This window comes from Spermophilus citellus (assembly GCF_964194105.1).
Source record: "Spermophilus citellus genome assembly, chromosome: 17".
NCBI lineage: Eukaryota > Metazoa > Chordata > Mammalia > Rodentia > Sciuridae > Spermophilus > Spermophilus citellus.
The window spans coordinates 77,785,511-77,905,730 of NC_138199.1; the positions used below are offsets into that span (position 1 = coordinate 77,785,511).

General features: G+C 57.4%; 9 protein-coding genes across 17 annotated transcripts; 3 read left to right on the forward strand and 6 right to left on the reverse strand.

Moving 5' to 3' along the window:
* Window positions 1-4,649: 4,649 nt before the first annotated feature.
* On the reverse strand, window positions 4,650-9,218 carry PYCR1 (pyrroline-5-carboxylate reductase 1). 3 transcript variants are annotated; one of them, XM_081270752.1, is made up of 8 exons: window positions 8,971-9,218; window positions 8,528-8,641; window positions 8,209-8,279; window positions 7,423-7,599; window positions 7,002-7,223; window positions 6,705-6,797; window positions 6,374-6,537; window positions 4,650-5,585 (listed from the first exon to the last, which is right to left on the reverse strand). In XM_081270752.1, the coding sequence occupies exons 2-8, from the start codon at window positions 8,592-8,594 to the stop codon at window positions 5,426-5,428; spliced, it is 954 nt and encodes a 317-aa protein (XP_081126878.1). In that variant the 5' UTR covers window positions 8,595-8,641; window positions 8,971-9,218; the 3' UTR covers window positions 4,650-5,425. The 3 variants fall into 3 exon arrangements, with proteins under 3 accessions (XP_081126878.1, XP_081126876.1, XP_081126877.1); XM_081270750.1 differs by having other exon boundaries at window positions 7,423-7,602; window positions 8,971-9,216; XM_081270751.1 differs by lacking the exon at window positions 8,971-9,218 and having other exon boundaries at window positions 7,423-7,602; window positions 8,528-8,963.
* Window positions 9,219-11,076: 1,858 nt separating this feature from the next.
* Window positions 11,077-13,321, reverse strand: MYADML2 (myeloid associated differentiation marker like 2). Its single transcript, XM_081270758.1, has 2 exons — window positions 12,202-13,321; window positions 11,077-11,969 (listed from the first exon to the last, which is right to left on the reverse strand). Exon 1 carries the CDS (start codon window positions 13,192-13,194, stop codon window positions 12,271-12,273), a length of 924 nt encoding a protein of 307 aa, XP_081126884.1. The 5' UTR covers window positions 13,195-13,321; the 3' UTR covers window positions 11,077-11,969; window positions 12,202-12,270.
* A 10,317-nt stretch (window positions 13,322-23,638) lies between these two features.
* On the reverse strand, window positions 23,639-30,996 carry NOTUM (notum, palmitoleoyl-protein carboxylesterase). Its single transcript, XM_081270719.1, has 12 exons — window positions 30,571-30,996; window positions 29,422-29,792; window positions 28,292-28,344; window positions 28,117-28,212; window positions 27,577-27,637; window positions 27,355-27,413; window positions 27,018-27,120; window positions 26,136-26,327; window positions 25,898-25,998; window positions 24,960-25,107; window positions 24,546-24,593; window positions 23,639-24,299 (listed from the first exon to the last, which is right to left on the reverse strand). The coding sequence occupies exons 2-12, from the start codon at window positions 29,763-29,765 to the stop codon at window positions 23,993-23,995; spliced, it is 1,512 nt and encodes a 503-aa protein (XP_081126845.1). The 5' UTR covers window positions 29,766-29,792; window positions 30,571-30,996; the 3' UTR covers window positions 23,639-23,992.
* A 12,719-nt stretch (window positions 30,997-43,715) lies between these two features.
* ASPSCR1 (ASPSCR1 tether for SLC2A4, UBX domain containing) lies at window positions 43,716-95,699 on the forward strand. Of its 4 annotated transcripts, none has more exons than XR_014019286.1 (16): window positions 43,716-43,871; window positions 44,878-44,933; window positions 48,168-48,282; window positions 49,934-50,034; window positions 56,578-56,635; window positions 58,424-58,497; window positions 58,909-59,329; window positions 88,623-88,762; window positions 89,015-89,096; window positions 89,526-89,592; window positions 90,295-90,357; window positions 90,740-90,792; window positions 93,366-93,462; window positions 94,905-94,956; window positions 95,207-95,276; window positions 95,345-95,411. XR_014019286.1 is itself a non-coding variant. In XM_081270715.1 (16 exons), exons 1-16 carry the CDS (start codon window positions 43,770-43,772, stop codon window positions 95,619-95,621), a joined length of 1,644 nt encoding a protein of 547 aa, XP_081126841.1. In that variant the 5' UTR covers window positions 43,717-43,769; the 3' UTR covers window positions 95,622-95,699. The 4 variants fall into 4 exon arrangements, 3 of the variants coding, with proteins under 3 accessions (XP_081126841.1, XP_081126842.1, XP_081126843.1); XM_081270715.1 differs by lacking the exon at window positions 93,366-93,462 and adding an exon at window positions 95,608-95,699 and having other exon boundaries at window positions 43,717-43,871; window positions 95,345-95,520; XM_081270716.1 differs by lacking the exons at window positions 43,716-43,871; window positions 93,366-93,462 and adding exons at window positions 44,010-44,668; window positions 95,608-95,699 and having other exon boundaries at window positions 95,345-95,520.
* A 147-nt stretch (window positions 95,700-95,846) lies between these two features.
* CENPX (centromere protein X) lies at window positions 95,847-99,975 on the reverse strand. Of its 2 annotated transcripts, XM_081270792.1 has the most exons (5): window positions 99,900-99,975; window positions 97,983-98,034; window positions 97,842-97,895; window positions 97,536-97,624; window positions 95,847-97,455 (listed from the first exon to the last, which is right to left on the reverse strand). In XM_081270792.1, the coding sequence occupies exons 1-5, from the start codon at window positions 99,927-99,929 to the stop codon at window positions 97,441-97,443; spliced, it is 240 nt and encodes a 79-aa protein (XP_081126918.1). In that variant the 5' UTR covers window positions 99,930-99,975; the 3' UTR covers window positions 95,847-97,440. The 2 variants fall into 2 exon arrangements, with proteins under 2 accessions (XP_081126918.1, XP_081126917.1); XM_081270791.1 differs by having other exon boundaries at window positions 97,842-98,034; window positions 99,900-99,963.
* On the forward strand, window positions 99,975-107,289 carry LRRC45 (leucine rich repeat containing 45; the record flags this gene model as incomplete). Its single annotated transcript, XM_081270693.1, has 18 exons — window positions 99,975-100,274; window positions 100,584-100,839; window positions 101,251-101,312; window positions 101,662-101,732; window positions 101,963-102,141; window positions 102,317-102,445; window positions 103,495-103,607; window positions 103,986-104,044; window positions 104,289-104,366; window positions 104,571-104,706; window positions 104,794-104,871; window positions 104,960-105,071; window positions 105,166-105,236; window positions 105,617-105,709; window positions 105,878-105,970; window positions 106,301-106,474; window positions 106,550-106,697; window positions 106,781-107,289. 18 exons carry the CDS (start codon window positions 99,975-99,977, stop codon window positions 106,975-106,977), a joined length of 2,349 nt encoding a protein of 782 aa, XP_081126819.1. The 3' UTR covers window positions 106,978-107,289.
* Window positions 107,290-107,408: 119 nt separating this feature from the next.
* RAC3 (Rac family small GTPase 3) lies at window positions 107,409-109,949 on the forward strand. Of its 3 annotated transcripts, XM_081270775.1 has the most exons (6): window positions 107,409-107,813; window positions 108,290-108,361; window positions 108,583-108,700; window positions 108,807-108,869; window positions 109,263-109,422; window positions 109,558-109,949. In XM_081270775.1, the coding sequence occupies exons 1-6, from the start codon at window positions 107,779-107,781 to the stop codon at window positions 109,686-109,688; spliced, it is 579 nt and encodes a 192-aa protein (XP_081126901.1). In that variant the 5' UTR covers window positions 107,409-107,778; the 3' UTR covers window positions 109,689-109,949. The 3 variants fall into 3 exon arrangements, with proteins under 3 accessions (XP_081126901.1, XP_081126899.1, XP_081126900.1); XM_081270773.1 differs by having other exon boundaries at window positions 109,263-109,949; XM_081270774.1 differs by lacking the exon at window positions 107,409-107,813 and having other exon boundaries at window positions 107,820-108,361.
* Window positions 109,950-111,528: 1,579 nt separating this feature from the next.
* Window positions 111,529-113,408, reverse strand: LOC308635904 (L-xylulose reductase). Its single transcript, XM_081270768.1, has 8 exons — window positions 113,308-113,408; window positions 113,115-113,212; window positions 112,482-112,636; window positions 112,347-112,389; window positions 112,169-112,268; window positions 112,026-112,090; window positions 111,819-111,936; window positions 111,529-111,694 (listed from the first exon to the last, which is right to left on the reverse strand). The coding sequence occupies exons 1-8, from the start codon at window positions 113,357-113,359 to the stop codon at window positions 111,591-111,593; spliced, it is 735 nt and encodes a 244-aa protein (XP_081126894.1). The 5' UTR covers window positions 113,360-113,408; the 3' UTR covers window positions 111,529-111,590.
* Window positions 113,409-115,959: 2,551 nt separating this feature from the next.
* LOC308635917 (carbonyl reductase [NADPH] 2-like) lies at window positions 115,960-118,115 on the reverse strand (the record flags this gene model as incomplete). The annotated part of the gene is given in 8 exon segments (XM_081270796.1): window positions 115,960-116,055; window positions 116,123-116,260; window positions 116,366-116,438; window positions 116,440-116,591; window positions 116,670-116,712; window positions 116,794-116,948; window positions 117,056-117,153; window positions 117,583-118,115. Coding segments are annotated over 8 exon segments (807 nt in total). The 5' UTR covers window positions 117,635-118,115.
* Window positions 118,116-120,220: the final 2,105 nt, after the last annotated feature.

The window sequence follows — 120,220 nt, forward strand, 5'->3', positions numbered from 1 at the left end:
TTGAGTTGTGAGGCTGGCTTTGAACTTGGCAATCCTCCTGCCTCAAGTTGCTGGGATTACAGGCACGTGCCACTGACCAGCTTGGTTGGCTCTTATCATTAGGAGCTCCCTAGAGGAGTGGGTTGGGACCTATATCTTTGACCCCTGCACTGTGCATGGCTGGAGTCTCACAAAATATAGGGATTTAATTTGCTTGTTGTATGACTCCTAAAACCCTTGATGTGTTCTCTGTTTTCTTTTCCAATGAAATGGCATTTCATTATGTTGCTCAAACCAGCCTTGAACTCCTGGACTCAAGACTACCTGGGATTCCAGGCACAAGGCCCCACCCAGAAAGCCCTCAACTTTTTTTTTTTTTTTTGTACTGGAGATTGAAGCCAGGGTGCTTTACCATTGAGCTACATCCCCAGCCACTTTTATTTTTTATTTTGAGACAGAGTCTTGCAAAATTGCTGAGGGTCTCTGTAAATTGCCCAGGCTGACCTCAAATTTGCATTCCTCCTGCCTCAGCCTTCCAAGTCACTGGGATTACAGGTGTGCCCCAAGGCACCTAGCCAGGCACTCCACTTCTGTTGTACAAAACCAACAATGGCCAGGCATGCATGCATGTAATCCCAGCAACTTGGGAGGCTGACGCAAGAAGATCCCAAAAAGAAGGTGAAATGACAGAAGAAAGAGCCACTGAATGAAGAGTGAAGGTACCACAGAGGCCAACCCAGCAATTTAGTGAGGCCTTAAACAACTTAATGAGACCTTGTCTCAAAATATGAAACTTTAGGGACTGGGGTTGTGGCTCAGTGCTACAGCACTCACCTAGCACTTGCACAGCCTTTTAGCACCACATAAAAGTAATTAAATAAAGGTATTATGTCCAACTACAACAAAAATAAATAAATATTTTTTAAAATAAGAAATTTTAGGGGCTGGGGATGTGGTTCAGTGGTTGAGTGCCCCTGAGTTCAATCCCTGATACCAAAAAAAAAAAAAAAAAAAAGAAAGAAAGAAAGAAAGAAAGGAAAAAAAAAAAAGAAAACAAAATTTTTAAAAGGGCTAGGGATGGACTGGAGTTGTAGCTCAGTGGTAGAGCACTTGCCTAGCACATGTGAGGCACTGGTTTTGATCCTCAGCACCACATAAAAATAAATAAATAAAATAAAGGCATACTGTCCATCTACAACTAAGATGTTTGGAAAAAAAAAAAAGAGGGGTTGAGTTGTAGCTCAGAGGTGCAGGGCTCGTCTAGCATGTGCGAGGCCCTGGGTTCAATCCTCAGCACCACATAAAAATAAAGTAAAGGTGGGCTGGGGATGTGGCTCAAGCGGTAGCGCGCTCGCCTCGCATGCGTGCGGCCCGGGTTCGATCCTCAGCACCACATACCAACAAAGATGTTGTGTCTGCCGAGAACTAAAAATAAATATTAAAAATTCTCTCTCTCTCTCTCTCTCTCTCCTCTCTCACTCTCTCTTTAAAAAAAATAAATAAATAAAGGTATTGTGTCCAACTACAACTAAAATAAAAATATTGAAAAAAAAAGAAAAAGAAAAGACAGAAAGGCTAGAGATGTGGCTAGGTGATTAAGCATCCTTGAGTTCAATCCCTGGTACCAAAAACAAAAACAAAGGATGAGGGGAATGGCTCCGTGGCGCCCCCTTGAGCCAGCACCCAGGATGAGGATGATAAAGGAAGAGATGCAAAGCCCATGGGTGCAAGCACCTTAGGGGCTGATCTTTGTGGAACCTCTGCTGGGGGCAATGCTCAGGCCTGACTCCCTGGTCAGGCTCTCTCCACACCTCCAGCACCTTGTTTCCCACCATAGTTGAATACTACCATCTGCAGGAAACTCTCTGACAGCCTCTGGCCCCCACAGCCCCTTCTCAGGCTAGTCTGCACCCTCCATGGGCTGACCTTAGCACTCCACTGCCCCCTCCTGAGAGCAGCAGGCCCCAGCCTGATGGCCACAGGGAGGCTGAGGGTACATGGGACATGGCTGGAATCCACACCCAGACAGGGGTTATTCCTGCTCTCTTTGTGCAGGTGGACATCCTCCTTCTCTACCTGCAGGGGTTTCGGACCTAGTTGTTCTGAAGCCTGACCTGCACAGGGACCACAGACGGGTTGGCCTGGTACAGGAAAGAACTGTCAGAGGTGAACAGGGCAAAGGCCCCAGCCAAACAGGCTGGTGTCAAGGGCCATTCCAGCTAGGAAACAGGAGAAGCTGGACCAAGCCGAAGGAGCTGGCTCTCCCACTGCGTCCTCCAGCTATTGTGCCAAGGGCAGGGTGGCTCACTCCAAGCTGTACCCCAAGACTGGGAGGGATCAGAGCTGCCAGCATCAGGGACCGTGAGGGTTCCCCGTCCCTGGAGCCCTCTCTTCATCAGCTTGCTCTGGATCTGTGAGAAAGTGTGTCCCTGCCTGGCTTTGCTGGGCTCACCCTCTTGCTGGCTCCAGATAGACATGTCCCCACAGCTTGCCCCACACCCTCTTTCAGGCTTGGTCTGGCTCCAACCCAGTCCCAACCAGGAGCCTCACTGGGAAGCCTCACAAGCCTGCCTGCTGAAATCTGGCACCTTCTCTCTACATAATTTGTTTTTTTAAAGAGAGAGTGAGGAGAGAGAGAGAGAGAGAGAATTTTTAATATTTATTTTTTAGTTCTCGGCGGACACAACATCTTTGTTGGTATGTGGTGCTGAGGATCGAACCCGGGCCGCACGCATCCCAGGCGAGCGCGCTACCGCTTGAGCCACATCCCCAGCCCTCTATATAATTTTTAATTAATTAATTTTATTTATTTATTGTTTGTTTGTTTGTGTGCTGGAAATTGAACCAGGGCTTCATGTGTGCTAGGTAAGCACTGCTACGTCCAAGGCCCTTATAATTATTTTTTTCCTTCCTTTTGTTTTTTTTAAAATTCGTTTCTTCTCTTTTTAAGACAAGATCTAAAGATCTAAGTTGCCCAGGCTGACCTTGAACTTGCATCCCTCCCGCCTTAGCCTCCTGAGGTGCTGGATCACAGATATGCACCACTGTAGAGCTCCGTCCCAGTCATGTTCTGAATAAGCCGGTACCAATACCTCCTTGCAGAGCCTGTCTGGACCCAGGCCCTGTCTTCTTTGGGACTGTGCCTTACCTGAAGCACCTGGCTGGCCTGCTGGCTTCCTCATGCCCAGACCAGGTGCACTGTGCCAAGCCTTCATCTTTCTGTGGGTCAGTGCCTGACAAGAGGTACCCAAATAGGGACTGACCTTGACCTGGAGGGAACAGTTGAGTCATCGGGCAGACACATGGCCTCTGGGTCAGTCTCTTTGCTCAGGGGAGGACATCAGGGTCTCCTAGACTGCCAAGGACTCTTTTCAGAGAAGGGAATGATTTTGGGTGCCCATGGCTATGAGGATGGGAAGTTCACTGCCCAGCCCAGTGCCCACCTACCCACACAGCCTCGGGGTCTGCACTGGGGTCCAGGCCTCAGGAGGGGCCTACAGACATATCATCCTGGTCCTCCTTGCCCAGCCCTGGGATTCCAGGCTAACCTGTGTGTCCACAGCTAACCTGTGTGCTGCCAGGTCCCAACCCACCCACCCTCATCTTGGTCCACATCAGTGTGTGGGGAGGACCAGGGCTCTCCACGGCCAAGAGGAAGAGTATGACCTCAACCTTCTGTTTTGCTGTATACCCCCCTCCCATTTTCCTCTCCAAGTCTCTCCTCCCCTTGACAGGCTGGATTCTTGTCCCAAAGTACCCCTCTGCCTACCCCAACCAGCCCTGGTTCTGAAGGGCCCAGGAGCGGGAGGACTTGGAACAAAGCCCTGCTGCAGAGCCCCTGAAGAAGCCCTCTGATGCGCTCCCCACCCCAAGAGAGGCCCCCACCCGCCTGGTACTTCCCCTCACAAGAGCAGTGTCCACTGCTGCTGATCCCAGCAGTGTCCTCCAGTCTGTGAGCCTCCTGTGGGGGTGCACTTTATGTGTGGCCTTGATGGGGCCACATCATACCCAGATATCTATTCAAACATTATTCTGGTGTTTTTGCTAAGGCGTTTCTGCATGAGATGAACACGTAAATCAGTTGAATTTAACATCAGGTAAGAGCAAAATGTTACTCAATAAGGCAGATTGCCCTTCATGATGTAGGTGGGTCTCATCCAATCAGCTGAAGGCCTAAGTAACAGAAAAGATCAACCCTCTCCCAGGTAAGGGAGAATTTTTCCAACTCACAGTTTCAGATTTTCTCTACCATATTGATTTTTCCTGCCTGCCAGACTTTGAACTAGAACATCTGCTTGTCCTGCCAATGCATTAGGGTCTCCAACCTGCTAGCCCACCCCCTGCCATTTTAGGGTCTCTCTGTGTGTATCCTATCGGTTCCATTTCTCTAGCAAACTCCAATATACCTTCCTTAAGGGTTTCTCATCAGGAACCTGGCCCTGCTGGCCACAGCTGGATATAAGCCTCTGTCAGTGCCAGCTTCTAGGCAAGTCTGTAATGGATGAGGCCCAGAAGCTCCCAGCCCTCTGTTTCTGGGGGCCTCAGCCTGGCTGCCACGGGACTGCAGGGCTTGGGCCATGAGTTGCTGGCTGGGCCCTCAGCATTACACTCTCGGGTGCAGAGGCCTCCTTCACAAGTGGCAGTTAGAAGTCAGGGCACTGAGAGCTTTCAGAAACCGGTTTATTCAACCTAAAGGGTCGGGAGGGAAGTGACGCACCCCACCAGGCAGATCAGGAGTGTGATGGCCTGAGTGTGCTGGTGGTCACTGGAAGTTCAGCAGCCACCCGAGGAGTCCTCTTCCCAAATATTCGACAGGATCAAGGAAGCTGGGCAGCTGGCCAAGACAACTTGGGTCCCTGGCACCAAGCTCAAGACACCCGTGATCCTCTGCCAGCACACAGGAGGGAGGGTGAGTGGGGAGTGGAAAAGGGCCCTTGGGTCTTTCTGTGTTGAGTGCTAGGAACGGAACCAGGGTCTTGCCATGCCAGGTGCTCTACCACTGACCTTTGCAAAAAGAAGGGGCAAGCCCACACCAGCTGACACTGGGGTTGAGGAGGGTGAAGACCTCAGGCTGGAGCTATATAAAAAGCTCGGGGTGTGAGGAGGTCAAAGAGCCCATCCCTGTTATGGGCTGAAGCCTGGGAACCATGGAGGCTCCCAGTGAAAGGTGACATGCCCCTCCCTGGCCACAACCCTGGCTGACCCAGACTGTGGGCAGATGCCCACTGAAGGGTTGGAGACCCCCCCAGGACAAGAGCCTGGAGCCAGGAGAGCAAGAAGTGGAGAGAAAGGCTGGGCACGGTAGTATGCACGTGTAGTCTGAGCACTTGGAGGCTCAGGTGGGAGGATCTATTGAATCCAATGACTCCAGGCCCAGGGTGGGCAAAACAACAAGAGGAAGGAGGGGGGGAAGGGAGGGAGGGAGAGCAGGTGGAGGCAGGGTGCATCATTCCTTGCCTGCCGAGGCCAGGTTGCGGGCCAGTGGCTTGGCAGGGCCAGAGGACAGAGAGGCCCCTGCAGGGGAGTCCAGCTTCACCTTGTCCAGAACAGTCTTCTTGATGGCAGCAGGTGAGACCTTCTCCTGGTCAGCCATGGTCTGCAGTTCCCTGGACAGGTAGCAAGGGTTGGGCTCAGGCCTCTGCCTCCTTCTGGAAGCCACAGCTCCTAGGGTCTGCCCACCTCAGTGGTGCTGTGCCATACGACCTGCCTTCCCTACACAGCTGCAGGGCTCCCACTAACCCCATTCAAGATGGCTCAGGGTCACACATCTCTCTGTGGCATGCCTCAGTCCCTGAGCTCTCGCTGCCTGACTGCAGGACTAGCCTCCTGCCACTCCTGTCTCCCCTGCAGTGCAGCCCTGCGTGAGGCTTGCTGTCGGGCAGTGCCACTCAGTAGCCTGGGAGTTTGCACTAGCCAGTGGGCACTGTGGCCAGAAAGGTGCTGCCGACCACCCTGTAGACCTGGCTCCGCTTTGGACCAGCCGCAGAATCCCAGCAGTTTTCTTTCAACTCTCACCAAGCTTTCCTTGGGCCAGGACAGGACACTTATCTAACTCCCTTAATCCCCAGCCAGGGCAGGAGGGTGTTGAAGCCGGACCCCAGGGTTGTCTGGCATGCCAGGCTGCCCTTCCAACCCAGTCCTCTGGCCATGTTGATGAAACTGCACAGGGACGACAGTGCAGGCCTGGAGAAGCTTTCGTCACATGTAGATGCCCACAGGACTATGGAAGCGGGTGAGGGGCACTTCAGACTGACTCCAGGAAGCTCGGGGTTCCTTGTGCCCTGCCCAAGTCTAAGCCACAGCTCAATAAATAATTTGCCCTGAGCTGCCCCTGTAAGGCCAAGGCTCTAGTGTGCTGGAATGGGCGGCAGGACGGGGCAGTAGAGGTGCTCACCGTGTGCGGATGCAGGAGGCCTCCACAGCATTGATGAGCAGGGAGCGGAAGCCCCCACTCTCCAACACGTGCAGGGCGTGGATGGTGGCCCCTCCGGGAGAGCACACGTTGTCTTTGAGCTGGCCTGGGTGCTCTTCCGAGTCCAGTAGCATCCTGGCGGCTCCCTGCAGCCAGAGAGGTACTCATGGGGATGGGCCATCGCCCTGCCTCTGCAAGCACTGTCCCCAGCCACTCCAACACAGTAATAGCCAACTCCCCACCCATCTGCCCCTGTGGACGGTGTCAGAGCTGGCAATGAACCACCCTCACCAGAGGATCAGGAAACACTGACCAGAAGGGCCTGGGCCCCAAGGCGGACTGCCAGGCGCCTTGGAAGTCCCATTTTAACACCGCCGTCAGCCAGGGCATCCAGGGCAGTGAATGCCTGCAAGGAGAAGGCACCCTGAGCCACTGTCCTGGCCTCTCTTCCTCTCCCTCTGTGGCCCAGAGCTCAGTGCCAGAGAGCACCAGTTCCCACAGCCATGAAGTTCCCACCCAGCCCTCCAAGGGAAGCAGGAACAGAGGGTACCCCAGAACCCTAGGAACTTCCAACTCCCCCCAGTCACCACCCACTACTACCAGCCCTCACATAGGCAGGGCCACTGCCACTGAGCCCCGTGACAGCATCAATCAGGTCCTCCTCCACCTCTGTGCAGAAGCCCACGCTGCCCAGGAGCTGTTCCAGGAGCCTGCCATCCTCCACTTGGGCATGGGTGCCCGTGGCATATACAGTAACCCCCTCTCGCACCACAACTGGGGTGTTGGTCATGCACCGAATAACCTTGGGCGCTGGTCGAAATGCTGTCAGTTTCTGGAGAAGAAACGGGGTGTGTCACCCTGGCCTTGGCCACCCATCCTCACCCCAGGTAGGCATAAGTATGGACATGCTGCCCTAGTGGAACACTTCCTGACCACTCACATACGGAGAGCCCAGGCACGGAGCTCCTGTGTGCACTCCACGTCCCCACCCCCACCCAGCAGGCCCCGTGAGCCCAGCCCACAGCACCCACCTTCTCAATGGAGCTGATGGTAACACCAGCAGCACAAGACACCACAATGTGCCTGTCTTCAATGTCAGCGCCAATCTCATCCAGGATGAAGGGGATGATATGCGGCTTCACGGCCAGGAAGAGCACGTCACTGTGCCGCACAGTCTCCTTGTTGTGGGGCGTCAGGTTCACCCCTATCTTCTGCAGAAACGTAAGGCAACTCAGACTGCCCCAGAAGTTGTCCTCCCCTCTGCTTAACCCAGGGGCTGCTGGGCCAGTTACAGGCTGAGCTGAGGGCCCACAGCACAGAGCCTGGAACACCCTCAGCTGCCTTCTCACCCAGAAATGTAGGAAGCACTCTGTTCTTCAACAAGTCCCCTTCGCAGACAGAAAAGGGACACTACGTCCAAGCCACAACCCCACCCCCCTCCCCCATCTCAGGATGCAGCCTCCAGAGATGCCTGCTCTTCAGGTATGGGTAACAGTCTCAAGTTGAAAGCTTGCCTACCCTTAGATCTGCAATCCTGACTCAGAGGTGACAACCTGAAGCTGTATTCAGCCCCAGGTGTGTCTTGTCTGGCCTTCTGTTATGGCCCCATCTGCCTGACTCCCAGAGGCTCCCTGTGAGCACTGCTCCCACCAGCCTTGCATACCACCAGCAATGGAAGCCATAGGCAGGGCCAGGAGGCAGGACCTGGAGACACACCAGCCCAGGCACAGCCACTGCCAGGGCTGCCTAACACCCAGCCCCAGACACTGACTCTCTAGGAACCCAGCCTTCCTGCCTACCCTCTGCCCAGTACCTACCCTGAGGGCAGAAACTGTGGCCAGGTCCATGTCTGGGGAACTGGCCATTATCTTGTGGGCAGCCAGGATACCTGGGGTGGGCAAGACAAGTTTTCCTCCCTCAAGGCCAATTCCGGCCTCTCTCTCTCCCACCTTTGGGGGAAAGAAGCTGCAGAGAAATCCCACCCTCAGGATAAAAGAGGAACCCCAAACATATGGAAGCTTCCAATCCCTTAGGACTCAAGCCATGTAACTCAGACCCCCACCTTCAGCCCCAGCTCTACCCGGGTAAGGGGGCCCAACCTCATCCACTTGGTCCCTTCTTGACCCCAGAGTCTACCTGCCGATGTGAAGCCCTTGGCTAGAGCGAAGGCCAGCTGGCCAGCCCCGATGAAGCCCACGCTCATGCTGCCTGGAGGCGGGAAGCCCGAAGCCCTCACAGCTGGTTTCGGCTCTGCAGGGCGGGATGGAGAGCTGGAAGTTAGGTGGTCAGCACCAGGGCTGGCCACTCCTCGGGCGGCCAGGCGCCCCCCTACCTCCTAACCCAGCCAGCCTAACCGGATGTTGCCCCTCCGTCCCGCTCGGTAACTGTCCCAGCTCCCCCCGCCCATAACAACGCAGTCCCCGGCCCGCTGTCGAGGGTCGCGAGCTCTCTGGACGAGCCAGGGAGCCGCCGGGAATGAGAGAGGGCCGGGAGAGGACCCAGCGCCAGGAGGCCGTCCGCGTCCGAGCCCCCGCCTGCCCGCGCCCCAGCTGCAGAAGGTCCGCGGCACCCCCGCCCACCTAAACCCGCGCAGGTAGTCCCGCCGCAGCGCCGCGCCCGCCACGCGGCACCCGAGTCCCGGCCCCGCCCCCTCGGCCCCAGCCAATCCTCGGCTCAGCCTCCGCGCGCCGGCCAATCGGGAGCGGCGATCGGAGCCTGGGGTGTTGCATCATTCCGGAGGCCGGCCGGTCGGCCCCGCCCCACCGCGGCCGCCGCGGGTGGGAGGCGCTAGCGCTTCCAGGCAGCGGCCCGGAGACCCCTCCGGGTGGGTGTCTCCTCGGTAGAGCTTCCTCGCAGACCACCTTTGGAAGCTGGCCACTCTGTGGTCACAGGCCTCTACACACACACTCCGAACAGGTGGTGTTCAACTCGTAAATTGGGGAGGACGATCCTGTAGTGCCCCAGCTCCCCAAGTTCCTGGAACTTTTAGGCCCTGGGTTTTAGGGAGAACAGGATTGTAGTCATCCTTCCCGCGTCCCAGGGCATGCCCAGGACCTATTTCCCTGTGTTGGAGCTGCAGGGTAGTCTAGGACCATGGCATAGTAAAAAGTGATCACCACGACAACCCATCCCCCCACCGAGGGCAGAGTTGTCCTGTATCATTTTTTTCTGTTCTGTGTCTTAAATGAGGACCAGCTGTGGGCCAGGTGCAGTGGCAACGCCTGTAATCCCAGTGGCTCTGGAGGCTGAGGCAGGAGGATCACCAGAGTTCAAAGGTTTAAAGCTAGCCTCAGCAACATAGCAAGGCCCTGTGCAATTTAGTGAGATCCTGTCTCTAAATAAAATATTTGAAAAAGGGCTGGGGATGTGGCTCAGTGGCCAAGCACCTCTGGGTTCCATTCCGGATTACCAAACACCCCCCCCCAAAAAAAAAAGGTGAGGACACTGAGAATGATCAAGATGTTTTGTCCTCCAGGCCTGGCTGCAAACTCTATCCTGTCCACCTGGTTTCCTTCTCCTTGACATTTAACTGTCACCACCAACACCAGGGCCCTGTTTGGTAGGGATGAGTTTGGTCTTTGCACTCCAAGGGAGGGCCTGGGGTAATGGTGGGTTTCCACAGTGCAGCTCAGACCCCTGGCAGAAAGCCAGGTCTGCTTTACACTCCTAGAACAGAGCTCCCTGTGTAAGGTTAGGGTTCTCCAAGTGGTGACCACACATCTTACTCTTTCCTAAAAACAAAGCAAAGACCATCCTCTGGTCCAGGGAGTAACCATGGCAGGACCAGCCCTGAGAGGAGCCTCCCAAAGTCCTTCTCCCAGGCCCCTCCTCGGCCTTACCTCAGAGGAGTGGGGTGGGCGCAGAGGGCAGAAAGCCACTGGGCCAGTGAGGAGGGGGGTGGGGGTGCGGGGGTGGGGCAGGGGGGGGATGGGGCTCGGTGACAGGTACTTTGTTTCAAAGCTTTGTCTATCGGAGGAAGGAAAGAAGAAAGCAGGGTCCCTCCTGGGTCATGTCCAGCCCTCCCCTGAGAGCCAGGATGGACGTGGCCCACCTGCTCTTTTGTTATCTGGTGACATGACCTCCTGACCCCAGGCTTCTCAGCCCCAAGACCCAGCAGCTATCTACCTGCCCTTGGGGATCTGCTGTTGAGCCCTAAGCACCCACCCCCTCCAAGTAGAAGACACTGGTCCAGACCCAGCTTGTCGACTGACTCAGGGTGCCCTCTCCAGTCAGCCAGCCAAGGTCACTTGGCTTACGTGGTACCACAGGACCATCGGGGCCTGCCTCGGGGCTGCTCAGAAGCTGTCAGCAAGGGCTGTCCAGAAAGGGCAGCAGCCCCTCTGCCCATGCCCCGAGTCTCGGAGACTCCCAGGTGGAGGTGTGGGATGAGTGCCCAGGCCTCTAGGAAGGAGGGGGCTGAGCTGACCCTCCTTCTCTCCACTGGCCCATCTGAGCCCTCCTGGACTGTCACCCTCCAGGGAGGAGAGCACTGCCTGTCCCTTTCCTGGAGCCCAGTTCCTCAGGAGATGAGGCCCAGCCTTCCCTGCACTGCAGAGCCCAGGGTGCTCCCAGGACCCCGTCTTCCTTCAGCCAGGCCCCAGTGCAGACCCTCCTCCCAAGGCATGCCGGGAGCCCAGGAGGTGTCACCGGGCACAGCCCCTCAGCAAAGAAGGCTTAGCCACAGCTGGGGTGCAAATGAGTCTCCTTTTATTTACTGCTCAGGGTCCTGGGAACAGCCGTGAGCTGAGGGACTGACAACTGCTGCACACATGCTCCTGCTCTGGTGGCCGGTGGCCTGCCCTGGGCTGGGCTCTTGTGCAGGAGAAGCTGGCTGGAGCATGGAGGATGTTGGTGCCAGTGGGCCCTGATGGTCAGGAGCAGCAGGCAGCTAGATGCCTGGTGCCCAGGCTCCATGTTCTAGCGACTGCCCCAGGCCGGGCCCTTACCCGTGTCAGGACTGCCCACCAGGCCAGCCTCCCGCAGAAGTCTCTACAGAAGCTGCTGCGTCACAGCCCATGGTGGGCCTTGGGCAGGGCCTCCATCACTGGGAACCCAACACCTTGGCACTCTGCTCCTGGTGGTGCTGCCAGCTCACCAGGCCCTTCCAGGCCACCAGCACCATCTCCAGCCTCTGAGCTCTGGAAGGCAGCCCTGGGTGGCCATAGCACAGTCCTCACTTGGCTTCCAGTGGCTGTGGCCACCGGGAGGCTCCCCAGAGGCCCGTGAAGCAGGGTCCTGATTCCTGGGCTCCTTCTCTGTGAGCTGGTGCAGTTTCCAGCAGAGCTCCCTTCCCAGGGTTCTGGGCACTGCCCCTTCAAAGGAGGAGGAGGTTTCAGTCGACTCCATGGGCCTGACTCTGGTGCTCCTGGGCTTGTGTGTGACCCTTCCCACACCTCTGGGAATCGTCCACTTTCTAACATGTCACCCAGTGTGAGTGCCATGTCCAGACACTGAAGGACATGCTGGTCCACCTCTGAAGTCCATTTAGCCTGCGTGTCCCCATCTATAAAATGGGTCACAGCAGCACCTGCTCCAAGGTTTCCCACCTTACGGCGGTCAGTATTGGACCCAGGGAGGACTGGGAAATGGAGAGAGAGAGAGAAACACAGAGACAGAGAGAGGTTAGAAACAGACGGAGACGGGAAGAGAGCTGCCCTGTCTTCCTGCTCAGGGCCTGGCCCCACCCTTCCTCGGACCCCATCCAACACGACCTCAGAGTGGCGCCAGAAGTCCAGGAGCGTCCTCTGCCCATTGCGCACGTCTACTCTAAGCCCCGCGACCCCCTCCTGCTCGCCCACACGTCTGTTCACCTGGGTCACCCACGCCTGCCTGTAACCCCCAGCCAGAGAGTGGAGGTGGGCCAGTGGTCACTTGCCAGGCTACAGGGTGGGCACGAAGCGGATCCTCTGGGAGTAGGCAAGGTCGACGACGTAGAGGAGCAGATTGACGTAGGTGAAGATGGCTACCACCAGCTGGCTGTCCCAGGGGCAGCTGCCGCGGGGGCAATCGGGGGGCCTCCTGGGCTCCCCGTACTTGGGATCAAAGCAGAAGACCGGCCAGATCACAGCGGCGCTGAGGTACAGGAGCACAGCCAGGAAGGTGTACACCACCACCAGGCGGTCGAAGGGGCAGCCCAGGCCCCCCGTGTGGCCCATCACACTCAGAGCCACCACGGCCACTGTGGCCAGGAAGCACAAGCTATAGACAGCCACACACCACTGGGTGGCCATGTAGCGCCCATAGCGGCTGTCATGGACCAGTGCCCCAAAGATGATGCAGGCCACAAAGGCCTGGACGATCTTGAGAAGCCCTGACACTGTGGCCATGTAGCTGGCCACCTGGCCAGGCCGGGCCCGTGTCAGGGCCACCTCCACTGCGTAGGCCAGGAAGAGGAGCCCAGCAAAGACGCTGGCCGCCAGGCGGAAGTCCCTAGCTGCGCAGCCAGCAGGCTCAGGTGGACACTCCAGCCGGGTGAAGTACAGTGGGTAGACGACGGCAGCCGTGGCACACAGCAGCGTGGCCAGCATGGCGAAGGCCGCTGTGAAGTTGCCCCAGGAGAGGCGGAGGCAACCATGGAGCTGTATGAACTCACAGACCACCACCAGGAGTGACACTGCGAAGCAGAAGCCCCAGGCAGCCATGCAGAAGGTGCCCTGGATGCCCGCAAAGCCGCCCCGGTGGGCAACCAGGCTGAAGGTGGTGCAGCCAAAGGCCAGCTGCAGTACCCGGGCTGTGCCCACTGGGGACGTCACAGCACCCAGGTGCAGGTATGCACCCCCGGGGGGCTCCACGGTGCTTCCCATCTAGCCAGCCACCTCCTGGCTTCACGGCCCTGGGGTTCCTGATGGCCTGGGGGCCCTCTGTCCTCTGCAGTAGTGGCAGGTGCCGGCAGCCTGCAGCAGCGGTGACGATGGTGACATTGCAGCAGGGCAGCCTCTCTGCCGCCTGAGTGGTGAACGCCCCCCTCCCTGCAGCTATAAATAGACAACCTCCATCAGATCCCCGGAATAGCAGCCTCTGTGCCTGTCCACGTCCAGGAGGAGCATCTGACCCCTTCGTCCCACGCAGATTCTCTGCTGGGATGTTAACCCCTGGGCTGCCTGAGCACCTGCATCCTTCAGTCCGGTCAGTGACAGGGACGGGTGGGGAGAATGCAGAGAGCACGGGCTGCCCCCTACACCCAGCCTCAGCAGCCTCCAGAGCCAGCTCTGGGGGAGGGGCACAGGAGGTGGGAGGACCTGGGGGGCTCCCTTCTTGTCACTCACCCCACCCCTCCCAGACAATGCCTCTAGAGTTCTGCTGGGTTTCAGAACCCTGTTGTCCTTGTCCCTGGAGCTCTGGGGAAGGGGAGTGAAGTGTGGAGACGCCAGGCCACTTGTCAAGAGTCCATCCTCGTTCTGGCCATGATCTCCAGCCTGGCCCTGGTGGTGCTGGGCTGGGGGGTGGGAGGTGGGGTTTTTAGTTTTTATCTGGAGGTGGCCTCCGGAAGCCTCTGTCCTTCCTAGGCATGGAAACACCTGGAAAATAGATCTGCACTGTTGCTTTGGTTTTTTGTCTTTGGTGCTGGGGATTGAACCCTCGGGGGCTTTTACCCCTGAGCTACATTCCTAGTGCTATTTATTCAGTCAGTTTTTACTAAGGACTGACCCCGGTGTTCAGCTGCTGAGCCTCGACCCCAGCCATTTGTTCTATTTCATTTCATTTTGATGCAGGACGTTGCTGAGTAGCCCAGGCTGACTGGAAATCGCAGTCCTCCTCCCTCAGCCTCCAGAGTCTCTGGGATTACAGGAGCGCTGCCTGTTTTATGTTATTTATTGTTTATTTATTTATTTTGAGACCAGATCTTGCTGTGTTGCCCTCAAACTTCTGGGCTCAAGTGTTCCTCCTGCTTCAGCCTCTGGAGCAGCTGAGACTACAGGTGGGCACCATTGTACCTGGCTAACTTCCCCAGAAGTACTGAGGATTGAACTCAGGGGCACTTTGCCACTGAGCTACATCCCCAGCCCTTTTGTATGTTTTATTTATTTTATTTTATTTTTTCTTAAAGAGAGAGTGAGAGAGGAGAGAGAGAGAGAGAGAGAGAGAGAGAGAGAGAGAGAGAGAGAGAGAGAGAGAATTTTTAATATTTATTTTTTAGTTCTTGGCGGACACAACATCTTTGTTGGTATGTGGTGCTGAGGATCGAACCCGGGCCGCACGCATGCCAGGCGAGCGCGCTACCACATGAGCCACATCCCCAGCCCCATGTATGTTTTATTTAGACACTGGATCTTGCTGGGTTGCTAAATGCCTTACTAAGTTGTTGAAGCCGGCTTTTTTTTTTTTTAAGAGAGTTTCTTTTTAAAAAAATATTTATTTATTTATTTAGTTAGTTTTCTGCGGACACAACATCTTTGTTGGTATGTGGTGCTGAGGATCGAACCAGGGCGGCACGCATGCCAGGCGAGCGCGCTACCACTTGAGCCACATCCCCAGCCCTTGAAGCCGGCTTTGAACTCATGATCCTCCTGCCTCAGCCTCCGAATCGCTAAGATCACAGGTGTGCACCACCACACCTTTTTTTTTTTTTTTTTTTTAGTTGTCAATGGATCTTCCATTTTTATATTTATATGTGATGCTGAGGATGGAACCCAGGCAGGGCCTCCTACATGCCAGGCAAGTGCTATACCACTGAGCCACAACTCCAGCCCTCCATTTTTTTTTTAATTTTAGTTATTTTGTATGTATTTGTTGACGGACCTTTATTTTATGTATTTATATGCGGTGCTGAACCCAGGGCCTCACACATGCTCAGCAGTGCTCCACCACTGAGCCCCAGCCCAGCCCACGCCCTCCATTTTTAAACTGAGTTCTGTGTGTTTGTTTTTGGTGCTGTGGATTGACTTCAGCACCTTGTACATGCTATGATCACGCACCCTCTCACTGAACTGTAACTCCAACTCCATGCTGAAATTTTAATGCATTATGAAATGTTTCTGAAATGGTAAGCAAATTCTGATTGTAAAGCTAGTAGATGCTCAGACCCAGTCCGTAAAGAAAAGAGAAAGGAGGAAGCATTACCTAAAATTCCACTGCATCAAACCCTTGTTAAAATGTCATGGTGTCGGCCCTGGGGAGGTGGCTCAGTCAAGAGCACTTGCCTGGCACGGGTGAGGCCCTGGATGCCAATGCCAGTATGTGCATGTGCGCACGCGCACACACACACACACACACACACACACACACAGAATGTCCAGGGCTGGGTTGTGGCTCGGTGGTAGAGCACTTGACTAGCATGTGTGAGGCACTGGATTTGATCCAAGGCAGCACATAAAAATAAACAAATGACATAAAGGTATTGTGTCCATCTACAACTAAAAAAATACTAAAAAAAGGACCAGGGATATAGCTCAGTTGGTGGAGTGCTTGCTTCACATGCACAAGGCTCTGGGTTCAATTCCCAGCAACACACACACACACACACACACACACACACACACACACGAATGTCCTGGTGTATCTTCATAGATGTTCCCTCAACTTGTAGTCAGAAAAACTTCAGATCTGGGGAAGAGTTGCAAGAGTGTGACCAACACAGTGCCTCCTTCAGAGTCAAGGATTTTCTTGGTGTGTGTGAGCGCCCAGGAACTGGTCATGGTGTACCCTGTCTGCACCTCCATTGGTTAGTTGATCAATCAGCTCTAGTTCTAGATGTGACAGTGTGGCCCTAGACACTTCCATAGTGGCTCCTCAGAGCAAGGCCATTTTCCTAGAGAAGCACGACATAGCGATGATGTCCGGATACGCGTCCCCACCTGTCCTTGGAATACAGATCTGACCGGGGGATGCCCTGGGGTGGCCATCCGGGCCTCCACCACTCTTTACTCTGGAGCCATCCTTCTTTGGGTGTCGTCTCACTGACCTTTTCAGGACTCTCGCAGACTACCTTCAGAACGAGTCTGTCTGCCTGTTTCCTCCTGGTTGGGCTCCAGGCTGAAGGCTTGTGGCAGAAAAACCCGGCAGGGGACATCTCATGTGACAGTTCACCCAGAGCCTGTGAAAGTCAGCCGTCTGGTTGGGGCCCCCACTTAGGTGTCCACTTGATCCCCAGCGGCCTTGCCCAGGGGTCTTGGCGTCTGTTGATGCTTCTCAAGGGCAACGTTCTCAGAGCTCACCCTGCTCCTCCGCTCCAGGGTGTCCCTGGGGACCCTCCCACAGGAGTTCCTGCAATACGCAGAAACACCTCCTGGGACGACAGGTGCGTGCCGTAGCGTCTGGCACCAGCCACTGTTTGTGCAGGGACCACAGAGCTGATCCCCACAGCCCATCTCTTCATCTCAGTTTTGCCAAAGAAGCAGCAAGTGTCCGACCTCAGATCTCTTCACCGCTGAGAGGGTGGCACCACATGGGTCCGGTGGTTACTGATGATCCCAACCTTCTTATTTATTTATTTACTTTTTTGGTTCTGGGGATTGAAACCAGGGGTGCTCGACCACTGAGCCACAGCCACAGCCCTTTTAAAAATATGTTTTTTGGACACAGGGTCTTGCTGAGTTGTTTAAGGCCTCGCTAAGTTGCTGAAGTTGGCTTTGAACTAAGATCCTCCTGCCTCAGCCTCTTAAACTGCCAGGCAATCTCAACCTTCCTGGTGTCACCACCCCTTAGGTCCAACCCCAGAGCCAGTCCCTCTGCTCCTACCCTTGGCCTCTATTTCTGTCCGCCCACATCTGCCACCCATGAGCAGCTGGCTGTGGCACCTGAGGCACTGGGCACTTCGGGGAAACCTAGCCTCGGCACTGCCAGGGCCTATGGTGTCCCCGGGGCATCAGGCTGGCCTGCACAAATAGGCAACAGAGGTCTCAACCAAGGAAAGACCATCCCAGGAGCCCTGCGGGGCACCTCAGAGTGACCAGTGGACTCTGGGTTCTGAGCGAAAGTGACCCTGGGAGCCACCATAGCAGTCCCAGAGTCAGCAGCTGTGACTGCCTGCAGCCCCAGAGCCGTGGGCGGGCTCCCTGCCAGCCCCCTCCAGGCCCACCTCAGCCTGCAGGGACCCAGCCAGGAGAAGGCCGTGTCCTCCAGGGGCTGCAGTGGGCTAGGGAGGAAGAGGGGATGGGGAGTCCTGGGCTTGTCAGGTGCCAGAAGGCCCCGGGGGCTGGAGTCTGGGAGGGCGGTGCCACCCGAAGAGGTCTCCTTATCACCCTTCTGCACACGCGGATACTGAGGCTGTTTAGCCCTGGCTTCCAGCCACCACCCCACCCTCCGTCCCACAGCGGCTCTCCCCAAGACCTTGGGAAGCACCTGGCTTGGTGGACCACCCAGCCTCGGTGTCTACCTCAGGGTGTGGCTTTTCCTGACCCACCCTGCCAAGGTGATGGCTATGCACAAGTGTCCCCTAGGCTGGGTGAGGCTGGGCTCCCTGCTGCCACCCTGTTCCCCCACCCCTTCTTGCCTGTGGGTGGGGGTCAAGCCTCCATGTTTTCACATAAAGATGAGAAATGAAGTGTCCAGAGGAGCAGAGGACGAGGTGTAGGCACAGCCACCACCCCAGCCCTGGTTGCTGTCTCCCCTTCTTATTATCAGCTCCTTCTCAGAAGAGAGGCCTTCAGGGGCTGTGTGAGAAGAGATGGGAAACAGAATCTACCTCCTCTTCTAGCCACTGGGCTCCCAGCCACCTTCCCAAGGCTGACCCCTGAGACCCTCATGCAACACCTAGCTTGGTGGGAGTCCAAGGCAGAAGGATGGCTTTGGCCCTGGAGTTGAGGCCAGCAGGCTCATATAGGGAGATCCCTGTCTGAACAAAAGTGCTGTGTGCTCTGCTGCCGGGACTGTGCCCACCACAGTGGGGCTTCTGTCTTTAGTGTGGCAGCCCCTGGTCCTCACCCCTTGACCCTGTTACCCACCGACTTGCTCAGCACCCTGGGCTGGGAAGCAGACTGGGCAGCTGATCCAAGGCTGGCCCAGAAAACCCAGAGCAGCTCCAAACACGGGCTGTGTCTCAAATCCCAGACACCAGGGCCCCAGCAGTCAGCCAGCCACGATCTGCCTGTACTCACAACAGCAGAGGCTCCGACACTCTGCGTCACCTGCCCCTCAGGGGTGGAAACGAAGGGTAAAGTTTCTGCAGCAAGGGAGCTGCAGGCCACCCAGAGGCTCAGCAGTGTGTGGGGTGCCCTGACCTCAGTGCGGGCTGGCAGGCGCCCTAGGGTCACATTGCAGACGATAGAGGACAGGCCTGAGGGGGTCGTGGGAGGAGCCTGCACAGGCACCTGGGTGACACCGTTCACTGTTCCAACAAGAGGCCATGTGGGTAGGTAGGCCTCAGAGACAGGGGGTGGGGGCTGGGTGAGCCCCCAGAATGTCCCCTGCAGCTACTTCTAAGAGGGAATACGCTGTCGGGAGCTGCCACACAGGAACCAGGCGCCCCTTGGCCCCGAGTGATGGTAATGTGGCCATGTGGCGAGCCAGCCGTGGGCTGAGTGTGTGGACTGAACTCATGTGGCCCCTCTGTTTGGGCAGACCTCGCTCTGCCATGACCCCCACACAGCTCCTGAGATGGGCACGGCCTTCCTAGATGTCAGTCATCCTGCTGGCAGCAGACGTCAGGAAGCTAGACTCACCCCCGCAACCTGACCTCCTGCCTCATTGAATGGCCTCTCCCCAATAAAAGGGTTCAGCACGTTCTCCTCTCTCTGTCTTTCCAGGAACCCGTAGGGCAAGAGGAGCAGTCACAGGACCCAAGGAAAAAGGTATCTCTGTCTCTGTGTGGTTATTTCATGCAGCCCAGTTTACCTGGAATGACCCCCAGTGTTTAGTTGTGAAATGAGACAGTACTCGGCGCCTCTGCTTGTTCTTTGGACTTTAAATTTTTTTTTCCAAAATAAATCAAATACTTTCTAAACTACTATAAAGAAGACTAGTTTTAAAAATTGTCAACTATAAAAAATTGTCATGCTTTAAAACTTAAAAGCTAATGCATATTCTTGTATGAACAAAAAAAACCTTGCCTTTACAAAAGTTGTGCTTTAAAAATTGTTTTTTTGTACTTGTAGATGGACAGAATGCCTTTGTTTTGTTTATTTTTATGCAGTGCTGAGGATCAAACCCAGTGCCTCACACACGCTAGGCAAGCGCTCAATGGCAACTATAGCCCCAGACCCAAAATTTGCTTTTACAAAAATTTAAGTTTCTTGGGCTGGGGATGTGGCTCAAGCGGTAGTGTGCTCCCCTGGCATGCGTGCGGCCCGGGTTCGATCCTCAGCACCACATACAAACAAAGATGTTGTGTCCGCTGAAAACTAAAAAAATAAATATTAAAAAAAAAAAGAGGCAATCGTGGACTGCAATGTGTTGCATAGAGACTCCTGTATGAGATGAGAATGTGGGGCCACTCTGAGGAGGTGACCACAGGACTGTGAGCTCAGTGAGAAGGCTGGCCCAGGCAAGTGTTAGGCAGAGTGATCAGCAGGTGCCAGGGTGTGGCAGACAGAAAGGCCTGGGGTGGGGGACCAAAAGGGACCGAAAAGTCTAGGTGGCATCGGTTCAGAGAAGCAGGGATAATATGAGAGGGAAAGCTGGGTGTGGTAGCACAAGCCTGTAATCCTAGCAACTTGGGAGGCTGAGGCAGGAGGATCACAAGTTGGAGGTCACCCTGGGAAATCTAGTAGGATTCTATCTCAAAAAATCACAAGGGCTGGAATGGGCTGGGGTTGTAACTTAGTGGCAGAGCACTTGCCTGGCACATGTGAGGCACTGGGTTTTATTCTCAGCACCACACAAAAATAAAAAAATAAAATAAAATAAAGGCATGCTGTCCATCTACAATTTTTTTTTTTTAAAGGTCGGGGGCAGTAACTCACTGGTAAAGTGCCCAGGTTTGGTCCCCAGGGAAAGAAAGAAGAAAGGAAGAAACAAAAGCAGAAACCCAGCTCTGTCCTTCAAGAGCTTTACTTTAAAAAGCAAAAGTTCATTTTTCAGTGGCAGTTGAACACACACCTTTATTTTTACTTATTTATTTTTATGTGGTGCTGAGGATGGAACCCGGCGCCTTGCACGTGCTAGGTGGCGCTCCACCACTGAGCCACAACCCCAGCCCCAAGAGCTTTACTTTTCTATTCTTTTTTTTTTTTTTTCCCTGTGCTGGTGGCCAAACCTCGGCCCTGGCTCACGCCAGGCGAGTCCACGGCCACTGGCATCCCAGCCCTGTTGGCTCTTTTTCAGTGTGGGGCTGAAATGTATCATGGATGTCCGCGTGGAGCTCAGATCCCACTGTCAGGCTCCTGAACAGTGAAGGTGCGGCTCTGGCCATTCCTTGTGGAGAGGAGAGGCCCAGGTGTGGGTGCCTGTCCTGAGCAGTGCTGCTCCCGACCCCAGCATGTCTAGAAAGGCTGAGCGGTGAGTGCAGAGGGGCCCTGTGCCACGGGTGGCTTCAGTGAACAGGGTGGGTTTCGCGGGTGGCTCTCGCAGCGCCCTCTGTCCTTGCAGGCTGGGGTTCCTGGTGTCTCTGGTCCTGGCAGGAAAGCCCGGCACAGACTCACCACCAGTCCAAGGTGAGCCTGACGTATTCCTTGTTCATGACAGTCGTGCAGAGAAAGGGTTCATTCATCTGGGAAAATCCCCCTGGGCCTGACCCACAGTGTTGTGTTCAATGTGTCGCTGCGCCCAGACACACAGAGCTGTCTTGGATGCCTTTGGGTCCCCGCAGCAGGAACAATGCCGAAGCTGCTGCCTATCTCCCTCTCTGCACAGACAGGCAGCGCCTCCCATGACCCGGCCCAGCTCTGACAGCAGCATGGCAGGTCCCACCTCTGAATGTCTCCCCAGCCAAGGTGGCACCCCAGCCCCCCGGGTCCCTCCAGCCTCCTCTACTGCCCAGGCTCCTTCATGGAGAGAGCGGTCCAAAGCCCACCCAGGAGGCCTGAGGACAAGGCTGCTCTCCCAGGCTCACAGCTACCCCTGGGTGTGTGTTCTTCCATCCCCAGCCTTGGGTCTCTGCAAACCTACTGTGCTGTCTCCTTTGGCTGCTGGGACTCCATGGATTTCTGCAGGAAACCCTGCAGGGTGGCCCACGGAGGAGACTTGAGGAAGTGGACTTTGGTGACGAAAGGCCCATATGGGTCAGGGCAAGGCCTCGGTGTGCTTTGGCCGGACTTAGCAGGGCTACATCTGCCAGGACAACACTAGCAGCTGTGATCCTACTCAGGGCTTCTCAGAGTCAGGGTTGCCTTGAATTGTTGGCATAGTTAGACCCCAAGACGGTCAGGGTCCACATGGATGTCCCCACTTTTGGAATGGAGCTGTAGGTTCCTGATGTGTGTGGTTGGGAGCCAGATGCAGAGCTCAGGCTGAGCTGTCTCGGGGCCTCTCTAGAGCTTGGAGCTCTAGAGAGCACTGACACCTGGATTCACACAGACCTTTGCTCAGGAACTCAGCCATGAGGCCCAAGGTCAGTGTTGCTACCACCAACCGTGGCACCATCAAAACCCCTCCCTCGGGCTGGGTCGTGGCTCAGTGGCAGAACGCTGGCCTCGTACAGGTAAGGCACTGGGTTCCATCCTCAGCACCACATAAAACCCAACAAACAAACACACATTAAAAACTCTCCTCCCTAGGCAAGTGCAGTGTCCCACACCTGTAATCCCAGCAGCTCGGGAGGCTGAGGCCGGAGGATCACGCATTCAAAGCCAGCCTCAGCAACTTAGGCCCTATCTATAAATAAAACAAAAACAGGCTGGAGTGTGGCTTGGTGTTCAAGTCCAAGTTCAGTCCCCAGGGCCAAAATAGAAATAAAAAATTCTCTCTTCTCTGCCTATGTCCCAACAATCCTGCTTCTGTGGTTAACGTAAGTGACTGCTTGCCCACACACTAAGCAATGTAGACACAAAGCTGTTCACACATGTCCTTTGCACCCAGAGAGCGCCTGTGGTAGGACCAGGAGCATCTCCCAACTGAAGCTGTCCTTGTGGCCAAGATAGTGAGGGGTGGAAACAGCCGGAACAGAAAATGCACGGATTTGCTCTTGGAAGTGAAGCAAGGTGGGGAGGAGCGTCTTCACCCTCACAGTTTTGTGCCTTTCAGATCTTTAGCTATATGACTGAGTGACATAGTGATGAATCAATAAAAATGCAGAGACTTCTGAGAAAATGTTAGCTGGGTAGGGAACGGTACTTGTGCAGCGGTATGTTTTCCAACTAGACAAAGCTGGCCTTGCACAACACTGAATGTGCTGGTGCCATCGTCACGGTGAAAAAGCTCATGCTGTTTATTTATTTTTGTACTGGGGATTGAACCCAGGAACACTGTATCGCTGAGCTGCACCCCCCGCCCTAGTCCTTTTATTTTGAGACAGGGTTTTTTAAGTTGCCCAAGCGGGCCTCAAACTTGGGATCCTCTTGCCTCAGCCTCCCAAGTCACTGGATTACAGGCATGTGCCCCTGTACCTGGCTGATGTTATTTTCTTACTGTGTGAGGAGCCACTCTGAATGATCCACACCTTCCAGTCCTGGAGCAAGAAGCTCTGTCCAGTCACTACGTTTGTGGTGACTTGGGCGTTGTCTCAGCTCGGGTAAAGGCACGTCTTCAGGTGTAGGTGTCATCCTCAGGGCCGAGTTACACTCACCCGGTAACCCTGTCCTTTCTGACCTTTTTTGGATGAAACTTTCTAAGAACAAGAGTCCCCCCAATAAACGCTCACTTCCGAACGTGCTCGCTCTCTCTCGCCAGCCTCTCGGGACTTTCTCTTGCTCTCCCTCTTGGGGGGCCTGAGGCCGAGAGTGGAGAAGCTGCCCTGAAGCTTGTGTAAAGGTAAAGCGTGTCTGTGTTTTGTTTAGTGTCCCTGCAAATTCACAGAGTGACCTTAAGGTCAGCTGCCCGTGCGGGCCAGGGGTGGCATTACTGGACTTTATTCCAATTAAAAAAAATATGGAAAACCTGTGAGCTGTCCTTGTCAATGCCAGGAAGTCGGGGTTTGCTGAACGAACAGAGCCTCCCCAGGGCTGGAACGAGACTGAGGTGGAGTGGGGGCCGCTGAACACACAAGAAGGGGTCAGTGGTCGTGACCCCCAAGCCCTTCCCAGCCCCTTGTGCCCTTGAGGTGCGAGTTGAGTAGAGCCACCCTTCAAATAACCAGGTCGAAGCGTGAGCTTCTTTCATTTTTTTTTCAATATTTAAAAAAATATGTTACAAAACAATATCATTCATCATATATTTCTTGCTTATTTTCCTTCTTAAAAATATTAAAGTAATAAAAAAGTCATTTTATAAAATAATACAAAAGGACATGATCAGCTGGGGTGGCTGGACACTGTCTGGGCTGCTGGGTGAGGGATCCAGTGCTTCGCTTCTGGCTCCCCTCCCCACCACGGGCTGGGGGCTGGGGGCTGGGGGCGGGGGCTGGGGCTGGGAGGAAGCCAGTGGGTGTGGGAAAGGTCTCCAGGCTGCCCTCTGGATGGGCTTCCTGAGGGCAACGGGAGAGGAGCTGGGCGCAGGGTATCCGCACCCAAGTGGGTGTGGCTGAGTCCTGGCTGGTCCTGGGAGAGGCGGAGGGCCTGCCAGTCACCAAGAGGTGGCCCTGGGCAGGGCTGGCCTGGCCCTGGGTGCTGGCTCCTTCTCCAGGAGGCTCCCCTAGCTTCCACTGCTCAGCATCCCCAGCAGCTTGCTGGGCTCCAGTCCCTGCTGCTGGGCCACGGTCTGCACATCGAAGCCCATATGCATGAGGAACTGGGCCACGTTCATCTCCTGCCCCGTGAACTGGTCCCGGATGGTGGGACAGGAGGGGTTGCAGTGAGGCCAAGGGCAGCTGTCCACGAGGTGGACGGGGCAGCCTTTCAGGGAGGCCTTGCTGGCCTTGTGGCTGTCATGGAGGCTTCTGTCCCAGCAGTGCAGTGCCCGAGGCAGTGAGGTCCCCTTCACCTGGACATCTGTCCAGTGACTGCAGACAGAAATCCGGGTGGGAGTCATGGAGGAGGGGCATGGCCATCACTGTGGCGGGGCCTGTGTAATCCTGGCCTCACAGCCAGCCACTCAATGAATGTCTTTGACAACCCCCAAAGGCCCTTTCGTAAGTAGAGGCAGGGGTGGGGGGCTTGAGGGGGGACAAGTGCAGGCCGGGTGGGAGCCTGTGGTGTTTGAAATTAGTACTGCAGACCAAGGGGCCCCGGGGCCCAGGGACACTGACCTGCGGATGATGATCTCGTGAGAGAGGCAGGCAGGAGCAAAGCTGGCCCTGGGGGAGGAGACAGCGGCCTGAGCCCTGTGGCCCCCAGCCCCCCCCACCCTGTGCCGCCAGCCCCCGTGCTCCACACTGCTTCCCTGCACCCCATCTTCTGGCTGGGGACCAGTCCTCCTGTCTGTGGCCAGGCAGCTGTTCCTCTGCCCAGGTCTTGTCCCCACCTGCCAGCATGCCCTGCTAACCCTGACCTCTGCCGACAGATCCTGCTCAGAGTCTATCTCCCCCTCTGGGGCCTGCCAGGCAGCAGCAGGCTGTCCCTGACAGATGACTCTCCTGCCACTTTAGATCTGCTTTTGAATCAGGTGGCTTACTGAGGATTGGGGGGGCTGCCGAGCGCGAGCGGGTCCCCAGCACACTCACGGCACGTCCTGGAGTGTGCTGCGCAGCTCGCGGCCCAGGTTCTGGATGTACAGCCACTGCCCCTCCTGCACTGGCTGCCCCGTGAGGTGCACGTTGTCCACGGTCAGCTGGGCCTCGTCAAACAGCCACTGCACCACGAACACTGGGCCTGGGAAGGCACCTGGCTCAGAGGGCTGGCCTTGTGCTGAGGTCCTGGCCAGTTCTCTGGCAGCCTCAGAGGCCAGCTGGCCGGCCAGGTTCTCCCTCCAGTGTGTCCCCCCTTTTTCCTTTTTTACAGAACCCAGAGCCTCTACTACTGAATGACACCACACTCCTTTCCTTCTTTAAAGTCTGCCCTTGCTGCTGGGCATAGTGGTGCCCACCTGTGATCCCAGGGACTCAGGAGACTGATGCTGAAGGATTGCAAGTTCAAGACCAGCCTCAGCAACTTAGAAAGGTGCTAAGGAGCTTAGCAAGACCCTGTCTCCAAAATAAACAAAAAGGGCTAGGAAAGTAACTCAGTGGTAAAGCATCCCTGGGGGGTTGATCCCTGATGGAAGGAAGGAAGGAAGAAATTGCTCTTGGCCTGAGTCTCAGGGACTCTAATTTGACCACAATTTGGTGAATAAGTCTTTTGCATGGGACCCCACGAGTCCTCAGAGTGTGGGGCCTACCTGAGGCCATGCAACCCAGGGGACAGCAGAGGGATTCAGTTCTAAAGCTTATCCCCAAGCAGTGGTGTAGACAGGGTTACCAACCATCCAGGTTTGCCTGGGGCTGAGGATTTCAGTGCTAAAATCAGGAGAGCTGCAGACAAACAGGAGTGACTGATTGCCTGGCATGGATTTGACCTGCGTGGGCCAGGACAGGGGTCTCTCCACCCAGCAGCTCAGAGGCTGGACCAGGCTGGGTTTTACCTCCCACTGCTTCCCCGTACCCCTTTCAGGCCAGCCACTCACAGCGCAGAGTTGGGTAAACTTTGTAGCCAAAGAAGCAGTTCCACTCCTCCCCCTCCTTGAACTGGCGCCGACAGCGCTCCGGAACCATCCCGTTCCAGTACCTGGAGCCACAGCTGTAGGTCAGGCTGCTGTGGGTCCTCTCTCCCCAGGAGCTCCTCCCTCAGAGATGCCACCCTGTCCCAAGCCCTTTGCATGGACAGGTTCCCAAGCATGGGCCTGCCCCTCCCTCCCAGGTCACCTGATCCCCCGACGGATGGCCTCTGTGGGGGCGCAGGTGATGGTGTCAATGCAGTCCGTGCGGCGGTACTGCTTGTTGTCCAGGAACCAGCCTGAGTCAGCCAGGCCTCGCACTTGGATGGCCGGGTAACCCAGGTCCTCCAGCTGCTCGGCCACCCGGTCCACGTTCAACAGCACCCCAGTACCCCCGGCACTGCAGGGAAGGCCAGACATGAGGCCAGCTGGCCGGGGAGTGGCACCTGACACCCAGACCAGGGCCTGCTCAGCCCCGACCTGGGCCCTGAGGAAGGACGGGGCTCTGGCTGCCTCCCAAGGATGCATCTGGATAGTGGATGTGTTGCCTGCTCACATGTGAAACCCCGGGGCCTCTTGAGGGCCCAAGGCAGGGGACTGATAGAGCCCTAGGCTGGCAGCATAGGCGCTGAGCTCTTCCCTCGTCCTTCCCTCCCTCACCCTCTCTGCCTCAATTTCCCGGTCTGGAAATCCAGATAAGCTACGTTGCCTGCGGCCCTTTCACCCACTCCTCATACACACGGTGCTACCTGACAGGATTGAGACTGAACAGCAGCAGTGAGCCCTTCTACCTGTGAGCCCTAGCGAAGAGGCAGCTGTCTACAGCAGACCCTGACCAACTGCCTAGGTCTGCAGCCTGAGCTCCTTGGAGGCCTAACCTCCAGGACATCCCTGGTGGTCCCTGTTCTGGTTGCAGCCTCTACCCCATCACTACCCACCCAGGCCTCGCCAGGCTGGAGCTAGCAGGGACTGGACCTTGCCCCCCACCCCAGCTCTGCCTGGGCCTCCTCCTCTCCGTCCCACCCACACTCCCATCCCAGCTGGCCCCAGGGGCTACCGCCCCCTCCCCACCCAGCCCTGTCCTGCCCACCTGCTCCCGGCCAGCAGCAGCACCTTGGCCCCGCTCAGCCCTTGGCCCAGGAGCTCCCGCACCACCTCCTGGATGATGAGGGCGCCCATGAAGGCATACTCGTCTGCGTGCAGGAGGGGTGGCTTCAGGCAGGGCCTGGGCAGAAAGAAAGACCTCCACCCAGGCCAGCAAGAGGAAGGTCCTGGGGTGTCCCTGGGGCGGGGTAGACTGGAGGGAGGGGGGTCAGGTGCAAGAGGACCTTCTGGGGGCCCCTCCCCGGGGAACACTCAGGAGTGAGGACCAGAAGCCCACCATCCTGCCTGGTCACAAGGAAGGGGCTTGGAAACCAGAGACTCACTCTTCTCAGACTTGGAAGACGCCCCACTCCAAACGTCACTGGAGCAGTAGGGGATGAAGCTGAAACAGGAACCTGTGAGTCTGCTCTGCTGCCAAGTCCCCAGGAAAGACCACCAGGACAGGACCCCCCAGCAGTACCCCCCAAAGACCACACCTACCAGGAAGAACCCTTCAGGACAGGACCCTCCAGGGAAGACCCCCCCAGGACACCCCGCGCTCTTACACCATGTTGGCATTCCACCAGTGGGGATTCTCCTCCGGCTGAGAAGACAGGATCCCGGTTCCTGGAGACAGACAGGCAGTGGAGCTTTCGTTCTTGTGGGAGGGGCTGTGCAAAGATGGAGACTGCAGGAGGGTGTGGGGGACAGGGGCTCCTGCTTGGCCCTGGCAAGGGAGGCAGGTGGTACTTCTGGCCTGAGCCAAGGGTGCCAGGGAAGTGGGGGATGGGTGGGCTTAGTTACTGCGGGAGGTCACAGAGGTCACGATGCCCCGCCAGGCTGTGACACTGGATGCAACCCTTGGCCTTCCCACTCTACACCAGGTGCTTCAAGCTTGTTGGGGGGGGGGTGTGGGTGACCACCATCAGCACTGGAAAGTTACGGGCAAGACAGAGTACTTGCTGGCCTCCCGGAGCTCAGAGTGCTGCTATGGGGATGTCCCAGGTGAAGAGATCCTTTTCTGCAGGACCTCATTTTGAGAGCTTACTGCCCTGAGGCTATTCCCCATCTCAAGGCTCCCTGCTAGCAGGCCCCCCACTGCTGACCTGTCCTCGTGTGCGGCCAGTCTTTGGAGCTCATAAGGCGACGCATGGTGTCATATCTGGTGTTGCAGTTCTCCCGGTTAAAGCAGTACCAGCCGCCTGCAGACACAGTCACCAAGGTCTAGCCCCTGTATCTAGGGGACTCCAGCCCTCCCCCTCCTGGTTCCCTAGAACGCACCTTCCAGAAAGAGTAGCCACCGCCGGCTGCCCTTGGACTCCTTTAGGTAGTAACTGCAGGGAAGAACGCGTGGAGCAGGTAGTCAGCTGGGGCTTTGGAGGCTACAGTAATTCGCCTCCGACGCCAGGCTTCCACCTGTCGTTCTGTGCGCACGATAGCCGCATGGGGGCGCCAGCGGCCAGACCCACGCAGAGTGCACCAGCCCCGAGAGCCACGCGGCAGTCCCGGGAGATGGCGCTCGCGGGGACGGCACCGGCTGCGAGGGCTGTGTGGTCCGTGGAAAATCCCCATGGACCGCCCGGTGCGGGACCCGTTGTAACCTCGCCGCCTGCTGGGGGGTCGCTCTGGGGCACACAGTGGCACTGGGAGAGTGGGGAGTGCTCACGCTAGAGGTCTGGGCGTGGGTGGAGGCACGGGACGCGCCAGGCTGGGGGGGGGGCGCCACCGCGGCGGTGTCGCAGTTTTCTCACCAAGTCCCAGCCTAACGTCCACGCACCAAGCGCAGAGGCACTCCCAATCCCTTCCTCATCCCCAGCATCACATCTTTCGTTTGCCGGCCTGGAGTGTGACCATGCCGCACCTGGGGTTTTTCTATCTCACCTGTGTCCCCTCCTAGCCCCTCTAGCTAACGATGGAATTCCTGCCTGTCCAAAATCAAGTTGCTAGGGGCGCGGGTGGGGGGAGATAGCCAGTGTTGCCTCTTCTTGCTGGTGCCAGGGCCACTCTCAGGTTGTTTCCAGTCTGCCTTACTCCCCTATCCCCGCCCAAGGACACGGGCAAAGGGGCTGTGCACTGTGGCCCAGGGGTCAGTGCCCGCGCTGGGCCGGGGACCAGGCCTTCAAATGCTGCCAATCACCCCCTCCCCCGCGAGGGAGGCACCAAGCCAGGTCCTCCGCAGGGCCAGCACCGCTGGGCACCCGACGGGAGCCCTTTCCTCTGGGGGTGAGAGTTGAGAACTGCCACAGTCTGTAGGGGTCCAGCACAGAGTCTCTGAGTCCTCGCAGGGGCAGGGAGGTGTAGCTGCGGGTGCCACGGGTGATGAAGCGGCCTGGAACTCGGCGGGGACGACGGGCTAGGAAGGCAGGGCGTTCGGACGAGCCTCCCGGGGTCCTGGCCGGCGCGGGCCTTACCCAGCTGGGCTGCCGTCGTTGCAGGTCACCGATGTGTTCAGCAGGAGATGCAGGCGTAGGTCCTCGTTGAGCTGTTGCGCCGAGCAGGGGTACAGGGACTGGGCCAGGCTCTTGACCTGAGCCATGAAACTGTCCATGTTGCCCTCCACGGCCGTGAAGTCCAGCGGGAAGCTCTCCACTGGTTGTCCCGCGGCCGGCGCCGCCTCGGCTCGCTGCGGGGGAGGCGGCGGGGGCGGCGGCAGAGGAGGCTGCTGGCCGCGGCGCCGCCAGGTCTTCCTTCCCTCGCCGCCCCCGGCCCAGTGCAGCAGGCCCAGTAGCAGCAGCACGCACACCCTTCGGCCCATGACCACGCCACTCCAGCCCGCGGCCACCTGCAGAGAAGCGGACGGTCCTGAGGCAGCAGTGGCTTGGGGGGAGGGGGGCGCCGGGTCCAATGCGCCTGGGCCACGGGACGCCAGCCGCGTCTGCTAGCTGGTCCTCAGTCCCGCGCGCCGGGCCTGGCCGAGGCGGCGTGGGCTCTGGGCGTCGAGGCTCTGGGTTCCGGCGCCGTCGGCCTCGGCAGCTGGAGCTCCGCGCTCAGCCGGCCGCGCGCTGCTCAGGGTCTGGGTGCGCTGGCTCTGGCCCGCGCCAATAGGCAGCGGGGGCCGAGCTGGGCGTAGTTCGCGGGGGCTGCGGCGGCCCGGGTGCCCGCGCGTTAGATGTGCCGCCGCCGCCGCCGCCGCCGCCGCCCGGGCTCGGTGGAGGGGGAGGGGGCCGCGCTCGCTCTTTTCTTGGCGGAGGCATCGCCTTTTCTTCCCAAACCGCAAGCCTGACGGAGGGGCCTGGACTACCCCGTCGCGGCCGCGGGAGGCGCTCCCGGCCCAGCTCCGTGGGGGGCAGCGCGGCCGGGCGGCCCCAGTGGCTCCATTCACCGCGGCCAGCCCGGCGCCGCTGCCCCCGCCCTGGGAGCGGCTGGGGGCGGGGAGGAGCGAGGCCTTTCCGCGTCGGGGGGCGCTCTCCCCGCGGCTCCGCTGCTCGGCCCGACGGCCTGGGGCGCGCACCTGGAGCTGCAGTGCTCCTCCGCCCCCGTCCAGCCCCACAGCAGCCGCGGGCGACCCGCACCCTGGCCCTAAAACCCGTATCCCGAACGGCCCCGGGCCCTGCGCTCACCGCGGCCAGCGCGGGCGGCCCCGCGGCCCCGGCTCCTCGGCGTTGCTCGCGCTGCGCGGCCCGGCTGGTGCGCCCGACTCGGCTGCGTTCCCCCTCTGGCGCTGGCGCAGAGCCGCCCGGGACTTTTATCCAGCCGGGCCCCCGGGATCAAAGCGGCGGCGGACACAGGGCTCCGCGCCGAGGGGCCGGCAGTAGCGGCGCCGGGGCCTCCCGGAGGAGCGGACAGGTGTGTCGCGAGGCCCCGCTCCCTAGGCGACCTGCGGGAGGGACCTGGCGCCCAGGCTCGGCGCCGCGGGGGAGTCTCCCTGTCCCGCGCCTGAGCGAGTGATTCTGGGCGGCTCTCTGAGGCACTGGGATCAGAGGGACCGCTATGACTTACCAAGGTCTGTCAGCGGCAGGGTCAGGTCTGGGATTGTCCCGCGAGCGTCCAGGCTGCCGCACCCCCGACAGAAGACCCCCAAGAACCTCTCCCTGACCCAGCCGCCACTGGGGGAGGGAGCCGAGGACCGGAGGAGGGGCCGGCTTGGTGACCTTTTTAGAGCATCTGCCCTGTCACCTCACTTTCTGAGCTGGCCTCCCCTCCACGTCCCAGGGCTCAGGTCACTGAGGACAGAATGAAATTCCAGTGCTGTCAGAAATCAAAATTGGGGGAAGGGAGCGGGTGTTTGCTCAGGAGCCTTTCTACTCCAGTGGTGGGGGGTGGGGGGTGGGTAAAAGAAAGAGAAGGCATGTATACACACACACACACACACACACACACACTCACACACACACCCATCTCCACAGTGCCATTCATGCACAGCACCCTGCCACCTGCGGCCTGGTGATCTTTCCCTAAAGACAGGACATAGGCTGGCCTTTTGGGACCAGGATCCAGACCCAGGGAGGGCTTTTGGGTTCCACCTCTTTATTCAGTGCAGTGGGAGCCTGCCTCACCTGGAAGGCCGCTTCGGCCCTCTGAGGCAAACACCAGGCTGCTAGGATGAGACAGTAGCTAGGACGCTGCCTGAGCTGCAGGGCTCTTTGGACACAGGTGCTGTCCTGCTGGTCTCTGAGCTCCTGATGAGCTATAGGAAGAAAGCCCAAGCACACCTGCATGCTCAGCTACCCTAGCAAAATACGGCCAGAGGCCAAAGGATCTCTGGAGAATTGTGGAGTCGGGCACCTGAGGGGTGTAAGTTGCCCCAGTGTAAACTGCAAGGCCCAACATCAGTCCAAGAGGTCCCCAGGTGACCTTGGGACATCAGTGAAACTGAGGAACACACAGGTTCACTCTCAGGCATCTGAGGGCAGGTGCACACTCATGGCAACTGAGTTCAGAGAAGGTAACAAAAGTGCTGAAGGCAGCGCTTAGTTCTGTTCATTTAGAAACCCACACTTGCTGTACTTCTATTGTTGGGTCAGTTTAAAGGTCATGTTTGGCAGTAGCTTCACCATGCTGATGTTTCATCCTGGGCACCCGCCAGCAGTGTAGGCTGACTAAGGGTGGGACTCCAGCATTGGGTAAGAAACTGCCCCAGGAGCTCTCTACTTTAGGAGACTGTATTCCAAATCCCAGCAGAGAAATGCTAACTTCCAGCTGGGTGGCATGGCTGTGCAGGTTGTGCTGCACACCGCTCTGGCCCTGAGTCATTTCCAGACAAGGAGATCCTGGGCAAGGCTTGTGACCCCTCACTGTGCCTCCATTTCCTCTTCTTCAAAGAAGGGCAACGGCAATACCTCCGTCAGAGGACTGTTGTGGGATTAAGGGAGCCTGTGCATGAAAGTGCACAGCAGGTCCATGGTAATGATTGCCAAGGAAATCCCAGGATGAGCGCAGAACATGCATATTATGTTCTCTGGCATTTGCTGTGACGCGATTTATCCTGCACATTGAACCACAATGAGTTCATGTTTTGGTTTACTCAACACTAGTAGCAGAAGCAAAGCGGGGCTCAAACCCAACGTTTCCTGGAACTTCTCTGCCTTCTCTCTGTCTTTCCCATCCCCTCTCCTCTCAGGCCCCTGTCATCTGGTCTGATAACTGACAAGACTGCAACCGTATGGCCACAGACAGCACCCTGAGACTGCTCATACCCCTACCACCTGTCGGAAGTTCCCCAGAGGGCAGATCTTTAAAGCCATGGATCCTAGGTCTCTGCATTCAGGCCACCTGCAACTGAGACCAGACACTGTGTCCCTGACAAGTGTACCGAAGCTCAGGTTAGATACCATCACATACCCCTTGGATGGCTTTGAACGAAAATAACAAGTGTTGGTGATGATATGAAAAAACTGGAATCCTTGTGCATTGCTGGTGGGTGTGTAGGATAGTGCAGCTGCCCTGGATGGTGGCTCCTCAGGAAGTCAAACATAATGTTGTCATATGACCGAGCTATTTCACTCCATAGATCCAAAAGAACTGAGAACAGATGTTCAGACAAAGGCTTATGAAAGAGTTTGCAGCAGCACCATTTACAGTAGCTAACAACTCAAAACAACTCAAAAGTCCAACAGATGAATGGATAAACAAAACACAGTCTATCTTTACAATGAGATATATTTTGCATGCTACAATGTGGATAAATCTTGAAAATACTATGCTGAATGAAATAGCCCAGACACAAAGGGGCACATGCTGTGGTTCCATTGATACGAAATATCCAGAATAGGCAAATCCACAGAGACAGAAAGCACAGCGGTGGCTGCCAGGGGACAGGGAGGAGTAGGGAGTAGCTGCTGATGGGCGTGGGTTTATCTTTGGGGTGATGAAAATATTCTTAAAATCAACTGTGGGGATGATAGAACAACAATGTGAACATACTAAGCACCATGGAATTTAAAAGTACATTTTAGTTTTTAATATTTTTTTAGTTATAGGTGGACACAATACCTTTTATCTTATTTTTATGTGGCGCTGAGGATTGAATCCCCAGTGCCCCACCTCTGAGCCACAAACCCAGCCCTTTAAAGTACATTTTAAAGTGGTTAATTCTATGTTCTATGAATTTTACCTTTAAAAAATGCCACCAGCCAGGTGTGGTGACTCATGCCTGTTATCCCAGGTGCTTGGGAGCCTGAGACAAGAGGATCATAAGTTCAAGGCTCGCCTCAGAAACTTAGCAAGGCTCTAAGCCACTTAGTGAGAACCTGTTTCAAAATAAAAAATAAATTTAAAAAGGCTGGAGATGTGGCTCAGTGGTTCAATCCCCGGTACCAAAAAACCTCAACCAACCAACTATCCAAACAAAACTCACCAATGAGTCAGACTGCTGATGGTCATCAGGCTGGGCAGAGAACACCAGAGGACAGTGGGAGCGAGGCCTGAGGCCGGGCGGGTGGAGTGACTGAGGATGGGTAGACTGCTCTTCCTGTCACCGCTCCCTGCACAGCTGGGGATGGAGAGGGTGACAAAGGGCCTGCCTTCTGTGTTTGGGCCCAGGCTCTACTGCTGGCCTGTGACTGGGGCTCTGAAGTTCCTGGTCCGTGAAGGGGACATAGTGAGAGTACCTGCCCCACAGGGTCATCATGAGCATCAAGTGAGGCAGGCTGTGTGGGAGCTCTGCCTGCTGTTCTAGGCAAGGAACATGTGACAGGTAACAGGAATGACTCCTAGGCTCCATGGTGGGTGCTGACGGTCCCTCAGGGACCAAGGTGTGCGGGGTCCCAGGCACAGGAGGCTGTGGACTACTTGGAAGGGAAGACACTGGGCATGGTGTGTGCCCGTATCTGCCCCTGGCTGCCCACTGCATGTCAGAGCCAGGTTCTGCAGGGTTCCTGCCCCTGGGCTTCCCCAGCTCCCATTCAGGCCAATGGCAGATGCTTCTGTCTGTGCATAGATCTTTTGCCCACTTAGCTGCAAGGGAGCTTGGGAAAAGGGGATCCTCCAAGGGGGCTCCCCACTTCTAAGCGGAACCCCGAGAATAGGGTGGGCCGTGGGTTTGGTTCACTGCCGCCCCCTTTGGGAGGAGGGGACCCAGGGATGCACAGATGAGCACAAAATTAACTGACAAGAGTCATGGGCCTGTCTCAGAAGGTAGAAGCCTAATTCCCAGGAAGAAAGAGTCAAGTTGGAAAATTGTGGGAATGAGAGGTAGGGTCCGTGTTGGGGTGACTGCAGGCTGGGCTGACCAACATCGGGGCTGGGGAAAGAGTGCAGGTATAATAGAGGGCAGGTAGCAGAGCATGGGCTTCCACCTGAGGCCCTAACAGATCAGTGACCTCACCAGTTGCTAGGTCTCCAGGGTTTAGGATGTCCAGTCTCGCTGGACCTAGTTTCCATGCCCAGATGTGGGATGCTGCATGTCTTGCCCCCTCAACAGCACTAAGGTGGCCCCATGGTCCAGCAGCTGCCTATCATCTGGGGCCCAGCTTTTCTGGGCTTGCCCTAGTCACTCTGCAATTTGTGGCCAGCTGGGCAGCTCTGTACCCGATCTGCTGGCCTCTGAGGCCTGAGTAGGCAGGGAAACTGAGAAGGCCACACCTTACCCTGTAGCCTGCTTCAAGAGGATGCCCTGATCCCAGTGAACTGAGAGCCTACCTCCAGCTCTGAGCCTGGGGACCACAGATTAAGCCCCCCTTTCGATACTCCCTCCCATTCTTTGGCAGGATTCTCAAACCCTTGTCCTGAGGAAAGCCCCTTACCAAGAGGTGTCTGGCAGGGATGGTATTGAGGATGGGGGTCACCATGGTTCTCTCAGCTCAGGCCTGGTAGGGGAGAGAGAGGCAGAGCCACAGGTCAGGCCCAGTCTCTCCAAATCCCCCAGCCTGGCTCTTAGGAACCAGGCCTGATGTGCGCAGTCTGTGGGGATCTGGCAAGTAGACCCTACCCTTGTCCTAGGACTGAAACACTGCACTCCGAGTCCCTCCACTGCGGGGTCGCTGTCCCTGTACTCCACTGTGCCCCCGACACCCCGGGGGTGTTTCTACTGCAGTCTGGACCTGTCAGTCTTCGACCCTGCTGGTACTTTGGTAGGATGGATCCCCTTCTTGGCACCCCAGCAGCTGAGCCCTAGTCACTTCCCTATGTGGCCCTGCCTGGAGGTGGTCCAGCTGGAGGACCCTGCGGGGTGCTGGCCTTGTTGATGTGGGCTAACACACTCCAAAGCTGGGGCAGAAGGTGTGGCATGGGTGAGCCTCCTAGCTCATCGGTGGAGATGGGGCTTCTTGGGTATCTTGGGAGCATCACCAAGGTGACAAGCAATTCCTCGTCCTTACTGGACAGACAAGGAGCCAGAGTTCAAGGAGGTCAGGGCCCTGGGTGCTGGGAGAGGGGTGGAAAGGCTGCTCCTTGCCCCTCCAGCTGTCACTGAGTCCTACAAAGCTGCAGCCTGGCCCCATCTGCCCACTGCTGGTCCCCAGGCTCCTGCTGCAACAGCGGCTGCAGGCCAGAGGCCACCTGGCCATGTGACCTTACGCTGGCCTCCCTCCCACCCTGTGATTCGCACGTGGCCTCTGGGGAGGCAGAAACAAACCCTCAGATCTTGCCACTGGGAACCTTTCAGCGCCAGAGACATCAAAGGGGGCCGCGGGGGTGGTGGATGCTTCTCTTAAAGGGCCATGCCACTTTTAATTCAAAGCAGATCCTGGGAACAGCTGTCTAGCTGCAGCAGGAGGGAGGGTGCTGGCAGCAAAGGAGCAGAAGGAAGGTGGTATTGAGGGGCCACTCCTCCTCTCCAGACCCTAGGTGGAGCACAGAAGGCGGTGGGGGCTGGGAACAGGAGGGTGCTCTCCAGGGGACTTCCTTACCAGTCCTGCAGGAGACTCACTGGCTTCTCAGAGGAGGGGACTGCGGTAGGGGCTTATCACCCTGCCATCCAGCGGGTGGCAACTTAGACCTAGGCTGATTGAATGAAAGAAAGAATGTGGTCCCTCTCACACATCTGAGCATGGACCGAGGTCCTCATCTGCCCAGGGGTCTGCCTGTCTGCAGGCTACTGGCTGCGTTCAGAGGTGGGTGGCTCCACATGCCAGAGGAAGGCTCTCTGAGAGTCACACCTCACACACCTGAGTCCTGTCCAGGCACAGGGACACCAGGCCTAGACAGCAGGGCACATCACAAGGCTTGTCTTTGGGAGCTCCTGGCAGAAGGACAGTGGGAGGAGAAGTGTGAAAACCAGGCAGAGAACAGACCCACACAGGCCCAGACCTCTGCTTCCCGGGCAAAGACCCCAACCCCATCTTGTGGTCAGGCTCAGGGCCTTCCCATGGCCCACACGGGATGTGCTGCCGTGTGCTGAGCCAGGGTCCACTCCCCGAGAGGTTGTGAGGTCGGTGCTGTGGCTGCTTCCACTCCATGAATTTGGGGCTGAGGGCAGAGCAGGGTCTGCTCTGTGCCCAGGCCAGCAGGGAATAATTGAGTGCAGGGGAGGGAGCCTCCCTCATGCCCAGCTAGGCTGCAGACGCTGTGACATCCTGCTCAAAGGGACACTTTGGCTCTCACCTTACTCTACTGTGGAGAAGCTGCAAGGAAAAGAACAAAGGAGGACGAGTCCTGTCACCTGTGGTGGAAGGAGAAAACTGAAGAGCTACAGCTGGGCTCTTTTAGCATTCCAACACAAGCACTCTGTCCTAGGCCAGATGGAAGGAGCTGGGAAGAAGGCGCTGGCCCTGTCGTGCTTTATCCTTATAACTTAAATCAATATATATTTTGAACCATCAAAATGTAACAGAAAGTCAAAAAAAAAAAAAAAAGAAAAAGAGGTGAAGGGCTGGGGATGTGGCTCAAGCGGTAGCACTCTTGCCTGGCATGCGTGTGGCCAGGGTTCGATCCTCAGCACCACATACAAACAAAGATGTTGTGTCCGCCGATAACTAAAAAATAAATACTAAAAAAATAATAAAAAAAAAAGAGGTGAAGAGTAGGGCATGGTGATACTCACCTGTAATCCCAGTGATTTGGGAGGCTGAGGCAAGAGGCTCAAAAGTTCAAGGCCAGCCTCATCAACTTAGTGAGACCTCTGTCTCAAAATAAAAAAAAAAAAAAAAAAAAACAGGTATGGGTTGTGGCTCAGAGGTGGAGTGCTCACCTAGCAAGCATGAGGCACTGGGTTTGATCTTCAGCACCACATTAAAAAAATAATAATAAAGATATTGTGTCCACCTATAACTAAAAAATAGATATAAATTTTTAAAAAAAGTAAAAAGGGCTGGGAATGCAGCTCAGTGGAAAAGTACCCCTGGGTTCAATCCCCAGTACTGGCTGCCAGAGGCAGGGTGGAGGGGAGTGAAGAAAACAAACTCTAAACTTCAGTTAAAATCAAAATAAATGAGCCTAACTATGCATCAAATTGTTAACCTAGCTGTAATGGTCAATTTCATGTCAAATTATTGGGCTAGCTGGGCGTGTTGACACACCTGTAGTCCCAGGTACTAGGGAGACTGAGGCAGGAAGATCACAAGTTCAAGACAAGCTGGGACACTCAGCAATACCGTCTCAAAATCAAATTCAGAGGGGCTGGGGTAGAGCACCTGCCTAGCACGTGTGAGACCCTGGGTTCCATCCTCAGCACCACATAAAATTAAATAAATAAAATAAAGGTGTTGTGTCCATCTACAACTAAAAAAAAATTAATAATAAAATAAATAAAGGGCTGGGGTGCACTTCAGCAGTAGTGTGCTCCTAGGTTCAGACCCCAGCAATGCATTAAAGAGAGAGAGGGAGAGAGAGAGGGAGGCTGAGGCTGTAGCTCAATGGTAGAGCGTTTGCCCCACACATGTGAGGCACTGGATTCAAGTCTCAGCACCACATAAAAATAAATTAAAACAAACAAAAAAAACGCGAGGAGGGGGAGGGAGGGAGGGAGATGGGCTGGGCAAGGCTGGGCTTAGGGGGTGCCCAGATAGCTGGTGAAACATGATTTCTGGGTGGATCAGTGAGCTGAGGGAATCTGCACTCCCCAGTGTGGGCAGGGGTCATCCAATTCACTGGAGAACAAGTGGTGCATAAAGACAGAAGGAAAAGCGCTGTCTTCTCCTCATCCTGCCCCCACTGCCAGGGACTGGGCTGGGCCTGGAACCCAGGGCCGTGGGCAGGGTAAGCCAGGCTCTACCCTCCAGATACACTCAGCCCCTTCCCTGCTTTTCCTGCCCTTGGAGAGTGGGCTCCTGGTTCTTGAGCCTGAGGACTTATGGCGGTGCAGGCTCCTCTCCCCGCCCAGCTCTCAGGCCTCTGGCCTCAGAGTAGGACTCACGCCCCCCCCAACTCTCCTTGGTCTTTGACAGTGGATCACGGAACTTCCAGCCTACAAGACCATGTGAACCCATCCCCATCATGAATCTCCTCCTAAACATTTGAACTGTAGCCTGAGAATCTGACCTAAGCACCCCAAAATAATTAATTCAAGTAAAATTTCCCCAGTTTTATTTATCTGATAAGGGGTCTCACTGTGTAATCCAGGCTGGCCACTAACTCCTGGACTCCAGCACTCCTTCTGCTTCAGCCTCTCCAGTAGCTGGACAACAGACATGTACCATTGTTCCCAGTCTTAAATGAATCTTGAACACAATACTCTGTATTTCTCTGGTAGGATATATTCTCAGGGCAAAAACAACTAGGAAAAAATTTGGAATTTCGGGGCTGGGATTGTGGCTCAGTGGTCCAACGTTTGCCTTGCACATGCAAGGTCCTGGGTTCGATCCTCAGCACCACATAAAAATAAATAAATAAAATAAAGGTATTGTGTTCAACTACAACTAAAAAATAAATACTAAAAAAATTAAAAAAAAATTTGGAATTTCATTACTAGGTCTGTGGTTACTAGCAGGACTACTATAGTAGCTCTGAAATTGTTTGAAGACTCCCCCTACCCCACCCCCTGCCCACTCCAGTGCTGGAAATCCAATCCAGAGCCTCACAAATGCTAGGCAAGTGCTTTACCACTCAGCTACACCTCCAGCCCTGGAAGGTAATCCAGTACAGACCAATAGAATCAACATTGATTTACTGAAAACAAGCCTTCTCACTGTGGACAAAGGAGATGTGAGGCTGAGCCATATAGATTTACCATTTTTTTTTTTTGGTAGATAAAAAACTATTGGAAGTTTCATGATTCAATAAAATACAAATATGGAAAAGACAGGTGCAATGGCACACACCTGTAATCCCAGCAGCTTGGGAGGCTGAGGCAGGATTGCAAGTTCAAAGCCAGCCTCAGCAAAAGGGAGGCTCTAAGCAACTCAGTGAGACCTGTCTCTAATGAAATACAAAATAGGGCTGGGGGTGTGGCTCAGTGGTTAAGTGCCCCTGAGTTCACTACCTGGTACCTCCCCCCCCAAAAAAAATACAAATATGGGATGAGGGAAGAAAAGGAAAAGCTGAGGTGTGGCATGGAATTAGCAGCATTTGGAACACTTACAGTGCGGTGCTGCCCCAGGAGGGGCTGGAAGGCAGGGGCATTTCAGCAGCAATGAGAACACTGGGTACTTGCTTCTGGATCCCATTTCCCTCTGAAGAGGACCAGGGCCTCCTAAAGAAATGGATGACTTTAGGACTGGAGCAAGGGGGAAGTGCTGGGGGTCATGGAAACCTAAAAGAGCAGGACAGGGGTCACTGGACAGCCAGCTGTGGGTGGGTCTGGAGTATGGGGCCAACGTTAGATCCCTCCGTTCTGTGTAACAGGAGGGGACTTCTATTACAGAATGAATGCCCTTATTCCTGAGAAGCGCACACTGAGGTTTTCAGTGGCAAAGAGACACAATGTGTCCAACTTATCTCAAATGATTCAAAAGAAGTTTATACACCAGTGGAGAAGGGCAATGATGGAGCAAATGGTGCCACCTGTAGGCAAATGATTGATCTGGCTAAAAGACAGAGGGGTTTCTTGGCTGAGGATATAGCCTGGTTGGTAGAGTGCTTTCCTTGCATGCACGAGGCCCTGGGTTCATCCCCAGCACCGCAAAAAAAAAAAAAAAAAAAAAAAAAATCTATCTATCTATATATATGTATATATATATATACACACACACACACACACATATGTGTGTGTGTATATGGAGAGTGTGTGTGTGTGTGTGTGTGTGTGTGAGAGAGAGAGAGAGAGAGAGAGAGAGAGAGAGAGAGAGAGAGATTTGTTACAGATGTCTTCTAAGTTTGAAATAATATAAAAATAAGCCTGGAGTTTGGGATTTAGCTCAATGGCCCAGTGCTTGCCTAGCACATGCAAGGCCCTGAGCTCAGTCCGGGGCCCTGGAAAAAGAAATAAAAATTAAAAAAATTAAAATAAAGCCCGGTCCGTTAGTGCATGCCTACAGTCTCAGTGGTTTGGGAGGCTGAGGCAGGCAGATTGCAAGTTTATAAAGCTAGCCTCAGTGATTTAGTGAGACCCTGTCTCTAAATAAAATATAAAAAAGAGGGGCTGGGGCTGTAGCTCAGTGGTAGCATGCCTGCCTTGCATGTGTGACGCTGTGGGTTCAATCCTCTGCTCCGCATAAAAATAAATAAGTAAAGATATTGTGTCCATCTACAGCTAAAAAAATATTTAAAAATAATAAAATATGGGCTGGGATTGTGGCTCAGCAGTACAGCGCTTGCCTAGCACGGGTGGGACCCAGGTTCGATCCTCAGCACCACATAAAAATAAAATAAAAATAAAAGATGTTGTGTCCACCGAAAACTAAAAATAAATATTAAAAAAATAATAATAATAAAATAAAATATAAAAAAGGGTTGGGGGCTGTGGTTGTGACTCAGTGGTTGAGCGTTTGCCTAGCATGTGTGAGACACGGAGTTCGATCCTTAGCACCACATGAAAATAAGTAAAATAAAGGTATTGTGTCCATCTATAACTACCCTACTACAATTAAAAAAAATTTTTAAAAAGGCTGGGGATGTGGCTCAATAGTTAAGCACCCTGGGGTTCAATCCCCAACCCCCCCAAAAAAGACCCCTCCCCCCAAAAAAGGAGGGCAGGAAACAGAATGAAGGAAGTCAGTCTCACTGTCTACATTTGGACCAATTTAAGCATCATAAAGAATAATGAGGGGCTGAGGTTGTGGCTCAGCAGTAGAGCGCCCGCCTAGTACATGCAAGGCTCTGGGTTCAATCCTAAGCATCACACAAAAATAAGTAAATAAAATAAAGGCATTGTATCCAACCAAAACTAAAAATAAATATTAAAAAAAAGAATAATGAGGAGTTGGGGTTGTAGCTCAGTGGTGGAGCGCTTGTCTAGTGCATGTGAGGCACTGCGTTTGATCCTCAGCACCACATAAAAATAAATAAAAGTATTGTGTCCATCTACAACTAAAAAAAAATGAACAAATTAAAAAAGAAAGAATATCGAATTTTCATGTTACTGCTTAAGAACATCTTTTTTTAAAGAGAGAGTGAGAGAGAGAGAATTTTTTTTTAATATTTATTTTTTAGTTTTCGGCGGATACAACATCTTTGTTGGTATGTGGTGCTGAGGATCGAACCCGGGCCGCACGCATGCCAGGCGAGCTTGCTACCGCTTGAGCCACATCCCCAGCCCCTTAAGAACATTTTTTTTTTAATTTTAATATTTATTTATTTATTTTAGTTTTTCGGCGGACACAACATCTTTGTTGGTATGTGGTGCTGAGGATCGAACCCCGGCCGCATGCATGCCAGGCGAGCGCGCTACCGCTTGAGCCACATCCCCAGCCCTTAAGAACATTTTTAAAAAGAGGAAAACTTTTCTTTTTGAAGAAAATTGACTGCTAAATGTAGGAGGAATGATTAACTTGGAAAATCATAATTTTGCAGCTATAATCATAATTTTGCATCATTTATCAACTGATGCTAAAATTGTTGGGTAAATGGTTATGGAGAAAATATGATATTGATGGTCCCAAAGAGCTACTCACACCTGGCTTATTTATTACATGAAGAATATGTTGGCCTCATCCGTGCCCACTTTGCTGCCCCAAGTTTTAGCTGCAGGTTCCCAACTGTGGTATGTTGAAAGAAAATAGGCTCAGATTCTTTTGACAGTGTGGCTTGGATTGCAGGCCATCAAGAGATCTGGGACATCTGTTTGTCTTGCCTGAGGGTGGGGACAAACCCACCCAGTTTCCCCAGGGCACCGAGTGTGGCTCAGGGATGGTTCCAGGTAGCAGAGTGTGTGGGCTGTCCCTTCACCTAGGCTTTCCCATCTCCCCACTTCTACACAGGCGTCCATGTTTATCACGTGTCTGTGACACAGATGATCCTGTTTACCAGAGCACCACAGCACGCGCGCCCAGGAGAGGCAGTTAAGCCTGGTGTGACTAGCATCAGGCAGCTGTGCTGGGGACAGCAAAAGTCCAGGACAGAATTTAGAGCTTTGCCAAGCTCGGGGCTTGGGGGACACCTGTGCAATGGTGGCTATGACTAGCAGCCCGTGGCTGGAGAGTGAAGGCAGTTCCCCCAAAATATGGGAGCTAGCAGCCTTCAGCTTGGATGGCTGAGGCCACCAGGGTGTTGCAGCATGTCCCCTGAGCCTCTGCTCAGCAAAGGTCTTGGCCAGGGAAGTCCTCTAGGCATGAAGTTAGGAGTGTGGCGCACTCAGGGGTTCTGGGACATGTCCCCACTTCTTTATTCTCAGCTTTACAGAGATCTTTCTTTTTTTTTTTTTTTAATTTATTTTTTAGCTTTTTGTGGTGCTGAGGGTGACCCAGAGCCCCGGGCGCGCATGCCAGGCGAGCGCGCTGCCGCGGGAGCCACACGCCCAGCCCCATTTTTACCGAGGTCTCTACAACACCTCCACCTCCACAGGTATCTCACTGTCTCCTCCAGCCACGAAGATGAGGAGGACAAGAGAAGGCCGGGCGCTCGGTCAGTGAGGAGAGCCAGGCAGGGATGCTTGCCCATTGCTTTACGGGTAGACGAATGGGAGGCTAGGTCCAGGGGCTGGAGGGGTGGGGTCACGTGAGAGCTGGGCACTGAGGACCAGCGGCGCGGGCATGGCTGCGGGGTTGGCGGGACCTCAGGCCTCGCTGTTCTCACTGGGGCGGGCTGACCGCCCGGTCCCACGCCGCGCCCGTTGGAGCGCACCGCAAGCCTAAGAGCCCTGGCGGTGGCCTTCTTCCCGGGCCGCGGCCGGCGGCATAGCCCGGACCGCAGCGGCCGGCACGTGGTTCTGACCGCGCGGGGGCGGGGCCTGGCGGCCGGGGCGGGACCCGGCGCTGGCCCCGCCCCCGCGGCCGCGTGGCTGTGCGTCGCGGCTGTTGCCGATAAAGTTGTTTGAGGGCGAGCCGGCTGCGGGTCACGTGAGCGGAAGATGGCGGCCCCGGCGGGCAGCGGGGGCTCCGCGGTGTCGGTGCTGGCCCCGAACGGGAGGCGCCACACGGTGAAGGTGACGCCGAGTACCGTGCTGCTGCAGGTGCGGCCGGCGGCCCGGGGCGGGCGGGGGTCTCTGCGGCGGCCCGGGAGCGCCGGGGCGGGGCCCGGGGCCCGGGGCGGGGCCTGCGGCGGCCAATGGTCGCCTCCCGCGCGGCGCCCCGCCCTCCTGGAGGTCCGCGGCTCGGGCTCGGGGGTCTCCGAGGGAGGCGGCGCCCTGCGCGGGCGGGTGGTCGCGTAGCGAGTCTCCTCGAGGGCCCAGAGGCCACGGCGGCGCTCACTTGAGCCCAGCCTTCCGGGGCGTTGGGCAGGGGGCCATCCCTGTCCCTCTCATCCTCCCGGACCTTGGACGGGCCGGCTTTCGTGTCCGGAAGCGACTTGCTGAGTCACGCACTGCGCTTTTGCTGGGCGCTGCTTGTGACCTCGAATGATTTCAACTTAAAAGTGTTCATTGAGCCCCTGTTGTAGGGGACAGTGAGGGTCAAAGGACATGCGACCGGTGTCTGTGGCAGGAGACCACGGGGTCGGGTGGAGTGGGGGACGCGAAGTTCAGAAGTGGGAATTATGGCTGCCGGGCCACAGGACCTACAGGAGTGACCCGTTTGATCTGGCTCCTGGGGAAGAGGGGCGAGGGTCTGGGAGCAGGTTTTCAAAGGCTCTTAGGCCCAGGGCAGTCTGTCTCTGGGCAGGTTTGAGCAGCAGGCAGAAATGAATAGTTTGAACTTTATTCTTTGGGAGAGAAATCTCAGGGCATGTGATACAAAGATATCTGTGGAGTGAGGACCAGAGAGCCCAGAGCATGAATAGACCGTGTCCACATGAAGAGACCGTGGAAATAAGGCAGGTCGTGGAGGTCCCTAGTTAGAAGAGGGGTGAGTGGACAGGATTTGTGGGTTAGTTGCACAGGGCTTTGAGCTGCTGATCCAGTGGCCTTACACCTGGTTTTGTCGGGACAGCCAAGCAGCTGGCTCTGCACAAATGGATGTGTCTGCCTTTCTGGGCAGGTGCCCTGGCCAACAATAGAGGTTCACTGTCCTTTAATCTCCCAGGTTCTGGAGGACACCTGTCGGCGGCAGGACTTCAACCCCAGTGAATACGATCTGAAGTGAGTGTGCTTGGACTCAGCTATGGGGTCCCCGTCTTATCTGCTTCCATGCCCCCAACATGTGCTGTCTCTGGCTTGGAAGAGTCCCCTTGGGTGGCCTCAAGCAACAGAAGTATATTTGCCTTTTCTGGTGCCTGGAAGTCCAAATTCAAGGTGTGACAGAGCTGTTCTCTGCATGTCCTGAGGGAGAGTCCTTTCTCTCCTCTTCCAGCTTAGCTTCTGCTTGTAGCTGTATTATTCTCTGCCTTCAGATGGCTTCTCTCTGCATTAGGAGGATACTTGTCATTGGGTTTAGGACCCACCGGGTAATCCTGGATGATCTTATTCAAATCCTTAAGTACATCTGCAAAGACCCTTCTACCAAATAAGGTCACATTCACAGGTTGTGGGGTTAGGACATTAATGTGTCTTTTGTGGGCCTACATTCAACCTACAGAGGGCTTTAGTGCATTTGGTTGTATAAGTTTCTGGCAGGGGTCTGAAGACAAAGAGGTCCTGGGAAGAAATTCTGTAAACGGGGTGGAGTCTGGCAGCTATGGCAGAGCATAGTCCTGGAGTTCCCTGCACAGTTCCGTGGAGATCCACAAGATCCTCCAGGGGTCTGAGGCCTAGGGGTGTCAGGACACTTGTGCTGGTGAGGTATGGGTTTCTGTCTTGCCGGGGAAGCTTTACATCTTAAAGATAGGTCCTGGCAGTGTGGTCCTGATGGTTGAGCAGAGGGCAGGAGCCTGCCTCAGCTTTGTCCACACAGCTCAAGGGCTTTCCAGGGAGGAGTTTCTCAGGAGTTATCATCAGGTGGTGTCAGCCTTCATGTCCCTCCTCCTGTTGTGTCTGTCTGAGAATCCCAGGACACATGCTTCAACTGGTGGGTCATTTCTGAGCATCCTGTCACAGAGTGTTGCTCCAACTCTGTTGACTGCCATCCGTATGATGGTGTCTGGTTGGAGCCAATGAGTATAATTTTTCTTTTCTTGGTACCACAGATTGAACTGGAGGGCACGTAACCACTGAGCTACATCCCCAGCCCTTTTAATTTCTTATTTGAGTGCCAGCCGGCTGCGGGTCACTAAGTTGCTTACAGCCTTGCTAAGCTGCTGAGGCTGGCTTTGAACCTATCATTCTCCTGCCTCGGCCTCCCAAGCTGCTGGGATTACAGGTGTGGGCCATCATGCCCAGTTGATGAGTATAGTTCGAGTGAGCTCCACTGCAGCACTGTATCGGCTTTCCTCCTGTCCTCCTGTCAGCACTGACCGTGCCATTGGTTCACAGGGCACTGCCCTCCCTCTCCCGGGTGAGTGAGGCTCCTTTCTGCCCACTGCCCTTGATTCTCTTTGGACTTGCTGTCCTGTCTTACATTAGATATTTATTTGGCAGTTTCCAGTCTGCTAGCCATGTTCAAGACACTATCAGTGTTGCCTCATTTCATTTTTTCCAAATGCCTTTGGGCTTTGTAAACTGCTAGAAATCCAGAAAACCTTGAGCAGTTGTTTCTAATGTTTTGCATTTGCAGTTGTGCTGACCACTCTCTGTATTCAAATTTCACATGAATTTCTCTCCCGAGTTCTGTAGTTTTCCTCTAAACTTTAATTAAAATAGAGTCCAGTATCTGATTTCTGAGTGACAATAGTTCTTTTACTTGTTCTCCCATTGATTTCCTCTGATCCATATCTCTCTTTATTTTTTTTTTAATTTTTAAAATTTTTAAAATTTAAATTTGTTATATAATACAGCAGAATGTACATATTACACATGTAAAGCATAATTTTTCATATCTCTGGTTGTACACAAAGTAGGGTCATATCTTCGTGTTTTCGTACGCGTACTTAGGGTAATGATGACCATCGCATTCCACTGTTTGTTCAACCCCTATGCCCCCTCCCTTCCTCTCCCTCCCTCCCCCCCCCCCCCCCCCCCCCCCCCGACATGTCTCTCTTTAAATCGGAGCCAGTAACTTTGTTTTTTAAGATGGATGAGCAGGAACTTTTCTCAGGTGTGTGTGGTCTGTCACAGAGTGTGGGGTGGACCAGTGGTTCTTGCTTCCACACGGGTCCTGGGACCTCTGGGAGTTGGCATGAGAAGGGTTAGGTTGGGAAGGCTCCCAGGCGGGTGGCTCCTGCCCTGCGACCCCTGGCGAAGGCAGCATGGTGAGCTCCCCAGTGCCTGTCATTCTTCTCCTCCTAGGGCAGGTGTTGAGTTCCTTGTGGGTCTGCGGCCAAGGTGTTTTGAGCTGGGTGTCAGGAGCCTTGCACTGAGGTCCTGGCTCTGCCTTTGCCTGGCCTGGGCTGCCTGCTGGCTCCTTGTCTGAGCTCCTCATCAGAAGGCACACTAGTTGTGACTGTGTGAGGCCATGCTTTCTGGAAGGGGCAGGCTCTTGAAGGCTGATCCCAGATGGGCTCAAGGCTGCTGCCTGTTTCTCCTTTCCTTGGATGCCATCTCTCTGACTCACCAGGGCTTTTGGTCCCTGGTGCTTTTGAGAGAAGCCATATTGTCTGGGCCTTTGGAAAACCTCTGACCCTCCCTGCTAGGGCTCAGAGAAGTCTTCAGGCTCACCTTGTTTTCCCAGGGATTTATGGTATTTTTTGCTGGCTAGGAGGCGCTTAGACCCCCAGGAGATGGCAGAGAAATGACTGCTGCTGCAGGTGGGAGGCTATAGCTTTACTGTCTGCTCTTGCCCTGAGTTTACCTTGAGGATGTTGGGTTGGCCCATTCCTGGTGTGGTTTCTCTAAAATCTCTGCCTCCTCTGTTTGTCTCCTGGGTGTGGCCCCCTTGGAGGATGGGAGGAAGCAGGAGTGGTAGGGGGAGACTTTCCACTGGTGGAATATTTATTTTTTTGGTGTAGATGGGCACAACACAATGCCTTTTATTTTTATGTGGTGCTGAGAATCGAACCTGGGGCCCGCCCATGCTAGGTGAGCGCTCCTTGGCTGAGCCCAGTCCCAGCCCCCGCCCCCATGTGTTTATTTCTTGAGGGTCTATAGGCCTCTGGGTCCAGAGGTTCATGATGCCAGTTTCCTGCTCCTCTCCCTGTCTCCCAGGCTTTCAGGCTGAGTCAGTGCTATACTTCTCTTTCCTTCCTGAGCTACCTGTGGTTGGGGACCTGCCTCTTTGCAGGTTGTAACTTTTTGTTCTTGTGACCATGGGGCCTGCTCAGTGGGGAGCTGCCCTGCAGTTTGGATGGAGTCAGGATGAGTGTGGTCTGCAGGGCAGCAAGTGGCTTTGGTCTCTTTCCATAGGTTCCAGAGGACTGTGCTGGACCTCTCTCTCCAGTGGAGATTTGCCAACCTGCCCAACAATGCCAAACTAGAGATGGTGCCTGTGTCCCGGAGCCGTGAGGGGCCAGAGAAAATGGTAGGTATGTGGCCGGCTGTGAGGTGGGGGCTGCTTGCCTGGCTCTCGTTTGGGCTGTGAGCCAGGAAGGGCTGGAAGAGGACAAGGGAGTCGGGGGCCTTCCTTGGTCAGGCTGGAGCAATGTATTCTACCTGGTTTGACTGGAAGCCAGTCATGGTCTTCTGTCTTTCTTTTTTCCTTTTTGATGCCGTGTTGATCTCAGCCTGTCAGTAATGTTTGCCCACCAGGCTGACGCGTCTGGTCACAGAGTCATAAAGATATAGAACCTGAGGAGCCAGGTGGACCCCCAGCAGCTGCTGCACACCTCGGCCAGCAGCTGCAGAGCTTAGGCCTTGCTGTCCTTCTCTAGCAGGGCTTGCTGGCCCCGCTGCTGCTCACCACAGTCCCTTGGGTCCAGGCTGTTAGGGGTTTGGAAGGTAGCCTCTGTTGCAGATGAAATGGGCAGCAAGGGTGATGACTGTCCTCTTGACCAGCCGCTGCCCAGGCCTTTTCTCCTGTGATTGTGTTTTCCCTGCGTGGTGGGAAAGTGCTTTCTCCTCAGACCAGGAGGCTCTGCCCTGGGGCATTGATAGCTCCCCAAGGCTGTGGCTGGATTGTGCCCACCAGGACTCAGTGGGCTGGGACTGAGCCCAACACTGGTCTTTTGGTTGCTGCTGCGGTCCTCTCTGCTGCATGGGAGGGAGCCTGGCTTCCCTCAGGGTTCCTCAGGTATGCGGGGTGAGTGGGAGGCCCAGGCACCCTGTCATGCAGGGAGTCCCTCCTCTGTGTTACTGGGGTTTGATGTAAATGTGCACTTAAAGAAAGAATCCCATGGTGAGAACAGCAGGGCAGCTGGACTCAAAGATGTGTAAGCCTGGGCCAGGGTGTGTGGTCTGAGGGTGGAGCTCAGGTCCACACCCAGGCTTTGTGCACCAGGGGATCTGTTGCTTCCCTTTGCCAAGGGACCAGAAGGAATACCTCCGTTTGGGTGTGCTCCTGAATGGGGACACAGTTATTAACAGTAGATATGGGCCAGGTACAGTGGCGCATGCCTGTAATCCCAGAGGCTTAGGAGGCTGGGGCAGGAGGATCACAGGTCCAAAGCCAGTCTCAGCAACTTCGAGAGGCCCTAAGCAAACTTAGTAAGACCCTATCTCAAAAATAAAAAGGGCTGGGGATGTGGCTTGGGGGTTCAGTGCTCCAGGGTGATCAAGTACCAGTCCAAAAAGATTTGGAAAAGTAGTGTGCTCAGTTGTGAATAAAAATTCATAAAATGGCATGTGTCAGTTACATTTTGCCATGTAACAAATTTCTGGAAACTTGGCAACACACATCAATTACTGTCTCAGGGTTCTGGGGTTGGTCAGGGGCAGTTCGGCTCGGGGCCTCTGGTGATGCTGCACCAGGTGAATGGAGTGTGACCTTCTGAGGGTGCCTCTGGCACCAGGGGCATTTCCATGAGGGATTCTTCCTGTGGGGCCTGCACACCTGTGCCCCTGCATGTGCTGGTGCGACCCTTAAGGGCCCTAAACCACTGGTGTCTCCAGGGTGTACAGAGTGGCAGCAGTACTCCCCAGGTGGGTGCCTTCTGCCTGTTCCCTGGGATTCAAGTGAGGTTTGTTGGGATAGCTGCTTTTCTTGCTAACTGACATCTCACGTCCTGCCCTTCCAGGTTCGAATTGCTCTGCAGCTTGATGATGGCTCCCGGTTGCAGGACACTTTCTGTTCAGGCCAGACCCTCTGGGAGCTTCTCAGCCACTTTGCACAGACCAGGTGAGTGTTGGTGGGCAGGTCCCTGACTCTTTCTTGCCTGCTTCTGGCAGGCATGCTGCTGTGGCCCCAGGGTCTGAACCCACACTTTTGTGGCCAAGGCCCGAGCATGAGCCTTGCCCCAGGTGGTGCTGGTTGAGAGGACTGATGGGATGTGGAAGCTGCCCGTTTACTGGTCAGGACCCAGTGCTGTGGGTGGCCAGTGGCTCCTCTCATTAAGCTTTCAGGCCTGACACAGCCTTCTCATTGCTCTCCAAGAGGAGCAGGAGCATGCCTCCAGCTCTGTGGGGACCTGAGAGGCCCCCCAGGGGCTTGGTGAGCAGAGAAGGGAGTGGTACTGGTGCCTCTTCCTGTGCCTGCTTTCCCTGGATAGATGGGGTCAGTGTTTGGGGGATCAGAAAAGACACTAACTCTTTGGTGTGAAATTCTTCATGAAAATGAATTGTCTTTTTTTTTAATCCCTCATGACTGGGGATTGGGTCCAGTGGGGCTGTACCACTGAGCCACATCCCTAGCCCTTTTTATTTTTTACTTTGCAGCAGTATCTCATTAAATCACTGAGGTTGACCTTGAAGTTGGGATCCTCCTGCCTCAACCTCCCAAGTAGCTAGCATCAAGTATATGCCACTGTGCCCAGCTGGTCTTCTTAATAATATTGGCATGTGTTAGTTCCTGGCGGTTGATTTATGGTTTAAGCTTTATTCTTGGATGTGTGAAAGTGGTAGCCCTTTAAGTCTGGGTCTTTTCATTGTGGGATGGAGGTCTCTGTTCACTTGACAGGCCTCACCAGCAGAGCAGAAGGAGTAGTGCTGACTGCGAGGCTCTGTTGCTCCACTCTCGGGGCCTTTGTGGCCCCCTCTGTTGCATGGGTGTGCAGACAAGATGAGTGGGGGTGTCTCCAGCACTGAGAACAGGGCCTGGCGTGGGGGTTGTGTGTGGGAAGTGGCTCTGCCTGGCAGAGGCCACTGTAGAGAGAGACTGCTCTGGACCCTAGTGGGTGGGTGGAGTGCCCAGCTGTCCTCAGCTGCACTAAGGATGAGGCACTGGGGTCTGCAGGCTGGGCTCTCGGCAACCCTGACAACGGCAGTTTTGATGGAGCCTGGTTTGAAGGTTTAAGATGAGTGGACGCCCCAGGTGTGCAGCTGCCCCTGAGGCAGGGGAATGAAGAGGACGAGATGGCTACTGCCTGGTTGGGAACTGTGTGTTAGTCACTGTCCTCAGAGGACATGCAAGGTCATCAACATGGGGATGGGCTGCAACGGAGCACTTGGATGAAGGTGGTCTGGGGCTGCAGGTGTGTGCGCAGCCAGGAGTGCCTCAGGCAGGGTGTTGGTCCGTGGCGGCTGTGGTCACACAGACTGGCTCCTTCTCTGGTGTGGGCTTCAGAGCCAGAGTGTGCACAGCCTTCCAGGCTGGGGCCAGCACACAACACTGGCCGGCTCATGACCACTGCTGGTCACCCTCCTGGTGGCTGTGTGGCTGACTCCTCTGAGGATAGAGGCTGCGCCTCCTCGGTGGGTGGAGGAACTGTGGGCACCCTAGTGTAGGGTGGAGAAAGAGGGCAGAGGGTCAGTCAGAAGCTCAGTGGGATCTTCAGCCTCTCCTGTGGGTCTCTGGAGAGCAGTGCCGAAGGTTTGAGGGCCCGGCCGAGTGTGTGGAAGACCCTCATTAAGGGTCATCATTGTGAAATGCAGCTGTGAGGGAGGGCAGGCCTGGGAATTCTGCGGGGGTTCAGAAGTGCCTTCAGAATCCCAGAAAGGTTCCAGTGTTGCCCACACCCCAGGGAGGGAACTGCGGCCTGTCGGGCTCCTTGAGGAGAGTCAGCACCCAGGACAGACAGCCCCAGGGGACACGCCTTCTGGGCCTGGTACTGCCTGGGGTGGCAGTCCCAGGGCTGCACATGGCAGCAGGATTCTCAGCAGCTCGTGGACTGTACCTCATTTATTGTCATCTTGGTGGTGGGTGGGTATGAAGACAGGACATGGCCCCGAGTTCACAGAAGCCTCCTAGGCTGGGTGACTTGTAAATGGTGAAGTGTGGCTGGAGGGGAGGGTGGGGCAGCACTTCCACCTGGAGGAACGGGCCCATAGAGGCTCTGGAGTCTGGAGGTCACAGCCTCAGGGCCTGGGTGACAGTTGGAGTGTCTGTCAAGGATGTTCATGACAGCTCATGGACATGGGAAGGCTGTGTGGGAAGAGGTTTGGCCTGGCCTTTCTGGCCATGATTGTGCAGACCCCTTTGTGGAGAGTGTCTTCGGTGCTTTTCCCACTTCCCTCCTCTGCTGGGAGACAGGACTGCCTTTTGTACCTGACCAACTCGCCAGAGCCGCAGCCAGTTGTTGCCCAGCGTGTGGCCTGCACAGGCAGTGGGAGTGGGCTGCTGGCCGAGGACCACCCTTAGCTCCTCCCTTAGGATAAGTTCCAGAGGCAGAATTGCTGAACCAAGAGACATTTCAGCTCTGGAAGTGCAGAACCAGTTTTGTCTTTGAAGTTGGTGCTCCTTACTGGGAAGCACGATGGAGGCCCCTTGTGTGCGTGCATGTGTGTATGTGTGTGCGCGCATGCGTGTGTGTTTTTCCAGTTCCATGGTGAGGGCTCCAGGCCCAGTGAGCACAGGCTGGGGACAGAGCAGAGGGCCCACTGAGACCTCCCTGATTCAGAGATGTCTGCATGAAGTGAGGAGGAGCATGTGGTCTGGTTCTGGGACCCCCAGTCTCCCCAGACTGGGACAGGAGAGAAGCCGGCTGCCCCCTGGTACTTCCGGAAAGTGGGAGAGTATGAGAACCACACAGGTGCTGGGCCTGGTTAGGTGTGCTTAGGTTGGGGATCGCAGACCCACACCTGCTAGGGAGCCCTCTGGAGATCAGCATGGCATGGGGGTCATGCTCGGTGTGTTGGGGACCACCAGGTGGTCTCCTAGGCTGGAGCCAGTGATGTTAGGTAGGGCCTTCCATCTGAACATGGATGTGGCCCATACCTGGCCCCCAGCCTCTGGAGCAGCTCTGGGAATACCACACAAGCAATGACCGTCAGGTCATGAAGGAACTCAGAATTTCCTAGCACTCGTGTTAAGCAGAAAGTAACAATGGGCATAATAATTTTAGTAATGTTTGTTTAGCTCAGCGTACCAAAGTAGTATTCTTCAAGCACGCAATCAACGGGAAGACGAGGCCCCTTATGTGGGCCTGAAGTTCTTGGCACTGGGTATGTCTCACTGGCATCTGGGCCGCTGCTGCTCCTGCCTGCCTGGGTTGGACCTTCAGTCTGGCTGCAGTGCCCTTCAGCGATGAGCCACAGCATCGGGCGGTCAAGATGTTACCATGGGCAGGCCTGGGAAGAGCACGTCTACAGCCACATGCAGAGGCCAGGAGCACGTGGAGTGGATGCTGGGGGCTTTGGGGGCCTGAGTGTCATCCAGGTGGGGGACCTGTGAGGAGCTCCAGGACAGGTTGGTGTGGGGTGTAAGGGACACGTCAGGCAGCATCCTGCTGCCCGTGGGGCAGCCCTCAGAGCAGCTGTTGAGCAGGCACAGTTCTGCATGGCCAGGTGAGCTTGGAGGAGGGAGAAGCTGGAAGCTACATCAAGGGCTGAGCCTGGGTGGGAGAAAGCCCGACATGTGTTGAGCACAGATGCCGAAGTCCCCAGACTGGAACTCGCTGCCTGGGCAGAGCCCCCAGTCAGGCTGGAGTGCCCTGCCGTAAGGAGCCTCGGCCGCCTCTGCTCCACTCCGGCCCAGCCCGCCCCAGGGGGCGCTCTCAAGTCAGTTTGCGGGTACTGGGGGTTTTGGTGAGTGTCAAGTCCATGAACTGGCTACACAGGGGACTCAGCCCCTCCTCTCCTCCCCAAGTGTGACTATGCCTCCCGCCCTGGTGTGCCTCCCATTCCCTGGCTGTCTCATATCCTGCCCCTCTGTGAGTGGGACCTATGTTTCTTGGAAGGCCAAGTGGGCTGCAGGGAGTGGCTGCAGTGAGAACAGGGCTCTGAGCATAGCCCGTGGACGCACTTAGGATTGCTTTGTGGGCCCAGTGGACAGCTGGCTCTGAACTCCTGGTCACAGCTGCTTTTCCTCAGGACTCGCCTAGGCTCAGCTGCTGCCCTCTTTGCTCCCTCCAGCCTGAACACGGGGCAGGGAGCAGGGTCTGTGCTGTCGTGTGGTGGTGGCCAAGACACCTTGCCTGGCTCTCCAGGCTCCCTGAGCAGGAGCACCCACTCTGCCGGCAGTCACGGCTCTGCTGGTCTTGCTAGCTTTTGTCAGCATGTGTCATTCTTGTGTGGGGAACACAAAATTTTCTTGGTAGTGTGTTTGTACCACCTCTGGCTTGTTCAGGGCCAAACAGTCGTTACAGACACCGCCTGTCCCCAGCACACGGTGCACCACACAGCACCTGGGCCCTGAGTGGGCAGGCAGTCTACCCCTCAGGGGGTGATGAGCTTTGTGGTGGGTGGAACTTGTACCCAAGGCCAGTAGCCGTGGCATCTCTGCTCTGCCCAATCGTCCAAGCTGGCCCTTGGCTCTGACCAGGGAATGTTTGCTGGCCTTTGAGGATTGGGACCTTACTGGTGCCCCCAGCACCCTCTCTTTGGCCGAGGGGTGTCTCATGTGAGTGGGTAGCACCACAGGAACCACGGGGTGCACTGGTTGTCTCTCCCTCCAGGCTCGCCTGGCCTGTGGTGCACGGCAGATCTTCAGAACCTGAGGGTTGTGCAGGAGGCCTCCGTAGACCTGCCACCTGGCAGGGCGCTCTGCTTGCTGGTCTGAGTGGCTGAAGGTCTGGGAGGGATTTTAGTGCCCTCCCTTGGCCTCTGGCCGCTCCTCAGTCTTGCACAAGCGAATCTGACCCGCCTGGGTTTCTTCTGGAGAAGCCACGTGTCGGAGCCTGTCCAGGCTTTGATGTCGTCCTGCTGTGTGCACCCCTGCTTCAGGGAGCCCTGGCCACGCTCTGCTGGCATCAGGGCCAGGGGGAGTCTCTGGTTGAGTGGTGCGGCCAGCTGTGTGACCTGAAGCTGTCTGTCACATTCAAGGCTTTCCCAGACGACTTGTGGCCTGAGCTCCGTTTCCTTAGGTCGTGTGTGTTGCTGGGACCGCGCACCCGAGAGCAACAGCTTGAAGGAGGAAAGGTTCATCTTGGCTCGTGGTTCTGGAGGCTTCGGTCCCTAGCCCTGCAGCCCCAGGCCTTGGGCTTCAGTGGCAGTGCTTGGTGGCAGAGGATGTGGTGGAGCCAGCTGCTCATCACAGGGGCTGGAAGCAGGGTGGGGGAGGAGGGGTTGGGGCCAAGGTCGAGTCCCCAAAGGCAGGTGCCTTGAGGACCCACTTGCTTCAGCTAGGTCCCACCTCCTGGTTTCCAAACCTCCCAGGGCCCATAGAGCTGTGAGTAACCCAGGAAGAGACCAGAGCTCTTGCCATCAGACGCTCTACAGTATGCTCTAAGGGGGGGGGGGGGCTGCAAACCCGCTTAGTGCCCAGGTTCCCTGCCTGGTGGTCCCAGTGCCTGTCCTTGGCCCTCCCAGGCTGCAGCCCATCTAAGCCTTGCCTTACCTATTCTCTGCCCTGCCTTCTGGCTGCCAGCGCGGACCCATGCCCCTTGCTGCTCGAGCCTTGCCCCACATCATGTGGCTGACTGATGTGGGCAGTCAGGCCTGAGCTGAACGTGGGGCCAGGGATGGGCACAGCCCTTGGTGGGACCATGCAGGGGTGGGGGGAGCGTGTGTATGGGGCGGGTCCCTTTGGGTCTGGTGTTTCCCAGGCTATTCCTGCTCTTGTCCCCAACTTGTGTTGGTCACTGGGAGCTCAGCTTCCAGGTGGCCTTCTGGGAAGGCATGGACCAGCGTTTGCAGTGCCACTGCCTCACTGTGTAAAGGTCCTCTTCAGAGCCTGTCTTGTCCCACTCGACACCACGGGTGTTGAACCGTGCTTCACCAGGAGGTGCCACTGTCCCTGTCCATGCCCTGCGGTCATCCACTGGGCCCTGCAGACTGTAATGTGCGCTGTGGTCAAGGACTGGCATTGTAGTACCTAAAGACTGCTGCGTGTACACCCCAGTGAGCCCCATGGGCTGGGCAGAGGGGACAGCATATGGCAATGCTCGTGGCCTTGGGGACTTTACCTCTTGCTCCAAGTCTGCCTAATGGCTTTGCATGCTGAACTGGTCCTGGCCATCTCGGGTCAGTGGCCCTCTGAGAGGCATCTTGAGATGAAAACCCAGATCCCAGGACCTTGATACCTGTCTCGGGCCCTGGCCTAGCACACAGCAGCACCCTTGGCAGCGTGCTGCTGCTGGGGTTGTCTAGGGTTGATGGTCCCTGTCTCTCGAGGCTGCGTGCCAATGGCTGGGACCTGCTCCGGGCTCTGCTTGGCTGTCAGCTCCCTCTTCCCAGTGGTCAGGGGTGGATGGGGTGTGGGAGGCTATGCCAGGCTGGGCTGCTTGGCTGAGGGCTGTGGCCCTAAGCCCCCAGGGCCCCCGGCCCCCTGCCCCCAGCTGGGCTGGGTGTCTGGGGCTCCTAGCTGTCCCACCCAGAGGCCCCTGACAGCACTCTTTCCTCCACCCAGAGAGCACGTGCAGCAGCCGGGAGAGGCGACCCCTGTCTGTGTGTACATGAGGGACGAGGTAGGTGCCGGCCACCCACCCCTGCCCGTTGCCATGCTCAGCCAGCCCAGCCCGCTCTCCAGGCTGGAAACTGCCCACCATCTTCAAAGCTCAAAGCGGCAGCCTGGGCGGCGGCTCCTGAGAGCCGGCGTGTTTTATGGAAAGAAGCGGCACAGCCGGCCCACTGGGACCAGCCGCGCCGCCCAGGCTGCTCCCGAAACCTCCCTCAGTGGCCTGTTTGTTTTTTCAGCTTCTCTCAAAGCCCAAGAGTTACAAAAGTGGTTTCATTTTAATAAATATTTGCTTTGCTCCGTGTTTTGATCTTTTTCAAAACCGAGCACAGAGAGGCCCAGGCAAAGTCTGGCCCCAAGGCCCTGCCGCCCGGCAGCCTGCCTGACATGGTGGGGACCCTCCTAGTGCCTGGTCCTGTGGCCTCACAGAGGCTTTTTGTTTCAACCCTGGCTCAGTGCCCTTTGCGTGGCTTGGGGCAGAGTGGGGGACACGGTCCCTGAGAGGCTGGGACAGCCCTTGTGTGGACAGGACTTCCCCCTGTTGTTCCCAGTCGAGGTCCCCTGACCTGAAGCTGTGAGGGGTGGGAACTGTGAGGGGACCAGGAAGCTGCTCATGCCAGCGCGTCCTGGGGAAGAGATGGGCCACAAGGCCTCCCGGACTGGGCTGACTGCTGGGGTGTGGCCATGCACCCTGGCTCTTGTATTCAGCCCTCAGAGGGACGGTCCTCTCCAGAGGCTGCTCCTCAAAGAGCTTATGTTAGCTCAGTGGGTGTAGACAGCTGGGCCTGGGCCCTGTCCATCCTGAGGACTGTGCATCCAGAGCTGAGTGTCAGGAATGACTGTTGAGGGTGGGATGTTGCTCAGTGGTGGAGTATGGTGCTGGGTTCAGTCCCTGGCAGAATACAACTAAAAGTGGTCCTTGAGCGGGGAGGACTAGTCAGATAGGTTAGTGATCCTGAGGCAGCACTGGCCTGGAGGGCAGCTGTGGCTGCTTGTGGCATGGGGGGGAAGAAGCTGGGCTGGCCACAGCCAGACAGGGTGCAGAGTGGGTACTGCCACCCTGGCCAGGCCAGCAGAGCCCGTGGGACTATGTTCTGACCTGGGGTCCCTGTGGCTCAAAGGGTTCTGAAGAGTCAGAGCCATGGACGGGCTCCCTCCACAGAGGTGGCTGGTCCTGCTGGAGCCTGGCCAGCAGCTGTGGAGCTGGTGAACCTGACCGGCCCCCCAGTGTCTGGACCCCTGAGGCCTGGGCTATCTGCTGTCCCTGCGTCCTGCCGCAGTGCAGTGGGCTGTGAGGGGCCTGGGAGTGCTGGGGAAGAGGCCCTTCTCTGAACAGGCTGTTCTGGGCAGACTTGGCAGTCATTTTGGCCAGTGGTGGCCATGGGCCTAGTGTTCACAGATCAAGATGGGCAATTTTGGTGGGTATGGGGCCTGTTCTCTGCGCTCACCTCAGTGCGCTCCCCCCATCCATTCCCACTGGCCGGCAGCTATGGGCCTCAGGGTGGCCCCCACCCAGCCCATCCTTCTCTTCCAGCCTCAGTGGGCTCAATTCACAGCTGAGGAGGCCAGGCTGGGTGGAGAAAGGTGGTCACGGGTCCTTACCAGCTGCAAGTCAGGTTGTTGGACCTTGCACGGCTCGTGGGCTCACAGAGCTCAAGGGCAGAGGAAGGCCTGGGTGGGAGCGGGCACTGGTCAGAGGAGCCCCGGCGATAGGTCTTTATCAGTGAGGGCTTGGGGTGTTGCCCTGGGTGTGGCATCTGGGAGAGGGACTTAAGAGTCCTGTTTGCCTTTCCTACAGGTAACTGGTGGAGAGGCCCTACGGAGCACAACGCTGCAGTCACTGGGGCTGACCGGGGGCAGTGCCACCATCAGGTAAGGGCAGAGCAGTACTGGGTTTGGAGTTCCATTTAGTTAAAAATAAAATGTGTGCTCGGCCAGGTGCAGTGGCCACACCTGTAATCCCAGCGACTTGGGAAGCTCAGACAGGAGGTTCGCAAGTTCAAGGTCACCCTAAGCAATTTAGTGAGACCTTGTCACAAAAAACACATAAAGGGCTGGGGTGCGGCTTGGTGGTAGAGCCCCTGGGTTCAATCCCCACACAAAAGAAAACAAAACAAACCCGAGATCTCAAAGGAAAGAGAGAGGGAATATGGAAAGTAGGAGAGGAGGTGTGGGAGCTCAGGCCACCCCTCTGTGAGGTGCCCTCAGAGGGTGGGACTGGAGAAAGTGGAGAAGGTCCTGTCCTCTGCTCTGTGGTGTCTACTCACTTTCTGGCTCCCCCAGGTTTGTCATGAAGCAATGTGACTCTGCAGGCCAGCAGGAGCCTGGGGCCATGGGGAGCAAGACCCCAGGAAGCCCGGCCTCCTCCACATCAGCCACCCAGGCCACTGGCAGCCCTCTGCCCCTCTTAAAATCAGGGGGGCTCATCAGGGGCGACCTGAGGTCTCAGGATGATGCAGGCACCTCGGGGACCAGCCTCACGGGCAGCTCAGAGCCAGGAGACGCTCAGGCAAAGCAGAGCACAAAGAAGCCTGCGTCCGCCCCCTTTGTTCCTTTCTCTGGTGGGGGACAGCGGCTGGGGGGCCCTTCGCAGAGCGCGAGGTCTCCAGTCTCACCCTTGGCCGTGTCGCCCAAGTCCTTCTCCTGCCCTGGAGGTCCCTCCAAACCCAAGAAGTCAAGGCCTGGCGAGGAGCCCCAGCAGGAGGTAAGGGTGCGGTGGACCGGGGGACTGATCAGCCAGGGCTGGCAGCCACGGTTGTGTCTCAGTGGTGACTTGTTCTGTTGTGGTCTGTGTCTACCATTGGGCGAGGTCCTGGTTAGGTGTTCAGTCTGATGGGCTCTGATGCCCACTGTTCATGGCACCACCAAATGTTTCTGCCACCTGGAGCCACCCTGAATCTGACCCGCTCTTTCTGCACAGACCTGGAGAAGCTGCTGTCCACCCTCCTGCCCAGCTGGGAGGGTTTTTCTTGGGGGATTCAACCCAGTGGTGCTTAACCACTGAGCTACAGCCCCAGCCCTGGCCTGGAGATTCTCGTCAGCTTCAGTCAAACTGTGCTGGGAGAGAGAACCTGGGAAGCAGCCGGGTCAGCAGCTGCTGGCCTGGGTGACCTGTGACGCGCCTCCTCCCTGGCGATGACCTTGTGAGGGCAGCTCCCTGTTGAGCGCGGCACCCTGTGGTCCCATGGCATTTGGCATCTCAGTTCTGGGGCCATCTTTGTCCTGCCATCCCAGTAATGCCCACCCCCACCATCTGAGGCGTGGGGGGGGCCCACCTTTTGGTCTCAGCAGGTGGATGCTGATGGGTGGATGAATGGCTACTGGGAGCAAGCTCCTGCCCTGCCTGGGGCTGCACACCTGCAGGAACCATCTCTGCTTCCCACTGGGCCCTCAAGGAGTGTCCACCTTCTGCCTCTTTTCCTCCACTGTCCAGTGGCCCTGGCCAGTGGCAGCCATGGCAACTCCTGAGCAGGTGAAGTCTGCCCTGTTGATCAGCTCCTGCCTGGAGTCTCGGCCTGGCCCCTCTTGGATTCCGTAGCCAAGGCCAAACGGCTTCCGCCAGTCCCCTTGGAAGTGTGGTGAGGCCTTCATCCTCTCCAGAACTACCTCGGCTCAGCCTGGGTGTGGCTCTTGCTCATCCACTGGGTGCCACAAGACCCCATCTGCCCCAGCAGTCACAGCTTCCTTGCAAATTTCCCAGGAAACACTCAGGTTCTTGGATGTGCTGGGTTCCTCTCCCCAAGGGCTTGGTTCCAGGGAAGGTTCAGGAGTCCAGCAAGCAGGCTCTGTCAGGACTCAAGCCTGCAGCTTCTGGCTCAGAAATAGGGAGGGTCTCTTCCTCTGGCCAGCATCACCTGAAGCTAGTCGTGCCTGGCCGGGGCATGGCTGGGCCTGGCACCCTGTGCCCTGCATCCTGAAGGAGGGAGCTCGTTTGGAGAAGGTGTTAGGTATACCCTTTCCTGCCTTGGTGTTAGGGACAGCAGTGGACACACAACATCCTTACCCTCAGAGCCTGCCCATGAGCCAGCCTGGCCTGACATTGTTACCCCGAGAGTCGGTTCCTGCCCTGCCCAAGGCAAGGCATCTACAGGTGCTGCTTCTGCACGCCTTCAGACAGGAGGAGAGCGCGGCCTGAGGTGTAGGTGTCCCGCCTCGGGAAGTGCCAGCCCTCTCCTCCCACTGGAGCAGCTCTGCCCACTCCTACGTGCGTGGATGTCCTCAGGGTCCACTTAGATTTTATTTGTGAGAAGGATCCTGCTGCTAAAGAGGCTTTGCAGCTGGTGAGTTTCCTGGTGGCAGGCTGCCAGAGGGCTCTGAGGGTGGTCACAGAAATTCCTGGAGGGGCAGTTCATCCCTGTGAGGCCTGGCCTGGGTGGTGCCCTGTGCCGGCCAGTCTGCCTGGTCGTGGGCTGGCGTCATCTCAGCCCCGGTGCTGATGCTTGTGCAGTGGGACTTGCGGAGGGGGCTGTAGTGCTGTAAGCAGCTGGAAGGTGATTCGTCAGCCCCAGAGAAGTGGCCACGGGGTGCCATTCTTGTACCAGGAGGGAGCCAGTGATTCCCTGGGTAGCCAGGTGCCTGGGTGGCTCTGGCTGTCTGATCTGGGGAGCTGCCCTGTTGGTTGGGGACATCTTGCCAGGGCCTGTAGGCGTTCATGTGCTGATGAGCAGGGCCATGTGTGCTCTTGTGGGACAAAATACCTCCAGAAAGAGCGTCTCTCAAGCGTGTGGACTTAGACGTGTGGACGGGATGTGCTTAGTGAGCCACACTCGGTTCAGAGGAAGAGTTGTCTTGAGTTGTCATGGAGCTGTTGGAGAAGGGCCAGACCTGGAGATGCCCACTCGGCCCTGTGGAGGCAGGAGGGGTCCGCCTTGCCACTTGGCAGGATTCTACAGCTATTACACCACAGGGACAGGAGAAGCAGCCCCTTGGGGTGGACAGGCTTGTGGACAGGCCCTGGAGGAGAAGCCCCTGTCTCTAAAGTACAGGGGAGGACAGCAGCCCAGCAGGTGTGGGGGACAGCCACCTGCTCTTATATTCCTCCAAACAAAGGTCCTGGGGGCAGTTGGAGAGTGCTGCATTGGATGACATGGCAAGACTTCAGCCTTTGGAGTCTCTGATTCCTGCTGTTTTCGTTTATTTCTCAGGCCTCCACAGCCTGGGCGGGATGGGCGGGGATTGCCTGGAGGAGGCAGCTCAGGTCTTGCCCAGTGTGCCAAGGAGGCTCTTGTGTGTTGTCTTAGAAGCAGAGAAGGGTGCTGGGTGTGGTGGGCATACCTGTAATTCCAGCCACTCTGGAGGCTGAGGAAGGAGGATCATAAGTTTGAGGCTAGCCTGGGCAAGAAGCCAGTCTCAAAAAAATCTTCTCTCAAAAGAAATACAGACTATAAAGGGCTTGAAGTATGGCTCAGTGGTAGAGTGCCCCTGGGCTCAGTCCTCTGTACTGAAGAAAAGGACAGACCTCTAGGGCTCGTCTGTACCCTGTGGAGCTCATGGCCTGCTGCCCTCTTCCCTCTGGTGTTGGCCTGCTGTGGGCTCGCCCATGTCTGTGACACTGGGGACCCACACTGTGGTGGGCCCGGTGGCTCCTCTGCTGTGTGCCCCCAACCCCGGCCTCTTTTGTCCTGCCCCCCTCCCCACCCCTGGCAGCCCTGTCTGCAGGTTTTCCTCCTCTGTGGTGTTTGTTTTCCAGGGTTGGGGTCCTGGGCCCCTGTGTTGACTGGTTCACATTCTGCAGTCACACCCTCTCACAGCAGGCACCTGCCACCTGCTGCTCCATCCCTGGCCCCCTGCTGCAGCCGTGCCCTCTGCACCAGCCTGCACATTGCTGCGTCCCCCGCATCTGGGGGTGTCTTCCGCTGGACGTAGAGTGTTTGGGAAGTTTTGTGTCTCGCCGATTACCCTGCTTGCTGCCCTCTGAGCTTCACGGTTTTACCCGTTGGCGTCCTCTGCCTTGTTAACTCTCGTTTCTTTGAGAAAGGTGCTTGTGCATTTTGGGTGTTGGGGTTGTACTGTCACATGTCACGGCTGTGATGACCCTTAGTTAAAGAGTGCATGGAATCTGCTTGCTCAGATGCATTGAGTTTTATTCCCATGGTATGTGCTTACAGGGTCTCAGAATGTGATTCCTCACCCCAAGGCCAAGAGGGGGGGACATCTTTGCATTTTCTTCTCTTGCTCCGAGGCTTTGTCTTTCACGCAGTGGTCTGTGCATGTGTGTGTGTGTGTGTGGGGGGGGTGCTGGGAGGAACCCAGGGATTTGTGCATGAGCTGTGTCCCCAGCCCCTCGTGAAGTGGTCTTCTGGGAACCCCTTTGTACACTGTGCGGCAGGGTCTGCCTGCATGAGCTGTGCACGTCTGCCCATCGTCATGGAGTCTCCTGGGGCGCTCTACACAAGTGGCCTCCTCCCTGCACCTCCCTGCTGGCCGAGACCTGTGACGGTGACTCCCCGACCTATTCTGAGACTTTGTCCTTTGAAATACATCCTGTAACCTTCCACAGAAGTCACTGTGGGACACGGCATAGAATTCCTTGAGCCTCCTTGGGCAGCATTACCTCATTATGGTCCGACTGTGTCTTCCAGTCAGCCTTCTGTCCTGCAGAATCTGGTCAGTTTCCCCATGTACACCTCGTGGAGCTGGTGGTTTCCTGGATCTTGGAACTGTTCCCATGGCGTCTAGGAGTGCTCTTGTTCCACTGGATGTGACTGGTCTTCACCAGTCCTAGTGGCACTGTTCCCATGGCGTCTAGGAGTACTCTGGTTCCACTGGTTGTGACTGGTCTTCACCAGTCCTAGTGGCACTGTTCCCATGGCGTCTAGGAGTGCTCTGGTTCCACTGGATGTGACTGGTCTTCACCAGTCCTAGTGGCACTGTTCCCGTGGCGTCTAGGAGTGCTCTGGTTCCACTGGATGTGACTGGTCTTCACCAGTCCTAGTGGCACTGTTCCCGTGGCGTCTAGGAGTGCTCTGGTTCCACTGGTTGTGACTGGTCTTCACCAGTCCTAGTGGCACTGTTCCCGTGGCGTCTAGGTGTGCTCTGGTTCCACTGGATGTGACTGGTCTTCACCAGTCCTAGTGGCACTGTTCCCGTGGCGTCTAGGAGTGCTCTGCTTCCACTGGTTGTGACTGGTCTTCACCAGTCCTAGTGGCACTGTTCCCGTGGCGTCTAGGAGTGCTCTGGTTCCACTGGTTGTGACTGGTCTTCACCAGTCCTAGTGGCACTGTTCCCGTGGCGTCTAGGAGTGCTCTGGTTCCACTGGTTGTGACTGGCCTTCACCAGTCCTAGTGGCACTGTTCCCGTGGCGTCTAGGAGTGCTCTGCTTCCACTGGTTGTGACTGGCCTTCACCACTCCTAGTGGCACTGTTCCCGTGGCGTCTAGGAGTGCTCTGGTTCCACTGGATGTGACTCGTCTTCACCAGTCCTAGTGGCACTGTTCCCGTGGCGTCTAGGAGTGCTCTGGTTCCACTGGTTGTGACTGGTCTTCACCAGTCCTAGTGGCACTGTTGCCATGGCGTCTAGGAGTGCTCTGGTTCCACTGGATGTGACTGGTCTTCACCATTCCTAGTGGCACTGTTCCCGTGGCGTCTAGGAGTGCTCTGGTTCCACTGGTTGTGACTGGTCTTCACCAGTCCTAGTGGCACTGTTGCCATGGCGTCTAGGAGTGCTCTGGTTCCACTGGTTGTGACTGGTCTTCACCAGTCCTAGTGGCACTGTTCCCGTGGCGTCTAGGAGTGCTCTGGTTCCACTGGTTGTGACTGGTCTTCACCAGTACTAGTGGCACTGTTCCCGTGGCGTCTAGGAGTGCTCTGGTTCCACTGGTTGTGACTGGTCTTCACCAGTACTAGTGGCACTGTTCCCATGGCGTCTAGGAGTGCTCTGGTTCCACTGGATGTGACTGGTCTTCACCAGTCCTAGTGGCACTGTTCCCGTGCCGTCTAGGAGTGCTCTGGTTCCACTGGTTGTGACTGGTCTTCACCAGTCCTAGTGGCACTGTTCCCGTGGCGTCTAGGAGTGCTCTTGTTCCACTGGATGTGACTGGTCTTCACCAGTCCTAGTGTCACTGTTCCCGTGGCGTCTAGGAGTGCTCTGCTTCCACTGGTTGTGACTGGTCTTCACCAGTCCTAGTGGCACTGTTCCCGTGGCGTCTAGGAGTGTTCTGGTTCCACTGGATGTGACTGGTCTTCACCAGTCCTAGTGGCACTGTTCCCGTGGCGTCTAGGAGTGCTCTGGTTCCACTGGTTGTGACTGGTCTTCACCAGTCCTAGTGGCACTTTTCCCATGGCGTCTAGGAGTGCTCTGGTTCCACTGGTTGTGACTGGTCTTCACCAATCCTAGTGGCACTGTTCCCGTGGCGTCTAGGAGTGCTCTGGTTCCACTGGTTGTGACTGGTCTTCACCAGTCCTAGTGGCACTGTTCCCGTGGCGTCTAGGTGTGCTCTGGTTCCACTGGTTGTGACTGATCTTCACCAGTCCTCGTGGCACTGTTCCCATGGCGTCTAGGAGTGCTCTGGTTCCACTGGTTGTGACTGGTCTTCACCAGTCCTAGTGGCACTGTTGCCATGGCGTCTAGGTGTGCTCTGGTTCCACTGGTTGTGACTGGTCTTCACCAGTCCTAGTGGCACTGTTCCCGTGGCGTCTAGGTGTGCTCTGGTTCCACTGGTTTGACTGGTCTTCACCAGTCCTAGTGGCACTGTTCCCATGGTGTGTAGGAGTGCTCTTGTTCCACTGGTTGTGACTGGCCTTCACCAGTCCTAGTGGCACTGTTCCCGTGGCGTCTAGGAGTGCTCTGGTTCCACTGGTTGTGACTGGTCTTCACCAGTCCTAGTGGCACTGTTCCCGTGGCGTCTAGGAGTGCTCTGGTTCCACTGGTTGTGACTGGTCTTCACCAGTCCTAGTGACACTGTTCCCGTGGCGTCTAGGTGTGCTCTGGTTCCACTGGATGTGACTGGTCTTCACCAGTCCTAGTGGCACTGTTCCCGTGGCGTCTAGGAGTGCTCTGGTTTCACTGGTTGTTTCTGGTCTTCACCAGTCCTAGTGGCCCTGTTCACGTGGCGTCTAGGAGTGCTCTGGTTCCACTGGATGTGACTCGTCTTCACCAGTCCTAGTGGCACTGTTCCCGTGGCGTCTAGGAGTGCTCTGGTTCCACTGGTTGTGACTGGTCTTCACCAGTCCTAGTGGCACTGTTCCCGTGGCGTCTAGGAGTGCTCTGGTTCCACTGGATGTGACTGGTCTTCACCAGTCCTAGTGGCACTGTTCCCATGGCGTCTAGGAGTGCTCTGGTTCCACTGGTTGTGACTGGTCTTCACCAGTCCTAGTGGCACTGTTCCCATGGCGTCTAGGAGTGCTCTGGTTCCACTGGTTGTGACTGGTCTTCACCAGTCCTAGTGGCACTGTTCCCATGGCGTCTAGGAGTGCTCTGGTTCCACTGGTTGTGAGTGGTCTTCACCAGTCCTAGTGGCACTGTTCCCATGGCGTCTAGGAGTGCTCTGGTTCCACTGGTTGTGACTGGTCTTCACCAGTCCTAGTGGCACTGTTCCCATGGCGTCTAGGTGTGCTCTGGTTCCACTGGATGTGACTGGTCTTCACCAGTCCTAGTGGCACTGTTCCCATGGCGTCTAGGTTGCTCTGGTTCCAGTGGATGTGACTGGTCTTCAACACTTCTAGTGGCACTGTTCCCGTGGCGTCTAGGTGTGCTCTGGTTCCACTGGTTGTGACTGGTCTTCACCAGTCCTAGTGACACTGTTCCCGTGGCGTCTAGGAGTGCTCTGGTTCCACTGGTTGTGACTGGTCTTCACCAGTCCTAGTGGCTCTGTTCCCGTGGCGTCTAGGGGTGCTCTGGTTCCACTGGTTGTGACTGGTCTCACCAGTCCTAGTGGCACTGTTCCCATGGCGTCTAGGAGTGCTCTGGTTCCACTGGTTGTGAGTGGTCTTCGCCAGTCCTAGTGACAGTGTTCCCATGGCGTCTAGGAGTGCTCTGGTTCCACTGGTTGTGACTGGTCTTCACCAGTCCTAGTGACAGTGTTCCCATGGCGTCTAGGAGTGCTCTGGTTCCACTGGATGTGACTGATCTTCACCAGTCCTAGTGACACTGTTCCCGTGGCGTCTAGGAGTGCTCTGGTTCCACTGGTTGTGAGTGGTCTTCGCCAGTCCTAGTGACAGTGTTCCCATGGCGTCTAGGAGTGCTCTGGTTCCACTGGTTGTGACTGGTCTTCACCAGTCCTAGTGACAGTGTTCCCATGGCGTCTAGGAGTGCTCTGGTTCCACTGGTTGTGACTGGTCTTCACCAGTCCTAGTGGCACTGTTCCCATGGCGTCTAGGAGTGCTCTGGTTTCACTGGATGTGACCGGTCTTCACTAGTCCTAGTGGCACTGTTCCCATGGCGTCTAGGAGTGCTCTGGTTCCACTGGTGGTGACTGGTCTTCACCAGTCCTAGTGGCACTGTTCCCATGGCGTCTAGGAGTGCTCTGGTTCCACTGGTTGTGACTGGTCTTCACCAGTCCTAGTGGCACTGTTCCCATGGCGTCTAGGAGTGCTCTGGTTCCCCTGGTTGTGAGTGGTCTTCACCAGTCCTAGTGACAGTGTTCCCATGGCGTCTAGGAGTGCTCTGCTTCCACTGGTTGTGACTGGTCTTCACCAGTCCTAGTGGCACTGTTCCCATGGTGTGTAGGAGTGCTCTGCTTCCACTGGTTGTGACTGGTCTTCACCAGTCCTAGTGGCAGTGTTCCCATGGCGTCTAGGAGTGCTCTGGTTCCACTGGTTGTTACTGGTCTTCACCACTCCTAGTGGCACTGTTCCCATGGCGTCTAGGAGTGCTCTGGTTCCACTGGATGTGACTGGTCTTCACCAGTCCTAGTGGCACTGTTCCCGTGGTGTCTAGGAGTGCTCTGGTTCCACTGGTTGTGACTGGTCTTCACCACTCCTAGTGGCACTGTTCCCATGGCGTCTAGGAGTGCTCTGCTTCCACTGGTTGTGACTGGTCTTCACCAGTCCTAGTGGCACTGTTCCCATGGCGTCTAGGAGTGCTCTGGTTCCACTGGTTGTGACTGGTCTTCTCCAGTCCTAGTGGCACTGTTCCCGTGGCGTCTAGGAGTGCTCTGGTTCCACTGGATGTGACTGGTCTTCACCAGTCCTAGTGGCACTGTTCCCGTGGTGTCTAGGAGTGCTCTGGTTCCACTGGATGTGACTGGTCTTCACCAGTCCTAGTGGCACTGTTCCCATGGCGTCTAGGAGTGCTCTGGTTCCACTGGTTGTGACTGGTCTTCACCAGTCCTAGTGGCACTGTTCCCATGGCGTCTAGGAGTGCTCTGGTTCCACTGGATGTGACTGGTCTTCACCAGTACTAGTGGCACTGTTCCTGTGGCGTCTAGGAGTGCTCTGGTTCCACTGGTTGTGACTGGTCTTCACCAGTCCTAGTGGCACTGTTCCCATGGCGTCTAGGAGTGCTCTGGTTCACTGGATGTGACTGGTCTTTACCAGTCCTAGTGGCACTGTTCCCATGGCGTCTAGGAGTGTCTGGTTCCACTGGTTGTGACTGGTCTTCACCAGTCCTAGTGGCACTGTTCCCGTGGCATCTAGGAGTGCTCTGGTTCCACTGGATGTGACTGGTCTTCACCATTCCTAGTGGCACTGTTCCCATGGCGTCTAGGAGTGCTCTGCTTCCACTGGTTGTCACTGGTCTTCACCAGTCCTAGTGGCACTGTTCCCGTGGCGTCTAGGAGTGCTCTGGTTCCACTGGTTGTGACTGGTCTTCACCAGTCCTAGTGGCACTGTTCCCATGGTGTCTAGGAGTGCTCTTATTCCACAGGTTGTGACTGGTCTTCACCAGTCCTAGTGGCACTGTTCCCGTGGCGTCTAGGAGTGCTCTGGTTCCACTGGATGTGACTGGTCTTCACCAGTCCTAGTGGCACTGTTCCCATGGCCTCTAGGAGTGCTCTGGTTCCACTGGTTGTGACTGGTCTTCACCAGTCCTAGTGACACTGTTCCCGTGGCGTCTAGGAGTGCTCTCGTTCCACTGGTTGTGACTGGTCTTCACCAGTCCTAGTGACACTGTTCCCGTGGCGTCTAGGAGTGCTCTGGTTCCACTGGATGTGACTGGTCTTCACCAGTCCTAGTGACACTGTTCCCGTGGCGTCTAGGAGTGCTCTTGTTCCACTGGATGTGACTGGTCTTCACCAGTCCTAGTGGCACTGTTCCCGTGGCGTCTAGGAGTGCTCTGGTTCCACTGGATGTGACTGGTCTTCACCAGTCCTAGTGGTACTGTTCCCGTGGCGTCTAGGAGTGCTCTGGTTCCACTGGATGTGACTGGTCTTCACCAGTCCTAGTGACACTGTTCCCGTGGCGTCTAGGAGTGCTCTGGTTCCACTGGTTGTGGCTGGTCTTCACCAGTCCTAGTGGCACTGTTCCCGTGGCGTCTAGGAGTGCTCTGGTTCCAGTGGGTGTGACTGGTCTTCACCAGTCCTAGTGGCACTGTTCCCGTGGCGTCTAGGAGTGCTCTGGTTCCACTGGATGTGACTGGCCTTCACCAGTCCTAGTGGCACTGTTCCCATGGCGTCTAGGAGTGCTCTGGTTCCACTGGTTGTCACTGGTCTTCACCAGTCCTAGTGGCACTGTTCCCGTGGCGTCTAGGAGTGCTCTGGTTCCACTGGTTGTGACTGGTCTTCACCACTCCTAGTGGCACTGTTCCCATGGCGTCTAGGAGTGCTCTGCTTCCACTGGTTGTGACTGGTCTTCACCAGTCCTAGTGGCACTGTTCCCATGGCGTCTAGGAGTGCTCTGGTTCCACTGGATGTGACTGGTCTTCACCAGTCCTAGTGGCACTGTTCCCGTGGCGTCTAGGAGTGCTCTGGTTCTACTGGATGTGACTGGCCTTCACCAGTCCTAGTGGCACTGTTCCCGTGGCGTCTAGGAGTGCTCTGGTTCCACTGGATGTGACTGGCCTTCACCAGTCCTAGTGGCACTGTTCCCGTGGCGTCTAGGAGTGCTCTGGTTCCACTGGTTGTGACTGGTCTTCACCACTCCTAGTGGCACTGTTCCCGTGGCGTCTAGGAGTGCTCTGGTTCCACTGGTTGTGACTGGCCTTCACCAGTCCTAGTGGCACTGTTCCCATGGCGTCTAGGAGTGCTCTGGTTCCACTGGTTGTGACTGGTCTTCACCAGTCCTAGTGGCACTGTTCCCATGGTGTGTAGGAGTGCTCTGCTTCCACTGGTTGTGACTGGTCTTCACCAGTCCTAGTGGCAGTGTTCCCATGGCGTCTAGGAGTGCTCTGGTTCCACTGGTTGTTACTGGTCTTCACCACTCCTAGTGGCACTGTTCCCGTGGTGTCTAGGAGTGCTCTGGTTCCACTGGTTGTGACTGGTCTTCACCACTCCTAGTGGCACTGTTCCCATGGCGTCTAGGAGTGCTCTGCTTCCACTGGTTGTGACTGGTCTTCACCAGTCCTAGTGGCACTGTTCCCATGGCGTCTAGGAGTGCTCTGGTTCCACTGGTTGTGACTGGTCTTCTCCAGTCCTAGTGGCACTGTTCCCGTGGCGTCTAGGAGTGCTCTGGTTCCACTGGATGTGACTGGTCTTCACCAGTCCTAGTGGCACTGTTCCCATGGCGTCTAGGAGTGCTCTTGTTCCACAGGTTGTGACTTGTCTTCACCAGTTTTAGTGGCACTGTTCCCGTGGCGTCTAGGAGTGCTCTTGTTCCACAGGTTGTGACTGGTCTTCACCAGTCCTAGTGGCACTGTTCCCATGGTGTCTAGGAGTGCTCTTATTCCACAGGTTGTGACTGGTCTTCACCAGTCCTAGTGGCACTGTTCCCGTGGCGTCTAGGAGTGCTCTGGTTCCACTGGATGTGACTGGTCTTCACCAGTCCTAGTGGCACTGTTCCCATGGCCTCTAGGAGTGCTCTGGTTCCACTGGTTGTGACTGGTCTTCACCAGTCCTAGTGGCACTGTTCCCGTGGCGTCTAGGAGTGCTCTAGTTCCACTGGCTGTGACTGGTCTTCACCAGTCCTAGTGGCACTGTTCCCGTGGCGTCTAGGAGTGCTCTGGTTCCACTGGCTGTGACTGGTCTTCACCAGTCCTAGTGGCACTGTTCCCATGGCGTCTAGGAGTGCTCTGGTTCCACTGGTTGTGACTGGTCTTCACCAGTCCTAGTGACACTGTTCCCGTGGCGTCTAGGAGTGCTCTGGTTCCACTGGTTGTGAGTGGTCTTCACCAGTCCTAGTGGCACTGTTCCCATGGCGTCTAGGAGTGCTCTGGTTCCACTGGTTGTGACTGGTCTTCACCAGTCCTAGTGGCACTGTTCCCATGGCGTCTAGGTGTGCTCTGGTTCCACTGGATGTGACTGGTCTTCACCAGTCCTAGTGGCACTGTTCCCATGGCGTCTAGGTTGCTCTGGTTCCAGTGGATGTGACTGGTCTTCAACACTTCTAGTGGCACTGTTCCCGTGGCGTCTAGGTGTGCTCTGGTTCCACTGGTTGTGACTGGTCTTCACCAGTCCTAGTGACACTGTTCCCGTGGCGTCTAGGAGTGCTCTGGTTCCACTGGTTGTGACTGGTCTTCACCAGTCCTAGTGGCTCTGTTCCCGTGGCGTCTAGGGGTGCTCTGGTTCCACTGGTTGTGACTGGTCTCACCAGTCCTAGTGGCACTGTTCCCATGGCGTCTAGGAGTGCTCTGGTTCCACTGGTTGTGAGTGGTCTTCGCCAGTCCTAGTGACAGTGTTCCCATGGCGTCTAGGAGTGCTCTGGTTCCACTGGTTGTGACTGGTCTTCACCAGTCCTAGTGACAGTGTTCCCATGGCGTCTAGGAGTGCTCTGGTTCCACTGGATGTGACTGATCTTCACCAGTCCTAGTGACACTGTTCCCGTGGCGTCTAGGAGTGCTCTGGTTCCACTGGTTGTGAGTGGTCTTCGCCAGTCCTAGTGACAGTGTTCCCATGGCGTCTAGGAGTGCTCTGGTTCCACTGGTTGTGACTGGTCTTCACCAGTCCTAGTGACAGTGTTCCCATGGCGTCTAGGAGTGCTCTGGTTCCACTGGTTGTGACTGGTCTTCACCAGTCCTAGTGGCACTGTTCCCATGGCGTCTAGGAGTGCTCTGGTTTCACTGGATGTGACCGGTCTTCACTAGTCCTAGTGGCACTGTTCCCATGGCGTCTAGGAGTGCTCTGGTTCCACTGGTGGTGACTGGTCTTCACCAGTCCTAGTGGCACTGTTCCCATGGCGTCTAGGAGTGCTCTGGTTCCACTGGTTGTGACTGGTCTTCACCAGTCCTAGTGGCACTGTTCCCATGGCGTCTAGGAGTGCTCTGGTTCCCCTGGTTGTGAGTGGTCTTCACCAGTCCTAGTGACAGTGTTCCCATGGCGTCTAGGAGTGCTCTGCTTCCACTGGTTGTGACTGGTCTTCACCAGTCCTAGTGGCACTGTTCCCATGGTGTGTAGGAGTGCTCTGCTTCCACTGGTTGTGACTGGTCTTCACCAGTCCTAGTGGCAGTGTTCCCATGGCGTCTAGGAGTGCTCTGGTTCCACTGGTTGTTACTGGTCTTCACCACTCCTAGTGGCACTGTTCCCATGGCGTCTAGGAGTGCTCTGGTTCCACTGGATGTGACTGGTCTTCACCAGTCCTAGTGGCACTGTTCCCGTGGTGTCTAGGAGTGCTCTGGTTCCACTGGTTGTGACTGGTCTTCACCACTCCTAGTGGCACTGTTCCCATGGCGTCTAGGAGTGCTCTGCTTCCACTGGTTGTGACTGGTCTTCACCAGTCCTAGTGGCACTGTTCCCATGGCGTCTAGGAGTGCTCTGGTTCCACTGGTTGTGACTGGTCTTCTCCAGTCCTAGTGGCACTGTTCCCGTGGCGTCTAGGAGTGCTCTGGTTCCACTGGATGTGACTGGTCTTCACCAGTCCTAGTGGCACTGTTCCCGTGGTGTCTAGGAGTGCTCTGGTTCCACTGGATGTGACTGGTCTTCACCAGTCCTAGTGGCACTGTTCCCATGGCGTCTAGGAGTGCTCTGGTTCCACTGGTTGTGACTGGTCTTCACCAGTCCTAGTGGCACTGTTCCCATGGCGTCTAGGAGTGCTCTGGTTCCACTGGATGTGACTGGTCTTCACCAGTACTAGTGGCACTGTTCCTGTGGCGTCTAGGAGTGCTCTGGTTCCACTGGTTGTGACTGGTCTTCACCAGTCCTAGTGGCACTGTTCCCATGGCGTCTAGGAGTGCTCTGGTTCACTGGATGTGACTGGTCTTTACCAGTCCTAGTGGCACTGTTCCCATGGCGTCTAGGAGTGTCTGGTTCCACTGGTTGTGACTGGTCTTCACCAGTCCTAGTGGCACTGTTCCCGTGGCATCTAGGAGTGCTCTGGTTCCACTGGATGTGACTGGTCTTCACCATTCCTAGTGGCACTGTTCCCATGGCGTCTAGGAGTGCTCTGCTTCCACTGGTTGTCACTGGTCTTCACCAGTCCTAGTGGCACTGTTCCCGTGGCGTCTAGGAGTGCTCTGGTTCCACTGGATGTGACTGGTCTTCACCAATCCTAGTGGCACTGTTCCCGTGGCGTCTAGGAGTGCTCTGGTTCCACTGGTTGTGACTGGTCTTCACCAGTCCTAGTGGCACTGTTCCCATGGCGTCTAGGAGTGCTCTTGTTCCACAGGTTGTGACTTGTCTTCACCAGTTTTAGTGGCACTGTTCCCGTGGCGTCTAGGAGTGCTCTTGTTCCACAGGTTGTGACTGGTCTTCACCAGTCCTAGTGGCACTGTTCCCATGGTGTCTAGGAGTGCTCTTATTCCACAGGTTGTGACTGGTCTTCACCAATCCTAGTGGCACTGTTCCCGTGGCGTCTAGGAGTGCTCTGGTTCCACTGGATGTGACTGGTCTTCACCAGTCCTAGTGGCACTGTTCCCATGGCCTCTAGGAGTGCTCTGGTTCCACTGGTTGTGACTGGTCTTCACCAGTCCTAGTGACACTGTTCCCGTGGCGTCTAGGAGTGCTCTCGTTCCACTGGTTGTGACTGGTCTTCACCAGTCCTAGTGACACTGTTCCCGTGGCGTCTAGGAGTGCTCTGGTTCCACTGGATGTGACTGGTCTTCACCAGTCCTAGTGACACTGTTCCCGTGGCGTCTAGGAGTGCTCTTGTTCCACTGGATGTGACTGGTCTTCACCAGTCCTAGTGGCACTGTTCCCGTGGCGTCTAGGAGTGCTCTGGTTCCACTGGATGTGACTGGTCTTCACCAGTCCTAGTGGTACTGTTCCCGTGGCGTCTAGGAGTGCTCTGGTTCCACTGGATGTGACTGGTCTTCACCAGTCCTAGTGACACTGTTCCCGTGGCGTCTAGGAGTGCTCTGGTTCCACTGGTTGTGGCTGGTCTTCACCAGTCCTAGTGGCACTGTTCCCGTGGCGTCTAGGAGTGCTCTGGTTCCAGTGGGTGTGACTGGTCTTCACCAGTCCTAGTGGCACTGTTCCCGTGGCGTCTAGGAGTGCTCTGGTTCCACTGGATGTGACTGGCCTTCACCAGTCCTAGTGGCACTGTTCCCATGGCGTCTAGGAGTGCTCTGGTTCCACTGGTTGTCACTGGTCTTCACCAGTCCTAGTGGCACTGTTCCCGTGGCGTCTAGGAGTGCTCTGGTTCCACTGGTTGTGACTGGTCTTCACCACTCCTAGTGGCACTGTTCCCATGGCGTCTAGGAGTGCTCTGCTTCCACTGGTTGTGACTGGTCTTCACCAGTCCTAGTGGCACTGTTCCCATGGCGTCTAGGAGTGCTCTGGTTCCACTGGATGTGACTGGTCTTCACCAGTCCTAGTGGCACTGTTCCCGTGGCGTCTAGGAGTGCTCTGGTTCTACTGGATGTGACTGGCCTTCACCAGTCCTAGTGGCACTGTTCCCGTGGCGTCTAGGAGTGCTCTGGTTCCACTGGATGTGACTGGCCTTCACCAGTCCTAGTGGCACTGTTCCCGTGGCGTCTAGGAGTGCTCTGGTTCCACTGGTTGTGACTGGTCTTCACCACTCCTAGTGGCACTGTTCCCGTGGCGTCTAGGAGTGCTCTGGTTCCACTGGTTGTGACTGGCCTTCACCAGTCCTAGTGGCACTGTTCCCATGGCGTCTAGGAGTGCTCTGGTTCCACTGGTTGTGACTGGTCTTCACCAGTCCTAGTGGCACTGTTCCCATGGTGTGTAGGAGTGCTCTGCTTCCACTGGTTGTGACTGGTCTTCACCAGTCCTAGTGGCAGTGTTCCCATGGCGTCTAGGAGTGCTCTGGTTCCACTGGTTGTTACTGGTCTTCACCACTCCTAGTGGCACTGTTCCCGTGGTGTCTAGGAGTGCTCTGGTTCCACTGGTTGTGACTGGTTTTCACCACTCCTAGTGGCACTGTTCCCATGGCGTCTAGGAGTGCTCTGCTTCCACTGGTTGTGACTGGTCTTCACCAGTCCTAGTGGCACTGTTCCCATGGCGTCGAGGAGTGCTCTGGTTCCACTGGTTGTGACTGGTCTTCTCCAGTCCTAGTGGCACTGTTCCCGTGGCGTCTAGGAGTGCTCTGGTTCCACTGGATGTGACTGGTCTTCACCAGTCCTAGTGGCACTGTTCCCGTGGTGTCTAGGAGTGCTCTGGTTCCACTGGATGTGACTGGTCTTCACCAGTCCTAGTGGCACTGTTCCCATGGCGTCTAGGAGTGCTCTGGTTCCACTGGTTGTGACTGGTCTTCACCAGTCCTAGTGGCATTGTTCCCATGGCGTCTAGGAGTGCTCTGGTTCCACTGGATGTGACTGGTCTTCACCAGTACTAGTGGCACTGTTCCCGTGGCGTCTAGGAGTGCTCTGGTTCCACTGGTTGTGACTGGTCTTCACCAGTCCTAGTGGCACTGTTCCCATGGCGTCTAGGAGTGCTCTGGTTCACTGGATGTGACTGGTCTTTACCAGTCCTAGTGGCACTGTTCCCATGGCGTCTAGGAGTGTCTGGTTCCACTGGTTGTGACTGGTCTTCACCAGTCCTAGTGGCACTGTTCCCGTGGCGTCTAGGAGTGCTCTGGTTCCACTGGATGTGACTGGTCTTCACCATTCCTAGTGGCACTGTTCCCATGGCGTCTAGGAGTGCTCTGCTTCCACTGGTTGTCACTGGTCTTCACCAGTCCTAGTGGCACTGTTCCCGTGGCGTCTAGGAGTGCTCTGGTTCCACTGGATGTGACTGGTCTTCACCAATCCTAGTGGCACTGTTCCCGTGGCGTCTAGGAGTGCTCTGGTTCCACTGGTTGTGACTGGTCTTCACCAGTCCTAGTGGCACTGTTCCCATGGCGTCTAGGAGTGCTCTTGTTCCACAGGTTGTGACTTGTCTTCACCAGTTTTAGTGGCACTGTTCCCGTGGCGTCTAGGAGTGCTCTTGTTCCACAGGTTGTGACTGGTCTTCACCAGTCCTAGTGGCACTGTTCCCATGGTGTCTAGGAGTGCTCTTATTCCACAGGTTGTGACTGGTCTTCACCAGTCCTAGTGGCACTGTTCCCGTGGCGTCTAGGAGTGCTCTGGTTCCACTGGATGTGACTGGTCTTCACCAGTCCTAGTGGCACTGTTCCCATGGCCTCTAGGAGTGCTCTGGTTCCACTGGTTGTGACTGGTCTTCACCAGTCCTAGTGGCACTGTTCCCGTGGCGTCTAGGAGTGCTCTAGTTCCACTGGCTGTGACTGGTCTTCACCAGTCCTAGTGGCACTGTTCCCGTGGCGTCTAGGAGTGCTCTGGTTCCACTGGCTGTGACTGGTCTTCACCAGTCCTAGTGGCACTGTTCCCATGGCGTCTAGGAGTGCTCTGGTTCCACTGGTTGTGACTGGTCTTCACCAGTCCTAGTGACACTGTTCCCGTGGCGTCTAGGAGTGCTCTCGTTCCACTGGTTGTGACTGGTCTTCACCAGTCCTAGTGACACTGTTCCCGTGGCGTCTAGGAGTGCTCTGGTTCCACTGGATGTGACTGGTCTTCACCAGTCCTAGTGACACTGTTCCCGTGGCGTCTAGGAGTGCTCTTGTTCCACTGGATGTGACTGGTCTTCACCAGTCCTAGTGGCACTGTTCCCGTGGCGTCTAGGAGTGCTCTGGTTCCACTGGATGTGACTGGTCTTCACCAGTCCTAGTGGTACTGTTCCCGTGGCGTCTAGGAGTGCTCTGGTTCCACTGGATGTGACTGGTCTTCACCAGTCCTAGTGACACTGTTCCCGTGGCGTCTAGGAGTGCTCTGGTTCCACTGGTTGTGGCTGGTCTTCACCAGTCCTAGTGGCACTGTTCCCGTGGCGTCTAGGAGTGCTCTGGTTCCAGTGGGTGTGACTGGTCTTCACCAGTCCTAGTGGCACTGTTCCCGTGGCGTCTAGGAGTGCTCTGGTTCCACTGGATGTGACTGGCCTTCACCAGTCCTAGTGGCACTGTTCCCATGGCGTCTAGGAGTGCTCTGGTTCCACTGGTTGTCACTGGTCTTCACCAGTCCTAGTGGCACTGTTCCCGTGGCGTCTAGGAGTGCTCTGGTTCCACTGGTTGTGACTGGTCTTCACCACTCCTAGTGGCACTGTTCCCATGGCGTCTAGGAGTGCTCTGCTTCCACTGGTTGTGACTGGTCTTCACCAGTCCTAGTGGCACTGTTCCCATGGCGTCTAGGAGTGCTCTGGTTCCACTGGATGTGACTGGTCTTCACCAGTCCTAGTGGCACTGTTCCCGTGGCGTCTAGGAGTGCTCTGGTTCTACTGGATGTCACTGGCCTTCACCAGTCCTAGTGGCACTGTTCCCGTGGCGTCTAGGAGTGCTCTGGTTCCACTGGATGTGACTGGCCTTCACCAGTCCTAGTGGCACTGTTCCCGTGGCGTCTAGGAGTGCTCTGGTTCCACTGGTTGTGACTGGTCTTCACCACTCCTAGTGGCACTGTTCCCGTGGCGTCTAGGAGTGCTCTGGTTCCACTGGTTGTGACTGGCCTTCACCAGTCCTAGTGGCACTGTTCCCGTGGCGTCTAGGAGTGCTCTGGTTCCACTGGTTGTGACTGGTCTTCACCAGTCCTAGTGGCACTGTTCCCATGGCGTCTAGGAGTGCTCTGGTTCCACTGGTTGTGACTGGTCTTCACCACTCCTAGTGGCACTGTTCCCATGGCGTCTAGGAGTGCTCTGGTTCCACTGGTTGTGGCTGGTCTTCACCAGTCCTAGTGGCACTGTTCCCATGGCGTCTAGGAGTGCTCTGGTTCCACTGGATGTGACTGGTCTTCACCAGTCCTAGTGGCACTGTTCCCGTGGCGTCTAGGAGTGCTCTGGTTCTACTGGATGTGACTGGCCTTCACCAGTCCTAGTGGCACTGTTCCCGTGGCGTCTAGGAGTGCTCTGGTTCCACTGGATGTGACTGGCCTTCACCAGTCCTAGTGGCACTGTTCCCGTGGCGTCTAGGTGTGCTCTGGTTCCACTGGTTGTGACTGGTCTTCACCACTCCTAGTGGCACTGTTCCCGTGGCGTCTAGGAGTGCTCTGGTTCCACTGGTTGTTTCTGGTCTTCACCAGTCCTAGTGGCACTGTTCCCGTGGCGTCTAGGAGTGCTCTGGTTCCACTGGATGTGACTGGTCTTCACCAGTCCTAGTGGCACTGTTCCCGTGGCGTCTAGGAGTGCTCTGGTTCCACTGGTTGTGACTGGTCTTCACCAGTCCTAGTGGCACTGTTCCCATGGCGTCTAGGAGTGCTGTGGTTCCACTGGATGTGACTGCTCTTCACCAGTCCTAGTGGCACTGTTCCCGTGGCGTCTAGGAGTGCTCTGGTTCCACTGGTTGTGACTGGTCTTCACCACTCCTAGTGGCACTGTTCCCGTGGCGTCTAGGAGTGCTCTTGTTCCACACGTTGTGACTGGTCTTCACCAGTCCTAGTGGCACTGTTCCCATGGCGTCTAGGAGTGCTCTGGTTCCACTGGATGTGACTGGCCTTCACCAGTCCTAGTGGCACTGTTCCCGTGGCGTCTAGGAGTGCTCTTGTTCCACTGGTTGTGAGTGGTCTTCACCAGTCCTAGTGGCACTGTTCCCGTGGCGTCTAGGAGTGCTCTTGTTCCACAGGTTGTGACTGGTCTTCACCAGTCCTAGTGGCAGTGTTCCCATGGCGTCTAGGAGTGCTCTGGTTCCACTGGTTGTGACTGGTCTTCACCACTCCTAGTGGCACTGTTCCCGTGGCGTCTAGGAGTGCTCTTGTTCCACAGGTTGTGACTGGTCTTCACCAGTCCTAGTGGCACTGTTCCCATGGCGTCTAGGAGTGCTCTGGTTCCACTGGATGTGACTGGCCTTCACCAGTCCTAGTGGCACTGTTCCCATGGCGTCTAGGAGTGCTCTGGTTCCACTGGTTGTGACTGGTCTTCACCAGTCCTAGTGGCACTGTTCCCATGGCGTCTAGGAGTGCTCTTGTTCCACTGGATGTCACTGGTCTTCACCAGTCCTAGTGTCACTGTTCCCGTGGCGTCTAGGAGTGCTCCGGTTCCACTGGTTGTGACTGGCCTTCACCAGTCCTAGTGGCACTGTTCCCGTGGCGTCTAGGAGTGCTCTGGTTCCACTAGTTGTGACTGGTCTTCACCAGTCCTAGTGGCACTGTTCCCGTGGCGTCTAGGAGTGCTCTGGTTCCACTGGATGTGACTGGTCTTCACCAGTACTAGTGGCACTGTTCCCGTGGCGTCTAGGAGTGCTCCGGTTCCACTGGTTGTGACTGGCCTTCACCAGTCCTAGTGGCACTGTTCCCGTGGCGTCTAGGAGTGCTCTGGTTCCACTAGTTGTGACTGGTCTTCACCAGTCCTAGTGGCACTGTTCCCGTGGCGTCTAGGAGTGCTCTTGTTCCACTGGATGTGACTGGTCTTCACCAGTCCTAGTGTCACTGTTCCCGTGGCGTCTAGGAGTGCTCCAGTTCCACTGGTTGTGACTGGCCTTCACCAGTCCTAGTGGCACTGTTCCCGTGGCGTCTAGGAGTGCTCTGGTTCCACTAGTTGTGACTGGTCTTCACCAGTCCTAGTGGCACTGTTCCCGTGGCGTCTAGGAGTGCTCTGGTTCCACTGGATGTGACTGGTCTTCACCAGTACTAGTGGCACTGTTCCCATGGCGTCTAGGAGTGCTCTGGTTCCACTGGTTGTGACTGGTCTTCACCAGTCCTAGTGGCACTGTTGCCATGGCGTCTAGGAGTGCTCTGGTTCCACTGGTTGTGAGTGGCCTTCACCAGGCCTAGCTGCTGTCCTAGTTCCCTGGCATCTTTGCAGTCAGTGCCAGCCTGCCCTTTTCCTTCGTGTCTTTCCTCTTGTCTTTTTCCTGGGTCACTAGTGTTTGGTGAATAGTAGCAAATAGAGTGGATTTTAAGGGTATCTTGATTTTAAAGGTATGGGGCTGTTTTTTTAAAAATATTTGTTTATTTTTTTTAGTTTTCGGCGGACACAACATCTTTGTTTGTATGTGGTGCTGAGGATGGAACCTGGGCCTTACGCATGCCAGGCCAAGGCGTTACTAGTTTTTGTCTAGCTAAGAACATGACTCTTCCTGACTTTCTGAGATTTTCTTGTGAGATGTAGTTATTTAAAACAGCATTTTGCATTATTTGACGTATCTGCTTTTCCCTTTGCTGAAAAAGTGACATGAATTTCGGGATGACTTTGGGACCGTCCAGGTGCCGTGGTATGTTTTGTTTTCAAGTGTGCGGTTCTCTCTGTCAGCCAGCAGTGGGTTTCAGGCTGGACCCCTGTATTTGGGTGTGAGGCAGACTGTCACTTTCTGCCTTCGCCAGCTTGGAAACATTGCAGGCAGGTTGTCAGAGCCTTACCTTTCTGTCTAGAACGCAGCGTTTGCACCAGGGGTGGTCTGTGGCACAAGGTCTTTGCTGCCTGCTGCATCTCTGTAGCTGGCCTTATGACTGGGCACACAGACCTCCAGGTGGTGACTCAGCCTGCCTGCCTGGGGCCATGACACTCCACCTCACTCTGGGAAGTGTGTCAGGTGGGCTCCCTGGTCTTTCAACTGAGCCCAGCCGTCCCTGCCGTGGACCCTGTCCGATAGCTCCTGGCCACATGTTGGAGCCCTGGGGGGCCTGAGTGGTCCAGGTGTGTGTGTGTGTGTGTGTGTGGTAATGGGGCTAGTGCAGCAGCTGGGAACAGCTGGCCTGGCCTGCTCCTGGGTCAGGTGTCAGCATCCTCCTCTCTATGGATTGGGTTGGAGGAAGCAAGTGGAGGCCTTGCTGCCCTTAGTGTGGGCCAACGGGTCTCAACATCCTGGGGTTCAGTGGGGTGGCAGGAGGGTGACTTGGTCACAGCTGTCTTAGGGGCCATGCCAGCATCTGGAGCCAGGCATGAGCTCCTGCTGACCTGGGCAGTCTGCTGGACCCCGTGTTGAAGGTGTTGGCAGTCTGACTCCTGGCTGGGTGGTCTGGGGACCCTTGTTGCTGTGGGCTTCCTTCCGCAAGCTGCCCCTTCTCTTCAAAAAAGGCATTTGCATGTTTGGGCAGCTCCTGCCTTTTTGAGAGATGGTCATGGCTGTGTTCTGTCTGTGCTCTGCTTCCTGTGACTCCCATCAAGGTGGCTGCTGACTGCTGTGCTGGGGATGCCCCCTGCTCCTGCATCCTGCCAGGGCCTGCCCTTGCCCACTGGGTGCCTCTGTCCACAACTGCGGGAGCCTGAGAAGCAAGCCTCTCTCTAGTTGCTGAGGGGGGACTCTGGCCAGTGCATGGTGACCTTGCAGTTGAGGGCCACATGGTTAGTGTGTGCTAGAACAGAGGTCTGTTGTGAGGAGGGGCCACCACTGATGGTCAGGGAGCTAGTGAGTGCCTGCCCCATCTATCTGCCCTCCAAGCCAGTGCCTACTCCTGCCTCCTGCTGTACACCTGGGAGATGGAGGGTCCTGGCCAGCATCCTGTCTTTGGAGCCCTGAACCTGAACCGTCCTTGATGTGTCTGATGAGTGGACAGGGGAGTAGGCATGGAGGTGAGGGGAGCCCCAAGACCTAGTTTGGGCTCAACCTGGTATGGGGGCCCTGGTACGGTGGTGACGGTGGGCCCCCTCCCCTTGGGGAACCCTGCTGGCTTCTGCCCTTGTGAACCCCTGAGGTTCCTCAGCCTGGGGTCCTTGGCTGTGTGGCTGGGTTGAGCTGGTTGCCAGGGTTCTGGCCTCCTCAGGCACTCTTCCTGGGCAGGCGGCTGTCTTTCTCCCAGGAGGCAGGCCCAAGTCCCAAGGCCCCAGCCGGAGGCCCCTTGCCCTTTCTGTGCTCTTCTTGGGTGGGGCCAGGTGGGTGTGTGCGTGCGCCTGTGTGTGTGTCTGTGTCTGTGTCTGTGTGTCTCTCCATCTCTGTCTCTGTGATGGGGCTAGTGCAGCTGGCCTGGCCTGCTCTTGGGTCGGGTGTCACTGTCCTCAAGTGCTAATCCCAGGGCTCCCAGCCCAGGGGGGTCTGGGGAAGGTGGGGGGGGGTGCGTTTGCCTCTGCCTCCCGCTTGGCCTTTGATCTGGAGCCCGGGTGGCTGGTTGATTGTGGAGCACCCCCTACCCACACACACACCTCCTGTCACTAACAGCCACTCGCCCAGAGGGCGCAGGGCGCCTGTGTCTGCTTTGTGTCCGCTTTGTGTCCCTCCTCAGTCCTGGGGGAGGGGACTGGAACAAGACAGAGCTTTTTTTGGGGAACTTCAAAGGTACACTTTAGTAATCAAGAAGAGTTTCCAAGTTTCCCATTAATGCTTTGCCTGTGTGTGGTTTTTGGATTTAAATAAAGACTCAGAAGAAAGAGACAGGATAAAATACCGGCAGGTCCTCGCTGAGGCCGGGATGGTTCACAGACCCGGGCGGTTCCTGCCTTTGATGTCAGACATTAATTATTAGAAGGTAGTTTTACTGGCGATCAGAACCGGGTGCTGGGAGAGGCTGGGCTGCCCGGCGCCCCCTGGCCCTGTCCTTTGAAGTCCCTCCACGGCCGGGAGGCTGCTCCACAGCCCTCTGCTCGCCAGCGGGCCCAACAGACACCCCCCACGCCTGTGGCCTCCCCGGCAGCTGCTGGCACAAGGGCTGGTCCTGATCAAAGGCCCCGTCCCCCAGGCAGGGCTGGCTGCTGCTGGCCAGCCTGCCCCTCCCGCTGCAGGCTTCCTCAGTGCCTGCTCCCTGCTCACACAGCTTGGCTTCGCCTGTGCTCAGGCCAGTTGGTGCTGCCGGGGCTGGATGGAACCTGTGTGGGACAGGGGGCTGTGAGGTCACTGTTGCTGCCCAGCTGGGTGGGACCAGCCCCCGACTTCCAGAACCATGCTTCCTGGGCAGGGTGGGCTGCTGTCTCTGGCAGCAGGTGCTCTCAGAAGAGCGAGTCCAGTGCCACTCTCCCCTTCTCAGCGTGGGGGTCCCTGCCCTTTCCCATGGGCCAGCCCTGTCCCCTGCAGTGTTTGGTGGGCATTTGTGGACAACACCCAAGTTGCGGGGGCCAGACCCAGCTGTCCTGAGAGCCTTAGGCCATGCCTTAATTGGAAGGTCCCCTGAGGATTGCTGGCAGCTGGCTCAGTGGCACTGTAGGTGCTGCTTGGGTCTTGACTGCTCTTGGAGCCTGGTGGCTGGCAGGTGCTTGTCCCTTAGTAATGCCTTGAGGCTGGTTTGGATGGAGTGGCCCTGTAGAGCCAGGACCCTGCCTGCCCCGTCAGGTCCAGGCCCCCTGCCAGGCTGTTCCAGTAGCTTCCATCTTGTGTGCATGTCCTGCCCTTCCTGGGTCCCTAGCAGTTGCCGGACTTGGCAGGCCCTGTGGGTGAGGGGGCCGCCCACGACCTTGCTGTGTCCGCACTCTGGGTGGGCAGTGTGCTCTGTGTGCGTGGAGGACACTTGGCTCTGAAATGCGCAGGTGCTGCTGCTTGGTCAGGGTTAGCACTGTGCTCTTCTTTGTTTTGTGGTGGCCAGCCTGCCCCTCCCCCTCCAGGCTTCCTCAGTGCCCGTGCCCTGCTCACTCAGCTTGGCTTCGCCCTGGGATTGGACCCGGGGCCTGTGCATGCAAGGCAGGCAACTACCAACTGAGCTGTGTCCCCAGCCTGGGAGTCTTCTTTTAAAGAAATGTTCCTTATTTCTTTGTGATGTAATAACTTGTGTTCACACTAGAGAAGTTAGGACAGGAAGAAGATCTCAAGGAAGCCGAGAACCTGTTGCTGAGCACGCGGGGGCGCTGGGTGGCGCTCTCTGGCCGCCTTAGAGGTGTCTGAGAGCCAGGTCTGCGGTGCTGGCGTGCCCGGGATGCGCCTTCCTGGTCGGGGTGCCCTCCTCTCCGCCTCCAGCAGGGTGCAGAGTCCTGCCCCTTGGCCTGTGCGTGCTGTGAGCCTCAGTGGTGGCCGTCCTCTTGCCAGGTGGGGCTGTTTGTCCACAGCTGTTTGCAGCTTACCAGACCTTCAGTGTGTCTGGGGCGTCTGTGGGATTGGAAAGGGTAGGAGAGGCCCTGGATGGTGGCATTGTCTCCCCCTTGCCTCTGGCTGTTTCTCTATGGGCCGGGGTGAACCAGGGTCAGGGGACATTGTGGTATTGGAGAGAACGCTCTGAGCTGACCACCCTGAGTGCAGCCTGCAGAGGTGTGCCCACTGTGCCAGGTGTCTGAGGCCAGGGTGACCTGGGTGGGGAATGGGGTTGGAGAGCCCACGTGTCTTTCTGCAGAAGGTGCGGGTGCCGGCTCTCCTCGGGACCTTGTCCCTGCTGCTGACACCTCCTGTTTTGGTGCTTTCCTTGGCCGTGTGTGGCTGTGCTGTGGGTGTTGTGCCCAGACCTGGTCAGGTGCCGTCTTCCCTGGGGGCTCATGGCCGACACCTTGCCGGCTGCTGTGGCTGCTCCAGGCCACGCGGGTGGCACCTTGCCCTGCTGTGTAGCCCCTGATCCCAGGTCCAGGCCCGGCCTCTCCCTCAGGCATGGCCACCTCCCACTGTGCTGTTCAGAGCCTTTGGTGGTGACCACGTGCCCCAGCACCTCCTTCCTGAGGTCGCCTGGCCCTGTGAGTAACAGGAGTGGTTTGGCCGGCATCCCGGCATTCCTCTCGGAGTGATTCATCTAAGCTCAGCCTCAAGGGAAAAGGCTTCGCATTCCCTCTCACCAGAACCCCGTCTGGACAGGGGGCTGAGGCGAGGGGCTGAGGGAGAGCACAAGGGCCCCAAGTCCTTGAGGAAAGTTGGGATTTGGGAGTGAAATGGCCTCAGGCCGGGTACAGGTGTTCCCCGTCATGTCCTGGAAGACCCCTGTCAGCAGAGCCCCAGGACTGGGTGCCCAGCAGACCCTGCACACCCAGTCCTGGCTCTGTGGGCCTCCTTCTCCGGGCTGTGCCTGCTGGGGTGGTCACTGCATCTGCATTGCCACTGGCCTGGGGTGGCTGGACATTGCCCACAGTGGTACCCCATCTTCCCCCGGAGACTCTGTGTCCCTCCTAAGTGTCTTCTCTGCCCTTCCTCTGGGCTGCCTGGGCATCCATTGTCACCAAGTTTGCAGACCGCTGGGGGCCCCTTGCCTTCTGCTCTGCTTGGCCCCTCCTGGTTTTTCTCCTGCCCACCTGGTTTCGTTTCCAGTTTCTTTCTCTGTGGCCCTCACTGGAGGCTGTGGCCTGGAAGTCTACCAGGGCTCTGAGTTGGCAGGAAACAAGGTTCCCTGGACCACTTGATCGAGGGGGTTCCCTCCTAAGTCTGGGGTTCATGGCCCATTGACCGCAGTGAGGCTGGCCATCCATGGAGCTCCCCCCTGCTGGCCAGCTGCTCCCTCTGACCTCAGTTCCTTGCCCATCACGTGGCTGTCATCATACGCCTCCATGCTTAGGCTTTTATGAGGATTTGGGGAACCTAGCACACTTAGGCCTCGGCGCTGGCCCTCACTGGCTCCACTCTGACAGGTCCGTTTGTCCTCCTGCCCCTCCTCTGGCTGTAGCACGTGGGCACCAGTGAGGAGACCAGGTCTCCTAGCACAGAGGGGTTGGACCGGAAGGTGGTGTCCTTGGAAGCTGACTGGGCTCTGGGTGCAGGCCAGTGCACGTTCTGGGTGGAGGTGCTGACGTCCGTGGGGCTGCGGGGAGGCCTCTGGAGCAGCGCGGGAGGCGTGACCTGTGAAAACCAGCAGTCAGAAGCGCCCGAGGAGGTCCTGGCCCCTCCCTCAGCCTTCCTCAGCACATCGAGGTTCTCGTGGATCTGTGATCTCCTGCAGGGCCCAGGTCTGGAATCCATTCAGGAGATGAGGACTTGATCGGCACTGTGTTAGTTAGGTTTTATTTCTTTTTAAAATACCCTACAAGAACCACTTAGAGGAGGAAGCTCATTCTGATTCGTGGTTTCAGAGGTTCAGTCCACAACTGGCCGAGCCCATTGCTCTAGGCCTGAGGCAAGGACCACACGGGGAAGAGCACGGAGGAAGAAGCTGCGGCACTCACGGCACTGGGAAGAGGGGAGCCAGGGGCGGGGCCCAGGGCAGAGGCACCTTTCAGGGCAACCCTGTGGCCCCTCTCCAGCCTCACCCACCTCCACAGTCCCTTCATTCCAACCAGGATGGCCTGACGAGGCTGCACTCTCCCAGTCCAGTCACTTCCCCTTGGATTGGTAGTGTTACTGCATGAACAACCTTCCCGGGCCCTCCCATCCAGACCAGTGAGCTCCTCCCTGGCCAGTTAGACGCCTCAGGAAGTGGGGAGGGTGGCAACTGCAGGGCACGGCACAGATTACCTGGAGACAGAGGGACGTCCAGGAGGGGCTGTGGGCACTGTGGTACTGCTGCTGGAGGCCCTGGGGTGCAGCTGGTGAGTGTGTGACTGCAAGAGCCCTGAGTTCCCAGCAGAGCTGCGCACTGCAGGGCGGTGCTGGAAGCATGGCATCCCGTGCACAGGCGTGAGAGAACAAACAGGGCAGGACGTGAACGTGGATGTGAACGTGGACACGAGCGCCTGTGTCTCCCAGCTCTTCTGTGGAGTTTTTATCACTTAAGATAAAAGCCTGGGGCCGCCTGGTCCCATTGCCCCTGAGGACCTCCCACACCTGCTTTTGGCTGGTTTTGACCACGAGGTTATGATTCTGAGGACCTAGGCCACTTCTTCCACAAGTTGGGCCCAGAGACGCGTGAGACACAAACCAGCCTGGTGCCATGCCCCCTCCAAGGGTGAAAAACTGTCCTCTGGTGAGCAGGTGGATCCTGGACACCATGAGAGCCACCTTGGCTGCAGAGAGGCATCTGAAGCAGGCGCTCTGGGATCTGCCCATCCGGCTGGGTCCCTGCAGCATGAAGCAGGTGGCTGTCGCCCCTGTGACCCTGACCAGCAGTGGGGATGGTAAAACTCGGGGTCATTGTACTTCCCAGGGTGTGGGTGTGTTTGTAACCCACTGTCCTTTTTGGATGCCCCAGGATGGCATGCCCTTCTTGGGACTGGCTTTGCTGGCCTCTGACTTCTGCTGTTTGTTGCTGAGTTCTGGGCACAGGGGCCTGTCTGGGTGGCCAGTCTTGGTGTGGCGCCATCACTGTGTCACCTGCCTGCTGCAGCCAGCATGGACTCAGATCCTCTGGGTCTGGGCTGGACCCTCCAGAGGAGGGGCTGGATCAGGCCACCAGAACCTGCCCCTCAGCTTGGGGCTTGGAGGCCACATCTGCATCAGGATCTCAGCCTGGACTGGCCAGACCTGGATGTGGAGGCTCCTGGCTCTGGGCCTATCCATGTCCTGCCTGCCCTCTCCTGGGGCCCCAGCGAGCTCACGGCCCTGATGGAATGCAGACACTGGCCACAGGGCACCTGGTGCCTGGCAGCTAGTAAAGAGTTCAGGCGTAAGACCGCCTGCGGCTGCTGCAACATGGCCGTGGCTCGGAAGGGGCAGCCCCTGCAGCCTTGGTCAGCCAGGTACGGGTCCCTGCCTGGGCCTCAGCCAGCTCCTTTGGCCATTCTTCCAAGGCTGTGACCCAAGCAGAGGGGCTTCCTGGCTTCAGCCCTTGGTTGAGGCATGACATAGCTATATGATTGGTGGGCCACAGGAACCTGGCGTCCATGTGCAGGATCTGGGTGTAGGCCCGAGACACCAGGAACGGGTGTGTGTCGGGCTGTCCCCCAGTGTGGATGTGTTGAGGGTGCTGGTGCCCAGATGTTGTGCTGGGCTGACCAGCCTGGGCCTGGAAGGACACCTTCAGGGCCATGGGACCAGGGCTTGGCCCAGCTGCTGGAGGGCTGCAGGAAGGGAGGAAGGAGGTGCCGTTCCCAGAGCCTGCCATCCCATCCCCAGGTGTTGGAGGAGTAGAAGGGGGTCCCAGGCCAACTTGGGGACCATAGGGGCCCTTGTGATACAGGGCAGGAGCAGAGGGTAGGTTCCTAGGGCCACCTCCCTCTCTGATACCTCTGTTGTTCTGTGTGGGAGAGTACAGGATCACTATGGGCCCTGCTGGCCCAGCTGGGCACCTCGGTCAAGCCTGGCTCTGTGGGGTGGCCTCTGCCCCCGGGAGGTGTCCTACCCTCCCAGAGCACCGCAAATGGAGCGGGTCTGCCTTGTAATTTTCATTGCTGTTGATGCCAATTAGGAGTGACGCTGTCCCTTCCTCTGTCCCCAGGGTGGGCAGAGGGAGGGTTGGTTTGTTCCCCAGGGGAGGGAGAGATGGAGTCAGCCTGGCCATGGGCTGTGGCTGAGAGGGCAGCGGGGACAGCTGCTGGGGTTTTTGCCAACACTCTAATTTGGTGACTATCACTGCGCCTCCCCTGTGTGGAGCCCCTGACGTGGCCAAGAATAGGGGTGTTGTTCCATAGAGGATTCCTAATCTTGGGGTTCCCCCACTGAAGCAGAAAGTGTGCAGGGGAGCTACCCGAGTTCCCCCACCCACTCCCCAGGACTCCCTGGCCTGAGCTAGACTGGCGGCCACAGGCCCTGCTGGGGAGCAAGATCAGGGTGTGATGGGTCAGGGGTGCTGCAGTGAGGGAGGGGGACGGGGCTCAGTCCTGAAGGAGATTGTCTGGGTTTGTCCCCTTGTCCTCTGTTTCGAGTCCTCCCTGGCCCTGTGCTGGCAGGTGGACTGGGAGGGGTGGGCAGAGACGGAGAGAGCGCGTGGCCAAGAGCCCCAGGTCAGCTGAGGCCCTTTGCCCACAGCCCGTGGACCGAGACCCTGTGGTCTGCCACCCTGACCTGGAGGACCTGCTGCAGGCCTTGCCGGCAGAGCTGCCAGATGAGTTCTTCGAGGTGACTGTGGATGACGTGAGGAGACGCCTGGCCCAGCTCAAGAGTGAGCGGTGGGTGACCCAGCCCCTCAGCATCTTGTCTTTTCTCCATGGTTTGCCCCAAGCGGGTTCTGCCTCTGGCTGCTGGTCCGGTCGGTCTTCCCCAGGGTGCACAGGGGCTGCCAGGATGGGGCATTGCCCAGGGCCCTGGCACCCGTGCCCTTAGCAAAACCTCTGTGGGGCGGGTGCCAGAAATCCACAGTGGCTCCTGAGGGGCTCTGTTCTGACTGGGGAGACCTGGGCTTTCTGCCCCTCTTGCCACAGGAAACGCCTGGAAGAAGCCCCCTTGGTGACCAAGGCCTTCAGGGAAGCTCAGATGAAGGAGAAACTGGAGCGCTACCCAAAGGTAAGGTGGGCCGGGAGCGGGGGCTGTCTGAGCAGGGCCTCCTGTGGCCCCCCTGCAGGGACGTCTCAGCACGTGGCCAGCAGGCCACCAGGGCTCATGCAGGCAGTCGTGAGACGGGCTGACCAGGGCTCGTGGAGGGTGGGAGGCCTGTGCAGCCATGGTCTGTTGCCTTACCAGCCAGGTGCCCACGTTTGATGCTGAAATCCTTTTCTGCAGTGCTAAGACCACAGGTTTCAAAGCAGACACCTGCTCTTAGCATGCTTGTGTGTGCACACAGGCTTGGCCATTTCTGTCCCCAGCCTGGGATTTGACTCTGCTAAACTGGGGGGCAGCTGACGCTGCTCGGGTTGGGGGCCGATGGGGGCATCTCCCTGTGCCAAGTCTGAACTCTGACAGTACCTGATGGCCGTTCCACTTGTCCTGGCCTAGGTGGTTCTGAGGGTCCTCTTCCCTGACCGCTACATCCTGCAGGGCTTTTTCCGCCCCAGCGAGACAGGTATGTGGCCCTGCTGTGGAGGGGTAGGTGGGGGCCCTCTGAGCCCTTCTCACTGGCCATTTCCCTGTGGGCTCCAGGGAACCTGGGCTCTCTGCAGACAGCCAGAGGGCTCTGAGCCTGGACACAGACCATGAGGGAAGGGGGACAGGGCTCAGTCCTGGCTGAAGGAGGCTCATGTACAGGTGTTTATTCAGAGCATATTCGACCAGGCATCCAGAGGAAGGGTGGGCTCAGGGCCCACCTTGCAGAAGGGGCCCAGGGGGGCTTCGGTGTCTGATCTTCCCAGGATAGCCAGGGCAGGGTGGCACACCAGCCTCTGAGGGAGCCTTCCCCCTGGACAGGGCTCAGACTGGGGTGATGGGTAACAAGAGGCACAGGGGATGCTCTGGGCCTGGCGAGGCACGTGGCTAGGGGTGAGTGGGCCTCCCCTGCAGCGGGGCCCAGTAGCAGCCTGCATGGTGGTCCAGCCAGGCTGAGCCTTGGGGTGCTGAAGAAGGAGCAGTGTTGAAAGTCCCATCCCTGTTTGGCCTCTGCCAAGAAGGTGGGAGCAGAATCCAACCTGTGAGGACCGTATGCCCAGGCTGACTTGATGGTGCCCTGGCTGGCAGAGCTTCCTTCCGGCAGTGGGGGTTTAAGGTAGGCCTTGAAAGCAGGCGTGTGGGCCTGTCCTGAGAAACCCTCTGCTCCCCTCCCTCTTTGCAGTAGGGGACTTGCGAGACTTCGTGCGGAGCCACCTGGGGAATCCCCAGTTGCCGTTTCACCTGTGTGAGTGCCTTCTCCTGCGCTCTGCCCACTCCTTACCCTCCCCGCTTCCTGGGTCCGGGTCCAGGCCCAGGCACACGCCCACCTCCACTCTCGTGCAATCTGCAGCTGGCCCCACCAGCTCTTGAGAGCCCCACCAGCACCTGTCAGTGTCATGGTTGGACCTGGTGGGGAGGCAGGAAGGAGCCAGAGGTGGGAGGGAGGCTCTGAGTGTCCTGAACCCCACCTTGTGGCTCAGTCCACAGGGAGAGGCCAGTGGTCCAGGGAGAGCTGCATGTGGGTGGGTCTGCCCCAGCCCCTTGGACCCCTTGCTGGACTTTTGCAGCCACAGAGGAGAGCAAGGAGCCCCTCAGGCTCGTCTCCTCACAGTGCCTTCTCTCCACAGTTGTCGCCCCCCCCAGAACAGTCCTGGATGACCACACGCTGACCCTCTTCCAGGTACTACCTGCTTTGCTGGGGGTGCTGGCGGGGTGGCCGCGCTGAGGGCAGGAGGCTGGGCAGGGCGAGGCCTGCGGCTGGGAAGGAGTGCCCTGGCAGGCTGCGGCGGTAATAAAGCCTTTTAGAGCCGGGAATTCAGAGGGAGCAGCGTGGCCTCTGAAGTTGTTTCTGACAGGGCTTTCCAACCTCCTCCGCTTCCTGCCTGGCCCCAGGGTGGGGATGGGCCTGCCTGCCTGACTGGCCAGCCATCCTGAGCTGGGGCCATCAGAAGGTCCTGGCCCTTGGACTGTTGGGTAACACTAGTCCCCTGCCCAGTACTTGGGTGAGGACGGGCCCTGGCAGGACTGGTTGGAGCCCTTGGCTGGAAGTGACTGCCTGAGAGGGACTGGGGACCTGGGCTGGGGGGCTCTTGCCAGCCTATATTCCTGCCTTCTCTTGGGCCCGGCCTTTCCCCTGGTCCCCAACTGGCCTACCACTCCCTACCACCCACCCCTGGAGGTCCTGGCGCTGGGAGGCCACTTAATCCCGTGCCCTGCCCTGCTGCCTTGTAGAGCCAGGAGGGATGAATGTCCTGTCCCTGCGTCCCCTGGGAGAGCAGCTGGAGCCTCCCCAGCCCTTCTGGCCTAATAGTTTCCTCTTCAAAGAATCTTCAGATATTTTAATTAACAACAGAGGCAGCCCAAAGGACTCTGCAGAGGTCTGGGTTGGGGGTGACAGGCTCTGCTGGCTGCCTAGAGCCACCACCATTGGGGCGAGGTGGGGTACAAAGTTGGCAGGCGGGCCGGAAGCTCACCAAGCCTCACCCGCAAGCGAGGGGCGTGGAGGTGCAATAGCCGGCCTGTGACGGTGTCATCCCCTCTCGGCCTGTAAAGCCCCAGGCGCCAGGCTTCTCCCTCTGCACCCCTCCCTGCCTTGCTGGCCAGCCTGCTGATAAACATTGAATTTGGAAGATGCTTTGGCATGGAGGGCCGGTGTCCAACTCCCCCGCCCCCGTCAGGAGGCTCCCCCACTGAGCCTCAGGCATCTCCAGTCCACCGTGCCTGATTCCTGGTGACACTGCCCCACCACCAGCAGCTGTCTCCTTCCATCAGTCTGCTGGGCCTTGAGCCTCAGGGCCTTGTGAGGGGTGGCGCCCATGCCCACCATCATCAGAGCTGGCAGGGCTGCGGGAAGGAAGCCTGCCTGCCTCCCTCCGGCGGGTGAGCAGGCGGCGGTGTGGAAGCCGCAGCTTTCATGTCTCTGGCAGGGCTGTGCTCTGACCGCCTGCCGCCTGGGGCCGTCTGGCCCAGCCTGCCTAAGAGAACGATGGTGTGGGGTGCCTGTGGGGGACACCACTGGCCTAGGACAGCAAGGGTTTTCTGGGAGGACTGGTGGGGTGGTCAGGAGTGAGGACAAGAACCGTTCTCCAAATGGGAACAGGCAAACCCTGTTCCAGTGCTGGAGCACCCTAGTGAGGGTGCTGCCCTGAGCCAGGGTCCTCACCTCGCCCTTCTCAGCCCCCACCTACCACCTTGCACAGGGCCCTTAAGGCCAGCACTGCTCTCCAGGGATCTTTCGACGTGAGCTTCAGGTCCCGTGTCTGCCTGGCCTGTGGTGCCACTGAAGCATGGAGGAGTTCCGCCTCTCCTGCCCTCTGTTTTCTGGGGGCTGTGTGTCAGCTGCTATCCATCTTTCTTGATGTCCCCAAGTCTTGGGGAGTGGTTGGTTTGAAGGTTGTAGTCAGGTCTGTCCCCACCCCTTCTCTGTGGGTCTACTGGGGGTGGGCAGGTGGGATTGGGCCAGGGCCTGGCAACCTGGCCAGTGCTCAGCCCCAAGAATGGGTTAGATTGGCCAACAGGGGCTATTGGTGGACAGATGGTGGGATCTCCTTTCTGCTGGCCCTTGTTCACTCAGGACTTGAGCCCTGAACTGGTGGGCAGGAAGGCCTGACTGGGGGCGGGGCTGGCCCAGGGGGACTAGAGGACTCCCCTAGAGGATTCCTTCCCCAAGGCCTCAAGCCTGTACCCCCAGGCTGGCCCTGCTGCATGCCCTGTCTCCAGGTTGAGAGCAGAGAAGGACGTGAGGGTGGAGGTGGCCCCAGATTCCAGCTTGCCAGAAGGAGAGAGCAGCTCCAAGGGTCTTTCTGGCGTACCCCGCAGCCTGAGTCAGATGAGACTCAGGCTCCCACCCAAGGCGTCAGCCCATAGGAAGCATGTGAGCCCCACAACCAGGGACTTTGTGGCCCCTGCCCTTGGAAGGCATAGCCTGCTGTCCCTTGGGTTTAGGGAGAAGGCCCTGGAGGCACTTGCGGCCTCTGAGCAGATCTCAGCCTGGGCACACCTGGTTGTGCTTAGAGATGGAGGCAGCCTTTCTCTGCTGCCTGGCTCTTTGGCCTGAACAGGAGGTGGCAGTGAAGATGGGGCAGCTCCTGGGTCCTGGAGGGCAGGTACCTTGGGGCTTCTTGGGGGCCCAGCTGGAGGCTTCCACAGGTGGGAGGTGCCCTAAGGCTCAAGGAGGCCCAGGCTTAGCCCCCCCTGAACACTAACCAGCCTTGATGCTGCCCAGCCTGCTGCCCTACCTCCTCGTCCCTTCAGCGCAGCAGTGCTAGCTGCTCTGCCAGGGATCCCTGCAGGTCCCTTCCCTCGCCTGGTGCTCCTGGTCCTGACTGCCCCTCTGCACAGGCAGTTCCAGGTGAGGGGCCCCACCTGAGGGAGTTGTGGTCCCTCCTGGAAGCTTCCAAGGGAGCCCACTTAGCTGGGGTGGATGTGGAGCACATGGCCAGTGCTGATGGGGCAAACTTCCCAGATGTGTCTGTGGGGCGGTGGCCTGCATGTGAACCCTGGCCAGGTCCCATAGGGACACGTGTTTTGGGTGTGGAGGTGGGCCAGCCACATGGGAGGCTCACGTGAAGGCAAGAACCACCATGCTCCACCAAGGAAGGCTTCTGTTTCCAGTGCCTCTGCAGGGGCTTTGAGTAGGCCCCCACCCCAGGCCTCCTCTTAGGCTTTGATGCCTGCCCCACAGTTGGGTTTCAAAGCATTCACCGCCCTTGTTTGTGTCCTTTGCTGCCGGCTGCAGGCTGAGGTTTCACTGTTCCTAGGCCTGGCCTTTGAAGCCTACTCGTATTAATCTTTTAATGTTCCCCAACCCCACCCACCTGGCAAGCCCTGGGCACTCCCAGCAGCTTGGAGCCTCGAGGAGGGAACACCCTCAACTAGCAGCTGTAGCTCCTTCCAGGAATATAGCTTGAGCCCCAGGCCTGTTGGCTGGGCCCAGCCCCCACCTTGCTCTGGTGGTGCAGAGGCCCTGACTGGTGGCTCTCAGGCCTCTGCAGCTCTGATGCTCTCAGAGCCACATGCCCAAGGCGTCAGAGACATGTGGCCCTGTACACTTCGATTCCCCCACTGGTGCCCAAGCAAGTGAGGCCAGTCCCCAAAGCAGGAACCTGCACCCCTGCCCGCTTTGGGGAGGAATTGGTGCTAGACTCCTCTGGGCTTCAGAGCATTTGTCACCCTTATTTGAGTGGACATGAGGAACTCAGGGACTCTGGCAGCCTGTGCCCTCTTGGCTTAGCCAGAGGGATGCCCTGCCTTGGCTGGGTCACTCAGCCTGTGACCCCAGAGCTGCTTGGCTCTGGAAACCAGCAGCCCACCTTCAAGCCCAGGCCTGCCCTCCCAGGACACTATTATCTCCCACTGGGTCTGAGTGCATCCCGTCAGCCCAAAGGAAGACCCCTTGCCCAAAGTCCCCCAGTTTGGGGTCAATACCAGGTATGGGGGGTATGGACAGTCAGCAGAGTCATAGGCATCCCCTGTCTTCACGGTCTCTGTTCCTAGATAGCAGCAGGTTGCCCTGACATCCTTGGTTCCCAGACCACCTGTCCAGCACTGTCCCTTCCAACTTGGTTGGCCTTGAAGTTGGCCCCCAGAGTGCTGACTCCTCACCCTGCTGTGGGCAGAAGGGTGGGAGGGAGGAGACGGGAAATGCAGGAGTCACAGAAATAAGTGCACTTCCAGGTGGGGCTTGGGGCGGTCCTTTGGGTCCCTATACAAACTGGGCAGGCTGCTGTAGGGAGGAGATGTGGCCATCTCAGCAGACCGCTGCACAGCCCCTGAGCCCCCTCCCCTTTGCAGGCAAACCTCTTCCCTGCTGCCCTTGTACACTTCGGAGCTGAGGAACCAACAGGTGAGTGGGAGACCACCATGCTGCTGACCCTGGCCAACTGCCCTGTACCATGAATCCCAGCTTATTTGATGCCCAAAGCAGGAAGTCCTGGAGGGTATTCAGTCTGGGGACTTCATGTGGGTCTTAGAGGGAAGGTCTGTACCCAGATGCCTACTTCCCTGCCCAGGCAAACACCCTCCCAGAGCTGAGTGTGGGTGGAAGGTGGGGGAGTCCCCCCCCAAGGGGCTGAGGATAGGCTGTGCCTCTGCAGGCCTCTACCTGGAGCCAGGGCTGCTGGAACACACCATCTCCCCTTCTGCAGCGGATGTTCTGGTGGCTAGGTAAGTGCCTTGGGTGCAGGGGTCTCCTGGGCAGTGCCAGCCGTCCTGACTTTTGTGTCTCATCCCAGGTGCATGTCCAGGGCCACCAGGTCTCCCCTGCCACTGCCAACCTCTGGTGCTATGCCTCTGGAGTCTGAGCCAGCAGCTGAGGAGGGGGCACTGGGACCCCCTGGGTCTCTCCCAGGGGCAGTGCAACCCATGAGGAGGAACCCGGGCAAGGTGCCCAAGTGGCTGAGGCTGCCAGGTGCTGGTGGTGGGCAGGCAGGGCTGGCTGACCAGGGTGGGCAAGGGTCCCAGGACCCACAGTCATCCCCGTGTATTTGTGCTGCAGCCAGCAAGAGGTGAGAGCTGCCATCCAAGAGCCGCAGGACCGGACTCCACCCCACCCCACCCCAAGCAGGAATAAAGACATGCTTCTCTCAAGGCTCTCCATCATCCTTCCTGAAGCAAAGGCCCCCAGGCCTCTGTCCCGCTCACTCCTCCACCACGACCAGGCTGGCCCCAAGAAGCCTGGCTGGACTGGTGTTCCAGAGTTCTGGTGTCCCCTGCAAAAGGTCTGGGCAGGCCAGACCCTAGGTGCAATGGCTTTCTCCCTATTGTCACCAAATTAATCTCAGTACTCTACTAGAAAGGAGGAGGAGGAGGAGAAAGTAGGCCATTCCCCTACTCCTGCAGGGCCGCCCTGGGCAGGGCCTAGCATAGGGTATCCTGGTGACCCTTTCCTGGGCCCCCAGCAGGACTGCAGAGCCAGTTCCCGCACTTCCACTAGTTGGAGCCCTTGTGTCACCACCAGCCAGCCCCTCCCTTGCAGATCTCCTGACTTCTGCAGACACCCGCCTGCTGAGTGGGGACACACAGGAGCTCAGAGCAGTCCTGCCTACCCAGCCGCTCCTTGGACCTGTGGGGCTTATGCCCAGGCCAGCTCCTGCCTCCAAAGATTCTCCAAGGTTACTCTGGGCCCTAGCAGGAGCAGGTGCTGTCCGTCCTGCCCTGGGGCCTGAACACACACCCTCCAAACGTGCCCATCCCCCACCAGACCTGAAACCTGCAGGAGTCCAGGGGGCCACATCTGATGCCAAGTGCCCAGTGGTATAGTGGTGTCCCTGCCCTGTGTTCTGACAGAGCAGCTTTGGGTGCTTCAAGGAAGGGACTCCCTAGCCCTACAAGGTGCTGCTGGGGACAGGGATAGAAGACCCTGTGTGCCTCCTGAATTCCAGCACAAGTGGAGCTAGCTGGCCAGTCTGAGCGTTGGGACTGCCAGACTACCTGCATGGGACCACACAGCCTTGCATTGCTGAGGTGGGCAGTGGGCATGGCCTGCAGCTGACCTGTACTTTGCTTGGGGCCGCTGGCGAGCAGGGATGGGAGAGGCCCGTTTTCATTTCAGCATGGCTTTGAAGTGGGTACAAGACCTGGAAGCATCTATCTGGTCTCTGGGTCCCCCTCGTCCTGTGTATCCTGGTCCTGGCCATAGTAAGTGGGCCCCGTGGCTCGAGACCAGCACATGGCAATGCTCCTGGACATGACTGCCTGCTGCGGCCTGTGAACGGAAGAGTATGTTGTAGGAGAGCTGGCCACATGTGTAGAGGCTCTTGTCTTGTGGCCTGGCCTAGTCCCTGGTGGGCAGTGCGCACACGCCATTTGTTGCCCATCCTCTCCTTCCTAAGGGTGTGGCTTCATTCTACCAAGATGGATGAAAGGGGACATGCAGGCTAAGGCTTTGAAGCAACTTGACTTTGGTGACCAGGAGGAACAAGGCAAAGCCTGGGAGAAGAGATGTTGATTTATTGGTGTTCGTCTGTGGGAACAAATTTGCAGCTCGGAGGGGGGGCATCCTCTAGGGGAGGCCCATATGGCTAACAAGCTGCTGGTGGGCTCTAATGCTGGGGTGGCTACAATACACCACATACTGGCATGGCTGGGATTGGGAAGCAGTCCATCTGTTCCCTGTACCTGCCTGTGTGTCCCAGAGTCTCATCAGGCTGGGAGCCACGGGGACAGGATACTATTAAGGGCACCGAGTGCTAGGTCCTTAGTGTCCTTCAAACACTGGAGGAGGTTCTTGGGAACCAGGTGATAACACTGTTGTCAATGCACTGCAGACCCCACAGGCCTCAGAAGACACTCAGCCACCCTGGGGGTGACCTAGGGAGGATGAACATCCCTAGAAATCCAGGAGCTGTTGGGGAGAAGGGCACTCAGCAGCTAGCCAGGCACCCCCCAGGACATCCCAGACCAGCCATCCTGCACTCCACGTACCAGCTGAGGGAGCACCTTCTCCAACTGGTCCACGTCCACAAGCACTGCACCCTCTGCCTGGGCCTGGCGCACCCCCCGGACAGCTGCCTCTGATGCCGAGAAGTGAGGGGGTGAAAGTCGGGGGACTGGAGCCCTGGCCCTGCGCCACCCCCTGCACCCACTGGCACCCCTGAGAAGAGCCAGGCTGTGGCTCCTCCCTGTCAGGGGCACAGCTTAGGTGTTTGTGGGAACTGAGAAAAGCTTAGTGTTGACGTTGAAAAGTAAAAGAATTTTGAATGCTTTTTAGCTGCTGGGCCCTTGGCTCACCCACAACAAAGATCCTCAGAAACTCCACCATGAGCTGCAGTGCATCCCCGCTGACTGTAAGGAACAAGAGAGCCGTCAGGAGACCCTGTCCCCACACACCCCCACACCTCCCTTCCCCACAAGCTTCCCACTGGCACTCACCTTTGGTCTTGCTATCCCTGAAGTGCAGGTGCAGCAGCCTGCTCACCAGCTCCTGGAGGGGAGGGAGGGTCAACCCCTTCTGGAAGGAACGGGTTGACTTCCAGCTGAAAGCACTGCCACCCCAGGGTCTCAGGATCGGGGAGGCATCTGGCTGTGCTGAGGGGGAAGAGTTTGTCCAGGGGGGCTGGTAGGGGGGCCTGTGGGACCCCTTCTAGAGATAAGAAATCCCATTGGGAGCCACCTGCACCCTCGGGGCTCTGGGGAGAAAGAAAGGGAGAGGTTTTGTTGCATCACCCACCCCTGGGGCCTGAGGGGCAGTGGCTCTCCATGAGGAAGCAGAGCCCTGGTTCAAATGGGCAGGGCAGAGGGGATGCTACAGCTACCTGCTCCAGAGGCCTGGGAAGATCTGCCCACCAATACTGTCTCACTTGGCACCAGCTCCATGCTGCATAGTGGGTGCTCAGGGGCATCATTGTTCTGGTGGAGGTGACCGGTGTGGTGGGAGCAGGAGTTGGGCTGCAGTTAGCTAGGCAGGGGCTGGACAGAGGCCTGAGACCTGTTAAGCTCTCCTTGGCAGGAAATTGGGTGCCATTTCCGGGTTGTGGGTGGAAGGGCACTGTCGTGGAAAGACTGGGCTGTTGAGGTCTTAAAAGTAGGCTCTGCTGGGGGGCCTAGCTGTTGGGCTTCCCTCTGTGTGGCTTGACACCTGAAAGGATGACACTATTCTGTGAGATGGTGATATGGTGAGTGAACCTGGGGGTCAGGGCAGCTGGACAAGAAGAACCCATGCAGTTTGTGGGGCCAAGGGACCACTCGCAGGGCCGGAAGCAGATGAGAAAGGAAGCATCCTGGGCCAGGTGGGGAGGAGGGCGGGCAGCAGCAATGGGCACCCAGGAGCCCAGACAACAGGCTGTCACACGGGGAGGGTGAGCTAGCACCCACCAGGCCACTAGCATCAGCCACAGGGAGGCCACACCTCTCGCCCAGCGCAGAGAAGCATGGGCAAAAGTGAATGCAGAGGCAAGTTCTGAGAGCTGGTGAAGAACCTGTTGGGAAGACAGCCCAGTGGCCAGAAGGAGTCCTGTCAACGAGAACAGGAGCCTAGTGCCACCTGCTGGTTCTGCTTATCAAGTGCTATACCAGGAGAGTACTAGAAGAGGCCGAGAAGGCGCCTCCTTCCCCGTTTACTCCAGGACTCCTGGCATGCTGCCCCGGAAGACCACGCAGGAGAGGCAGCCACTGCCTGGGGCTGGACGACAACTGCTGGAGTCATTCTGCAGTGACTTCCAGGAAGGCAGGACCAGCAAAGGCACTGTGAACACGCCAAGCTCCGGGGCCCCGCCACACAGGCTACAAGTCAGTCCCCTCTGTCACCCTCGCTGAGGACGCCTGCTTGTGTGTAATGATCACAACCCCAGCTCTAGCCAAAGCCCGCAAGGATCTAGCTGTCCAGGTGGGCTTAATCCAAAGCCCGACAGGCTGTGACCCTTCCCGGGTCTTGTCTCAGGCAGTGCCCAAGCCGCAGTGACTTTCCCTCTGGGATCCGCAACTCCTCCTCTCCAAGACCAGGTCCTCGGGGCCCGGGGCTATCCCGGCCCTACCGCCTAGGGAACGCCTCCGCGCGGCAGCTTCGCCCGCACACGGTGAGTACGCAGGCCGCAGCCGCCTCTGCCCCGACAGAGCCCGGCCAGCGTGCAGCCGGGCGGTGTGGGACGCCCTGCGGCTCCGAGGCTGGACGGCGCGCCGACTCTTCCGTGGAACCGAGGGGCGGGCGGCGGCCCGGCTGCCTCCGCAGACCCCTCGGTCTGGCCGCGATACCTCGCCCTTGAAGAGCGCGCGGACAGGCTTCGGGCCCTTTCAGGTGTCACGCTGGGGCTGCAGCGTGAGCACCCTCAGCCCGCCAGCCATGGGTCTCACCTTCCGGAAGCCCGCACAGGATCCTTCCATGGCCGCCACCGCAGCCCGCGCTCCGCGAAACCTGCGCCTCAGCCCATGAGCCTGGTCACACCCCTGGCCAATGATACAGAGCGCTTCCCCTGTAACCCCGCCCCCACACCGCCACTCCCAGCCAATGAGCCGGAGCTCCTAGGCTTGCATTCTGCAGCGCGCGCCCGCCCTTCTCTCTCATTGGTTCTTGTTGAGCAACGCTTCCTGGGAGTTGTAGTCCCCTTCGTCGTTCCCGGCGTCCCCTGCTCTTCCTGGATACTGTGGCGCCCCGGGCCGCGGGAAGTGTGGAGGCTGCTAGTGGGTTCCGCGGCGCGAGGGCGGGCTGGGAGCCGCGGGGTCCGTAGGGTGGGTTCTGGGTACGTGCGACGCCCCTGCCTGCTTCCTTGCCCTCCCTTGCCAACCTGGGACGCCCTCCTTGAGCGGTCCCGACCATCCATCCACCTTCCCATCCCACCCTCCTAGGCCTCCCCCTTAGGATCAGCGAAATTCACCCCCAGCCCCCGTCGTTCGAGGCGCCGACCGCGCCCGGGCGCCACGAGTGCCCGCGCTGAGCCGGGTGTTTAGCGGCTGCCCCTCCCGCAGTTAGGTGTAGGCCCCCAGGGAGGAGGCCCCTCGGTCGCCTGCCCAGCCGGCTCATGTGGAGCCTGTCTCTAGGAGCATGAAGGGGAGGCCCAGTCCGCACTCGGGGACATGGAGGAGTTCCGGCGTTCCTACAGCCGCCTGTGCAAGGAGAGTGGGTCCGAACCCCAGGAGGCTGTCCTGCAGCAACTGCACCAGCTTCCACGGGGCCGGCTGGACCTGGCCACGCAGAGCCTGACGGTGGACACCTGCAGGGCCTTGGGCAAGCTGCTGCAGAATCAGACACTGTTGACAGAGCTCGTCCTTAGCGACTGTATGCTGAGCGAGGAAGGTGGGTGCCTGAGCTGCAGGGTGGCCTCTGCAACTTAAAGGGCTGGCCTCTGTAGCTGCAGGCAGGGAATTCTTCTGTGCCACTTGATCGTTTCCTCTTCTCTGTATATCCTAAAGTGAGAAAGTGTCCCCTCCCAAAACCTGGGAGCAGAGGGCAGTTTCCCTGTATAGCTGAGGAAGAGGAGCCTTAACGTTGAGGTCTCAACGGCCCAGTGCTGCCTGGCAGGGCAGCAGATGTTTCAAACTAACTTTACAAGGAGCAAGAAGACTGATTTCCATTGTAAACCCAGAACAGTGGGAACAGCAGGGCAGTCCTCCCTCCTGTGTCTGGGGAGATGCCCTGAGATGGGGCCCACAGTGAGGGCTCAGGGCCAGCAGAGGCAGAGAGTGACCACTCATCTCCTTTATCCAGGAACCACACTACTGCTCCAAGGGCTGTGTGCCAACACTGTCATTCGGTTTCTGGATCTGAAGGTGAGCCCGCCTGCACTTTGGGTAGGAGAGGGGGAAATGCTGGGTCCTAGGTTCTGGGTCTTGACAGTGGCCAGAAACCATGTCTGTAAGATCTTCTGGCGCCCAGGCCTCCATGACTCCCCTCTGATTGTTCCACACATGTGTGTGTTGAGGGCAGTGCTCCCATAAACGCTGAGTGCACCAGTCCCAGGATACAGGGAAACTAGGTTCTGACAGGACCTGTGCCTCTTCCAGAGCTTGCCTCCCTACTCTTGTCTACTGCCCGACCAAAGCTCTAAGGGGTAGGGATGTGGTATTCAGAACCTCCTAAGGTGACAGGAAGTAACTGGCCAGGCTGTTCCTATCCTAGGGCAATAACCTTCGAGCTGCAGGGGCTGAGGCTCTGGGAAAACTCCTTCGACAGAACCAGTCCATTCAGAGGTACGGCACCATGCAACCCACCTGCACCTCCCAGGTCCCTGTGGCTCGGGGCTGGCCCCAGAGGACAGAGTCCTGTTGTCTGGGTTCCACATCCGTCGGTGGGGAGTCGGTGGGTGTGAATCACTCAGGAGACTCCAACCTCTACCCACAGCCTCTGTGTTCTAGAGGCCCTGGGTCCCCCTAGGTCAGGTGCTCCACTGGGCTGAGCACCTCGAGTCCCCTTCCCACAGCCTCACCCTGGAGTGGAACAACCTGGGCACATGGGAAGATGCCTTTGCCACCTTCTGTGGGGGCTTGGCAGCCAACAGCACCCTGCAGCAGTTGGACCTCCGCAACAACCAGATCAGTCACAAGGGGGCAGAGGAGCTGGCCCTAGCCCTAAAGGGCAATGCTGCCCTCCAGCAGCTGGGTGAGGCCTGGGGCGTCTCCTTCATCCCCTGCTCCCTCATCCCTCTGCTGCTGGAAGGAGTGGGCTGGGCTTCCTGCTTTGTTGGCAACCAGAGGCAAAGGAAGCTACCTGGGCTAGGCCAGCTCCCCCACCCTGCCAGGTGCCTTCCATCTAGTGACAACAGGTTTCCTTCCAGACCTGCGCTGGAATAACGTTGGCCTCCTGGGGGGCCGGGCCCTGGTGAACTGTCTCCCCAGCAACAGAACCCTGTGGAGGCTGGACCTGGCTGGGAACAACGTCCCCAGTGATGTCCTCAGAGCCGTGGGTACGGGTGCACGAGGCTGCTTGCTGCTCAGTTTGGAGCAAGACATGAAGCCCTTTGACAGAGGCCTGTCCACCATGGGAGGGGGGCAGCTCAGGGCTGTGGACAGGTAAGCTTATCAGGAGTAGCCCAGCCTAGGAAGGCACCAGCAAGATGAGGGAAGAGCAGAAGGCCCCCCACTAGGTGCCTGCTGCTTGTTGCTGTCGAGGACTTGGCCACGTGCTCGTTCAGTTCTTAGGACCCCGTATGGGGGAGGGATGTCACATTTCACAGACCGGCAAACTTGGGGCCCTGTGACTAGGAGCCCTGGCCCTAGCTAGGAAGGGTATTTTCTTGTTATTTGTCTCCTGGTCATCCTTGTGTTTGTGGCTGTGCATAAGAGACCTGTAGGTACAGGGCCACATGACCTATGCTGCTTCTGCCTAAGCTATGGCCTCTCCTACTGGTGACCCCTCCCCCAAGTCCCTGTGGATGACACCTCAGCCCCAGGATAGCAGATCCACATCTTCTAACCCTCCATCTGTTGTACAATGCTAGCCACAGAAGTCTGAGCATGGGCCCAGAGTCTGGACCGTGGCCTCTTCCACACTCCTCTGCCATAGGGTCACCTCCTCCTGATGGTTCTGCCTAACCCTCTGTCATCTCCAAGTTCTCACTGTTCCTAGACCTTCCTCCAGGCAAGCAGTAGCTGTAGAAAGGGCTTTTGATTTCTACAGCTCCCTAGGTCTTTCCAGAATACCTGTTAAGGTCGTACAGTGGCCCTTAATCTTTGTGGTAGAGGACAGATGTTCCAGCATGGTGGCCACCTTGTGGTGGAGTGACCTCCCCAGATGTGCAAGAGATGCCCCCATACCAGGCACCTCCTGCATCCAGCCCCCCCACCCCTGTACTGGAGGTGGGTGTGTCGATTTGTTAGAGATGGTACCTGCCACAGTGTTGGTTCCCAAATGGCCATTTTTCCAGTATAGCCGGTGCAGGGCTGGGCCAGTCTTCTGCCTTTCCTAAGGCTGAGCAGACACCCACCCAGTGGGTAATACAGCTTCTTCCAACAGAGCAAGCCATGGAGCACAACCAGGACCGGCATACTGCCTTCCAGGAGACCCAGACCCGCACCCACCTGCTCAGCAAGGAGGTCCAGTACCTCCAGGAGGAGAAGTCCAAGCAGGTAAGCAGACACCCTCACAGACCTCGGAGCTGCCCACAGCCCAGTCTGGCTGCTGTGGATGCAGCTGGCTGTGGCCCGCTCTCTACTCCCTCGCACCCGTGCTATACCTGTCTTTCCTTCCTCCAGACCTTGGAGCCTCTGAGGCACAGATAACCACCCCTAAGGTGACCTCCTGGTCCTACTTCCTTGTGCCACGTGAGAGCCAGTGTCCCAGCCTCCAGCTCCTCTCTGCAGGGCACTTTTCCTTTGAATGAGGCATGGGGCCAGGGGCTGAGTGTTGCCCAACTGTGTAGGTGGGCGTCTGCTCTCCTTTGCTTGGTCAGGGCAGGGCAAGCAGTCTCTGGACCCTGAAGAGGGTTTGGCCTGTTCTGTCCCCAGTTTCTGGATTTGATGGAGACAATCAATAAGCAGCGAGAAGAGATGGCCAGGAGCAGCCAGTGAGTGAGCACAGGGTTGGGGAGGCGGGGCTGCAGCTCAGCTGCTCACCTGGGGTCACTTGCCTGAGAATGAGAAGGAGTTGTATTGTGAGCTTCCCCAGGAGGGCTGGAGGGTCAGTGCAGGTGCCACACACCCTCTCAGTTCCGAGTTTGGTGAGCCGCAGGTGCAGAAGGAACCAGGGCTGCTCGGCAGGCCAGGGAGGGCTCCCGGATTTGGGCTTCTCAGACCCTCCTCTGCACACAGGGCATCGGCAGCACGTGTGGGGCAGCTTCAGGAAGCCCTGAAGGAGAGGCACTCCATCATCAATGCCCTCAAGGCCAAGTAAGCAGGGAGAGGGGTGACCTCAGAACACTGGAGCTGTGCCCAGGGGGCAGGGGAAGGGAGTACGGCCTGTGCACAGGCAGAGGCAGTGGTTACTCACGAATGCTCTCTGTGAGAGGTGAGTGCTGGCTGGGTTTGCAGGAGAGAGGCCCCGGACATTGCTGATGGAGTTGGGGCGGAGCTGGCTGGCCCTTCTTCTTGCAGGCTGCAGATGACTGAGGCTGCCCTGGCTCTGTCGGAGCAGAAGTCCCAGGACCTGGGGGAGCTGCTGGCCACGGCAGAGCAGGAACGGCTGAGTCTGTCACAGAGGGAAGAGAAAGAACGCAGGCTGGAGCAGCAGGTGGGGCACGTGCGAGCAGGCGGGGGGGGGGGGGGCGGGGGGGAGGCAGCAGTGTAACCAGTGGTACTCACCCCACACCCAACTCAGGAAGCTGCAGAGCGGGAGTCTAAGCTCCTCAGAGACTTGTCTGCTGCCAATGAAAAGAACCTGCTGCTTCGAAACCAGGTACGAGGGTCATGGGTTCACCACCCAGGGAGCCAAGATGGGGCCAGCCTGGCTGGCCCAGCTCCGGCCCATGCTGCTGGCTTTCCAGGTGGATGAGTTGGAGCGGAAGTTAAAATCTCAGCAGGAAGAACTGTTTCTGACCAGGCAGGAGCTGACCAACACGTCAGCTGAGCTGAAGATTCGAGTTGTCCAGGCTGAGGGTAGGCATAGGCAGGCCTGCCACTGAGGGGACAGGGAGCCCCAGGGATGGAGCATTCCAGAGAAGGTTCATCACACTTTCCTCCTGTGCTTTAGAGCGCTTGGATGTGGAGAAGAGAAGGGCCAGACAGAACATGGAGGACTCCGAAAAACTGCGCTTCAGGGAGGTGCATTCTTGGTGCACATCATGGGGCCCCTGGTTCCCCCATCCACCTGGTGCATACAGACAGGCTGCCATGGCCCCAAAGCGCACCCCTCATGGGGTCCCCTCACTGGCCTTGAGTTGCTGGTGGCAGGCCCAGGCCCTCCAGTGTGCGTTGTGTAGTGCAATCTGATGTGTGCTCCCCACAGGCAAAGGGATGCCCACCTGCCCTGCTCTGGCATGCATCCTAGGGCACCAGGGCTGGGCTGTGCCCTTGTACTTGGCTCCTACCAGCACCCTCGGGGTGCCCCCAGAGACATGTGCCTTCCAGGGCAGGGATTCCATGGGGGTGGGCTGGAGAGCTTGCACCTCCCCACCCTGACCTCTGACTCCACTTCTGGGCAGGTGGAGCACATGACCCGACACCTGGAGGAAAGTGAGAGGGCCATGCAGGAGAGGCTGCAGAGGCTGGAGGCTCTGAGGCTGTCCTTGGAGGAGGTGAGCCACGTGGACTGAGGCAAGCTCCAGCCTAGGGTGAACGAGGGGTGGCAGCCCCAGTTGTGTCCCGTCTTGGAACCCTGGAGCACACCTTCCTGGTTTCAGCCCCATGGCCCAGAAGGGATCCTGGGCCAGAGCAGGATGGGCTAGCTTGTGGTGTTGGTGCAGGAGCTGAGCCGTGTAAAGGCAGCAGCACTTAGCGAGCGTGGCCAGGCTGAGGAGGAGCTCATCAAGGCCAGGAACCAGGCCCGCCTGGAGGAGGTGAGGCATGGCCACAGGTACACATGGCTGGTTGCAGTACCCTGCAAGGCCTGTGGGACTAATGAGCCCTTGGGAATGTGGCTAACGTGGGCAAGGCCAGGGCTGTGGGCCCCACAGCTAGGCCTCTGAGAGGGGAGAGGGCAGCACCAGGAATTAACAGGGCTAGACTCAGGCCTGGGGTTGCACCAGGGGATGGTCCTGGAGTCACAGAGATAACAAGTGGCACTGTGGAGCCCTCCCTCAGCTTGCCTACAGGTGGGAGTCAGTGCATATGTGTACTGTTGCTCAGGCCAGGAGGCCCTTGGGCAGCAGTGCCTCCCATGCCCGCAGCAACAGCACCTGGCTCATCTGGAGGAGAAGCTGCGGCTGCTGGCGCAAGCCCGGGATGAAGCTCAGGGCACCTGCATACAGCAGAAGCAGACAGTGGCTGAGGCCCAGGCGCGGGCCAGCCAGCTCAGCCTGCAGGTGGAGGGGCAGCGACGGCGCATAGAGGAGCTGCAGCAGGTAGTGGGGTTTCCAGGGATGCAGGTCCCAGGGGTGCCTGCTGCTGCTGCTGGGTCTCATCCCCATACCCCACAGGAGTTAAGCAACAAAGACCAGGAAAAGGTAGCTGAGGTGACCAGAGTGCGAGTGGAGCTGCAGGAGCAGATGGGCCGCCTGCGGGCCGAGCTGACAGCCCAGGAGACTCTGAGGGAGAAAGTGGCAGCCCTGGAACGACAGCTGAAAGGTGCGTTCGTTCACACGTGGCCTGAGAGTGAGCTGGAACGGGTCTCAGTGGCGGCCCCTTCTCACTGAACCCCTCGCCTGCAGTGATCGCGAGTGACCACCGGGAGGCGCTGCTGGACAAGGAGAGCGAGAACGCGTCCCTTCGAGAGAAGCTGAGACTCAAAGAGGCTGAGATCGCGCGCATCCGGGACGAGGAGGCCCAGCGGGCGAGCTTCCTACAAAATGCCGTCTTGGCTTATGTCCAGGGGTCTCCCCTGAGATCTCTGAGTCCCCCAAAGTGAAAAGCAAGGAAAGCAGGATCGCCTTGGGAGAACCGAGGGGTGGCATCCCTGGAAGCATCCTTCCTCAAGGGCAGGCCTTGAGTTCAGGCCTTTTCAACCGTGGGGACAAACAAACCTGGCGCTCAACCTGGCTCTCCATGGGCGTGCGGCCCAAGCCAAAGTGACCCTCCAGCCCTACGCCAGGAGGGGTGCGCGTGCACAGGAAGGGGCTGCTGGGTCCCGATCCCATAACGACGCGGGGACAGCGGCGGCGGAGGGAGGGCGTTCCCACCGCAAGCGCAGTCTGGAATACAGAACTTTTGCTCTCGGTGATGCCTGTTGGCCCAGCGCCTTTCTCTGTGTGCCGCTCTCGACCCCTCGGGAAGGCCCCCGGGGGCGGGGCGGGGTCGCCGCTCGCTGCGGCCGCGCGCCTGGAGGGCCGCCAGGTCCCCGGGCCCGGGGCCGCAGATCCCCACGTCTCCCTCTTAGCCGGCGGCTTCCCGGTCGCAGGGGGGCGGTGTCCCCGGAAGCGCCGCCCCCGCGCAGGCCTGGCCCTGGGGTGTGGACCCCGGGTCCGAGCTTAGCGGCAGCTCGCGGGCGCGAGGACGGACTGGCCGCCCCGCCCCCGCCGCGGCTCGCCTGCCCCGCCCCGCCCCGCCGCGCCGCGCCGCGCCGCGCTCGGCTGTCTCCGCGCCCCGCGCTCGGCGGCGCTCGGCTGTCTCCGGCCGCTCCTCGGCGCTCGGGTCCGCGGCCGCTGCGGCGCCGGGCATTTCTCCGCAGCTCGGCTCGCGGCCGCGCCCGCCGCCGCCCGGCCCCGCGCCCATGCAGGCCATCAAGTGCGTGGTGGTCGGCGACGGGTGAGTGCGGGGTCGGCGGGACCGGGGCGGGGCGCGGCGGCCAGCGGCGCGGGGTCTTGGTGGGATGGCCCCTGACGCTCTCGCCCCGGCCCGACCGCCGGTCCCAGGGGCGGGTGGGGCGGGTCCCGCTGGCGCGGTCCGCGGCCTCCGCCCGGGCACACCTGATGCTGGCGGGTCCCCGCCTGGGCTCCTGGTGGGTGGGGCCAGGCCTCTCACCTGCACCGAGCCCTCCGCAGCCCCACCCTCTCCTGCAGCCCTCCCGGGCGCGTGGATCTCGCGCCGGACCCAGGGTGGGGAGGCTCTGCTTCTGCGCCCTGGATGTTCTCCCCCAGTCCCAGGTGGCTCTGGATCTGCTGGGGGTCCCCGGGCCCCAGCCACCCAAACTGGTCTCTGGCTCCGTGGGAGGGGCTGCCCTTGTTAGGCAGAGGGTGCGAGGCTGGGCCCGCGAGCCACGTGGGCTGGCCCTCTGTCCGCAGCGCCGTGGGGAAGACGTGCCTGCTGATCAGCTACACAACCAACGCCTTCCCCGGAGAGTACATCCCCACTGTGTGAGTGCGTGCGGGTGGGAGGTGCGCAACCGGCTGGGGGGCTGAGCGCACACGGGGACTCCTCCGGGCCCCTCATTCGCCCCAAGTGGCCCAGGTTGTGGGCCTCCTCAGTGGAGTTGAAGCGCTGGGCAGCAGGCTTAATTAAGAACCTGAGTCCGCCCGCAGGCTGCTGGGTGGCCTGTGGAGCCCCTGTCGAGCCCCGTTGCCACTTTGCTCTGCAGTTTTGACAATTACTCAGCCAACGTGATGGTGGATGGGAAGCCAGTCAACCTGGGGCTGTGGGACACCGCAGGGCAGGAGGACTATGACCGGCTGCGACCCCTCTCCTATCCTCAAACTGTAGGTGACAACAGGGCCCGCCAAAGGAGCTGCATAGCTTGGGTAGGGGTGGGGACAGGGAGCTTCTGAGCCCTTGCTGACCTCCCATCTGCGTGCGCCCCTCTAGGATGTCTTTCTGATCTGCTTCTCCCTGGTGAGCCCAGCTTCCTTTGAGAACGTCCGTGCCAAGGTAGGCCAGGCTGGAGGGACCGCACTTCCTGGGGAGGGCTGGCCTTGAGCGTCTGCCCCAAGTCAGACCTTAAGCAGCGTGTCCTTCAGAGGAAGCCTCGTTCTGCTTGAGGGGGACCCTGAGGGTGGCTCTGGGGGGCACTGCTGTCAGAGGGGCAGACAGCTCCCCCCTGGAGGTGGGCCCTGACTGGCGGCCTGGTGCGCCTTAAGGCCTCTGGCCAGGCATCTGTGTTCCCAGGCATGTCCCCAGTGTGCCCCAGAGTGGGGGGGCCCAGCGTGTCCAAGGAGGGAATGAAGAGACCTGGGGAACGGGGCCCGCCCTGGGCAGGGCTGGGGGAGCAGCCTAGATAGAGGGGCCACAGTGCCTGCAGGCTCAGAGCCTCTGTCCCCACAGTGGTACCCAGAGGTGCGGCACCACTGCCCCCACACGCCCATCCTCCTAGTGGGCACCAAGCTGGACCTCCGTGATGACAAGGACACCATTGAGCGGCTGCGGGACAAGAAGCTGGCACCTATTACCTACCCACAGGGCCTGGCCATGGCCCGAGAGATTGGTGAGTGGGTTCAGCATGGCCCCAGGTGGGAGATAAAGGGTGTGTTCGGGGTCCCTGCTTGCTTTCCCACTGCCCCCATCCTCGCTGTCCTTTCGCTGACCCCTTCCTCCCCCACCACTACCCTGCTGTCCCCAGGCTCTGTCAAGTACCTGGAGTGCTCTGCCCTGACCCAGCGGGGCCTGAAGACGGTATTTGATGAGGCCATCCGGGCAGTGCTCTGCCCACCCCCTGTGAAAAAGCCTGGCAAGAAGTGCACGGTCTTCTAGAGCCCCCCCCAGGCCAGCCTGGGGAGGGACAGCGCCTGGCCCAAGTGTGCCCTGTGTTGAGCTGTTTGGTGTCTGCTGTGGGGAGTGGTATGGGTGGGGAGGGGAAGCATGGGGACAAGGCTGGGGTGACAGGGTCCTGTCCCCTCTGCCTCCTCTTTCTGGGGTACAACTCCAGCCTTCCCTGGCCCCCATGAGAGGCCAGGAGGGAGCAGGGTCTCCCTCAGGGCTGCAGGGGTGGGTCCAGGGCAGCCCCAGGATGGGCTTCCCTGATGGGTGGGTGGGTGGGAAGGTTCTGTCCACTACGTCCCCGGAGGGGGCGGCCCCTTCTTATTTTATACAATAAAACATTCTCCATCAACACTCCTGCTTCTCACTACCTGTCCTGCCCATCACCCTGGGGCGGCTCACCCCTAGCAGAGGGGACCCCCAGCAGATGCGGAGGAGTCTGTGGCAGCAGACTTGGATACAGGTTCCCAAATGGGACTTTGTGCTTGCTCACACTCTGGGTAAGAGGCACTGCTCCCGGCCCAAAAACCCTCCCTAGACCAAAGCAAGGCAGGTGCCTTTAGCCCCTTTGGATGCTGGCTGACCTGGGGCCTGGGGGGCTGGGGTCTCCTGCAGCTCCCCGGCGTGCTGCCAGGGAAGGTGTGCAGAGGCTGGAGCCCAGCCGAGCGCCTCATGAAGTCCTGCTGGACCCAGGGCAGCTCCCCACAGCAGCCAACCTCCTCTGGCTGCTGTTAAGAAGAGGAAGGGCCCAGCCTAACCAAACAAATGGCGGTCAGGAGGAGTGACAGCTGATCTTGCTGAAATGAGAGAAGAGGTAGGGGCAGCCCAGGGAGGGCCAGGCCATAGTCCAGGGCTTGGACTTTACCCTGGAGGCCTCAGACAAACCCAGGACTAGAGGGTGCCCTGCAGGGCCACACTTGGCCACTCCCATGGTGTGCCCAGGCAGTTCACACTGGCTCAGGAGGGCTGATTGATGCGTTTTCAGGTGTTTTGCTAGCTACTTGTTAACAGCCGTCATTAGTAATTAAACTTGCAACTATTAAAACCAAATGTAGGGGCTGGGGTTGTGGCTCTGAGGTACAGCGCTTGCCTAGCATGTGCGGGGCCCTGGGTTGGATCCTCAGCACCACATAAAATTAAAATAAAGATATTGTGTCCAGCTACAACTAAAAAAAATATATTTAAAAACAAATTTAGTCAGGAGGCTAAGGCAGGAGGATCGTTAAGTTTGAGGCCAGCCACAGCAATTTAATGAGACTTTGTCTCACAATTAAAAATAAATGGGCTGCAAACATGGCCTTGATAAATTACCCCTGGATTCAATCCCTAGTAACAAAAATACAATGGCCACCTATTCTGTGATAACAGTGTCATCTGTGCCTCAGGATGTTTCCATTTACTACTGGACCTAATCGGGTGCCCACCTCTCTCCCTCCACATCCAATGACATTTAGTGAGCAGCTTGAAATAGGGTATTTACACCACAGAAATGGGCAAGCCCACAGCTGGAGCACAAAAGCTGTGGGGCGTTCTAGTGTGGGGGGACAGTTGTCAAATCAACCAGGTCGCTTGGGGCACCAGTGAATGAGTGGAGTTTGACGTGCCTCTCCCTCGTTAACTCCAAGGGAGGCCCACAGTCAGATGGCTGCAGCTCCCTGCCACACAAGGCCAAAGGCCACCACTCTAGGAGCCAGCCTTCATGAAGACTTCACCCCCCAGCTCCTGCCAGAAGGCCAGTCGGGCCTGAGTCTCAGGTGTGAGAGCCAGGCCACCACCTGGTCTGGCTTGTGAATCTGCTGGGCCTTGGCCTCCCTCGGAATCGGCACACAGGGAGCTGAAGAATGAGGTTTATTGGAGGGCAGGGGAAGGCTAAGTATGGGGCTGAGGTGGGCGGGCTCAGGTAGCTAGGAAGCCCCCGTCCACTGGCACAGTGGAGCCTGTGGTCATGCTGCTTCGATCACTCAGCAGGAAAAGGATGGTGTCCACCACATTCTCCACCTCTGTGGGCAGGGGGGGCGTGTCGGGCACAGACAAGGGGCTGGGGAAGTGGCTCAGTGGCTTCCAGCCCCAACCCCAGCAGGCACAGGCCACTGGTGCTGCTTCACCTGGCTCAGCCTGACTCACCTGCAAACTTGCCAAGTGGGATGCGGTCCAGCATGACTTTGGCCTTGTGGGGGTCATTCCAGTTGGCCTGGCCCATGGGTGTCATCACCACTGTGGGGTTTACTGCATTCACTCGGATCTGCACAGGGACAGGCAGGGATCAGCAAGGCCCATAGGGTGCCCTGGGCATGTGGGCTGGGTGGTGGGAGGTGCCCCAGCCCAGCTCACCTGGTAGGGCCCGAGCTCTAAGGCCATCACCTTGGTCAACATGTCCAGAGCACCCTTGGTAGAGCCTGTGAAGAGGGACATCTTAGAGTCCAAGCTGGCCAGGCTGGGGTGGAGCAGGGACCAGGTCACAGCCAGTCACTCACAGTAGACAGTGTGATTGGTAAGTGCACGCTGGGAGGCCTGACTGGAGACATTCACAATGGCCCCGGGGGCTCCCCGTGCAATCATGCCCCTGGCCACAATCTGAAATTGCAGAGAGATGGGAGGCAGAACCAGCACCATTCTTCAGAGTTCCTGCTCCTACCAGGCAGGGCAGCTCACCTGTGACACCTGGATGACAGCCCTCAGGTTCACATCAAAGGACCTAGTGGCAGATGCATAGTCCTAGTCAGGGACTTAGGGCTGCTGCGGGGAACATCCCCTTCCTGCAGTGTTCCTCTACCCCAGCTGGCTCACGTGTCAAAGGCCTCCTTGGTGACCTCCAGGAAGGGCTGCAACAGTGCCACGCCAGCATTGTTCACCAGCAGGTCCACGGGGCCCACACTGCCCAGGGCGTGCTCAGTGGCCTCCCAGTCTGCCAGGTCCACACACAAGGGCTCCACTCCAGGACACTGTATTGGGATGAGGCACAGCTACCAGCGGCTCCGTGCCAAAGAAGGGGCACAGGTGGACGGCTGCCACCTGAGGGAAGGAACTGGGCTGGGAGGAGTTGGGGCTGCAAAGGGCTTTCAGCTAGAGGAGCTAGGGGTCTCAGGGGTCTCAGGTGCCTACGGGCAAACCGGGGCCGCACTTCCCGGAGCTGGGCCCGCCTCCATCCAGTTCATTTCCTCTCTGCCCCAGCGATCCTGGCGCAGGGCCAGGTCAGAAGACACTTCAACCTCATCCAAGCCCAGGGGGCCAAGCCAATCTACCCCCCACCGGGCCAGCCACCAAGCCGCGCGCCTCCTGGGAGGGGGTGCTGCGGGCCCTGCCAGCACCAGCGCCAGGCGCCTGGCCAGAGGCGAGAAGCACCGTGCCCACGAGGGGAGGCAGGGGCCCAAAGGGACCCACTCACCCGCTTCTCCGCAGGGCTGAGACTGTAGCGCCTACCTCGCGGACAAGGCTATCCAGGTCGGCCTGGGTCCGGCTCACAGCCACCACCCGTACCCCCGCCGCGTGCAGCGCCTGGACCAAGCTGCGTCCGATGCCTAGGGCGAGCGCGGCTCAGTGCCGGAAAACCTCCGCCAGCCACCCCCCGCCTGCGCCTCCAGCCCGCCTTCCCCTGTCCCGGCCCGCGGTCCACCTTTGCCAGCGCCGGTGACCAGCGCCCGACGGCCCGCAAGCCCCAGCTCCATGGCGACTCTTCCTGGGAACCCTGTGCTGGGCCCCTGGACTTGGAGTTCTGGCGGGGGCGGAGCGCTGCAAGACCAATCACAGGGCGGCTTCTGGGTAGGGGGCGGGGACATTCTAATAATGCCCCCTCCTGGGAAGAGTACCCGTAGGCCCTGGGGCGGGCCTTTTCAAACTGCCCACAGATAGCCCTGCGCTCTAATCTGGTTTAGCGAGTCCCGATTGGCAAGTTTTTCCCTGCCAAATTTATTACAAAATAGTGATGATGATGATAATAATAATAATAATAATAATAATAATAATAATAATAATAATAATAATAATAGATAAGGTAATGTCAGAAATAACGTGCGGCTACTCCTGTAATGGAGAACACAGTACTGACAGGTGCAAAAATGTTTCACCCCTCCCGCTTCCAGAGGCCGGGAGTGGGTCTTGTTGGCTCACTTGTAATGCCCAGAAAGAATGTGGATGACCGAATGAACTTGCCAACAGGGTTCCACGTTAGCCTCAAAGGGAGTTAGTTGATCCCAAGGCCACCCCAGACTGCCCATCAGGCCACCAGCACCTTTAAAAGTAGATAGAAAGGAAGGGGGTGGGGTATAGCTCAGTTGGTAGGTGCTGGCCCAGCAGGCACAAGGCCCTGGGTTCAATCCCCAGCACCAAATAAATAAATAAAAGGGTTAGGACTGGAGTGATGGGAGGTACGGGGAGGCCAGCAGAGGAGAGTACTGCTACCTGAGTCCTCATCCTCAGTTACAGTGTACATGTCCAGGGCTGTGCTGGATCACTCTACAAAAGCTATTTTGTTCTGTTGGTCATGGTGGGGAAGTCTAGAGTCACTACTGTCCTGATGACCTTCTGTAGTAGGGAAGTGGTGATATATGGGGCTTTGGGGTGGACAGGCTGGAGGCAAGGATGGCCAGGTGAAGCAGGAGACTCAGATTTTTTTTTTTAATTAGGTAAGAAAGTGAATTTTTAGAAGGTAAAAAATCGACATCAAATATGGAACACGGATTTGAGAGACCCTGGAAGAGGGGAGGGGGGATAGTAGGGGATAGGAAAGGTAGCAGAATACAACAATTACTAATAGGGCATTATGTAAAATTGTGGATGTGTAACCGACGTGATTCTGCAATCTGCATTTGGGGTAAAATTGGGAGTTCATAACCCACTTCAATCTAATGTATGAAATATGATATGTCAAGAGCTTTGTAATGTTGTGAACAACCAATAAAAAAATAAATTTAAAAAAAAAAGAGAGAGACCCTGGAAGATGGTCAAGTACACTCTCCCCACAGGCCTGGCTTTTAGCCTGCTCATCACCCCCTGTGAGGTCCCTGTAATATCTGCCTCTGTCCCTAACCTTGGACCCTGCCCTCTGCCTGCCAGAGACCAAGGGAGGGACAGCCCCTAAATGGTCCTTCCTCAGAGGCACCTCTGCTTATACCCTTTCAGTGGTTGGGCCTTGTCCCCTGCACAGTGTCCAGATCTCATCAGTTGTATCAATTGTCTTTGATCCTTGGCCAAACAGGCCAAAGTAAGCTTCAGCTCAGACCATGCTGCTACCAGTCACAAGTACCCTCCCGCGACTCCCATCCCACCGTGCCCTCCCAGCCACTTGCCTAGACGTCTCAGCCCCAGCCCCTCGTTCTCTGCTTCCTTGCCCCGGGCTGGACGTTGTGCCAGTGTCTCCAAAATGCCCGGGCCGTGTACCGGGCCAGCACAGCTGAAACCCCACAGGGCCTGCAAACCGCTCTGGCCAGCCCTGCGTGGCAGGGCTGTTGGGCTTGATTCCGCCTGACGGTCAGTAGAGCCGAGAGGGCGAGCGCGCTTGGGCGCCCTCTTCCGGTGTTCTTGGCGGGAGGTGTGCCCGGAGCGGGTCGGGCGTCCCAGGGAGAGGAGGGACAGACTTGATCCACCGCCCTCCCCGCTGCCTCTCAACGCTGGGCTCCTCTGGCCGAGCGTCCTCCCGGGTCCAGCACCTCTCCCCTCCCCTGCACCCTGGGTGAGCCGCAGGGGAGGGAGGTCGCTGCAGGCTGCTCCCTGCCTTTTGCCTCTGCCCTGGGCTGGATGAGCCTGCGGGAAGGGGCGTCTGCCTTGCGAAAGAACCGCAGCCCTTTGGCCACGAGGCGGGGTCAGCAGCTTTCAGGGCGTGCGGTCACTGTTCCCCCGGCCCAGCGTCGCAACGCGCCCAGCCAGAGCGCTGGTTCCGGGAAAATAGCGTCCAATTATTTATTTAGACAAAGAGGCAGCGGTGGGCATGAGGGCTCGGGATGCGGTGGTCTGTGGGGCCCGCACCATGGCGCGGCAGTGGTCCAGGACTGGGAGACGTGTCTGGGGGGTGTTGGGCCGAGGGCGGGGCGTGGCTAGGGGCAGGCGTGGGCGGGGCGTAGATGGAAGGTGGGGCTTAACCGGGGCGGGAGCGAAAAGGTGGGGCGGGCTGGGCGTGGTGCCCCCCTCGACGTGCGCGGTGGCGGACGTGGAGGTGGGAGGGGCCGTGGTGTGGAGGCGGGGCTTGCGCGGGGAGGGGGTGCAAGAGCCCGGCTTGGGAGGGGCGAGCCCGACAGCCCAGCTAGCCGGTGGCCCGGCCTGCTGGCTTGCTCTAGGAGGCCAGGTAGCCGGTGTCCACCAGGATGCTCGGGCCGCTGGTAGAGGCGCTACCGTCGCTGAGCAGGAAGAGGATGCTGTTCACTACGTCCGTCCTCCACCTCTGCGGGGCGCCCCACCGGTCAGTCTGTCTGGCTCAGCCGTCCGACCCGCCCCACCCGCGCCTTCCTCCCCAGACCTGCAAACTTCCTCAACGGGTGGCGCTGCTTCAGCTTTCGGGAGAACTCAGGGTCCGTTGAGACTTTCTTGCCCATGGCCGTCAGAACCACCGTGGGATTCACCGAGTTCACTCGGATCTGGGACCAGGGACCAGAGGTGGCAACCTCAGCTGGTGGTTACTAACCCTACCCCTTCACCCACGACCTCTGTGTCCCTCTAGCGCCCCCTCAGGCGTGGCTCACCTTGTATGGCCCTAGCTCCATGGCCATGGCTTTGGTCAACATGGTCATTGCACCCCTGGTGGAGCCTGCACGAGGACAGCATTGAAAACCCCTGAGGGACTGAGCCCTCCTTCCAGGGAGGCCCAGCCCCAGAGCCAGGGGCTCTGCACTCACTGTAGGCCACCATGCTGGAGACGTTCACAGTGGATCCTGGCACTCCCCGGTCTATCATGCCTCTGGCCACCATCTGTAAGCCAAGAGTGGGGCAGCTCACCTCAGCCTACCCACCCACCCTGTGCCTGGCTCACACCTCTCACAGGCTCACCTGAGACACCTGGAACACAGAACGCAGATTCACATTGAAGGACCTGGCAGGAGAGAGGGACCATGCTCTGCCCACCTGTGCTAGGTGGCCTGTCCCCAACCAGAGCGCTCTTCCCACCTCCTACCTGTCAAAGGCCTCCTTGGTGACCTCCAGGAAGAGCTGCATCAGGGCCACGCCAGCATTGTTCACCAGCAGGTCCACGGGGCCCACACCGCCCAGCGCCTGCTCGGTGGCCTCCCAGTCTCCCAGGTCCACACACAAGGGCTCCACTCCAGGACACTGTGGGAGATGTTGCATGGAGGCCTGTGGGTGGTTCCAGCAGGCTCCTGTGGCATCCCTGAGGGTGTGGAGGGCAGGCCTGGCCCCAGCAGGGCTGTGAGCCTCACCTCTTTGGATAGGCTGACCAGATCAGCGTTGGTGCGGCTCACAGCCACCACTCTGGCTCCTGAGGCCTGCAGGGCCTTCACAGTGTCCCAGCCAATCCCTGCAGGATGGGATTCAGTGGAGAGGTGGCCCTACACACCTGGTCAGGGCTGGGGTGCGGGGAGCAGGTGCAGGTGAGAGTTGCAGCCCCTCCTGCCCTGGAATGAGCTGGGAGGTGATGCTGGTCAGAGGGCAGTGGGCCAGGATGAAGTGGAGCAGGGACTGACCAGAGTCAGGCCCAGGGCAGCTCCCTCCCACTAGGCCCAAGGGAGAAGGCTGTAGCTGGACCCCCATCTGCCAGCCTGGGTCTGGCTGAGGCCAGGGTAAGCTCTCCCGTCTCTGTGGGCTGGGGAGGGACTCTAGCCCTGGGTGGGTGCAGTCAGGTGCTGGAGGGTGAGCTGTGACAAGGTCACCACGGGCCTCTATGTGGCTTGGTGTCTGGTGGCCCTGTTCTCCCCAGCGCCTAGCACTCACACACTGGCTCACTTACCTTTCCCTGCCCCTGTCACCAGAGCCCGCATGCCACTAAAACTTAGCTGCATGGTGCTGCCTCTCAGCCTGGTCGTGCAGTTAGGGGAGGACTTGGGTTTTTATAGACTTGGCCTGGCAGGCAGGGCAGGGGTGGGACCAGAGCCAGGAAGGCCTGGCAAAGGTGTCATCACCCACTTCCTTCAAGGACGGCCCTCCTTACTCCCTGACGTGGCAGTCAGATGCTTTGTTGGGATTTGGAGAATGAATTTAAAAAAACAAAGTGTTTGTGTGGAGGGGTAGACACAGAGAGTGATGGAAAGTGCAGGAGGGCTGGGGGTGTCTGCTGGGAGTCTCCCTGAGCACTCCCCGGGCCTTTCAGGTAAGGAGCCCCTCTTGCCACATGGCGGTGGGCCGATTGCCAGTGGGCGGGTAACAAGTTGTTTTGAAAATTTTCTAATGGGTCCTCCCGTCTTCCGTGCCCGTGGACAGCTCGTGCCCCCCATGAATCTCATGCAGGGCGGACTTGCTGCACCATAGGTGATGACCTGACCTTTACCGTGATTGGCCCTGGGAGCTTCCTGGTTTAAGATAACTGACTCTCACTTTCTATCTAAGCTAGCACCAGCTTACAATCAAGTGCTTCATCTTTGTCACTGCTGTCTGTGTGTGCATTTCAATCTCCGATGACAAACCTTGGCCTTTCATTGGTCCCGAAACCCGGGAGGGGAGATTCCTCATTCTGAGGACCCCCTCTCTCAAGGTTCAACGTCCTCGTTCACCTTTTTGAGCACTGCTACATTCCACCCAACACCGGCGCTCCAATAGGTGACTCCTTCTGATCGACAACCGGTGAGTCCCCCTCCCCCTCTTTGGGAATCCATCTCCAAACGGCTCTATGCAAGGCCTTGGCTTTGATCATCCAGCAAGGCCCTTGACGCCTAGTTTGGAGGAGAGAACGCACCCCACCACAGCTTTCACAGTTACGGTGGACTCTCTGGATGCCCATCTCATGGCTGACGAGCTATGGGCAGAAGAATAGGCACTCTCTGACTCTCTTTATCTAAATTCTCCTTCTCCTCTCCTGGGAAAAGCCCTGACGTCAGGTGGCCTGTGACTCCCGGCCTTCCGAGGTCTCCCCGGTTGGCTCTTGGGTGACGACTCATTTGCCCTCCTGGCCTCGACTGTCCCGAGTCTCTTTGGTTGACTTCTCCTTTCAGGGATGCCTGTAGGAAACTCAACCAAAATCCGTTCCTGTCCAGGCCATTCACCTCTTCTCTTCCTGCCGAGAGTCACCCTGGGAGCCTCTTCTCCCCCCCCCCCCATTCCCCTCTCAAATGCTCCTGGCTAACCTCAACCAGTTGTCCCTCACTCCTGACGTCAAACCCAACTCCTTATCAAATTCAGGTCATAAAATTGGCCCTATTACCAATTAGACAACCGAAACCGATGGCCCCCAGAGGGGTCTCTAGATCCTCAAATTCTTTGTGACCTTTTTAACTTCTGAGAGTGCTCAGAAAAGTGGAAGGAGACTCCCCTATGTAGATGAACTTCCTCTTTTCATGTTGCCCTGTTCTACTTGGCCACTGGCTGGAAAAATCAGCACTCCACAGGCTAGACACCCCCTTACTAGTTTTTCACAAAATAGGTGAACAAGGCCTCTGGCCTTGAGCTGGGCTTCACAGAGATGTCCACATTTCTAGGATAAGGGAGTTACCAACTGGGCTCCAGGGGAACAGCTGGCAGGGGGAAAAGAGAGGAGAGAAGAGGCTCTCCCCCTCCCGGGTGTCCTTGAAAAGGTAACTTGCCCAGAACAGAGGAAAAAAACAAAAACAAAAACTTCTTTTTGTGAACTTCTGCAGACTGTGAACTTCTGAGCCCCTTCCCTTACATATTGGGTACAAAATTCTGAAACTACCTAAACTTGGGGTTCAGGGGATTAATTGATTACAGCAGAAGATGTGCCCTCTGAATCCGGTTGCAACCAAATAAGACTGTTTCCCTATCTTTGGTGCTATCTTAGGTGCCTTGCTTTGTCCATCCCTACAACAGTATAATTCTATATACTTAAACATTGATTTTATATCATTTAATGTTCTATAACTGGACCTGTTATCAATAAGATCAATATCAAGTTCTATACACTGGGTACAATTTAAATATAATATCATATATTCATGTGACATCAAGCAACAATATATGTAAATGTTATAAAATGATATTTAAAAACAAATATCAACTTCAATACCAGAACACTTTACCTAAGATTTATAAATCTTAGCCGTACCTGAGATAAACCTCTGCCTTCCATCTTACTACAAGTCAGAATGACTCCAAAGTAGGCCAGACTTCAGGTAAAGCCCAGCACTCTTAATTTAAGGTGAAACTGACTTTGCTGGATGTTTATGATCAAGATTTAAAGTTAAATTAAAAGGGCCAAAAAAACCCAATGTTTGGCTCTGGCCCTCTGAGTCAGTCTGAAATGCAGGGAGCAGGGAGCTTCTCTAAAGAGCTCTGCAAGTCTGGGCCACATAACCTCCCGATCAGGGAGATTAATGAGACCACTGGAGAGTGAAGGGCAATCAGTGCACTTGCTGTGAAGAGGAGGGTCATGGGAGAAGGGAGACGTCCCTGATGCTTCCGAGGGAAGCCACATGGTC

Coding starts and splice junctions, on each gene's coding strand:
- PYCR1 (XM_081270750.1), bottom strand. CDS start 8,594: ATGAGCGTGGGCTTCATCGGGGCTGGCCAGCTGGCCTTCGCTCTAGCC. Junction 7,224..7,422: donor CCATCAGCTCCATTGAGAAG/GTGGGTGCTGTG, acceptor TTTCTTCTCCAG/AAACTGACAGCATTTCGACC. Junction 6,538..6,704: donor TTGGGGCCCAGGCCCTTCTG/GTCAGTGTTTCC, acceptor CTCTGGCTGCAG/GGAGCCGCCAGGATGCTACT.
- MYADML2 (XM_081270758.1), bottom strand. CDS start 13,194: ATGGGAAGCACCGTGGAGCCCCCCGGGGGTGCATACCTGCACCTGGGT.
- NOTUM (XM_081270719.1), bottom strand. CDS start 29,765: ATGGGCCGAAGGGTGTGCGTGCTGCTGCTACTGGGCCTGCTGCACTGG. Junction 28,213..28,291: donor GTGGCTACTCTTTCTGGAAG/GTGCGTTCTAGG, acceptor CTGTGTCTGCAG/GCGGCTGGTACTGCTTTAAC. Junction 27,638..28,116: donor CTGGCCGCACACGAGGACAG/GTCAGCAGTGGG, acceptor GTCTGTCTCCAG/GAACCGGGATCCTGTCTTCT.
- ASPSCR1 (XM_081270715.1), top strand. CDS start 43,770: ATGGCGGCCCCGGCGGGCAGCGGGGGCTCCGCGGTGTCGGTGCTGGCC. Junction 48,283..49,933: donor GTGAGGGGCCAGAGAAAATG/GTAGGTATGTGG, acceptor CTGCCCTTCCAG/GTTCGAATTGCTCTGCAGCT. Junction 95,277..95,344: donor GCGGATGTTCTGGTGGCTAG/GTAAGTGCCTTG, acceptor GTCTCATCCCAG/GTGCATGTCCAGGGCCACCA.
- CENPX (XM_081270791.1), bottom strand. CDS start 99,929: ATGGAAGGATCCTGTGCGGGCTTCCGGAAG. Junction 98,035..99,899: donor CCTGTGCGGGCTTCCGGAAG/GTGAGACCCATG, acceptor CCTCCCCTCCAG/GAGCTGGTGAGCAGGCTGCT. Junction 97,625..97,841: donor TCTGAGGATCTTTGTTGTGG/GTGAGCCAAGGG, acceptor TCTCGGCATCAG/AGGCAGCTGTCCGGGGGGTG.
- RAC3 (XM_081270773.1), top strand. CDS start 107,779: ATGCAGGCCATCAAGTGCGTGGTGGTCGGCGACGG. Junction 107,814..108,289: donor TGCGTGGTGGTCGGCGACGG/GTGAGTGCGGGG, acceptor CTCTGTCCGCAG/CGCCGTGGGGAAGACGTGCC. Junction 108,870..109,262: donor TTGAGAACGTCCGTGCCAAG/GTAGGCCAGGCT, acceptor CTGTCCCCACAG/TGGTACCCAGAGGTGCGGCA.
- LOC308635904 (XM_081270768.1), bottom strand. CDS start 113,359: ATGGAGCTGGGGCTTGCGGGCCGTCGGGCGCTGGTCACCGGCGCTGGC. Junction 111,937..112,025: donor TAGAGCTCGGGCCCTACCAG/GTGAGCTGGGCT, acceptor GTCCCTGTGCAG/ATCCGAGTGAATGCAGTAAA. Junction 111,695..111,818: donor CCCACTTGGCAAGTTTGCAG/GTGAGTCAGGCT, acceptor CCCTGCCCACAG/AGGTGGAGAATGTGGTGGAC.